The sequence below is a fragment of the Rosa chinensis genome, chromosome 2 (assembly GCF_002994745.2).
Source record: "Rosa chinensis cultivar Old Blush chromosome 2, RchiOBHm-V2, whole genome shotgun sequence".
NCBI lineage: Eukaryota > Viridiplantae > Streptophyta > Magnoliopsida > Rosales > Rosaceae > Rosa > Rosa chinensis.
In genome coordinates, this window is record NC_037089.1 from 81,977,868 (window position 1) to 82,088,381 (window position 110,514).

The following is a 110,514-nucleotide window of genomic DNA, read 5'->3' on the forward strand; positions in this document are numbered from 1 at the left end:
GTTGTTAAGAACTATCGAATCGATGTTACTGCAGGACGGATCACATGGTTTCATGAGCTCAGTGGAGCTATGAATGCCGCTGAAAAGCATGACAACATCCTTGTGAAGAACTATAATTCAAGATCCGTGGAAACAAAGCATATTCCGAAATCCAATTATAGTCGTGCCCCTAAGAGAGGGCACCAAGAACAAAACCCTAATCTTAGGGATACTTCTGGACATTCTGATCCATATAATCGCTCTACTTGGAAAGGTAACCGCCAAAATAGGAGAACACAAAACAGAAGAGGTAAACATGGAAAGAGAGAGAGAGAGGCAACGCCTCTGGCCATGTTGGTGGCGCCACCAACACTAAGAGCTATCTAAATGACGCTTTCAAAGCGCCTCAATCACTAGAGTCTGAGCAAAGAGATGTATGTTCTCGATGTGGAGTATTTGGTCATTGGGCACACATTTGTAGAGCCCGTGAAGAAATTGTCACCACCTACAAAGCATATTGTGAAGCAAGAGAAGCTCACTATATGGAACAAGAAGATGAAGAAGATGATCTAGAGTGAAGGGTTGAAGACTACAAATCTGGCTGGGATCAATAGGTCACAAATTCTGTTTAAGTCCTTATTTTTCCAAGAGATGTAATAGGCAATTGCCATATACTTTGTAGTAAATGCCAATGGTTTAAGTCTTTCTTCATAGTAGGATCACCCAAAATAAGTGTGATGTCTAGGAAGGTTCTGAGATTAGTGGTACTTAAGCGAGCCTTGCCCCACCGACATCTCTCTACTCACCTGGTCACATTTATTTTGGAATTACCGAAAGAAGTTAGACGACTACCATTGTTTTGGATTAGCTAGCATTTATGATTAGATTTTCTTTGGTCATAGAGATAATGATGTAACTCCGTTGGGTTATGAATAAAATTTCGAGTTCTTTTCATTATGACTCAATTTTGATTCTGAGCATATTACTTTGTGACTACGATGGCTGGGCCATCGGTATTAATTCAAGGACATTGAATAGCCCAAGTTCCACTTGCCAAATGGCACATTGATTACTGTCACAGAAACTCTCTACGCTCTTAGGGAAAATCGTACCCTATAGCCAACGGATTCCATGCGAAAACACATGTAGAGAACCGAAATGAGTTCTTTTACAATACCTCTAATGATTGCGAACAAAGGCTCATCTTAGAGAAGTTTATGTGTCTCTCTAGTGGACTTTATGTCACTATTCGAGCTATTAATCAGATAAAAGTTATGAGAGAAGATCTCTTAGATTTAGACACATATTGGCTTTGTCATGACAGGATAGATCATCCTTGTCATGATATGATAATCCATCTACAAAAGACTTCACACGAACATCCATTCTCTCGAGCCAAATGAAGCATGAATCAAAGGTTGATTCTTAGACTAAGTATGATCGTCACCGCTGCCTCTGGCACCGCCGCCGTCCACCACCAGCCTAGGGCTGACACAATCCCTATCCATGACACCATGGATGGCGTCCATCATGGTGATGGCGCCCCAGGTGATGTTGCAATCACCAACTTGCTTCATATACCATTTCAGATGCTCAGGCCCAACCAAAATCCTTATTGGTTGCTTCTAAAAGCCTCTCGCTCGTTTTACAAAGCCTTTTCCTTAGGGAAATTAGGACTGAGACAGTCTTATGCAAAGGATATAAAAATACTCATTATGTTCTTACATAGAATCCATGGGGATTCTGTAGACTAGTTCAACCAACTTGCGGACGTTTAAATATATCATGATATTGGTTTGACACGCAAACATGCTGGTCACGCGTTGTGCCATTGTCCACTTGCAGTAAGCTTGTTAGCTAAGATATAGCTCTGCGCCAACGCGATGCCATTAGGATTGGTGTAAAAGATATCTTTCAGTACTTGAGATGTACGATTGATATGAGTTTGTTATATCCCTACAAGGAGATGATGGATTCGGACCCATTACACACCAGGAACGCCGCTAACATTGGCATGCGTCCTCTATCCCCATCCCAAAATGACATGTGTTTTGGATGGTCTTGCTGATATTGGGTATCTCTCTGACCCATACAAAGGTCATTCCCAAACTGGTTAAGTGTTCACCATGGGTAAAGACCGTGATATCTTGGAGGTCTACAGAAATGGACCTTAGTCGCTATATCTTCGAACCATGCAGAGATTATTGCTCTTCACGAAGTGGTTCGTGAATGTTTATGGATTGGATCCATAATTACGCATGTTCGAACTATTGTGGTTTGAAGCCTACCACAGATAAGCCTACGAGCATATAGGATAATGCTTCTTGTTTTGAACAAATGAAGCAAAGGTACTTCAAAAGAGACATCACTAAGGATAATCAGCAATAACAAACTCTCCTCAAGATCAAAGTGAATTAGGTTCAATCTGAGGACAGTATGGCAGATTTGCTCACTAAGTCATTGCCTAAATTCCACTTTCGAGAAACATGTTGGTAACATGGTTTGCGGAAGTTATCCGAACTCCAATGACCGTAGTCGTCAAGGGGAGATGCAGACATCAGGGGGAAGTGTCTACATGTATGGTCTCGAAACGTGAAGGGTGTCTTGTGTTCTTTTTCCCCTTCGACTGAGGTTATTTTTGTCCCACTGGATTTTTGTTACTCGGCAAGGTTTTTAATGAGGCAACGAGAGAAGCACCACGTTTGGGCGACACAAGGGGGAGTGTTCAAGTAAATCCAGTATGTGTCTGGCCCAAACTCGAGGTTACTTGCTCTAGTTGAAATAGAGTTTATATTAGAGATATTCTCGGAGAATCTTAGGAGATATCCAATCAATGTACGATTATGTTTCCATGTACAACTCTATCTCTATGCTTGTAATCCTCTATATAAAGAGTTCCCTATTATCAATGAAAGTACGACTCAATTCTCTCCAAATTCAGTTTTTCTTAAACAATTTTCTCTTTTGCTGGAAATGATTTTTTTTTATTTTTTATTTTATTTTTTATCATGTGGAAGATATTGCATCAACATATCAACAACAAGTTACTCAAATTAAGTTGGTCCAATAGTTTTTTTTTTATAATAATAAATGATACCTTAAGTCCGAATTCATTATCCCCACAAACAAAAAGAGTTTGATACTTTAATTTATTCAACAACAAGCAAAATTCACAATAAATTGATCTAGCTGCACTAAAAAGTGCAATATACCTAACTACTTTACCATTCAACATTGCGGATTTCAACCATGGATCATTATATATGAGCAACAAAAGCTCTCTTTTGGTAAATGGATTTTAGGATGTACTCATGTACACTTAGGTCGAGTGATATGCCAGGGAAGTAGTACCAGGAGGCTTAATGCTACACATATGGGGTAGACAGTAATGTTTTGATCATTCACTACCAAATTGAACCGTGAGAAAGTTTCCGGAGATCGAGTATTGAGGTTATGGTTTAAGATAATAGATGCGGTACAAATTTGAACTACTTTTCTATTGTATCGCCATTCTATTATCACTAGTTTTCCTCTCTATGGACCTTACTTTTCTTTCGATGGCTGTTAAATTAGCGAAAACAAGAGAGCAAACTCCAAGATTTTATAATTGCTCTACAGGGTTGGAACTTGGATATAATCACCGGACTAGGTGGGTTGTAGACTTGTTGCTAGCCCAGCGCAATAATATTTTGTTTTCTTGGGAATTGAAACTTAATTATCAACCATCTTCACCACTCGTGCAAGTTCTAAAGGTTTCCAATATAATTTTCTTATAAGTAAACTGCTGAATCGCTTCGTTTGGGTACATTTTTTTTCCATAGGGATTTGGTGTTAACCATGCCAATATGCCATGCATCGTGTTAGAATAAAACCAGCCGGTTACAAGGGCCTTGCTTATTGAATTTGAATCCCAAGTGCCGGCATTTTTGGTGCTGACTGGGGCTTCAACAGTGTGTCTCAATTAATCTTACATTTAAATACATGAAACTATTGTCAATGCACCACTCTTTTATTGGTTGAATGGTTTTTGTACACTCAATACACACAGAAACTCCCGCTACATGAATCAAGTCAGTCAGATCGATCACTCTGCCGTAGAGTTCTGATGTGGTTGCACTTTCACGTTTTCGCTCTGTCTCAAGGGTACAAAAAGTCCCTTTTTTAAAAAACCTAAGACCCTTTTCTGGTTTTGGGAAGTTAACATATGATGATATATTGCTAATTGCTATAGCATCTTTGATTTTCCTTAGGAATTACGTTAAATAGATACATAATCAACAAAATAATTACTGCAAGGATCTTCAATGCAGCATGAAATACATACCAAGTTGATTCCACTTTATGGTGGTGTCTCTTTTATATACCAAACTTCCACTTTAATTGCCGCAGTACGATTCGATCATTTTCCAAACTAAGAAGCCGCCTTCCTGGTTCCTGGCATTTGGGATGAACCAAATTAATTGGTGTCTCTGTCATGATCTCAACACCATTTCAATTTTAGCGAAACATATAACTCTTTGTAATATATTTACGTATATAATATAACTCCTTGTAACCATGCCAATATTAATATTCCCCACCTGAACACAAGTTTTCAACATGTATATAATATATCAGTTATACCTTATTGTCATTCATGGACGTCAAAGCTTGTTCAGTTTCCAGATACAAATGAATGAGATCGAAAGAATAAAAATGAGAGTAGTTCAATGCATTTGCACTGTGCAAAAGCAAAGTGTGTCGAATGAAGCTTTTACACCACTCGTCAACTTTTACGTCTGCCTGCTGAGACGAAGAGATAAAGGAGTTTATCAACTTTTACCAAATGAGGCAAAACTTTCAGTCCTTGTTGAACACAGAGTAACCATAACAAGAACAAAGAAGGCTAGCTAAGCAAAAAGAGATAAGCTTCAGTACTCCTTTTCTACCTTATCCAGAGTTCCAGACCACAAGTTTACACCCTATTTCATCCTAGTTTTATCCACTAGATATAGCTCATTATTGATCACACTCTATGCACATTCAACAAATCTTATCATCCTAAAATTCTGTCACGTACCTTGACCTCTTTTATATGTAGCACCTATTGTTTGTTATGGATCCACCAGCTTTAAGGGTTGTTAAATGGTAGAATCTTATTAACAAACTAATTAATGAGATTATCTATACATAACTTATACATCATATTTCTATTTAAGAATTTGTATTACAATATTTAGTACCCAGAAAGATTGATAGTCATTACCAAAATGACTACACTAAATCAAGTGTGCATTCATTGATGTTGGAACAAAAAAGAAACGTAGGATTAACATAGAAATACCCCGCCAAGATGAGAAAACCAACATTGGGACGTAGTATACGAGCTTATGTGGCACAAACCGTGATTCAGAATGGTTATTCGACCTCCTTGGAGCAAAAACCACACCAGCGAATTCGTTATCTTATAACCCTAGCAGAAGACAGAAATCCTAGCAAAAGATCCAGAAGTATATGTTCTCTAGCTTGCTTTATAATTTTGGGTCTTTCTTTTGCGGCCCTTTCATTAATATCAAGCAATTATACACTATTTTTAACGAAGAAACATGTTAAATACCTTCTTACGTATCATGACGAATTTATATTATTCACCGTATAATTACCAGTTAAGTGGCTGCACCATTATACGTAATTATAAATGTGGGTGATAAGGAATATTAATGCTGTGTGTTTCTTGTGGCCATGAAGCTTCCAATTTCTATCTCAAACAAACAGACAATCCATATTCACATTCCCCTATATTCTTTCACTCACAGAGATGAAACATCTTGAGAACACAACCCAGTTCTGCTAAGCTCCAACTCTTTCGCCCACGTGAATGATGGAGATGATGCTGGTTTCTCGGATGTGGGACCTACACGTTTTTATCTTCTTCCCCAGCGAGTTGCCACCGTCACTTTGCACGGGCAGCCTAACCCTAAATCTCTCTCCAGCGTCCACACTGATTTTGAAGATTAAGGGAGAGTGGCTTTCACCGTTTTCTAATTAGTAGTGGTCATAAACCCTAATTCCCTTCATTTCCATTTGAAGAGCAATCTGCCAACGGTGGTATTAAATCAACAATAGGAGAGTGCAGTACGTACTACATAGTAGTGTTCTTATTTACTAATTAATTAGCTAGTACGTAACTGAGCACAAAAACTTTGGAACGTGAAAATAATTTTTAAAAAAAAGTACTCAAAACTTGAAGAGATAACAATCCAAAAACAAAGAATCTAGATTTTCTGAGTCCGTAATCAAGTACAGGAATATATACTATTACAATACTATCCAACGGTGTAAATCATAATCCATTCGTATTAGACCAAACTTTATCATAGTTACCCGTGTATAGCTAGGTACACTCGGTTTCTTATTCTTAATTTAATAGTGAAAAGACCATAGTATGTCATATACCAAAAATACGATGGAATTACGGCGAGAGGTTTTGGAATGAGCATCTTCTTCTGTTCATGGTCACATAATTAAATTAAGGCCAAGTGGGTGAAACTGTTGTTTGACGTAAGTCATCTACTAACGATATGTGATAAAACAGTAAGGGACGAACTAGCACTGTTTTATTAGATACCGAATTCATAGTTTCATACCAAGGGTGAAGTATCAGGTATATACATACATGAATACTTCCAAAATATAAACTATATAAGCACTGGACTTTTGTCTCTTTCTGCTGTACCAGAAAAGCTTAAATGGAAGAGAGAAAAGGCAGAAATTAATTTCAATTTCCATATTCGGAAATGGCATGGATTATTTCTCGCAAGGCTTGCAATTAGGAATAGGGTTCATATATATATATATATATTATCATGTCCGGTTTAGAGAACCAACTAAAACATATACAGATCTTGAAACTTGTACAACTCGATCCATACGAACTGTGCTGCCGTCATTATTAGGAAATTTATTCCGATTTTGGGAGAAGGTTTGTATTAGGTTTAGAACATATGATAGCTAATCACCCTGGTTAATCTTAATTAATACATTCAGAATTATAGATCCACTTGATTTGATATGTAAACTATGACATAATATTATCGTTTGTACATGGATTCTTCTGGGTGACAGATGACAACAGTAGAACATGGTGTCATGGTACAAAGAAACCGTTATGTCTTATGTCATTTCCTCCATAATGGGACGGTTAAGTTTTTGGAAAAGTATTCATCAATTTGATCAACTATGGTTATGTTAAGGTCATGGTATGTTGTGCGTGGAGGTGGAGCAGTATATATATTGCCTACATTCAAGACTTTAGAGGTAGTGTATATTTAACACGATTTTCATGCCTAGCTCCTAGCCTACTAGCTCCCAAGACGTATGCACTCCCTAATAGTTAAAATATACATACTTTTAGTGCTTTTTGTTTTGTTATAATACTAGCAGAGTATCCCGCGCGATGCCGCGGGTTTATTTATATGATGCGGTACCTCTAATCCAACCAATATTTGTTGTCAAAAAAAAATGTTACTATGGTAAAATTATGAAACTTTTCATTCAATTTGTAAAGTAAAGAACTTTCACTCTCAAATTTTAATATAGGGCCATAAGTCAGCTAGTTCTTGTTTTGTGTGTGTGTGTGTGTTTCCGCATTCAAGTATAAAATGAAATAGGAACCACAAAAAGAAAAAGAAAAAGAAAAAAAAATGATGTAGAAGCCAAGATTACTAAATTAATGTAACTGATTGTACTGAAAATGTATACATAAGTAACTATACATATTAAAAGCAAAGCTCCAGCCTAAGGTTTCTTCGATTTCCTTCTCGTACCAGCAGCTCTTCTAGTAACCATTCACAACATTTCCATTTCCATTCACATTGGCATTGCCATTGGAATAAGAAATGTCACTCATTTTCTTATAACTTCAAAATAGAAAAGATCAGTGTCTCTTAATTTACTATCTCAGAAAACCAGTTACGAATTTATTGCAATACCAAAAAAAAAAAAACAAAACAAAACAAAAATTGAAATAAGATGAATGAATGGGATGAGCTTACAATGCCAATGCAAGATATATTTGGAAACCTATACAAAATGCAAAATGTATTTAACTCAATCCTAAATAATTAGTTTAAGCTAGGTCACTGGTATACATGATACATCATCTTAAGCAATAACTGAGTATGACAAACAGTTATATTGAGATAGTGCTATAGGCAAAAGTGAATGAAAAAAATGAATTTCGTATCTGAGTCGATATTCATTGAACTCAAACATTTAAACAAAAAACATTACTGAAATGAAAGCTAAAACATTCTGAGCTTGGTTTGAATTTCTTGTTAAGGCAACTCATGAGTCCTTTACGATTCAAATGTCACAGAAGGTCAGAAAATCAAGTGACTAATTCATGTCAACATTCATTGCTGAGGATGATATCTATTGCCTAAACCTCAAACTATCATTGATTAACACTATTGATACGATTAATATGTTGTAGAGTACAAACAAATAGAAATGTTATAAATTCATGAATAAAAGCCTTTACCTGTAGCTTCATTTATCTTTGACAGTGAACAGATGAAGCTATTGTTTGATTTTTTTCCTCTTGCTCAGTGATTTCCAGTTGTGAAACAGAGCTGATGCTGCACAAAGTAATTTTGAAAATGAAATTAGTTGCATTATGTGAGTAGAAATTCTTGATAATAGCATTAATTTGCTATACAGTGTCAACAAATGTAAATATCAGAATTCTTTGATGATTAAATTGATAGGCGAATAGCAGAACGCATGAATATGATAATGATGTACTTGAGCAAGAAGGAAGTTCAAAGTATGAAAGCAGGAAACAGTGGGTTCGAAAACATGATGTAGTTGAGCAAGAAATGAAGATCTTTTTCATGAATATAAATTATTGGTTTTATCAGAAAAGAATTAAAATCAAGTTGTCAACTGTTTAACAAAAAGAAGCCAAACAACCGAACCAACTTGAAACAATATAGAAAAAATAATAATGAATGCAAACAGAACCAGTAACTGATCTAAAACTTTAGTGTTTATAAGGATAGTGCCTAAAGTAATCAATCCACAAACAGAAAACGGAAAGGACTAAATCTAATCGGTCACAACAATTACAATAGTGCACAGCCTTCACCATTTTTCACTATCTCCTCTCTGGCACTTAAATTTAGTTGGCGATTGCCCAAAAGACAAATAAATTGAAGAGAATGGGTCTCATCAGTAGAGTTTTTGTGTGTAAACTCTGCATTTCTTTTAGCAGAGAATATCTAACTTGACCTCATCAAAATAAGACAGAAACACTAATCTTATTCTACCAATCTTTTTCTGGCAACTCATTCAATCAACTCAGCCAATAACAGCAAAAGACCTTTGATCAAAATCTTACAAAATCTGTCCAAAATCTGCAAGCAATCTGATGCCACCCAAATCAAAAGCCTTGAACTTGGTTTTTCCAATGCTTAACTTCTCAGATGTCAGATACTGGGTTGGTGCTGAAACTAATCTCTGCAATCAATACCCAGAATTAGAAAATCAAATACTCGTCTTAAGCCCAATTCCTATTCAATCATTCTCAGAGTGAAGCTCAAATCTTTTAATCAATTCTATGCTTATGGTTGAACACAACACAGAAATTGTATAACAACTCTCAAAATTGTTCACTTACCTAGCAATCAAACAGATCCCATATTGAAATCGAAACCAGAATTTCAATCAAAATCGAAATTACCTGAACTTACCCCAAAAACTAAGTATCGATCACAACCATATACCCAAATCCCTCATCTTCTCCTTGGCTCAAAACGCAGAGTTATCCAAAACGCAGGTCCTCTTCCTCCTCACAGCAAAACCGAACAATACCCTTACAAAATCGAAACCCAATTCAATTCAAAACCAACCACGGCAAAAAACCTCAATCAAAACTATAAACCAAAGACACGAATAAAAAACCAACCCAAAAGGTAGACGGCAGAACTATCCAAGACGCAGATCTTCTTCCTCCTCACAGAAAAACGGAATCTCCACTCTCTCTAGCTCTCTTTCGCTATCTCTCTCTCTCTCTCTCTGTTTCGACTGCTTTCTCCAGAAACCACGAACGAACTCGACTTGACCATAGAACGATGGCATCCCGTAAATGAGAGAAACAGAAGGGTAAAACCGCCACTTCACGTATGAACAGTTGAATGAACAGGGATAAATAGTCAAGATTATTCGGCTTTAGATTATAGTATAATTTTTAGTACTTTCTATCTCACTCATCCTTTTCATTATCTCTACTAATATTAAGAAAATATATTTTGTTAGCCAAAATCATTTTGACAGACTTAACACTGAAATATTAAAAAAAATTGAGAATAAATTTAATCACAATGATAAATATGACAATTATAAAATAATCTATACTATTAATTTTTTTAAAAGGATAATCTATACTATCATTAAGAGAAGAGAGTCTGTAGGCTAATTGCAAACACTAAAAAGTATGTTAACAAGTCTGTTCTCTGACCGCGACACCCTATCAGCACACCAACGTGCCAAGCAGTGCTCGTCCTGCAGTGCCTTGTGTCGGCGTCTGTCTTTGGCCACGCGGATTACGATGCGGCTGCTGGACGGGTGTCCAAGTTCTGCTTGTGGTTAATTAGAATTGCATGTTTGGAGTTTCTAGCGGAGGCGGATCGGGGCAATTCACTAGCGTGATGGATGGATAGAGGAGGTCTGGTCTCCTGAAGCGTTGATCGCAGCTCTCACGGTAATGATGGCACTCAATGCAGCGGTTTCGGGCTCTGTACGGTTCGTGAATCGGGTGATCGGGCACGCAAGTGCTGTGTCTTTGGGTGGGGTCGTCGGGGGAAGCTTGCGTGTGGCTCTGGATTGGTGGCGATGGAGGTCGTTGCTGGAGCTGGGATCGCGGTAGTTGGTAGTGGTGAGTTAGGTCGGGCCTGCCTTGTTGGGGCCTTAGGTTGCAAATCTGTTTTGGGCTGCTCTTTTTAGGATTTTTCTTATAGTTAGTTTTTATACTTTCTAATAATTCCTTAAGTTTTCAGGGAACTATCCACTTTATGTGTCTATAGTGCCTATGGAGTAGTACTGATGGATGATTTACGCTATTTTCTATGAATTTGATGTTTAATGAATGGACCTATTTCTATGTACCACCGTTGGTACTACCTCACCTTCTTGATCTGTCTAGTTGAAGGCAACAGAAGGGTATGTAATGGTCATTCTGGCATGTGATGAATGAAATTGGCACCCGATTTGGGTTTGATTCAAAAAAGGGAAAAGAGTTTGTCAGCCAAAACAGAACAATTTTATCAAAATATCCCTCAAATATTAAAAAACATTTGAACTGAAAATATTTGAGAAAGACAAAATGGTCATTTCACAAATAAAAGAAAAACAAGAGAGATTTAACAAAAAAAAAAATCAAAAATACAAAACAAAATATGTCCAGCAATTTTCTCTACATTCTGTGGAATAACTTCCCAAGTATATATGCCGATGCATTTTTTGTTGGAAAAATCCTCCAATAAAACATACATATGTATAATTATGACACATCTAGAATTAATATAAGGAATAATTCTCAATCTTACAAGCAAACCCGACCTAGGGTTTGAGCAGAGCGGCGGCAAACCCTCTTTGGTGGCCGGCTGAGATTTAACACCGGCGAGACTTCTAGTTAAGGTGAGGCATAGGACGGCCCACTTCTTGGGAGGGCAGATCGACGCCGGAGATTCAGAGAGTCGACGGTTGCGTGGACTAGTTTGGGCCGACAATTTGGGCTTTCTTTCTCGGTGTCTTGACGAGAGAGATCGATCTCTGGGCTAGGGGACTCTGGCTTGAAGATTGTAGTTGTTGTCTCCAGTTGCATCACTTGTTGGTGCAGTTTCAGTGCCGGTTGGACATGATATGTGGACAGGGAAGGCTGCCAGACGGGACGGTGGTGGTGCAGACGGTGGAGGCGACTCCTCTGTTAGCTGGGGTTTGGAAAAGCTGGCCGCCGAAGCAGTGGTCGAAGGGGATACCGTTGGAGGTCTTGACGGCGGTGGAGGCAAAGGAGCAGCGTGATTCTTCTGCACTGTTTGCTTGGGTTTGGGCCTGGGCTCAAATTTGGGCTAATGGGGCAGGGGAGTGATTCTGCTAAGCAAGACTTGATTTGGGTTTGGGCCTACGGGCTTGGGCTCAAATTAAGGAAATCTGGGCCCTAATGAATTAGAGTATTGAGCCTGTGTGAGGTTGGATTAACTTCTACGAGTCTTCTATGAAGTTTATAGTATCTTGTTTGTACCACAATTGCGTGATTGGCAAGTAAGGACTAGTTGAATGATTTCTTTTCCGTAGGAGGCGAGGTTTTTCATTTTTGTATAGGCTCGCTTAAATGTGAGCGTCCTAGAGATTTTAATGATCTGTTCTAGCTTAGATAGTTTAGTTCAGATTTTCTTGCCGAGTTTTGCTTATGTAAGTTATGGTAAACTCTAGTCTATTAGATGTTGATCTAATGAAATCAACTTCTATTTAAAAAAAAAAAAATTCCACGTAATTATCGTTTGGAGTCTAGTGTTTGTTAAGAAAATGTAAAAATAATTATTTTACAACCTCTATTTTTCTCTCTCATTATTTTCTCTATGCAATAGTTGTTTTATTTTATTTGCGAGACATGTACGAAGAACATAATTAATTTATAATAATACATTATAACTTGTCATGATTAGTTGGGCTCTGATGACTTTCGAACTAAAACCATATTCGCATCTTTTTTGGCCTATAAGTAAGAATTTGTGAATTTCTCACGCGGATAACTTTCGAACTTAAACTATATTCGCATCTTTTTTGGCCATGTGAGAATTTGTGAATTTCTCACGTGGATTTAAGAATTAAGGCGCGAGTCTCACAATTTTTCCTTTTCATATATGCTAATCACATCTAAAGATTTGACACTGTTCAAAGTAGATATGTTTTGTGCAGCTACGCTCTAGCTAGCCCATGCATGTTAAACATTTGTCGACAATATGCTCACAAAAAATTAATGTTTCGAAACCATATATAAGTAATTTATAGTGCATGGGTATGATCGTTATAAAGACACTTTGAGACCTATTCAAGTAGATAAGTTGTACATAACTAGTCTTTTGAACATCTATCAACAATACACTCGCTGCAAATTAAGGTTTCAGAACCACAACTATATTATAATCGTATGAATCTGATCCGATATATTTTCAATGTGGTGTCTTGTTCGTCTCACTCTTTTAAGTAAATGAGTTTAATCTCATCTTTGTAAAACATCTATCTCAAATAATTGCTTAATGCATGGATATGATCCAAAAATACTTCTGACGTGGTGTATTGTTTTTTTCTCTTTAACGATACTTCACGTTTTTCTTAATACAAAAGATAAATCTTTATTACCACATTAAATGATGTTTATATTTTCTTAACGTGATAGATAAATATTTATTGCCACGTAATTTAGTACATAGTGATAATTTAAGTAAAATGGAGTATTAGATATACTTGACACTTTTTTATTTTAAATAAAATTTGACAAAATCTATGGGCTATTAATTTTTTGCTTTCAAACATCTGTCAACAATAGGATCGGTGAACATTATTATTTCATAATCTCAAGTACTTTTTTGATGCATGGATATGATATGATCCAATACACTTTTGATGTAGTGTATCATTTTTAATTTCTCTTTAATGATACTTCACTTTTTTTTTAACACAAAAGATAAATCCTCATTGCCACATTTAACGATATTTCTATTTTCTTCACGTGAAAGATTAATCTTCGTCGCCACGTTTAACTTAGTACACAATGATAATTTAAGTTAGTGGTGTATTAGATACACTTGACATTTTTTTTTCAAATAAAATTTGATGAAATCTATTGGGTATCAATTTTTTGCTTTTTAATATCTGTCAACAATATGATCAGCGAACATTAATATTTCATAATCTCAAGTACTTTTTTGATGCATGGATAGGATCCAATACATTTTTGACGTGGTGTATTGTTTGTTTTTCTTTAACGATGCCTCACTTTTTTCTTAACTCAAAAGATAAATCTTCGTCCCCAAATTTAATAATGTTTCTATTTTCTTAACGTGAAAGATAAATTTTTGTCGCCACATTTAACTTAGTACACAATGATAATTTAAGTAGAGTGGTGTATTAGATATACTTGACACTTTTTTTTTTCAAATAAAATTTGACGAAAGCTATCAAGTATCAATTTTTTGCTTTCTAACATCTGTCAACGATATGATCAGTAAACATTAATATTTCATAATTCCAAATACTTTTTTAATGCATGGATATGATCCAACACACTTTTAACATGGTGTATCGTTATTTTCTCTATAGTGATTTTTCACGTTTTTCTTAATATAAGGGATATCCCTTATCGCCAAATTTAATGATATTTCTCTTATTTTAACGTGAAAGATTAATCTTTGTCGCCACATTTAGCTTAGTGCATGACGGCATTTAAAGTATAATGATTATCTATAGGTAAGTACATAACACTTATTCTTTTAGATAAATCTTACTCAAATCCATTGGTATCAATTTTTGTTTTCTCATTTTGATGTCTGGGACTCAAAACTTGCATAAATGCTTTAAATGTTGAGAAGTAAATGAGCTAGCAGTATAATAGTCTATCCAAAATGAAAATGACTAAATGAGGTCGATGAATTGTGGCTTTCTATGGCATGCCGAGAAAAATGAGCTAGGGAAAGCAAGCTTATCTATCAGCACATTGTATTGTTTAAAGTTCACATTTTACATGGCTTTCTTCTTTTGGCCGATAATATATGGCTTTCTATGGCATGGACGTCATGTAGTATGCCACTAATTATTGATCAACGAGGAACTCTCGGTTGGTGACCTAACGACTGAACTTCAAGAGAAAGAACACAAATCATATATGTCACCTTTGCCACTGTATCTACCAAATCACAAGAATTATCAAACCAATAACGAATTGAGTTTACACTATAACAACACACGAGGCTACATTCCATTTGATGTTTGTTCAAGTAAAACAACTTAAGGTTTTCTTCTTCACATACAGACTAATATCCTTCGTGCTTCTATGACTCGACGAGGAGGATCTAATTAATCTATACAAGTACACAATAGTTTGGTACGGTAAATGATCTTAGATATTTTTCCAGAAAATCTAAGACCGTCACATCTTTGAGTTCAGTAATTCCAGATGGAATCAAACTCTATTGGAGCAGCTGAGTATGATGGAACATCTTGACCCCCCAAATAATTTGATGAGCTGCGCCTCAAGCTTGGAGCTTGAGGCTCAGTCAACAACCTCATAATAGACTGGTCTTGCATAAAACCAGAGTCCGGGTACTGCATATTTCCGGTGTTTGGTGCGATTTGGTCGGAGAAGTAAGAGTTCTGCACCGAGGGCTTGAACGGAAATGAGGATGAAGAAGCTAACAGATGACTGTTGTTGTTGTTGTTGCTGCTGCTGCTGATATTGTTGTTGTTGTTGAAGCTGTCGATAATGTCATCCTGGGTTTTCTGATCCTCCATTGCATCGGAGAAGCAGGACACATGCGATGTTTCACCGACGGTGGTGGTTCTTGTGTCACTGTTGTTGTAGGGTGGAGAATCCATTAGTGGTGGCAGGAAAGAAGGGCGGAATTCGTTTCCGAAAGGGCTCTCCCTCACCAACCCCGAAATATGAGTTTTCTTCCCACCACTACACTTTTGGAAAATTCTGCAAATCACCCACTCATTCTGAAAACCATACGAAACCATTAGAAATCAGAAAATTGAAGGAAACAGAGGAAAACAGGGGAAAACAAAGAGAACAAAACCAAGATGAAATTTCATACCTTAGCTGTTTTGGGGAGATTATAGGCTGAGTATTTGCCTTCCAATCTGTACTCATGCATGACCCAGTTGGTCTTTTCACCCTTTGGAGCCCTTCCTTTGTAGAAAACCAGAGTCTTCTTCATTCCAACAAGGGCTTTGGCCTTGTAAATCTCCTTGTCTTTGCCTGTGGCTTTCCAGTACCCAGCTTCAGTTGCCCGGTTAGTTCTTAAACCAGTTGGGTATTTTCTGTCTCTCACACAGAAAAAGTACCATTCCTTTTCACCCATTTTAGCCCTCCCTTCATAGAACAATCACAGAACACAAAGTCAGAGAAAACATGACAATAAATACATATTTTTAAAATTGAAAACAGAGGAAAACAGAGACAAATTGATTTTGTTTTTGATGACTTACAAGGCAAATCCCAAGGCTCACACTTGTTCAAATCCACCTCCCCAATAGCTCTAGCGGTGAAGCCACTGTCAAGAACCTTCGGGGAAAGGTAGTGGCTTATGAGTTCTTCATCTGTCGGGTGAAATCGGAATCCAGGAGGCAATTCCATCTGCTCATCTTCATTAATAAACGCAGAAACATTTTCCATTTCTTCTGCTTGACACACTGTTATCCTAAGAAAATTTTCTGAATCTGAAATCTCTAAATTCCAGAAATCAAAACAGAAAACCAAGTTAATCCTATGGAACTATAAACTGCAAAGGGGTCTAATTCTACCGAAGACTATTGTGTGCAGACCTATCAACTATACAAGGCTACAAGCTCTAGGATTTTGTCAGATCGGGTAAGTTATAGAGCTAATCTATTATAAAAGGAAGAGAGAATAAAAAACTATGAACTGAGATATTGAGAGGGGTTTGTTGAAGAAAAAAAAATTTGGGTGGAGAGGTAGAGAACACCCTTAAATACTGGTTTTGGGAGAAAAAGAAGCGTGGGCTGTAAGGCAACCTGGTGGATTGTTTCAAACTTTCAGCTCTCCCTTTTTAACTTTTCTGTAATAAATTCCATTTTTATTGACCAGGATGAGCTAGCAATTGACATGTGTGACCTGTATCCATGTATCCATGTAAATGTGAAAATTAAGAACTCTTCTTTCTGAATTCAGATCAAGAACAGAGGAAGCAAAGAAAAAAAATAAAAACTCTTTCTCTGATCCAGATTAGTCTGATATTAATTCCTCTATCCTAGCACCAGTAACGTTAGCTATTTTCATCTCTAAAGAGAGATTTTGATATCTAAGTTACTAGAAAAACTAGTTACTTTTATTTAACAAAAGTCGTCAAAAATAGAACATCTATGTCAAATTGCATGATAAAGTATCGATTACTAAATAAAAAATTTTGATGAGATTTTTCTTTGGACAGTGTTTTTTTGATGAGATGGATATTAACAAATGGTTGTTGATTTACTAGTATTTCTTTCTATAGTGTTGCATTAAATCATGACATATAAGTGGCGGGAATGGGTCTGTGGTTTAGGGAAGAGATCCGCGATCGGACTTGGGCGGCGGTCTTCTTATAGGGCTTGGTTGATTTCCACAGACGGAGCGAGGCTTTTGGCTGCGGTGCTACAAAGTTGTGACTGGCTCCTGCTCTGGTGGATGGTTTTGCTGCTATCGGCACCGGAGTTGCTGGTTTGGCTGATCCAGCCAATTTCGTCAATCTGGTTCCCACCAGATTCGATGTTCAATGGTTTGGTCTTGCACTTGAAGCTTTTCGATGTGGTGGTCGTCACAGCGTTGGGTGGCGGTGCAGCCCTTGGTACGGAGCTGCTAGGTCATGATCGTGCGGCGCCAAGATTGGCTGGGCCTTTTGGGCTTGCTTACTCCTTTTGGGACTGGGATGAGGTCTTCGGGCCTTATCTTGGGCCTCATGAGGAGTGGGCCGGCCTTCTAAGCTTGAGTCTTATTTAGGTTTTATTTCCTTTGCCTATTTATTTGTCTTTGGTAACATAGTTTATAGGTTTTCTTAAATAAGTGAGCATGAGTACTGTTAAATGATTGGACCTACTCTATGTATTGCTGTGGTTTGCCACAAATTCTTTATCTACCCATAAGTGGTAGATGGAGGATATGTAATGGTCATTTATGACCTGAGTATTATTAATATATCGACATAATATTTTAAAAAATCGTGACATGTAAGTTTAAATTAAAAACGAGGTAAAGTTAATATCTTATAAGTATTTTGGCAAATAGTTGTCAAATAATCTCATTAGAGATATAGAGATGTAAGCTAGGTCGGATAGACCCAAGTATGGCACGAACTCGACCCAGTCAAGGCGACTTTACTAGCTTGCGGATCTATAAAATGTTCCAAACACACTAAATTTTTGTAGTTGTGTCGGGTTAAAATATAGGCATGAGCTTGTAATAATTTGATATGAACGTCTTAGCTATAAACAAAATAGACGAAATTAAAAAAAAAATCATTTCTTTTCTAATATTAATAATAATAATAATAATAAACAATCATTCTAATTATCATGACCCACTCTAATTGGCTCCGCATATATATCATTTCATAATTTACTTTAGGTGTAAAGTTTTATATTTAAAAGTCCACGTGATATAATTGGTAGGAAACGACCCATTTTTTCATGATCACAAATGGATTTTATTGATAGTTTAAGATATCCACCAACATAAAAGCTACCTTCCCCATCTCTGGAAGATTAAAGACTAAAAGTGTCTTCTTCTATACTCGTTGAACTGACCCAATTGCCCTCACTCCCAACGTGTCGTCCACCTAATAGTTTAGCTGTTTCATATATCATTCCTAACATAAATCGTAGCAACTTTCATTTCAAGAAAAAGCTAAGCTTCCAGCTTATTATTATGCGAAGGGCTTGGTTTGTTATACTAGTAGACAAACAAGACCATGCTATGAATGACGACATTGTCTTTCTGTCCACTACTTCATGCATGCGAGGTGTGAACCTCTTTCTCCTTTCCGGTAAAGTTTATCTTAAAGGTATAGATCGATCATCATCACAACTACAGGGTGATGATGCATGTGTCCCAAAGTATTACTCTTTCGGGTTTTTCCGGTAGTCGATCATGGACTAAATACATGTCATGAATCGTGATTCATGAAATAGATTTACGGCCGCAACTTGAATTAGCCAAACAGACTCATATATACAGTTAGTCCATAATAACCAAAAAGCAATAGCAGCACACCAGATATACTCAACCCTAATCCTACGCATGTATACAACGTACCTAGCTCATGATAGGGTAGTCATTCTGGACAAGTCAGTGAGGCGTCAAAATCTCCCACTGAACTTTTCAAACTAGTTTTAGTAAGTGTGATTTTTTCCTTATCAGCACCCATCAAAGGATTGTCTTTTGCCAATATATAACAAGAACTATTGTCCTAAAGAGTTTAATTATTGAAGAAAAGTGACCCTAGCTATGACCTGCCTAACATAGTTAACTAACCGTGGTTTTCATGATTAATATTAATTACTTAATGAGCATGGGTTCACCGTTCACCCAATGAACAAGTATGGGGCTATTTACGTGCCCTCAGGCTTATTGGCCAATGAGTAGGAATATTTCCTCGTTTTAATATGTGGTAGTGGTACAAACCCTAGCAAAGGTCAGGCAACTCAGTATTAGTTGAACTAAAACAAAATTAATGCACTGCCAAATTATATATGATTATAACGCGCATTACAATAGAGACCTACATTACTAGTAATAATGCACTAGTGTGTCCCTAGCTAGTAGCTACAGCTAGCGATGTATTTGTTCCTTGTCAAGTTTTGCTACGAATTGTCTGCTATATGATATAATCTTCCTTTGTAGAATGTACGTGGGTGCGTTCAAATAGTGAAAAATCTACTCTACACTCAGCTAGAATGATATTGCAAAGTTTTAAATATCTAGGGTAAAGTCGTGCAACTCATTAATTAGTTGAATTAAACATAAATCAACTGCCCATATTCCAACGCATGGTCATAAGATTATAAAGCAGATTAGAGAATAGAAACCTATATTACTAGTAATGATGCACTAGTATGTACTACGTCCCTAGCTATAGCTAGTGATGCATTTGCCCCCGTCCGAATTTTGCTATAAGTATATCCTCGCGTAATAAATGCAAATCATCCATATAGTATACGTGTTAAGTACGATAGGTTAAATTGTTTTATTAATTTAAGTCGTGAAGAAGGGTAATCGTACAAAAAAAGAATTTTGTAAGTTTAAAATATGTTTTTCTTTAATTAAAATTCATGGACTATGCCACAATATCAATCTAGATTTCTCAAAGTACAACTTTAAATTGTTGCACATTGAAACTATTTTGATGAATCGCTTTTTTTTTTTTTTCCCTAATTTCTTTTATATATATATATATATATATTTTTTTTTTCAAACTTTCTCAAGGCTAATAATTGAGAAGTCATCAAATCCAGCTCACTAGAAGCTCTGCAACTTAATTTTCAGATATCAGAACCGGCTCAAACAAAGTGTAAAGAGCAAATTAATCCGCAATTTTTTTGATTTATTCATGATTAACCTTTTTCAAACAAAGAAAAATGATTAACCTTTGTATTTCCTTAACCCTTTTCCCTTTCAGGAAACATTACAATAATGCAGTTGCATGCGTGCGTGCTTCTTCAAAATCCATTTTTAGGATTTCTAGTCATTCGGGCAACCTTCTTGATCCAACGGCTCATATTTTCTTATACGGTCAATTCCTTAATATAATAACATTATCCTCCGGTGGATCCTAGAAAAGGAAACGGACAGTGCCGCCATCGCCGGCGGGGAACTCAACCTGGCGAGTTCTGATTGGCTCTGAGGAAAAGCTTCGTGCCGAACTAATTATTTAAAATTTACGTTGACTGTGAAATCAAGGGCTGAGTTGGCTGCTTGGCTTTGCTTCTTGTGTTCCGACATGAGGCCACGTCTGAGACACCACACTTGGAGGAATAGGGTTCGCAGAAAATTTTGACAAAGGGGAAAGATGATTTGGGTTTGATACTTTTGATTGGATTCGTAGACCTATAAAATTAGAGAGTTGGCTACCCACAAGCCAGTACTATAGGCTTATATTCATCAAGTAGTTTGTTTTTTAATTCACAAAATTTGGCATAACAGGCTTGTTTGATAAAGTCTTTAGCAGAAAATATGTATTACGTGACAGTGCGATATACTGAATAATATAATGTCATATTTAGTGTGATATTATTGTCTTTTATTACTAATTGAATCCCGTAATAAACGTGACTTGAGTTATCATACTATTCACGTGACGCAATTGTTCCGTTGAAGATTATCTCTTACGTAGCTGTATGGTTTATGATAAGATGTGGTTATACTATATATATATATATATATGTATGTATGTATGTATATATATATATTTTATCTAGAGCGGAGTTTCACTTTGAAATTAAAGTGTGAAGTTTGAGTTTTGGGTCACTTGTCAGTTGCATTTCAACATCTTGACCGTTTAGTTTTTAGGTACTAGTGTATAGATCATCTCTGGAAATTTTCAGCCAAATTGATGATCGTTAAGGTATCTAACTGGCTTAAACCAATGGACGGACTGAATCTGTCAACCTAAACCGTACTAGTTTTAAGGCAGTTATCAATACCTTAACTATCATCATTTTGGCTGAAAATTTGCAGAGATGATTTATACACTAGTACGTAAAAACTGAACGGTCGAGATGTGGATATGCAACCGAAAAGTGACCCAAAACTCGAACTTCACACTTTAATTTCAAATCGGAGCTCCGCTCTGGATAGGATATATATATATATTGTAACGAAAATTCGGCACCCATTATTATTTGAAATGGCCACTCATCAACTTGAAATAATTTGAACTTCTTTAGAAAAGTAAGTCGTAATTGATTCATTTATGTAGTAATTGTTACCAGCCAATGAGACAATGAAAATCAGAATTAACGTATTAATTTGATTATTGTGGCTTCAAATGAATGTGTTTTGACTTTTGAGCAATGAAAAGTGTGATTACTTAACCCATATATGAGATCAGTTTCGTTCTGTATGTATGTATTAGGGATTTAGAGGATGAGAATCTAAACTCGAAACATTAATTGGGTATGAGGTCAAAGTTCTTACCCTATTGCAATATATAAGTACCAAGTATTACTCTATGAATGACATTCAATGTTACTACCACCATCCTTTAGATTAATTAGCTAGGTAGTTGTTGATCACTAATCTTATCTTGATTAGAGTTGGTCCAATATTAGGTAGCTATAGCGATGCTTAATTAAAGTTGTGCTGACCTTTGAGCTAGTGTACTTAAAATCAGACGATTTGAGATAAACTATTCACTATTTGAAGCTTATTAAGCTTATTGGGAACATGATTTCAAGATATATCTCATCTATTAGAGACCAAGTTCAAACAATTCACAAACAAATCGGGAAAAGTTCATAGCATGCTTTTGCACTACTTAATCAAAACTGGAAAGAAAGTTGGCACATGAAATTCTAATTTATCTTTTGAGCATTGTGTGGAACAAAGGAAACGATAAAAAGAAAATATCTTCTGATCAGTCCAGTCGATTAACAAACTGGTTAGCATAAATTACTTATGTAATTGTGCCTCATAATTATGAAAATTGATTTGTCTTCCATACTATTTTACCCTTTTTAATCCATTTAATTTTATTTGTAGGAAACCTTGCATTGAGAATAAAATGATTATATGAGGCTTGAAATGCGGAGATTTGAAGTTAGGGGAAGAAGACACGGAGATTGGAAGAAAATTGCAAATCGACTTTTCCGGCGATTTTTCAGGTGAACTTTTCCGATGACTTTTCGGGCAAACTTTTCCGTCGTGCCACCACTCATGGAGGGTCATTTCTCCAGCAAAGGAGGACCATGGTTGTGAGAATCTCCCATCACTTGAAATTCAAATATCTCCCTACATCTTGTCCTTTTGTCACCTTACCAATTTGAGACCATTTGGGGGACAATGGTGTAAGAGCATCTCTTGCACACTTTGGGACTAAAGAAGACACACATAGCTGATCAAAGAGAGGCCAAAGACTAATTCTTCAGCTTTCTTGACTCCATTCAATCATCTTCATCCTATCCAAGATCCATTTTTCTCTCTAGAGAAGACACCACCATTTGCACCACTAAAACACTCATCTCCACCACTAAAGCCACCATTGCCACCACTACAACCTCCATTTCCTCCACCACTCAACACCACAACTCACTTTAGAGATTCTAAATTTCACTATTCTTACCAATATCAAGAGCTTGGAGCAAGGAGAAGGAGGTGACTACCACCACATCATGTTCTTGGAGTCCCATCTCCACCACCTCTTCCGACATCATCAATAGTCACCCTTTACTCCCTATCTCTTTATATATTTGATATTTAATAGAATGTTGAAGCTTATGTATCTAGCTATGTGTGAGTAGTGAACTAGTTGGGGCTAGGGTTGAAAGCCCTAGCCAACCTTGCTTGTATTGATGCTTTTGCTTATAAATTGATGCAAATTGATGTTGTCATTCTGACATGCTAAGTCAATAGTTGAATGCATTACTTAGACCTAATCAATTTGAGTTATGTGTTTGCCATGACATGAAGTTTTTCCTAGAGATTGATTACCTTTAGGCAAAAAGGGAGCATGAAAGCACACCATGTGTGCATGTGAGGGTAGTGAGCTAAAATCACCTAGGACATGTGAGGATAGGATTTGTTTGCTTGCTTGGCTACCTAAACTCTAAGCTTTATGCATTTAGGGATAAAGGATTGAGACCTATCCGGTAATTGAATTTGTCTCTAGGTAGTTAGCTCTAGACTTATCCGGTTAGAGTTAATAAAATAAAAGAGGTTTAAGCCTTAGAAGTCCTATCCGGATGCTAAGAGGGTAGTTGGACAATTAGCTTTGGATCATTCATATTCAATTGCTTTAATGCTTGCAAGGGAGGAAAAAGGTGAAACCCGATGCCCTAATTCCCATCCATTTGATAACAACTTGTTTAGATTAGCTTAGTTTATATTACTTGGTTTCATTGTTTCAATTTGAATAGGAACCAATCTCAAAATCAAAATCAAATCTCTACACACTATCTTGCACATACTCACCATGAACTTTGGTTCACTTGTGAGCCTTTGTTTGTGATTGTACATTTGCATATTCTTCTAGTTTTTCCTTAGGTTTTCCCTAGCTAGGAAAAGATTTACCAATCATCATAGGTTCGACATCCTTACTTAATCTCCTATTCTATAACTTGTACCTCTTGCACTTGATGGTGACTTCAATGCTAACAGTACGTGAACAAAAACCCCACCACATAATGCATCTTTAATTTTGTTGTTATCTTTTCATTTGTCACTTCTATTAAGAACATAGCTAGCTTGAACTTATATATGGACAAAGATAACGACAGAAATAGTTAGAACTAGGGGAAGAACACATAACAATTTTTTTTCAGATGAAGAAAAATTACAGTGGCAATTATTCAAATTAAATCTCATTTATATTGTTCAAGTCAATGGGAACATACGGATATAATTTGAAGGATAACATATATAAGTATATCCAAGTGACTCGTCGTGTATGACTACTATTAAACTAGCTAATTAACTACAATATTTTTATTCTGTAAGATATGATGACCTAACTTGGTCTAAGAAGTAAGAAGTATAAATTTTTAAAACGAAGTGATCGATCATATATGACCAGTCATTCTTTAAGTAATTATATAGTTGATTTTCAAAGTTTTTATTATGACATAAACGTTATTATATGGTTGATAGTTGATATGGTAGGATTTGGGAAAGGCAGCAGTGGATCTTGATTTTATGACAGCCATGGATTCCAGCAATTCCTAGTTTTCTTATAAAAAAACTGTAATGTTGGTTTGTTTATATCTATTTAGAATCCAGAAGATTAAGACTGTCTGCTTGACAGAATGTCGATCATGTTAGATAACAGTGGGCGTACTATTGAAATTTTTTCTGATGTGAGTAGTTGTACTGCTACTACCATATATATTGCTTTGATCTACAACTACATCGATCAATTTCATTTCTTTATCAGTTTAACTATGCTTAATGTAAAGTCTACGAATAACAGGTAATATTATATATAGTACCTAAAAAATTGAACGATCAAGATGTGGATATGGGACCTAAAAGCGACAAAAAACTCGAAGTTCACTCCTCAATTTCAAAGCGGAACTCCGCTCTGGATAAAATCTGTATATATATAGTCTTTAGATTATGAAATCCTCCAAATAATTGAGGTATTGACATGATGTGAGACTTATATAACATTAGTAGAGTATTGTGGAATTTGTAATGTTCTAAAAGTCGTTTAGGCGAGCGGTGAGGAGGAGCCCGGCGTCTAATTGTTTTAGTGGAAATTAAGCCGGCGCTTAGGTGTATATTTTATTACTCTTAAAGATATATGAAAATGAGCACAGTATACGACGAAAAACATTAAAATTAATTTTAAATATATATACTATCGGTATTTGTCAAAAATATAATTAAACACAGATGAAGGGAATACCAAATTGTCTATGCTATGGAGAAAGGAACAGCAAAATAAGTCTATGAGGAGGCTTTTAATATCCTCCGTTGAAGCTTTAGCCTTGCCTCTCAGTTTGTTGATTGTTATGATCGAGCTCCTCATCAACATTAACACTCGCTAGATGTATTAGCGACTTCTCTGTGATCACAATCGACTATGTCTCATGACTCTCATCGCAGTGATAACACGTCTGAGTTTGGCCATATTGTGGAGATCGAGTTATTGGGTTTTATCCACCCACACCATCGTTTCCCCAAACACTCTCTACCATGAAGCCAATAGTAGTATTGTTGTTGTAAAAGGTGTTGTTCATGAGGATAATTACATTTTATTTTCTTCGAGTTTTGATTTTATATCTACTGAATATATCCTAATTCTAATAGGAATAATCATAATAAAACTTGGAGAATGGTTGGTCGCGTTGGAACCACAAAGAAGAGGATGTGGTGGCGGAGCTTGAGGTGGCTGGATGAGAAAACATCCGGTTGCAACCCGTTTCGGTTTCTCCTCTTCAACATGCCGTCGTGGGATTGATTTGATGTTTATGATTGGTGACGTTGGAACGGCAATGAAGAGATCGAGGAACACAACTCAAGTGGTGCGGAGTTCGAGGTGGCCAGAGGAGGAAGAAACTGGTTGCAACCAATGATTTGGTTCTCTGATCCTCTCTTAAATGCGCCGCAATTGGTGGTTATGGAGGGTGGTGGAGCTCGTAGGTACGGTGGCTAGACGGTCCTTTTGTGACAGGTTCCATCATAGATGGCGTAGGGGCGGACAAAAAAACGGATCCCCTATTTGACCCACTGGACTGAATAGACTCATCCAAAACAAAAGAAAATTTGGGCTGAAAGCTCAATTTACTCTGGGTTGATGATACGTACAAATAGTCCAAGTGGGAGTGAAAATGAGAAACAGAGCTATGAGAGGGTGTTATGATCAGAAAGAGACCAAACGACAGGAGCACCAACCGTCAACAACGGTCAACCCTCTTTCAAAAATGCACCAACCTCCGAGCTCTCAAGCAAGTCCATGCTTCCATGGTCGTCCATGGCTTCAATTCGAACCATTCCGCTCTCGGAGAGCTCATTTTCGCCAGCGCTATGGTGATTTCGGGCACCATTGGCTATGCCCACAAGTTGTTCGATCATATTACTGAACCAAACACCTTCATGTGGAACACTATGATCAGAGGCTCAGCTCAGAGCCTGAAACCACTCAATGCGGTGGTGTTATATACCCAGATGGAGAAGCGGGGTTCGAGGCCTGATGACTTCACTTTCCCATTTATTCTCAAGGCCTGCACTAAGCTTTGTTGGGTTAAGATGGGAATGGGGATTCATGGCAAGGTTATGAGGTTTGGGTTTCAGTCAAATGCCTCTGTTAGGAATACCCTCATTGATTTTCATGCTAAATGTGGGGATTTGAGGGTTGCGACTGCACTTTTTGATGGCTCGGCCAAGAGGGATGTCGTGGCTTGGTCAGCATTGACAGCAGGGTATGCAAGAAGAGGGAAGCTGGATGCCGCGAGGCGGCTTTTCGATGAAATGCCTGTTAAGGATTTGGTTTCTTGGAATGTGATGATTACGGGGTACACAAAGCAAGGGGAGATGGAGAGTGCGAGGAAGTTGTTTGATGAGGTTCCGAGAAGAGATGTGGTGACTTGGAATGCAATGATCGCGGGCTATGTGCGCTGCGGGTTTATTGAGCAGGCATTGCAGATGTTTGAGGAGATGACAAGTCTGGGTGAGAAGCCTGATGAAGTGACAATGTTGAGTCTGTTGTCTGCTTGCGCAGATATTGGAGAGTTAGAAATTGGGGAAAGGATACATTCCTCTCTTCTAGAGATGGGTTCTGGGGAGATAAGCATCATACATGGAAATGCGCTTATAGATATGTATTCCAAGTGTGGCAGCATTGAAAGGGCAATTGAAGTGTTTCAGGGGATGAGGGAGAAGGATGTGTCTTCATGGAATTCAGTGATCGGAGGGCTGGCATTCCATGGCCATGCTGAAGAGTCGGTTAATCTGTTTGAAGAGATGCGGAGGTTGAAAGTCAGGCCTGATGGGATCACATTTGTTGGAGTCTTGGTAGCTTGCAGTCATGCTGGGAAGGTTGAAGACGGGCGTGGATACTTTAGTCTCATGAGGAATGAGTACAAAATCAAGCCTAACATAAAGCATTATGGGTGTATGGTGGATCTCTTAGGGCGTGCTGGGCTACTAGATGAAGCATTTGACTGCATTGGAAACATGGAGATGCAACCCAATGCCATAGTTTGGAGGACTCTTCTTGGGGCTTGTAAGGTTCATGGAAATGTTGAGTTGGGCAGACGTGCAAACGAGCGGCTACTTGATATTAGAGGAGATGAGAGTGGGGATTTTGTACTCCTATCAAACATATATGCTTCAAGAGGCGAGTGGCATGGGGCTGAGGAGGTGAGAAAGCTAATGGACGACATTGGGGTGAAGAAAGAGCCTGGCTTTAGCATAGTTGAAGCAGATGATAGTGCTCTCAAGCATTTTTGTTTCTATTCCAAATCTAAGTCAAACAGAGGATGTTAAGTCTCAGATTGGTGTGTTTATTCTCTAATCTCAATATTATGAGTCTTCAAATTTTTATACATTGAAAATTATTAGAAAATTTCAACGTGTATAGCAGTAGCAGTAATTGTAGCCTTTGCTCTCACTTTATAATTTGTTGCGTCATTGAGTCCAGTATCATGAAGCATTAAAGTGCACTAATAAAATGTTCTGTGTTTGCATTGTACCAGACTGAACTGGTTAAGGAAACTCGAATTGAGATACAATAATTGGTCAAGGAAATAAGGAATTGGATTACATTAATGCAATCTAAACATTTCATATGAAATTGAGAAACAAACATTTTAAATGGCACACAAGTCACACCAATTCAAACTGTCACTTGGAAATACACACTAATTAACAAACTGATGCACACTAGTACACACACGTGTGTGCATCATTGAAATATACGATACTCAACGCCGAGAAAGGGCGGCAGCTGACATTAAGATCAAGAGAACGAAAATAACAATTGCCACGAAAGATCCAATCAAAGAGCCAGAGATTCGTTCGCAGAAGGAATTGAATTGTTGACAGATTGGGAACCAGTTTGCCTTGGCATTCCCCTTGTGTGCTAAGTACACAATAGCTGTGGCGGCCGAGGCACCTGCTGTCAGAAGAGCCAGCATTCCCTGCATAACGGTATGTTCAAATCCATTTCTGTTAGATAACTCTAAGAGCAAGGCATATTTATGGTATCTAAGATGAATGTTAAAGAAAAACTTGAGCAAACAATGACTGATGCTGCGTCGAAAACTATTTTAAGTTGGACAAGTATGTTATCAAAAGTTGAATGCTAAAACATAGTAGTGCAGATTGATAATCATTTAGGACACCTTGAAAAATGTTTCATCTTTCCTTTATATTTTTCATATATTCGTCCGAAATTGGTATATATAAGCATATTTAGGCATGTTTTTCTTAAGGAAGGTAATATGGCATGAGTTGTTTCTCAAATTTGGTTCATGCATATGATGGATACAGCTTAAGTTATATCGATTGAACTACAAAAGATCATTATGCGTGTGCTGTGCTATAGAGGAAAGAAAGCCAAGCCGATATAAAGGGATGGCATAATATTGACTGGCAGGTCTACTAGAGATGGCTTTTCTTGGAAGTTTGTAGTTATTACCGTGTCGAAGAAGATCAAGATTATTCTACTGTTCTTTGCATTACTTCTTATGATGTGGAAGATAGAAAGAGCTAGAGAAAACATCAGATAGGCACATACGATGGAATTGGCAACCACAAAGAACCTGTCATCATAAGAAGCAGAGTTTAGCAATGTTAACCAGACATATCAATATGAAAACAGAATTTAAACTCAAATGGTCGGTAACACATACGTAAATGTTGGAAGATCATTATACTCAGCCCTAAACTGAAGGAACTGTGTGAAAAAAGGAAGTCTTTCCCTGGTTGTTCCCATAGCTATAGCACTCACTAAGGTACCAAGAAACGCTATTATCCTTAGAATGAAGTCGAGGATGGCTGCCCCTCTGTTCACCCCGCTTCTTGGTGTTGAACCGATTTTGGACTCACCAAGCTCAATAGCTGCTGCAGCTCCCTTCATATTTCTCTCTGGATTTAGTTCCTAAACAAACTCTTATACTTCCGATGTATTTTGAAACTCGGAGCTGTGCATGGTAGAGCATGGTCCTAGCGGTATTTATACATGCACTGTCTTAATTCACCAATAGGCTGTTGTAGTAGCTTTTGGTAGCCTCCATTGACCAAAAAAAAAAAAAAACCGCAAAGTATGCTTTTGCGTCATGATTCAGGACCATATCAGTTGTAAACCCCATAGAAAATAGAAAAGTCTCTTCCATCGAGGACTTATCACATGATAACAGAGTTTAAAAGACTACCTAATCGTACTTGCTCTGTGGTTCATATATTTTAAACCAATAATGAGATCACCACCTCTTCCAACTCCACCAAAATTCAGGCACCAAATTTGGCATAGCACTAAACGACCATATTGGGAACAAATACATATGCCTTATCTCTGATAAAGCAGATCAAAAGAGGAACCTTATCACTTTGGAGGGAGCTTGTGAAGCGTGAATAACAATGGGGGCAGTTGGACAAATGGCGCTAGCTTGGATCTTGAATGTTGGTTCTCTGTTCATAACAGTGTCGATTTTGTTATTAAAAAGTTGGTATGCTTTTCGTGTTTATGTAATCCTTTAGTGGCAAAAGCTATCCCTAATGCTGGAAAGTGGAAAATAAACCAGATTGACAGATTCAGAGTGCTTATCTCTCTAATCCACCTTACCCATTTATTTGCACTCTGCTCTTATATGATCACATATATATGAACTAAACATAGCAAGATTTTTCAAATCGCAGCTTAATTACAGTGTATAAACTTTCTATTTCTATAAGGGCTGCATGCAATTCGTGACTCAGATTAAGAAGCTCCATGAAGTCCTTCCTTCGTATAGTCTTAATGTTCTTTATGTTCCGCACTTCCGAGTTCCAAACAAGAATTCGTTGCGGACTATTGTTCAAATATAACGAACCATAAAAGAAAATTGATGTGATGTTGTAGTATATATGATTCACATGTACAAAACATGAGTCATAGTATAAATGTCTATATCATGTATACAAATAGGTACTTGAGTGTATAATGTAGGTATTGTGACTTGTGTGACAAGCTTTATGCCAAAGGGCAACAAGCATGGCATTTTATCATCATCACAGCCACCATAGAAGGCTGCAGCTGTGAATGTAGAGGTTATCAAATTGAGTTACTCTTTGAGCTTTCACACTTGTAATATTTTCCTATAAATACCTCTTTGTGTGAGATGAATAAACACACTTGAATCTCTATTCTCACAGAAACATTACTCTCTCTCTCTGTTTATCATTTCATACTTGTCCTCAAACACGTTATCAGCACGAAATTGCTCTAGAATTAGAATCGAAATTGAAAAGAGGAGAGGTAGTTCATAATCCGATCGAAGTCATTTTTTCAAACTTGCAAAAAACCTCCAAACCCTAGCTCATATCAAAGCCCTTGATTCAAGAAGCTCAGAACCGGTTTCAGAACGCCCAGAACCGGCCGGAAACAGCCTGAACCGGCCACCGGAAAAATCGAACCGCTGCTGAACCGCTGTCGAAGTGCTGCCGAGACCTGCCGAAAGCTCCTGCCGAGTGCTGCCGAGTGCTGCCGAAAGCCCCTGCCGATACCTGCCGAAAGCCCCTGCCGAGTCCTGCGCAGCAGCTGCCGAGCACCTGCCGAAGCCCTGCGCAGCAGCTGCCGAGCACCTGCCGAAGCCCTGCGCAGCAGCTGCCGAGCCACCTGCAGGCCATCTGCCGAGCAGCTGCGCAGCAGCTGCCGAGCTCCTGCCGAGCAGCTGTCGACACATCTGTCGACAACTTTTCCGGCGACTTTCGGACAACTTTCCGGCGACTTTTCCGGCAACTTTCCGACAACTTTCCGGCGACTTTTCCGGCAACTTTCCGACAACTTTTCCGGCAACTTTCCGACAACTTTTCCGGCGACTTTCGGACAACTTTCCGGCGACTTTTCCGGCAACTTTCCGACAACTTTCCGGCGACTTTCGGACAACTTTCCGGCGACTTTTCCGGCAATTTTTGGACAACTTTTTCCGGCAATATTATTCCAAGGTAATATTTACTAAAAGTTCCCGTTTTTGAGTTTTTACTCTATTCTTCTTCTCTTTATTTTTCTCGGGAACTTACAATCAAAAGCGGAATTCCAAGAAATTCACGCTAAACGAACTAAGAGCGTTCGTAATTATGAACTAAGAGTGTTCATAATATTCGGACTAAGAGTGTCCGCAAAACATCATTGTTTTGGTCTAAAGATTATTGATTTTAGATTTCGTGGAAGTTTTGAACTCCGAAACTAATATATCTTCTCTTATCTTCAGGATGTCGAATGCACCTAGACTCGACTTTCAAATGCTTGACTCAACGGGTTCGGAATACTATAGTTGGGTAACCGACGTTGAGAACCACCTCACTTCAAGAGGGATATTGCCCATAATTCAAGCTCCTAATCCAGGCCTTGTGTTCCAAAGAACACCTACAAAGCATGCACAAGCTATTATCTTGATGCGGCGCCATATGGATAAAGCTCTCAGACTAGAGTATATGTCAATGAGAGATGCTCGAGACTTATGGGTAGCGCTAGAAGAGCGTTTTGGTAATATCCAAGATACCCTCCTCCCTGACTTGAAGGTTCAGTGGAATAATATACGCTTCTCCGACTTTAAGTCTGTTGCAGAATATAATTCGGAAGCTCTTCGACTCAAAGCTATGTTGAAGTTCTGTGGAAAGCCTCTCACAGAAGATGAGCTACTTGAGAAGACTCTCTCCACCATTCCCGTCTCAGCAATTGTGATATCAAAGCAATTTCGCACAGAAGTCAATGCTGGACGAATTACAAGGTTTAATGAGCTTATTAATATTTTGTCGGTATCTGAAAAGTACGACAACATCCTTGTAAAGAATTATAATTCTAGGCCCATAGGAACCAAGAGCGTCCGTGAGGCAAATTATAATGCACCCAAAAAGGGGCGCAAGCAGCAATACCCTAATAATAAGGGACAAGAAAGGCGTACGGGCCCATATAACCACCCCAATAAAGAGAGAAACCGCAACTTTAAAGCGGACACTCGTGGTGGCAACTTCACACGTGGTGGTAACTCCACACGTGGCAACTTCACACGTGGTGGCAACTCCACACGTGGGAGAGGTGAATATAATAACAATATGGGCCGTGGAGGTCGCATCATAAGGCGTGGTAGTAGCAGTAACCCTCCTAGGGAATATCCACAACATGGACAAACTGCACCTCCAATGAAAGGAGGCAACCATAATGACGTGTGTCATAGATGCGGATCAATCGAGCATTGGTTCAAACAATGCCATGCAAGTACTAAACTAGCTGCAAGCTACAAAGAGTATAGGCAAAACAGGGAGCAAGAATCCAACCTTGCCGAAAATGAAGATAGTGAAGATGTCAATCTCACAATAGAGGACTTCAAAGCTGAACAAATGCACGAGGATGCAGCAGACTTTGATTAGAATAGTCCTTTTCTATTTTCCAAGGGCAAATGTGCCTTAATCAATAACAATTGTATTGACTTTTCTTATGTGGTGTACCCAATGAAATATGATGTCTAGGAAAGTAATTGAGACCATGGTATTTAAGCGAGCCTCGCTCCACCAACATCTCTCTACTTCCCTGGTCATATTTCATTGGAATTACCAAACGGAATGAGCAATTACAATTTGTATAAAGTTTGATTGTACTTTGGAATAGACTTTGGAAACCTTGATGTAATCATTGGTTATTTTCCTTATTAATAAAGTATCGCATTCAATGTCATGGACATGTGTTAATATTCCGAACTTTACTCCTTTTTCAGTATGTTTTCCGGAGAAATGGAATGCCTTCTTGATAGTGGCACCACACATACTATATTACGACACAGGCAATTATTTTTATGGATGAAGCCTAGTCGATCTTCAATAACTACGATGGCAGGATCATCACAATTGATTCATGGTCGAGGACCAGCTCAATTTTTGTTGCCAAATGGCACGAATATTAATATCATCGAAGCTCTATATGCTCCTAGGGCTGGAAGAACCCTATTGAGTTTTAAAGATATAAGAGCCAATGATCTTCATGTGGAAACACATTGTGAGAATGGACAAGAGTTCCTTTGCATTACCTCTAATAACTACGGAAATACACGAGTATTAGAGAAACTTATGTGTCGCTCTAGTGGATTATATGCAACCACTATCAGAGTAATTGAATCCAACCATGTCATGAATGAAAATTTATGGGATTCTGACACATATAGACTTTGGCACGACCGCTTGGGTCACCCAGGTCGTGATATGATGCTCCGTATATTAAAAACTTCACACGGACATCCATTCTTCAAAACGAAAAGAAGTACGAACCAAAGATTGGTCGAAAGAACTACTTCATATCATTCGTTTTGTAAGGCTTGCTCTTTAGCAAAGGTAGGATCAAGACCATCCTATGCAAAGGACTCTAAAGAAAATATACCATTCTTGCAAAGAATACAAGGTGATATTTGTGGACCTATTCAACCAACTTGCGGACCATTTAGATATTTTATGGTGTTGGTTGATGCATCGACACGCTGGTCACATGTCATGCTATTATCCACGAGAAATGCTGCATTTGCTAAACTCCTAGCACAGATCATTAAATTAAGGGCTCACCACCCTGATCATCCTATTAAGTCAATTCGTCTTGACAATGCTGGAGAGTTTACATCAAAAACTTTTGATGATTATTGCATGTCCATTGGGATCGAGGTAGAACACCCTGTACCTCATGTACACACCCAAAATGGTCTCGCAGAAGCTGCCATTAAAAGACTTCAAATGGTTGCTCGAGCATTGGTTATGCGCACCAATCTCCCTATTTCTGCTTGGGGCTATGCAATATTGCACGCAGCTGTGCTTATTCGTCTGAGGCCCACTGCCACCCAACCATTTTCTGCTTCCCAGATGGTCACTGGGTATGAGCCCGATGTCTCACACTTACGAATATTCGGGTGTGCAGTCTATGTGCCAATTGCGCCGCCACAGCGCACCAAAATGGGTCCTCAAAGACGATTAGGTCTTTATACTGGATATGACTCTCCCACCATTATCCGCTATATAGAACCCTTGACAGGCGATCTATTTACCGCTAGATTTGCGGATTGTCACTTTGATGAGACAGTCTTCCCATCATTAGGGGGAGACATGAACAGTAATGTTCAACAGAAAAGACAGGAATTGTCGTGGTTTGTCCCCACTCTGTCTCATCTTGATCCCCGAACAGCACAATCTGAAATAGAAGTGCGGAGGATTCTCGATCTTCAGAACGTAGCAGAATCAATGCCTGATGCGTTTTCTGATATCGCTAAAGTGACAAGATCACATATACCTGCTGCAAATGTGCCTGCAAGGATTGATGTCCCTAACACTAGAGGACATGATGCCATCTCAAGAATACATGAGAATGGCGCCAACGTCCCCTATATGGGTGATGTAGTGGCTAGACCCATGGCTCCCGCCAGGAAGCGCGGGAGGCCCATTGGTTCGATGGATTCTCGCCCAAGAAAGAAAGCGAGTTTGGCACAAAATAATCCATTAATCATCGATACAATTAATCCCTCTCATGAAAATATTCCGGATTATGGTTATGTCAAAGAGACATCATTGGAGGACGCTCCAATAAAAGAACCAATTCCAGAGAATAGAGAGATCTCCATGAATTACACTAGTATACATGGGGTGATGGATAGAAATTCTATGACTATTAATGATGCTTTTGCATATCATATTGCAAAAGGAATTATAGAATACGATGATATCGAACCTCGCTCCGTTGAAGAATGTCAACGAAGAGCAGATTGGTCTAAATGGAAAGATGCGATCCAGACTGAATTGGATTCACTAACAAAGAGACAGGTATTTGGGTCTATAATGCTGACACCACCAAATATAAAACCTGTTGGCCATAAATGGGTCTTTGTTAGAAAGCGTAATGAGAAAAATGAGGTTGTTAGATACAAAGCCCGCCTTGTGGCACAAGGTTTCTCACAACGCCCTGGAATCGACTACGAGGAGACATATTCTCCCGTAATGGACGTTATAACGTTCCGCTACCTTGTCAGTTTGGTAGTTTCCGAAAAACTTGACATGCAGCTTATGGATGTGGTTACAGCATATCTCTATGGGGATCTAGATTCAGAGATATATATGAAGGTTCCAGATGGACTTCAATTACCCAAATCAAATGGCTCTAAACCACGGAGCGCGTTTTCAATAAGATTGAGACGCTCACTATATGGATTGAAACAATCCGGACGGATGTGGTATAACCGTCTAAGTGACTACTTGATTAGGAAGGGATATATTAACAATGAAATATGCCCATGCGTGTTCATTAAAAGAACAAGTTCCGGATTTGCAATTATAGCAGTATATGTCGATGACATGAATCTAATTGGAACTCTAAATGAGTTAAAAGAAACTGCTAAATATTTGAAATCCGAGTTTGAGATGAAAGATCTTGGGAAAACACGGTTTTGTCTCGGAATAGAACTCGAGCACCGTAGTGATGGGATTATGATCCATCAGTCAGCATATACTCAAAAATTACTAAGGCGCTTTAATGAAGATAAAGCAAAGCCTGTGAGTACTCCCATGATCAGCCGTAGCCTTGAGCCCAGAAAAGATCCATTTCGTCCAAAGGATGAGGACGAAGGCTTATTAGAGGCTGAAGTGCCATATCTAAGTGCAATAGGTGCATTATTGTACTTAGCTCAATGCACAAGACCGGATATCTCATTCGCAGTGAACTTGTTGGCTCGACATAGTTCCTCGCCAACACGCCGCCATTGGATTGGTATAAAGACAATCTTTCGATACTTAAAAGGTACGATTGATATGGGCTTGTTTTATCCCTACAGGGAGAAAAGAAAGGACGGAAGTATGGGATTAGATCCCACATGGCAAAAAGCCACCTTCCGCAATATGAACGCCGGCGACACTTTCCATGGTGGCCGACGTTCTCCTCCTCCCCTCCATCAAAATGATAATGATGTTTTGATGGGCTTTGCTGATGCAGGGTATCTCTCTGACCCTCACAAAGGTCGCTCCCAAACAGGTTATGTCTTTACCATGGGAAGCACCGCGATATCTTGGAGATCCACGAAACAGACCCTTGTTGCTACTTCCTCAAATCATGCAGAGATAATTGCTCTACATGAAGCTGTGCGTGAATGCATATGGCTAAGGTCTGTAAACAGACACATTCGAGGAACCTGTGGTTTGAAGTCCACCACAGAAGAACCTACATGCATTTACGAAGATAATGCAGCTTGTATTGAGCAAATGAAATTAGGTTTCATCAAGGGGACAATACCAAGCATATATCGCCAAAATTCTTCTACAATCAGCAACAACAAACACTTCTAAAAATTGAAGTAAATCAAATCCGATCAGAGGAAAATGTAGCGGACTTATTTACTAAGTCGTTACCAAAATCCCCTTTCGAGAAACATGTGAAGAGTATCGGATTGAGAAGGCTATCCGAACTCCCACGATCTTCAGGGGGAGTCTAAATCAGGGGGAGTATCCAGTTACATACTCCACACTCAAACGCGCGTTGTGCTCTTTTTCTCCTTCGACCAAGGTTGTTTTTTCCCACAGGGTTTTATTACTTGGCAAGGTTTTTAACGAGGCAATTTCGAAGCGCACGACCTAAACAATACTATTTGACATGAAATATCCAAGGGGGAGTGTTGTAGTATATATGATTCACATGTACAAAACATGAGTCATAGTATAAATGTCTATATCATGTATACAAATAGGTACTTGAGTGTATAATGTAGGTATTGTGACTTGTGTGACAAGCTTTATGCCAAAGGGCAACAAGCATGGCATTTTATCATCATCACAGCCACCATAGAAGGCTGCAGCTGTGAATGTAGAGGTTATCAAATTGAGTTACTCTTTGAGCTTTCACACTTGTAATATTTTCCTATAAATACCTCTTTGTGTGAGATGAATAAACACACTTGAATCTCTATTCTCACAGAAACATTACTCTCTCTCTCTGTTTATCATTTCATACTTGTCCTCAAACATGTGACAAATTCCCGATAAATTAAAATAAATTAAGCCGAAATCTGATCGATCAACATAGCATGTCCAACACATCTATGTATATGTTTTGCATACGTACCTGAAAATTGCATATGCTACAAACAACCATTACAGGCTAGTTCATTGTACAACATACATACGTAGTATGTATATATGTATGTTGTCCGATACATACATACTGCCTAAAAGGGCACTATACAAAAACCTATAGCTACGTAGGTCCATACATGATTACGTACCTAGGCATATACAAACTACAACACTTTGGCATCAGTCATTACTTCCTTCAGCCTTTCTCGGACAAACACTGGCTCCTTCCTTCCACAATTCCACTGTAAACACTTCAAATTTACAACGTCCTCTATGCCATGCAGGAAACTTTTCTCTTCGTCCTCATCGAAGACCTCATTCTCGTTCCCTGATCCCTTCCACATAATAATAACAATTGATTTCGGTCCACCTTCCACCTCCGTCATAGAGCTTTCCATATGGATCAATCACCACTACCTCGAGTGTTTAAGAATGCAACATAACAAAGTATTAGTTTAGGTACCAATTGATTCTTTATAATACTTAGGTACCAAAAATTGCATTCAATGATAAGTCTGGTATTATTCAGAGATTTTACCCTAAATATTAACACAGCAGAATGCTCGCTCTCTTTTTCTTTGATAGCCAAAGATGCTCAGATCCTTATTGATAGCAAACGCCACCATTTAATCCTTATTAGGAAGAATGAATGAGTCAAATCTTTGTTACCCCTGTTTGGCCTTGGAATATTTTTGCCTAGAAAATCCACTTGCAGAGAGAAGCTTTGACAGGAAACCCTTGCTGCTGTTTGCATTGTCCTTGTCACTAGAAACTCTTAGGTTCCTTATGAGAGACCAATGTGTCTCGAAGTCTGGCTCATAACCACTCTGTTGCATTGCTTGCATGAGCTCCGAGACCTTTCCGAGATTGTTCTCTGAGCGATAACTATTAATTACAGACAGATATATCTTCCTGGTCACTGTTTCACCTGCACAACCCATAGACTTCAATAGCCTTTCTGCCTCTGCTGTTTTTCCATCTTGACAAAAGTTATGGACCAGAATGTCCCAAGTGTCGATGCTTGGCTTAAGATTTCTATCCAACATCTCAGCATGAAAATCCATAGCTTGCTCCAGATTACCAAGGGCACAGAAAGAGCTGATGATGGAATCAAAACTGGTAGAATCTGGAACATTCCCTTTCTTCAGCATTATGTTCAGAGAATTAACTGCCTTGTTTGGTCTTCCATACGAGCAAAACAGTTTGATTAGATTATTATAGTTGACATTTTCTGGAATTAGACATTTCTCTACCATCCTGTCCAGAAAACTTTCAGCTTCTTGAATCCTACCACGAGAAGAAAGACCCTCAACAATCGCATTTTGAATCATTGAATCATGAATCTGGCCTCTCAATTCCATTTCTCGACTCAGTTCCAAGGCTTTCTCAATCTCCCCAACATCACACAGGCTGGTTATAACTTTTCTCAAGTTGCGGTTGCTTGGCCTGAAATCCTTAGAGATCATAGTGTACAGATGATCCACAGCACTCGACACATCTTTAGATCTACAAAACCCAAGTACAAGAAAGTTGTAAGTTACTTCATCAAGTAGCAATTTCTTCTCTTGCAAATGCTCCACAACTTTCTTGACAAGCAAAGTATTCCCGGTTGGGAAAATATAGAATATCAGAATATTGTAGATGCTGAGATCATGAGGATCACTTTGTCCAATCATAAGCTCAGTCAATTTCCATGCATGAAGAACCCTACCTTCCAGACACATCAAACACACCAAGTTGCGGTAAGTTGAGAGTGAAATGTTGAAACCTTTTCTTGTCATGACACAAAGTAGCTCCCAAACTTTCTTTAAGTCATTAACCTTGCAATGACCCTGAACCAGAAAATTGTAAATTTCAGCATCAGGAGGTATCCGCTTTAACAACATATTCTGTAGTAGAGTGGTTGCTTCTGTAACTTTCCCTGAAATACAACAGCCTTTTATCAATGCACGATCTAGAGAAAGTGAATAGGAAGAGTTCACTCTTAGACCAATCTCTTTCAAGTTAACTGCTTTTCCAAATCTATCAGCCCTACACAACTGAGGAATTAATTGGACAGTAACATCCAAACAAGGGGCCAAATTTTTAGCCAGCATACTGTCCAGCACTTTAAAGGCCACATGAAAATTCTTGCCCTTACACAATCCTCTAATAATATTGTTATAAGCCATCTGATCCAGGATGCCACCACGCTGTTCAAGTTCTCCTAACAATATGCTTGCAATTCCTGTACAACCGGTAACAAAAAGCTTGTCAAGGATCATATGACACATATCTGACCTTAAGTCTGGGTAGGATATCAGAATGCTTTCAAGAAGCTGCACTGCTTCTCTCAGCATTTCTTTATGGAAAAGACATTCAATCAAGGCTTTACTATCTTCCGGCCCTGGTAACCATCCGTCATTTTGAGCAATATTCCAGCAAGCATTCAGCTCCCTCAAGTTTCCTTTCTTACAAAAACCTTTTACTAAAGCAGTGTAAGTCTCATTGTTGATTTTCAGATGCCTTTCTATCATTCCATTCACCACTATCCTTGTATTATATGTCAATCCTTTCTTGCCGTATGCTTGGGCAAGAAAGTTTAGAGTTTCTTGGTCTAGCTGATTTACCAAGTGAAGCTTTTTATCTACAATGCTGGTGATACCCTTGGTATGTAAATGGGATGCAGAAAGCCCTTTCAGTAAGTCGGACATCATAGACAATGACAAATCTTGTCCCCACCGGATTATTTCATCTGCCAAAACCAAAGCACCCTTCAAATTTCTACGACTGCATTCTATCATCATAAGAGAGTAATAATCAGGTACCATGCAATCTTCTAGGATCCCAGTGACTCTTTTCTCATACTTATCCAGGTCTGTATCCAAATAAAGTCCATTCCCAAGATCATCATAAAACTCTGTTTTAGCAAACCCAACATCATTATCTCTCTTCAATGTCACAGCTAATGGCTTGAAACCCAGAACCATAAATGCTTTGGATAGCGGATCCTCATCTGACGAGTTTTGAATCAGTCCATGGCTTGCCATATCAAAAACTATCCTTTTGGCTTCATCAAAATTTCTGACTTTACAATAGCCGGCTAAGAGAATCCTGAAAGTCGACAAATCAGGTGTAGTCCCCCTCTCTACCATCTCATCAAACACCTTCCCAGCGTGCTTCCACATACCCTCCATAAATACCCCGCTGATAAGAGCATTATAGGTGCATATATGGGGGTTTAGGTGTCTTCCCAACATCTCTGATAGGTAAACAAAGGCACTTTTAAGTTTTCGTTCACGACAGCTCCAGCCAATCATGATTCCAAAGGTTACCTCATCAGGATTGAAGCCTAAAATTTCTAATTCTTGCAAATAAGGTTCTGCTCTTCTTGTCCCAAAATGGCTACAAAGAGAATGCATAATCCTATTCCCAGCCATAACTTCTGGGGCACACTTAATCTCAGAATAGAAGCTCATCAAATCATCAAAGTCCTTCTTCTCACAATATCCATAAGCAACTTCATTTAAAACTAAGTTGCTAGGCTTGAGTTCGAAAGCCATAGCCTTCTTGACAAAATTTCTTGCCTCCTGAATCTTTCCATCCCTGCAAAGCAGTCTAACGAGACCCTCAAATGTGGCCTTCTTCACATCTCTCAAATCAAAACCCATTTCCGCCATATCACTACAAACTCGAAACGCCAATTTGGTCTTCCTCATTCCCACCAATTGATCAAGTAGAACACAACAACACTGCAATGATGGCACTACACGCCCCGTAATTCGATCATAGACAGAAATGGCCCTATCTAACTCACCAACACCAACATACCCTTTAATCAAATCACTGTAAATTTCTTGACTATCCAACAAAACTCCTTGACTTTCCATTGTGGAAAGCAAGAACTCAACTTCTCTAAGCAATCCCACTCGGAGAAGCAACGAGGCCATGACCTCACATGACTGAGGTTTATGCTTAAAGCCCTCAACTTTTTCACTAACCCACTTGAAAATTCCCCACAAAGACTCAACCTTTCTAGCTTCAAATCCAACTTGCGCACACTGCAATTCAAAACCCAGTAATAATTCAAGCACATCTTCGGGTTTCGGCTCCGAAACCCGCCTAAGCCTACGAGTTTGTTCAGGCACTAAATCAGAAATCTCCAAAAGAAGGTCTTTTAGAGAAGCATTGGCAAAGTCTTTGCCCTTACTCTTGTCAAAATATTGGGAACACCTCAATATAACAGATTGGGCTATACCATTGAAACAATTACGAGATAAATCTACTTGGGTGTTGGTTTTTGTGTGTTGTTGAAGATGATGGGGAATTGGGGATGAAGAAGTGGTAGTTGAGAGGCAGTGGTTATTGGTGAAGAGTGAGAACAGAGAGTAAAGAGAACCAACCTGTTTGATGTGAGGCTTGTGGGGTGAACAGGTACACAAAACTTGAAGCATCTCATTGCATAGAGCTATGGTGGTGGTACGCTTTGTCTCATCTATGTAAGGCTTTACAGGTATATATGCCAGTGTGCTTCGGTCGTTGGGTGCAGAGTTTGAGCTTCCTGTCGATGCGCCACTGCTCTTGCCTTTAATAAAATTGTCATGACGCACTCTCTCCTGACCATCGAACCCTAACCCTCGGGCGTTAGTTTCCACCAATTTTGAATTTTCTGCTTAATTTTTGGTTCATTCTGCATTTCTGATCTGTGAGATGTCGCATAAAAATTAGTAACGCGGGCTTTTAACTAAACGAAATATTAAATGAATAAAAGTCTAAACCAAATGTAGTGCTATGGTTTTGTTCACCTACTCTGGTAAAGTCGCTGCTAAGCACATTTCTTTGGTCGAACTAGCAAATCACACTAAAGAAAACAAAGGTGATTTGAAAGAGTAACAACTGATGCTATATATATATATATTAAACTCAATTGATGCTCAATAACCTTGTTTTTAAAGAGTAACAAAAAAGATGATGTCCCTCCCTAACTCTGCCCATCCAAGTGAGGTTAAGCATATCAAATAAGTGTGGATAATTGTACTAAAAGATGTTGTATGCTTCTCAAATATCGAGGGAATCAATTCGATACTTTTTTTCTATAAAAAAAATTAAAAAAATATTGTCTGAGACCATGATTTTCCACCAAAATTATGGGTTATAACACACGGTATTTTTGGCTAAAATTGCATGTTCTTATTTTCTCACTAAAATCTTCTCACTCTTAAATCATGAATTTCAAGTAATTCTAGAACTGATGGAACTTAAAATCTTGACCAAACATACTTTTACAATTTTTCCAAGTGAGAAAACCAAGAAAATCATAAGAAAAATTTGTTCGATATTTTTCCAACTTGTTATTTGGAAAAAAAATTACTAAATAATATATTATACTAATGGTGAAATAACGGAAGGGAGGATTTCAATAAAAAAAAAATGATGCTGACATGTTTCGGTATCCCGGCCATGACATGCCACTAGTGTTGAACCCTGTCAAGAACACTTTTTTATTAAAATTCTACTGTGTCATAATCTCTCTATTGATAAAACAAGAAAGCCCTCAAGAGCCGTACAACAAGGTGGTAGATGTTACTCTCAGAGTCTCAGAGTTCGATATTGTGTACATTACCCAAATTTATGACCTATTCCAAAGTGACAACACTTAAAACTACCAAATGGTTTTTATTTCCCAAATTTTTGAATTTTCCGACATTTAGAAAATTTTATATAGTACACACTCACAAAATTAAGAAGTTTTCTCTCATGATTCCTGAGTCCTTATATCATTCCTAGTGTTTTTGGAAAATATCTCTATCTTTAGTGTTTCTGGAAATATCTCGATCTTGTTGCAGAGAAACTGAATTTGGGAGGAATTTGCTGTGTATTCTCATTGATAACAGGGGCCTCTTTATATAGAGATGCATAGAATCTCAATCATACAAGGAAAGTAATTCTACATTGATTAGGATTCTAGATCCTTCTAATTAAATCCTATTACCACTAGGTCAAGTAACCTAGAGTTTGGGCTAAACACAAATTAGGTTTTCCTTGAACACTCCCCCTTGTATTGCCCAAATGCGGTGCTTCTCTCGTTGCCTCTTTAAAAACCTTGCTGAGTAACAAAAACCCAGTGGGACAAAAATAACCTCGGTTGAAGGGGAAAAAGAGCACAACACACCCTTCACGATTAGAGACGAACATGTAGACATCTCCCCCTGATGTCTGCGCCTCCCCCTGATGACTCCGATCATGGGAGTTCAGATAATTTCTGCAAGCCAATTCTTGCCACATGTTTCTTGAACGTGGATTTGGGCAATGACTTAGTAAACAAGTCTGCCTCACTGTCCTCATATCGAACCTAGTTCACTTTGATCTCGAGGAGTGTCTGTTGTTGCTGATTATGCTTGGTGTTGTCGCTTTTGATGTAGCCTTACCTCATTTGTTCAAAACAAGTAGCATTATCCTAAATGCTCATAGGCTCATCTGTGGTAGACTTCAAACCACAATTGTTCGAACATGCATAATTATGGATCCAATCCATATACATTCACGAACCACTTCATGAAGAGCAATGATCTCTGCATTGTTCGAAGATATAGCGACTAGGGTCTATTATGTAGACCTCCAAGATGTCACAGTCTTTTCCCATGGTGAACACTTAACCGGATTGGGAATGACCATTGTGTGGGTCAGAGAGATACCCAACATCAGCAAAACCTTCCAAAACACATGTTGTTTTGGGATGGGGACGATGGACGCAGGCCAGTGTTGGCGGCGTACCTGGTGTGTGATGGGTCCGAATCCATCATCTCTTTGTAGGGATAGAACAAGCCCATATCATTCATACATCTCAAGTATCGAAAGATATCTTTTACACCAATCCAATGGTGTCACGTTGGCGCAGAGCTATATCTAGCTAACAAGTTCACAACATATGAGATGTCCGGTCTTGTGCATTTAGATAAGTACAATAATGCGCCTATTGTACTAAGTAAGGCACTTCTGCCTTTAGCACATCTTCGTCATCATCCTTTTGACGAAGATGATCATTTTCAGGATCAAGACTACGGACGATCATGGGGGTGCTTGAAGGCTTGACCTTGTCAAAAATGCCTAAGCATCTATCGACACGATGCTCAAGTTCCAAACAGAGACATAATCGTGTTCTCCCAAAATCCTTCATCTCAAACTCGGATTTCAAGTGTTCAGCGGTTTCCTTTAACTCTTTAAGGGCTTCTAATAAAGATCATGTCCAACATGAACCGCGATAGAATCTGAAACTTGTCATAGAAACGGATGGACATATCCATTCCCAATCAAGTAGTCACTTTAGTGAGCGTTTCAACCTCTTTGTAAACGCGCTCCATGGTCTAGAGCCACTTGACTTGGGTAAATGAAGTTCGCCATGAACCTTCATGTATATTCCGTATCTAGATCCCTATAGAGATACGTAGTGATCATATTTGTAAGCTGCATGTTCAGTTATTCGGAAACTACCAAACTGACAGGGTAGTGGAGTGCAATGACATCCATTACGAGAGAATATGTCTCATCGTAGTCGATTCCAGGGCGTTTTGTGAGAAGCCTTGCGCCATAAGGCGAGATTACCATCTCTTTTTCTCACTACGCTTTCTAACGAAGACCTATTAGTCAACAGGTTTTATATTAGGAGGTGTTGGCATCTCTAGCTCGAAAACCTTCCTCTTCGTTAGAGAATCCATCTTAACTTGGATCGCATCTTTCCATTTAGGCCAAAAAACTCTCTATGTTGGCATTCATTCATCAACGGAGCGTGGTTCGATATCATCTAACTCAAAAACTCATGCGCAACAAAATACGCAACTACATCATCAATTCTGATGGAGTTTCTATCCCATGTCTCATGTATACTAGTGTAAGTTTCATAGAGCTCTATATTCTCAGGAATAGGTTTTGACGTTGAGGCGTCCCCCAATGATAACCATAACCCGGAAGATTCTCATGAGATGAATTTTGAGTCTTGATGATTAAAGGATTGGAATGTGCCAAAGTATCCTTCGAATCCACGGGCCTCTCCACGCATCCTAGCTGGGGCCATGGCCTGTAACGCCAAAGTGCCACTCTCTTTGGCATTGGCACCATGCCTACCTCCGTGTAGGGTGGCGCTACGTCCTCTCGTAGGGACGTCCTTCCTTGCAAGCATGTTTGCAGCATATTTGTGTGATCTCGTCACTTTAATAGGGATCAAGATAAGACATAGTGGGGACAGACTACGACAATTCATGTCATTCCTGTTGAACATTCGTGTTCTTATCTCCCCCTAACGACGGGAAGACCGTCTCATCAAAGTGACAACCCGCAAATATAGCGGTAAAGAGATCGCCTTGCAAAGGCATTAAGTGGCGGACTATTGTTGGAGTCCCAAATCCAACGAAGTTGCCCATTCGTCTGTAAGGACCCATCATAGAGCGTTGTGGCGGCGCAATTGGCACATAAATGGCTCACTCAAATATGCGTAAGTACAAAATACGTGTACCCAGTCACTAGCTGTAACGCAGAGGTACATTGAGTGGCGGTAGGTCGTAGACGAATTAGCATGGCTGCATGCGATATCGCATCACCCTAAGTGGATGTAAGGAGATTGGTGCGCATTACCAATGTTCGGACTACCATCGTAGTCGTGTCCGCCAGACCAATTGGGTGTGTACATGGGAATGTGATGTCCAACATCAAGCCCATTGCAATATCCATCGAAAGTCTTCGATGTAAACTCACTAGCATAGTCAAATCCAATTGACTGAATAGGATGATTTGGGGAGTGAGCCCATTGTCATATGATATGTGCTAGGAGTGTAACATAAGCAGCATTTATAGGTGGACAATGGCACAACACGTGACCAGCGTGTTTGCGTGTCAACCAACATCATAAAATATTTAAGCGTCCGCAAGTTGGTTGAATCAATCCACAAAATCCCTACGGATTCTTTGTAAGAACAGAATGAGTATTGTCATATCCATTGCATAGGACGGTCTTAGTCCTAATTTCCCTAAGGAACGGGCATAGTAAAACGGGCGAGAGGCTTTAGAAGCAACCAATGAGAATTTTGGTTAGGCCTGAGCATCTGAAACACTATTGTGAAGCAAGTTGGTGATTACAGCATCACCTAGGGCGCCATCACCATGATGGACGCCATCCATGGAGTCATGGATAGGGACTACACCAGCCCTAGGCTGGTGGTGGACGGAGGCGGTGCCCTAGGCAGCATCGTCGGTCACACTTAGTCTAAGAATCAACTTTTGATTCATGCTTCATTTCGCTCGAGAGAAAAGATGTCCGTGTGAAGTCTTTTTGTAGACGGATCATCATATCATGACTAGGATGATCTATCATGTCGTGACAAAGTCAATATGTGTCTAAATCCAAGAGATCTTCTCTCATAACTTTATTGGATTTAATAGCTCGAATAGTGACATAAAGTCCACTAGAGAGACACATAAACTTCTCTAAGATGCGTCTTTGTTCGCAATCATTAGAGGTAATGCAAAGGAACTCATTTCCGTTCTCTACATGCATTTTCTCATGGAATTCGTTGGCTATTCATAGGGTACTATGTGCCCTAAGAGCGTAGAGAGTTTCTGTGACAACTGTAATCAAGGTGCCATTTGGCAAGTGGAACTTGGGCTATTCCATGTCCTTGAATTAATATTGATGGTCTAGCCATCGTAGTCACAAAGTCATATGCTCATAATCAAAATGGAGTCATAATGAAAAGAACTCGAAATTTTATTCATAAGCCAACGAAGTACATCATTGTTTCTATGATCAAAGAAAATCTAATCCAATAAAAAGTAATTTAGCAATCGCCTACATCTCTTGGAAAATAAAAAGACTTAATCAAAATCGCCAGTTTCTGGGTCTTGATCCTTGTAGTCTTCCACCCTTAGATCTAGATCGTCATCTTGATCTTCTTGTGCCATGTAATTTGCTTTCCTTGCTTCACGATACGTCTTGTATGCGTTTGCAACATTCTGGGGTGCGGTACATGTTTTGGCCCAATGTTCAGTTGATCCACATAGAAAACAAACATCATTATGGTCAGGCTCCCTTGATCGAGGCGCCATTGGGGCCCGATTTGGACGACCTATCCTCTTGGTGGTGTTACCACCATGGTCGGAGGCTCCGCCTCTCTCTCTCTTCACATGTTGACCTCCACGGTACCGTGCACGCCTCTCTTGGTGATTTCCTTCCTCTTTAGGGCGAACATATGGACCAGAATGTCCAAAATTGTCCCTATCCTTAGGGTTTCGCTCCTTGCGTCCTCCATTGGGGGCGCGACTATAGTTAGACTCCGGAATAGGCATAGTTCCCACGGGTCTAGCATTATAGTTCTTCACAAGGATATTATCGTGCCTTAACCTTGTGATACGTCCTGCATTTACATCAATCCGATAATTCTTTGAAATCATCAGTGCAGAGACGGGGAAGGTAGAGAGAGTCTTCTCGATCAACATCGTATCAGTTATGGCTTGGCCACAAAACTCCATCAGAGACTTGATACGAAGAGCTTTCGAGTTATAATCAAGCACAGACTTGAAATCACAAAAGCGGAGGCTATGCCATCGCACTTCTAAATCAGGAAGCAGGGAGTCACGAACGTTGCCAAATCGCTGCTCAAGTTCTACCCATAGATTTCTTGGGTCTTCCTCATTGAGGTATTCATTTTGGAGCGCATCATTCATGTACCTTGTCATGAGAATTATGGCTTTAGCTTATTTTGCTTCAAAAGTAGTAGCTTGCTCAATGGAGAGCACGTTCTGACTAGGCTCTTGGATGGCTTCCAGAAGTTCATCAGCCTTAAGATGTTGGCGCACATCTCGAACCCACCTATGGTATCCTGCGCCAGTTGTCTCGAGTGGAACAAAGTTCAACTTTTTCAGGTAACTCATCCTGAAAAACAACACAAGATTAGGGTTAGTTTCGGAGCGGAAAAGGCTACCACGAAAAACTATTAAATTTCTGAGCGTAGTTGCTTCCAAGAAATTAGGAATTTTCTGAGCGTAGTTGCTTCTAAGAAAATCCTATTCCAAGAAGGGTTTTGGATTAGATCGAAACAACGATGTATGTGGTCGATCGTTTTCTTCTCAACAAACTCTAAGTTTGGAGGACTCTACAAGCTCCAAGCTTGGAGTGAGCACGAACCCCCACAATTCTGCTTTTGGTCTCCCCTACGTAGAGAAAGGGGGGGGTAGGAGAAGAGATTTTGGAAGTCCCCGAGAAAAGAAGAAGAAATTGAAAAACTTCACAAAAACGGGAACTTTTAGAAAAGTTTACCTTAAAAAGATGTTGGAAAAGTGGGTGACGGAAAATTATTGTAGCTGACCGGAAAGTCGCCGGAAGTTGGCCGGAAAAGTGGCCGGAAGTCGGCCGGAAAAGTCACCGGCGGTGGTTGACCAGATTGCTGACGTGGCACTGGCGTGGCAGATGATGCAAGGATGACGTCAGATGGGTCGACTGCTGGGCTTCAGGATGCTGGGCCTCAGGCTGCGGCTTAGGCTCGGCTTGGGCTCGGTTCTGCTTCTTTTTTTTTCTTTTTTTTTTCTTTCTGCTGGTTAGATTTTAGCCCTTTCTGGTGGCCGGTTCGGATGGTTCTAGGCCGGTTCCGGTGGGGGATATTCTGGTTCCGGGTTTCTGGGGTGGAGGTGCTGCAGGAAGACAAGTATGGCTGCAGGAGGTGGTGAGGAAGGCTTTGAACCGGGCAGGGGAACTTTTTGCTTCTTCCGGTGGCCGGTTCAGTGGTTTGCCGGCCGGTTCTGGGGATGGGGCCGCCGGTTTCGGACTCTTGGAGTTGAGATCTTCGAGTTAGGCGGCTGAGGTTTCTAGGATTTGAAGGCTACGAATTTAGGGTTTCAGGGTTAGGGCTCGTGCTGATAACGTGTTGTAGAGAAACTGAATTTGGGAGGAATTTGATGTGTATTCTCATTGATAACAGGGGCCGCTTTATATAAAGGATTACAATGCATAGAATCTCAATCATACAAGGAAAGTAATTCTACATTGATTAGGATTCTAGATCATTCTAATTAAATCCTATTACTACTAGGTCAAGTAACCTAGAGTTTGGGCTAAACACAAATTAGGTTTTCCTTGAACAGATCTTTTATTTAATTAAATTAATTATACCGAAATATGACATTTTACAAGGTTGAGTTAAGAATATTGCATCAAGGATTCAAGATTAGGATAAGAATCTTGAATTTAAATACGCATGGGTTCGAGACCCACTACCTAATGACGAAGTCATGGGTTCGAGTCATCATGGGGGTAGGAGTGATATCCTTTGATCCTTTTTATATCATGAGAAAAGAAAAAAAAAAAAAGCATTAAACATCTCATATATGAAAATATGATATATCTATTGTTGCCTCGGTTAATATTGCAAGCATTTTATCTTCAGAATCTTGGATTTAAAAATGAGGACATCCACCTCTTCTGGTTGTGTTATTTATGAACACCCAAGGGGCATTCTCATGTGATGCAAGGCCTAGTAAAGAGTTGACTTTTGATTAGCTTAACCTCTCCAAACGCATGATAAGATCGAAGCTCAAGCTCTCTCTTTTCATCATCAATCAAAATCTTCAACTGCAAGCTTCAAGTTCAATCTCAGTCGTGTCTTAAGCAAGGAATTGAAAGGAATAGCAGGCGGATCGAAAATGAATCAGAACCTGAGTGCTCTTATGATCGGTTTGGCGGGTGCAACGATCACCTTGTCTGCTTATTCTCAGACTGTGGTGTCTTCAACTCAGTGCATCACAGTCGGCCTTCTCGTTCTCATGTTTGGCTTGATTGTCAAGGAAGGTTTTATGTCCTTTTAGCTCCATCATCGATCTTCTCCGAGTTGGCCGGTTTCAGTTTCTGGCTAATTTCGTATATTTGCTTAGAATGAACAAATTCTAAGATGGAATGGTGCATGGTTTTGTTTAACTTGCTTAATGTAGATGCACAATTGTATTAGAGATCTATATGTATGTTTCATTTCATTACTGTTATTAATGGATTTCCTCTTAAACAACGAGCAAAGATCCAGGGATGTCTCCCAAAAATGGAATAGTTTTTGCGTGAAAGTGGGGATTGGTTTGGACATGAGAGTGGTGATAAAGAAACAATGGCATAGAATACACATTTCGTCAGATAAATACACAGATAAGTAGTAGTCCGAAAATACTAGTTCGATGGTTGGGAGCATAATAGATACTTTGGTTCAAGGAAATCTCATTCTGGCATTCTGACATAAAAACTATGTTCCAGCAAAAGTTTGGAATAAAATCTTTCGGGTCCAAGAATCTATAGGCAAGGATTTTTTTATTTTTATAATTTTGTTAAGGAAAATGTTTACAATCAGAACCAAAAAAAAAAAAACACACACACACAGGTGTGTCATGTGTGTTTACAAGCCTCCCCTTTATGCATTGGACTACAAAAACATTTTCCAATTTTTTCTTTTTTGAGGAAGATAAGCATTTTCCATAATTGACCTTAGGTTTTAAAATACTCAAGAGTGGAAGTGCCGACTCGAAGGCCCAAAAGTACCCATGGAGAGCCCTTGCCCAAAGGTGCCAATCGTCCCAATACATAAGATTAAGGCCCAAAAAAAGAACCAATGCTTATTCAAAAAAAAAAAAAAAAAAAAAGAACCAATGCACAAATATAAGTATAGAGTTCAAAAGATCGACACGTTAAAACATAGATTAAGTAAAACAACTCTGAAGGAGAATCATTCTGGAAAATTACATAGGGCGGAATAACATAGATAATAGCATGTTCCAGCAACTGCTTCTCCATATCTTTTTCCTTCACGGCTTAATTCTAAATTCATCTTAATTTCACTACAAAAAATCAGGTAATCAGCGAGGAAAGTATTTGCGAGAAACAATAATTCCTCACCCAAAATTACAATTTGCGAGGAATCAATGGTCGTTGCTTAGTTAAAAATCAGTGAGGAAAAATGCCTCACAAATTCTCATAGTTTGTGAGGAAGTTTATGATTCCTTGGTTATGAAGCGGTGAGTATGGCGCCAAAAATATACCCAAAAAACAGGAGCAATAGTTTGCTCGTCCCGCCTAATTTTTTTGTCGAAAGTAAAACTTCCCACATTTTTTTTCCACACATATTCGCACTTTGGCCTCTATATTTCAGTTGACCTCTCTCTCTCTCTCTCTCTCTCTCTCTCTCTCTCCGTGCATCTCTTCGTCGAACAAATTGGAGCTCTGATTCTTTAGCTGAGCAAAACAAATCTCACCACAGAGCTCCTATCTGTCTATAGCCTTTTCTTATCCAGATAGAAATTAGATGCTATGCCAGATGGTCTTTGGGCTTAAAGCTGAGCAAAACAAATCTCACCACAGATTGGGTTGGTTTCTTTTTTATGAGTTTCAGATCTGTGATTTCAGGTAAAATGGTAATGTGAAAGGTACATGACCATTTTTAAGAACAGGGACATGGCGAGCACGCCCAGCACGCCAAGGAACACGGCGACCATTAATCCATTCAAAACGGGTATATTTCACTCTTCCATTCTTGTTTCTTTCTATGGATTCGTTCCTACTTTATTTCTTATCTGTTGATTTTTTTTTTTTGGGTAAATTTATTGAAATTGGATGAGATTTATAATTGGGTGGTTTTGTTTGTGCACATTTTGATGTGTGTTTATGCTGCTGTTGAGTGCTAATTTTTGTGTAATTCCTTGTAGTTGGTTGAATTTTGGGTTAAAATTGCATTTTAGGTTGCATTGTTCTTTAAAATTGCATTTGGGTTAGCCTTTAGCATTGATCCAACTGCTATGATCTAAGGGATCATTAGGTAACAAAGTTTGGCTTGCTATTTGAACAGCAAGCTTTAATCACTAAGATTTGAAACTTGCATTTGGTTTAGCATTTAGCATAACCTATCCCTAAGATCTAAGGGATGGTCAGGTGATGGAAGTCCATTCTGCAGGTGAAGCTTTTCTTGTGTTAAGTTTTGTAACCTTCCCATTGCTTCTGATGCCAATTTGAAGAAAGAGTAGTCCTTTAACATATTACTTAGTAAGTACAAGATAGAAATTAAGAAGAACTCTGTCTCTCTCTCTCTCAAACCCACACCCACTTGATGTTTTAAATAAGAAAATCAAAGGCAACGGTTGAGCTGCAGCAAGTGTTAAAGGAGGATGATTTGAGGGATGTTGTGCTGGGATTCATGAGGAGATTGGATACTAAGATTGGCTGTGGTCTCGGCACTTTGAATGCACCTAGAAATCCTTCTTTCCAGCAAATACACCCACTTTCTAAGATGAGTGGACAATGACCCGAAACTGCTGTCCTATGCATCATTTTTTTAAGTTTTTTTTCCCCACACCCTTTTTTATGAATCATCTTGCAAAGTTCAGTAAAATGGAAAAAGTGTTTAGCCTTTTTTTCATCATAAATTAGTTTTGTTTTTGTCATTGACTGCTTATTTGTTCACAATTAGATGGTTGAATGGTTTCTTTCACCTGATTTTGTGCAAATACAATATTTGAATGATTACCAAAGTCACTTTCAGATCCTTGAATCACATTTTTTTTTTAGCCTATATAGTATTATGCTATCCACTCTTTTTCACAATTAGATGGCTGAATGGTTTCTTTCACTTGATTTTGTGCAAAGATTTAATGTCATGCGGCTGGTATCATACTTATACTTGAGCTTTAGTTGTTTTTCACATCTGGTTTAAGAAGGGATTCAGTTGCTGCAAACTTGAAGATTATCATTAGTACCCTATTCGCACTGGACTCTTCATCTCCCAAAACAAAACAAATTTGAACTCTTAATTCCATATAAAACAGGGAACAGTTTTACTGAAATTCTGCAGAAACTGCAGCACTGCCCTCTTCAGGATTTATTTTAACTAACTTAGTCCCGTCCAAATGTTCTGTAATTTTGACATGTTTCTGTTCTACTAGTTAACAAAGGATCTGGAAAGTTTCATCTTATTCCGTTGTAAAGTGAATTTTTGATGTTTTTTCCAAGTTTGGTCTGTAATTTAGAAAGTTCTAGAATTTTGAATGTATCTTCTGATTTTCTGTTGAGATTTGAACTCCCATTTGACATCTGATTTTTATGTATATTTAATTAGACATTTCAAATGGTTGTTTCAAGACTGATTTTAAGTCAATTGGATTTAAAATGAATTTATGCACAATTTCAAAAGAAGATTGTGTCACTACTCTTTAGTTTTGTCCTTCAGAGATGCTCTAATGAAACTGAGAAATTGTGCATTTCTTGTTGATGTAGTAATATTTTCAGTGAAGAATATAAAGAAGGGGTTATCTAAATGCAAAAGCAAGCAGCTCAGTGCCCCACAAGTTTGAATTCAGGTTCAACTTACATATTCATATTAGAACTTTCATATCTAATATTGTTTTTGGATTATAGAAGTATATTATAGACTACAAAAAAAAAAGTTGATAATTCAAATCATGTTTAGGTGATTCTAAATCTGAAATTACCTTTAAGATGTATTGGACAAACTGCCAGGACCTTGATCAAGGATGAGGGTTTTGGTTCATTGTATAAGCTGGACAAGCTGCAGAGTCATGTTCTACGGTATTCTGTTTTGAAGTTTGCTCCTCTCTTAGGTAAAATCCATCTTCAATACTTATAATTTAGTGTTGCTTTTTATCTCAGAATTGAAGAAAATACCATTATTTGGGAAATAACAGCTAGCTGGTATGTAATATAGTAAGAAGAGTTAAAGGGAGCTGCATCTGTTTGAAATGAGATCAGTTTGAAAGAACTTTAATGAAGTAACTAATAGAGTTAGTTAATTTCAACTATCTAGAATTTGTACAAGTATTTTGTTTTTTTGACCTTGATTATGATGACTTTCTTATGTGTTAGTTACTTGTAGTGTTGCTGGAAACTGGAAGGTCACTGGACTAATGTTTTGGTATGCTAATGACTATTTCTATGTTGCTTATGATATCTGTTTTGCTGCTAGTTGTGTGATTATGTTGGTGGCAAGACTCATACTATGCATTAGACATTAATCTTTATTGGTTATGTAGCTAATGTTCCATTCCACGCTCAGATGCAATACAAGCTCCTCCATGTGGTGCTTTCATTTATGCTGAATAGGATTTATTGTTCAAGCTAATATCATCCATAAAGTACTATTTTTTGATAAGTTTTTGGTGGTGGTATAACTTTTGTTGTGGGTTGATCAATGTTAGATTATTACTAAACTTAATTATGATATAAATTTTCTGGATTGGTTTGTCGGCTATGTAGTCATCTCTTTTCATTTTGCTGTAGGAGAAAATGAAGAGGATGAAAGATTTCAGGGCAAAGCTCGTTGAAGAGGCATATCAGTGAGTACTCATCTTCAGTCATACAAGTAACTTTGTGTGACAAGCTTCCAATAATAGTCGAGCAAAATTAAAATCTTTTTAGTGGATGATCTTTAACAAATTACAGGGGTGTATTTTACTAGCAAAAACAATGGCATACTTTGTACCAGGATTGATAATGTTGAAGGCATAGATGACTTCCCAGGTGTCTTGGTATGGAGGATTTAAATTGATGCCTTGATTTTCATGGACCTCTACTTAGAGAGTATCTTCTGTATATGTTATTAAGGAACTAAACATCTTCCAAGATCTTTTGTTCTTGCAGTTGAGGAACTATATGTAATAATTATTCTTCATTTAATATAAGTCCAAAAGTGTTATTGATAATTCTTTAGTTATGCCTTTTATTTGTTGTTTATCTTCAAGGCTTCTGGCAAGTAAAATAACAGCATATAAAAAAAAATTAGAATTGTGAAATGAACAACATATTCTTAACTATGAGGATACAAGAGCCTCACAAACATTAATACGAGAGGCATATGCGTTCCTCGCAATTATCAATTTGTGAGGAATATGCGTTCCTCGCAATTCTTAATTTGTATGGAATATGCATTCCTCGCAATTGTTCATTTGTGAGGAAACCAAAAGTCCTCGCATATAGTAATCCGTGAGGGGGTTTAGGCGAGGAAAGTTTGCGACGACTTGATTTCCTCGCTCATCACTTTAAACGAGGAATTTAGACTTTTTGTGAGGAATTCTATTCATCACATTTTTCATTTTCTCTTGTAGTGATTCAACACAGATTAAGTCAACTTAATTCAACATAGATTAAGTCAACTTAATTCTAAATTCATATTACACGTTCGAGGATTTTTTAGCAAAGTCCTGGACAATTCCACAAGTCAATGGCTTATACACAATCTCATGAGCATTCGTTTCCTCAAGAAACGTAGAGTTGTTATCTTCTTTCGCATATTTTTTACTTTTTTTTTTGTCTTCTTTGAGCTTGAGAGCCCAGCCTTGTAACAGGAATAGCCAGTAATTTGGGAAAAGAACTAGCAAACAAAGAAACAAAATTCATTGTTAACAATACATAACAGAAAGTATTGCAACAGAGTAATAATGTACAAGTAATGGGTTGCTGCACCTTGCGGATTTTGTTCTCGATCACTATTGCATGGTGGGTTTCTCTGCTTTTCTCTTAACTTGGTTGATTTGATGTGGGATATGATGCTTAGAATAGAGGGATGTGTGTATATGTTTTTCCAACTTGTAAGAGAGTTTAGGCAATTGGGTCATAGAGAAGTGAAAGGGCTAGCTCCATTAGTTTTAGCTGAATTCTTCTGTCCAACTTAGTATACTCAACAGAAAAGTAATTCTAATTAATACAGATAGAAACTATCAAACCCAGTACAGGCAACTGTGGCTCGGATGCTTAACTACGAAGAAATTTATAACTAGAGCCAAGGCCTCCTGTGAAAGCCAAAGGATCAGAGATGGATATGAAATTACAAGAATACAAAAGTGTATACAACAAAGGTTTATGGAACTGGAATCGTTTCTTGTTTTTTGTGGGTTTCAGGCTTCAGCTTTCGGTACATAAGATTATAAGATCACGTATGGCTATCGATAACATACCTTCCCGCGTGATTCCTGGTCGAACTCGAAGATAAAATCCATATCAATGATCAGAAGTTTTGTAGGCTGGCCGGACCTCGTTTTCTTGCTCATGGTTGCCCAAGCATCTGCCAGCGTGGAACCAGTCCCCACAGAAATGTCAGACTGTAGACGGAGATGACTTGCAACAGTTTGAAGCACAGTATGATTGGTTCCGTTCTCAATGCCAATATACACTACACCAATAACTTAAACACACAACACTTTTTGCACAACGAAAAAAAAAATCGTTGTGTGATGAGAGAAAGTGAATCATACAACACGTTTAAAAAACTTGCGTTGTATAAGGCTATTAAAATTCAAAAAATTTTTGCAAGAAGGTAATTGTACCACACTTACAGGAATGATCCGTTGTGTGAATGAAAAAAAAATGAGCGGCATTTTTCCCTCCTACCATGACTCAGATTTGGCCTTAAATTTGTACTACATTGTACAACAGAATAGTTATATATGTTGTATGAGTGTAGCTTGCAAAATGTCATACAACCGTTTTTGTTTTTGTGTTGTCTGATCAAGGAAGATATATTGGAGGTTTGGATGTGCCTCCAAAAACCACTCATTCCCCCCTTAAAATTGAAACTTTGATTGAATAGAGCAGGAACTTCCCCTCCTTCACTACACCATAGATTCTCATCTATAGCGTTTCAAAAACGCTATGGTAGGATTCAATAGCGTTTTAGTAAATGCTATGTCTGCCGGAGCTATAATAGGTACATGGTCAGTCATAGCATTTTCGGAAACGCTATAATACGTTTCCTATTGATAGCGTTTTTGAAGCGCTATTGTCTGACATCTAATAGCGTTTGAAAAAATGCTATAGGCGAGTTAACAATAGCATTTTCTAAGCGTTGTTGTTTAGCCTATCATAGCATTTAACAAATGCTATTGTCTTGGTTTCCATAGCATTTCTCAAGTGCTATCAATTGACCTCTTTTTGTGATAATAAACGCTATTGTTCAATTTTCAGTAGCACTTACCAGTGCTATCAAATGACATTACATACTCGTTTCATAGCATTTAAGAAACGTTGTCATTGTCTAGACATTATTTTTATCGCTAGCTAGTACAAAATTTTATATAAAGCGTGAAGATGATACAAAAATGTCAATCGTCTCATCAATATTCAAACTTCAAATATGAATTTCAAATACTATTCAATAAAATTGTCTCAAAAGCTAGCAGCCGATCAGTTTATTGAGGAAAAGATAAACAAGTAACTACAATATCTCAATCAAAAAATACTTGTGTGCAGCTCCTAGCATTCATGACCGCATCAGTCCATTACTAGCTTCCAATTTAACCTTCATAGATAGCTCTCTTAGCATCTCTGAACTGTCATAAAATAAGAAATCAAATGCAAAAGCAATCAAACAAGTAATCAATCTTCATTAACTCAGATTCCTACAACTTACTGAGAACCAAGAACAGAAATTTTGTCAATGTTAACAAATTATTTGGGAAGAAATATAAACATAGGAGTTTAAATGCATACCGGAGCTCTAAAAGATAACCACTTTGTCTGCTGGCCATGATATTAACTTGTGCTGTCAATAAACAGTATTCTTGTAGTGCAGCCAACAAGGTTGTTTTCCCCTCTATATTAAGGTTGTTCTTGGCCATTGTTTTGATTGTCCACATGAACTTTAGCATACTGGTTGATGACATGCTAATTTCTTGAACACTATACAAACAAGTACCATAGATTAACCAACTATAGAGAAATTAAATGAGGACAATTACTAGAACAATATTAAGAAGCTATAATGACAAAGTGACTGACCACAATGCTTTACTAATGCAGACATGCAGTGGTTGTCCACATAGGTCTGTTAGACCTCTCACAGCCATTAAAACTGCTAATTAAATTTTGCAGCAATCGTAACTAATAAGAAACTTTGAAAGAATAATTTCTGAATATTAGATTCTTGAATAGGTAATGAGGCATAACAAATACAAGTTATTGCCCACTACAGTGCTGAATTAAACACGACCCACAATTGAATTGAATTGACAAGCCAAAATCAAACATGCTTTATTAGAGCTTCGAAGTTTCTCTGTCAAATAGAGAAAGTGGCATCTAAACAAGGAGAAAATATATATTAACAACAAATTTGATTACCTTGAAAGAACCATTCACTTTTCGACTCCTTGACTGTTCCACCTCTTGAGCTGCCCTCTAGCTCCAAGTTCACAGTTCATTGTCTCCATGCATTAGGCCTAATATATATATATATATATATATATATATATATATATGACAATAATGTAACTAATGGCCAAAGTCTCATCTCTCACTACCTCTCTTATTTTGTGCACTTTCCCTTTTTTAATTACGACAAAGAAAACGAAACCAAAGCCAAAGTTGTTATAAGCAGCAGACCATAACAATTCTTACTATCTATCATTAGTGCTAAACCAACTATAAAAAAGAAAAAAGAAAAATAATAAAAAAGCGTAACAATAACAAATCATGTAAAGAAATCAACTTACTTAGATCAACACAAATAATTCTCTCCTGCAATTAGGAACCGTGGATTGCAGAGTTGTGAGAACAATGTCAAATTTCCCTACACTTCTCCTAAAGCGTCTCCATCATGTAATTAAACACTATAATCTCATAAGCTACTCCATCTAAGGAGGCAAATCAAAATAGTTGCACGAACAGATAAAGATAAAGAAAGAGAAAAAAGAAAAAACAAGCAAATTAATAGCAGATACTAGCTACGAACTAGCTAGACTACTACCTTACCTCATCAAGTATGAATCTCTCAAGGTAAGTATGGTTAGTAACCTTAGTATCTTTCTCCTACAAACATCAAAGATGCAAATGAGCTGAATAGCTAGAAATATTCACCTAAAAATTGATACTCTCTTGAAAATTGTATTTACAGGACGCCAATCCACTTAACCTATATTCCCTATCAGAAGTCCACTTGATCTGTCTTTCTTTTTCATTTGAAAGCTCAAGGAATTTGAGCATGTAATTCTGAACCCAAAGCTCTTTGCTATAGTGATCCCATCCTTTGTCACTTTAGGAGATCTAAAGCTTTGCTCCAGAGTCCAGACCAACATTGCGTCCCTAAAAATCAAACATCAACAACCACCATAACAAGCCAAGCCTCCACAACTGTCAATTACTCTGATGGAATTGAAGTAAGACCATTGAAACTAACTTTATTCTCCACTTCAATTGCAAGAAGTACCAAATTGAAGAAACAAAAAGAAGTAAAAAAAAAAAAGAGATAACATACAAATCTTAGATTCAATGTGACATTCCTAAAATTACAAGAGCACTTCATATCAATGTTTTCTCTCTTTATATTAATGATACAAATTCTGCTAGAATTAACCCACAAACAATGGTTTTTGGCTTTCTTTTGATTGTCGACATAAAACTCAGCACAATAGTTGATAACATGCTAATTTCTTGAACATTAGGCCTCATTGTAAATTCATAGCAAGTAGAAGACCAGATTCCAATTACGTATTGAAACAGGTAAATTGAATAGTGCTGATTTACCAACATTTGGTCTTCTAACAATTGCAACCCTTGGAAGATGGTTTGGACCTGCAAATGAAAATTACATGGTTTAGAGACTGAATCTTCTCTATTTCTCCTTCATTTCATTGAAAACAGACCCCAAGTTATGGTGTTTTGTAAAATAACAGTCCAATTGCATTGTAGAAACCAACAATATCTATCTTCCAAAAACAGAACCAAAGTATACAGAAGTGATGATATATATATATATATATATATATATGTATGCAAGTTGTATATATGTATTAGCTAATAACAGTAATGCCAATATTTCAGTATTTACAGCAGTAAAATAAAATCTGAGGAAGATACCATTATTTGTTTACTTACAGTCTGAACTGGAGTTTTAATTATAGTTTCCCCCCTCCTCTGCTTTCAGTCGATTTCCTCTTGATCAGTTTTCTCATCTCTGAAAACCATAAATAGACAACAAAATGATGCAACATACTTAGTTCTACCACACACACAATTTAATTACTTGACATACCCAACAGAAGAGGTATTGAAAAGCACATAATTTCTTTGAAATTTTGGACAATTCTTGGGGTGGATTTTAATGTGCAAAAAAGATTAATCCTGAGTTCACAATAGCAGTGGCCTACAGTACTTAAATAGCTGCAGCGAGATTCTAAAGAACTACCAAAATGATAACAGAGACTCACTGTAGGACTAAACCATTAGATTGCCAGCTCCAACATAGAAATAGAATAAACCACAAAGGAATAAGAGTAGAAACAACGTTGCAATTTTTTAACCTTCATCTCTGGAATAGAAAGAATCTCATCTTTGAATTCATGTATTTATGCATTCCAGTAGGAGTACATTCAATGTCAAAATGACAGCACCATCAGACAGCACAGTGAAAACTTGAGACTGAAAAATCAATTCCATTTCCCATCAGATTACCTATATGCTAATCAAATCAGTAAAAAAATTTAACAAAATCAAGAGAAGGCAAGAATGGATCATCACCTTCTTGACAGATGCAGACCAGGACAGAGTGGGACCCAAGAACACAATGAAGAAGAAAGGACCGCAGAGACCCCAATCCCTGAGAGCCTTTCCGGGGTCCTCACAGTAGGGGTTGGGAAGACGACGAGCTTCAAATTGATGACAATCCGACACAAGTCCTCTTGACGGTATCCCAAACCCAGAAGCGGCGATGTTGATGGGGCCGTTGTTGTTGGCGGCGGAGGGGACGCGAGGAGGGGCGGGAACAGACGGTGGCTGCTTGGGCTTGGAAGAGGAGGGAGGGGTCGGTTGGAGAGGTTAGATTGGATGAAGGGGGAGGAGGAGACGGGGATGGAGGCGCGATGGGGCTGGGAGGACGGTGGTGGGGCTCGATTGGACGCTGGCATTGATTTGGTTTTTGATCTCGTTGATGTCGGATTGGGAGGAAGGGTGGAGGGGAACGGTGTCGCTTTCGCTGTGGTAGTGGGAGTGTGACATTTTGGTTGTCGTCAAGAAATTGGATCGGAGGGGAAGAGAGGAAAGTGCACCAAAGGGGGTTAGATCTAAGCCTATGTGCTGAGAGTATACAAATGAGACCGTCCTTTGGTTGACCGCGAAAGAGTGTTTTTTCACTAAATTTAAACCCCGCGCTTCTGTTTATCATTGCCGCTTTCATTTTTGGGGGTGGTGCCTTATTTTGATAGCGTTTAAAAAGTACAAACGCTATTGAATTATAACCAACTCATATAACATAGCACTTGTGAAAAAAACGCTATGGTGAAATGCTATAAATGAGATCTTTTCTTGTAGTGTTGGGCTCGCCACCCCCCAATGGATTTCCAATCCAAATTTTTTGCACGCATATTTTGCGATGGTCAAATTAGATGGTCTTCCCGCCGTTAGGGGGAGGAAACACTATTGTAACGGTGTGCATTATGTGGGATATATCCACCAAGTCCAATGTTTTAATCTCCCTATAAGGGAAGATTATACAAACCCTATAACACTCGTTATGAGGTTATACAAAGATCCACATTCTTTAATTAATTTGTCCTTGAGAGACCAAATGACCTAAAAGAGGCATGGGTACCGGATATGAATAAGCTTATTATAGCTAATGCATGCATATATTTTGAATGTGTGATAGATCTCTAATTGATGATCATTGATGATATCTCATCTGTAGTTGCAACTAAATATCATCAAGGGCTATATACTACCACATTTCACTGTGTCGACAAATCATACTATTGGCCAAATTGGAAAGCGGAAATTCCAATGAATTTAAATATTGTAAACGTGATGATATACTTGGACTTTATCTATCCTAAAAAATTACAAAGGGTGTACTAAAGTGAATTGAAATCACTATGACACAATTCTCTTTATATAGACATGGGCATTCTTCTCCAAGCTACAACTTTTCTATAAGTACAGTGTTACATATAGCTATTATATTGACGAGAGGTTTATAGTAGGTTGTCATGATTATTATGAAAATCTTAAAGGCAAATTACTAAAAGCAAATCCCCAAATGTGTCATTATAAGCATGCATATTGCTTAATCAAATCGTTGACCGATTCATATTGCCAAAGGCAAGTCCATGAATGATTAAGCTTAAAGCTCACTCATGGAATCAAAAGTCTAAAGCTCATACATACTCATTCAATTATGGTCAAAGTGACTTATTGCCTCAATGAGTACTATGACAAGACTAAGAAATCGAATTCGAATCATGCTCACAATGTTGCAACATATTCTAACTTTCACGAAGTTATGAATTTGTCTAGAGCTCATATTGAGCCTATATGAAATTATCAATTACACTAATTGATATTTATGGCTAAGTATGCCATACATAAATTTCAATACTCAGAATATTGTATAAAGGTAAATGTGTCAATTGTTGTTCCTTTATATTGTTATTCTTTGCTAATATCTTTATCTATAATTTGAGCATATGAAATTGGTTATACTTGAGGTAAGATTTATTATCATAGTTTTATTGGTATTACCCTAACCTTTTGCAGGAATTGCAATTCATGATGAGTCCCCTTTATGCAAAGCACACATAGTTTCACCTATGTGATTGACACACCATATCTAATATACATGGTGCATGTATTTTATTATATACATGATTGAAGCTTGTAACAATTAGGGGGAGATTCTCATCAGGGGGAGCATTCAAAATTATGCTACCTAGGACATATGCGCGTTATACTCTTTTTCTCCTTCGACCAGGGTTGTTTTTATCCCACTGAGTTTTTGTTACCTGACAAGGTTTTTGACGAGGCAACATTAAGCGCGTCCAACACCATATCATTCAGTGGTGGACATCCAAGGGGGAGTGTTATAAATATTATATATATGTGGCTGTCCACTGTAAATACTCATTAGTTATGTCATTATGATGTAAAATCTACCCCTATGGTCTAATGAGAATGAAATACACACTTCTACCTCCTCCATACTCTGTTTCTCTCTTCTATCTCTATATTTTTCTCTAGTTTATAACAATATATATATTTTTTCACTCAAGAGGTTAGCGGTATATACCTAAATTGATGCTCAGTGACCTGGTTTTGTAAGAGTAACAAAATGGACTGTGCCCTTGCTTACCTATGTAATAAACCTATTGTGCATATCCAAGCGAGGCTAAGCATACTGAAAGATGCTATATGCTTTCCCAATCTCGTGGAAATCAATTGAGAGGTTTTAAATACACACCCCTAATTACTTAATACACATACTATACTCAATACACTACCCATTTAATATCTCATTCTAATATTTTACTAAATACACAACCCAAAGTACCCAAAATATCCTTAATCTCAAAAACCATTCAATATCATATTATTTGACTATATTAAGGTTACGATTTTATATATTGACTTGTAAATTGTAAATGACCATATTGATTACTTGTTTTAATTATTAGAAAGTCCATAAGGATTTATTATTGCCTGGAAACAGGTTTTGTACTATTTGAGCTCTCATCCACCAAACACCCTGATGATCAAGTATAAAAATTTTAGTTGAACATTCAACAAAATTATATCAATAGTTTGTCAACAGTGGCAGAACTATGAAATTGTCATTGGAGGGTCCAAACAAGTTAAAAATTACAGAGTTTTCTACCTGTGATGTATCATATATATTAGATAATAATAAATTGACTAAGCATAAGTTTTAGAACAAAAAATGAAAATTAACTAAAAAAATGGGAGTTAAACGATATATTTTAAAAATATTTAATGCCATTGATTCCAAAGTTCTAAATTATATGGTCTCTCACTCCATTTAATTACTATCTGTTTAAGGAAAATTTAAATTAGATGGTTTCTAACTTTATTCTTGTATTAAATGTGGAGTCCTTGTATAGAAATTTATTGTGTTTATCTAACTATTTATTTATAATTATAGAATAATAGAAAGAAAATATGACTTTTTTTTTCTTCTAATACATAGATGTCTGTTTTGGACATTTAATGTACCTATAAAATTTGATTTGAAATATAAAATTAAAGGCATGTGTATTAAGAAGTTAGGAGTGTGTATTTAAAATTTCTCAAATCAATTCAAATCTTTTTCTCAAATAAGAAAAAAAAAATTGTCTGAGACCATTGATTAGTGTTTCTACAAAATATCTTAATCTTTTTTTAATATTAAATTAATATGCTGAAATAAGATGATCTAATATTGTTTTCTTTTGAAAACAATATTAACAATGATTTTGCGGATGTGATTGGCGGATGGTTGGCTAGAAGATGATTTTGCCTCAGAAGACACGGAGTTGTTCTTTGTGTATGAGTCCGCTTAAAAGTGGGCTCCATTTGACTTGTAATGAGTTTGCAGTACTTAGATAGGAGATTGGTTGTTAACCCGCCATTTTTCTGTGGGTATGTAGACTCTGGCTTTTAGCTGGTCATCTAATGCAATGAACCTTCTATTTAAAAAAAAAAATATTAACAATGAAACAAGTTATTGTTATGCTTGTTTTGACTCATATTGCTGCTTGTTTGACTTTATTGCTTGTGGAGGTTGGTATTGCTCTAGTGTTAAATTTGGTGTTGCAGTGATTTCATGTTACCAATGGGCCATCCCTTACTCCTACAATTGAAGTCACCATAAAACTCAGGGTTTTGTTTCTTCCTTTTCATCTTGCTAATGTGGTAGTATTGGTCTACGACAGTTTTAAAGAGGACCTCTGATGATTTCTGGTACTTGGGTTAGATAATTGTGGACCTTCTCAATTATGACTTTGCCAGCCTCTGGAGTGACTACATCGAAGTATTCCCCTGTTGTTGTGGCTACTTTATCGTTGTGGTTGCTATCTTATCAACTGGGTTGTTGTCTCTGTCATGTGCATCGATCTATTGTGTTGGTGAAGGTGTAGTGAGATATGAAGCTAGGACATTTTTCTCGCTTCTTCTCTACAGTTATATGTACATATTACCCCTTAGAAAATGTTTTCAGGCTGCACATTTTTAGTTAGGTTCGCGTTTTTGTTTCCTAGTTTCCAATTTTAGGGTAGATGATTAACCACAATGGTGAATCCGGTGTACTTATTTCTATTGTACCTATCTAAATTTCTTATAAATGCAATTCCTTCTTTATTCTAGAAAAATAGAATGTGCAATGCGCATAATAAAATATTACATCTCATTGCATTAAGTTTGGGTTAAAAATCTTGAATGTAAAATTTTAAATAAGCATTAAATGTCTAAGGGTTGACATTATAAGCATTGCATCTTAAGAATCTTGGATTTAAAAATGAGGACATCCACCTAAGGGTTGGACCAATTTTGGCTGTGATCTTTATGAATACCCAAGGGGCATTCTCATGTGATGCAAGGCCTAGTAAAGAGTTGACCTTTGATTAGCTTAACCTCTCCAAACGCAGATAAGAAGCTCAAGCTCTCTCTTTTCATCATCAATCAAGATCTTCAACTGTAATTAAGCTTCAAGTTCAATCTCAGTCGTCTCTAAAGCAAGGAATTGAAAGGAATAGTAGGCGGATCGAAAATGAATCAGAACCTGAGTGCTCTTATGATCGGTTTGGCGGGTGCAACGATCACCTTGTCTGCTTATTCTCAGACTGTGGTGTCTTCAACTCAGTGCATCACAGTCGGCCTCCTCGTTCTCATGTTTGGCTTGATTGTCAAGGAAGGTTTTATATCCTTTTAGCTCCATCATCGATCTTCTCCCCGAGTTGGTTTCATTTTCTGGCTAATTTCTTAGTTAAGATTGTATCTTTGCTTTCCCTTATGAATGAACAAATTCTGAGATGGATTTAATGGTGGTTTTGTTTATCTTGTTTAATTTTGATGCACAATTTATTGGAGATCTACATGTATGTTTCATTTCATTGCTGTTGTTGCTGTTTCCTCTTAAATAACCAAGCAAAATTCCAAGGATGTCTCCCAAAAATGGAATAGTTTTTGCGTGAAAGTGGAGATCGGTCTGGACACGAGAGTGGTGATAAAGAACAATGGCATAAAATACACATGCATTTGGTGACATAATTTAAGTAGTTGTCTGGAAATTGAGTTCAAGGAATCTCATCTTACTATAAAAATAGAACTAAAATATCTTTCAGGCTTTCAGCAAAGGTTTGGGATATAACCTTTTTGGGTAAAAAAACTTAACCTACCACATGTCTTCTTGCACTTACAAGAATTATAGGAGACAAGCTATGGTACCTACCATTATGAGAACAAAAATTTGAACAAAAATTTACAAGTATTTGAACCAAAATTACAACATTGAGAACAAAAGTTATCATATTCATTTACACTATTTACAACATTGAGAACAAAAATTACAACATTGACAACGAATTTGTTCAAAACTTGTAAAAGTGTCGTAAGAGGTGTAATTACCATTATTAGAACAAAAGATTACACAAAGTAGGACTCAAATTACAATTTTGAGAACAAATTTGTTCTCACTTTGTAAGTGTGGGTATGTGATACATACCAACACACTAGAATTTCCCGAATTATAGACCTATTGCATTAATGATTAATGATAATTGATAAACCGAAGACCTTCGAATTCTATTATTTTGATGATAAACCCTCAAGTGTAGAACAGTAATAGAATCATGTGTGTGTGTGTGTCAGTCAGTAAAAATATTATTCGAGTGGGGACAACGACACCCGCTCGGCCTATACGGGCTCCAGCAATGTTTATTACTGTTAATTCTTTAGTTCAACAACTTATCATACTTCTTGTAGAACAAGTAACCGAAAGAATATATAAGTTACGCTTAAATACTTATACCTTCTTTTTTTTTATCAGTAGATGAAGAATACCTTAGTTGAGCCATGCTCTATCAACCAGAATTCGGAACCAAGCAATGCACCGTCCCAAGGTATTGCGAGGCCTAAACCCAAGACTCAAGAGTGGAATGTGGTGACTTGAAGGTCCAAGAAGAATTACCTGTGTCGACTGTTTCTCCTCTCAGTTGCTCTCGTGGTATCTATGCTTTGAAGGGAAAGGCCCGAAAGAACAAGCCCAATACACAAGAGATATAAATCACCTGTTTCTGAATTCTGATTCCTAAAACCCCAAAACCCTAAATCAACAAGCTTAGCTCCAGTCTCCAGTACACTTGTCTGAAATCAAAACCCAGATTTCGTAGAAGCATAGAATCAATCTACCTTTTCAAGTCAATTCCATGGATGATCAATCTCAAAGAGGAATAATATCTACTGTACGCTTCTCTCTCTTTTTCTCTGTAAATAGCTTAAGCATATACTTTCCTGAGTTCCTCTAATGGAAATTTTGGTTGTGTCTTTGAAAATTCTCTATATTTCTGTTATCTCTGGCTAATCTTTCACCTATTACTTAGGCAAAGTTTATATTCAGGAACCCCAAATTCATAATATTGCTATGCCCATTTGCCAATTAACTACATTTTGTGCAGTAATATACGTACATATTTATATATAGTTTTTGGTATTCCATCCCCCTATATATTACAAAATCCATTTGTCAAAGTTGATTTGTCAGTCAAGAAGCTTTATTTTGAATTTTTCTCATTTAGTCCACTATTGGTAGTTTTCATTGGGTATGTATCTATTTTGGTGATGCCATTATCGAATTAAGAGTGATATTTACTGTGTTGTTGAATTTGAAGGCTGAGGGCGAGAGTAAAGATTGGATAAATGAGCTTCCGGATTGCATTCTGTCATCCATACTTTCATTGTTAACAATAAAAGATGCAGCGGTGACTAGCATTGTATCTCGCCAGTGGAGGAACCTTTGGAAGACAAGGCCTCCCAATCTTGAATTAGACATTGTAAATATTTTTGGGTCCGTGTATGCTCCTCTCATTGAACCATATCGGTCCATCTTTAGTGTTACATCTTGTAGTCTTCAATTCGACAGACAGTGCTATATAAAACGAGTGAATGAAGTTTTGGAGCTCTACTCTGGCAACAAGCTAGACTCATTCAAGGTGGCATTCTTTTTTAATCGAGAATTTACTGAAGATCTTGACAAATGGGTTCGTTTTGCAATTACAAAGGGAGCTCAAAAGCTGGATCTTCAATTATTAAGAGGCGCTTTGGATCCACATGATAATTTTTATGTTTTTCCTCACTGGATCCTTGCAGATTTGAACACATCAACCTTAAAGCATTTGTCGTTGCATCGATGTGTTCTAAAACCTCCTACTGATTTTGACAGATTCATTCAGCTAGAAACTCTTTCTCTGAATGACATTGTAGTTGATCCAGAATTTTTGGCACGTCTTTTCTCTGCTTGTGTGCTTCTCGAAAGGTTCACCTTGAACACATGTGACGTGCCCTCAAATCTGATTATTGGTCCATCCCTTCACCTGCATGATCTGAAAGTGCTCACGTGTTACCGATTAGGAAGAATAGAGATTGATGCAGTAAATCTTTACTCCCTGGAATATGATGGATATAATACAGAGATTTCTTTCATGAGAACTCCACGGCTAGCAAGATGTTTCTTTAAGGGATGGTCTATAGGTCCGGTACCTCATGTGCTAACCCAACTCCCCCTGTGTTCTGAGCTTGCGACTCTTCATCTGCAGATCAGAAATAATTTCGTAAGTGCAGCTTTTTATTTATTTTTATTTCTTTTTATCACATGGCTGTCAATTTTGTATGAACATTAACTTTTAGATGTCACTGCTTATGTGCAGGAACATATACCCCAAACTTTTCCAACATTGAAAAACCTAAAGCAAGTGAAGTTGGATCTCCTCATGCTTGACTTTGAACTTGGGAGTGTTCTAAATATTCTCAAGGCTGCACCACTTTTGGAAGAACTTATAATAACAACACGAGCTCCAGACTATCACGGAGAGATGAGGAGTCTTTCTACATTCTCACATAATCATTTGAGAAAAATAAAGATGCAGGGGTTCCAAGGTATGTGGTTCGAGATAGAGTTGGCCATTTGCCTTCTTAAAATTGCTACAAAGCTTGAGGTAATGGTGATTGATCCACTTGGATCATACTATGACGGTGATGGAACGTGGGTCAAAATGACCTGTTATTATCAGGATGGGAATGAAGATGAGAACCCAGAGGAATATGATGACACAGGAGATGAAAATGTGGACAATGTGCCTTATGAACTTTTACGTTGGCAAAAAAGAGGCAGGGCAGCAGTCCAAGAAAGGCTGAAAGATGTAAAGACTGATGCTCAAGTCTTCATCCTCTAATGGTTGTAATTTGTAGAATCTGTTTCAAGTGGGAACTAGGAAGTACCTAGCTAGGATGATCTTGATGATTAATCTTTTATGTATCATTCACATGATCGATCTTGAAGATGAATCATTTATGTGATCCGGAAATTATGTGGCTTGATCTCAGACTCTTAATCTGCTGCCTGTGTATTAATTTCTTACTCATGATAGCTAATGTTGTAGTTTAGGGCAATGCGGATGCCATCCTCTTCAGCTGAATTTCTTCGATTTCTTTGTGAACTTTTATAGTTTTGTTTCGTTATACATAAATAATTGACTTTGATATCAGCCATTTATTTATCCTCAATTAGCAACTCAGTGTCACATAGATGCACATCTTTCTTATAGCACCGTTATACTTCACCTATATATCCAAATAGTTGTACAGAAGTTGAGACTCAAGATTCTAGAACCCATCAAATTATGAGAAACATTCATGAGGCTAAACACGGAAGACCATACCCAACAAGCTGCTTGTATGCTTCGAGTTTCCACCTGCAAAATTAGCACCTTTCAGGAGAATCTAAGAGGAAAAAACAAAAGTGAGGCGCATGCATCTGCCGTCTGCCGACTGGTGCCGAGCCTTAACATATAAATTTCTTCTATAAAATCAAGTACATATTGCTGTATAAGGCTAATATGCTAAACGACTCTGTCATCAATTCTAATACCGTCAAAATTTGAAGTTGTCATTTTTCTTCAAAGACGATTGATTATAACAAGGGACCTTGTAAGTTATGGAAAAGACGACACAAAAATGCACAGAGCCTGCGCCTATATTCCAATGCGACACAATGCACAAGAAAAAACGGAGAAACCTATTTGCATCTCTGCTTTCCTGAAAACAAATATGGAACTTTAGCTTCAGTTCTCTATGTGCCCCAACACAACTAATACCCAGATTTCAGGGATGCAAAATATCCAAATGGATGATCAAACTCAAAGCGGAATATTGACTCCGGTAAGATTCTCTCTCTGTTTTTTTTTCCTCTGCAAATAGCTAGGCTTATACTTACTCTGCCTACGTCTAATGAATATTAGGGTTGTGTATTTAATTTCTGTATATTTCTGGCTAATCATTCTCCTATTGGAGTATTGGTTACTGTCCACCAAAGAAACAAACTCTTAGTGCAAAGTTTATATTCATAACATTGCTATGCCAAATTGCCAATTATATATATATATATATATATATACATGTTGTGCAGTACTATGCATATATAGGACTATAGGTTTAGGTATTTGATGATTTCGATTCTCCATAGATTCCAGAATCAATTAAAGAGATAATATAAACTACTAAATACAAAATGATATGCATCACAGTAATAATTTGCCAGTCAATGAGCTTTTTTTTTTCCCCTCATTAGTCCAGTACTATTGATAATTTTCCTCGCATCGTGCATGCATTTATATAGATCGGTGACGCCATTATCAATGGAGACTGATATTTACCGTGTTGTTAAATTTTAAGGCTGAGGGCGAGGATCGGATAACTGACCTACCGTATCTCGTTCTGTCCTTCATACTTTCATTGCTAAAACTAAAAGATGCAGTTGAGACTAGCATGGTGTCCCGCCAATGGAGGCACCTATGGAAGCATCTGACATTGACATGCCCCTATCTTGTATTTGACATTCCAAACATTTTCAGGGGCAAATACAATCAACTTGTTGTAGAAAATGAAGGAAAAAATAGCTTTCCGATTTTGGTTCGTCGATTCAGCAGACAATGCTATATAAAACGTGTGAATGAATTTTTGGAGCTCTACTCTGGCAAGAAGGTCGATTCTTTCAAAGTGGCATTCTTTTTGGATGGAGAATGTACTGAAGATATTGACAAATGGGTTCGTTTTGCAATTACAAAGGGAGTTGAAGTGCTCAATCTTCAGCTATTTAGAGGCATTTTTGAGTCTGATGATAATCTTCATGTTTTTCCCCACTGGATCCTTTCAGAGTTGAACTCATCAACCCTAAAGCAATTGTCACTGCATAGATGTCTTCTAAAACCTCCTACTGATTTTAACCTATTCTGTCACCTTACAACTCTTTGTCTAAGTAATGTTGTGGTTGATTCAGTTTTTTTTTGGCACATCTATTCTCTTCTTGTCTGCTCCTTGAAAGCTTCACCTTGAGGGAGTGTACCGTGGGATCAAATCTGATTATTACTCTACAAAACCCAAGTACAAGAAAGTTGTGAGTTACTTCATCAAGTAGCAATTTCTTCTCTTGCAAATGCTCCACAACTTTCTTGACAAGCAAAGTATTCCCGGTTGGGAAAATATAGAATATCAGAATATTGTAGATGCTGAGATCATGAGGATCACTTTGTCCAATCATAAGCTCAGTCAATTTCCATGCATGAAGAACCCTACCTTCCAGACGCATCAAACACACCAAGTTGCGGTAAGTTGAGAGTAATATGTCGAAACCTTTTCTTGTCACGACACAAAGTAGCTCCCAAACTTTCTTCAAGTCATTAACCTTGCAATGACCCTGAACCAGAAATTTGGTAAATTTCAGCATCAGGAGGTATCCGCTTTAACAACATATTCTGTAGTAGAGTGGTTGCTTCTGTAACTTTCCCTGAAATACTGCCGCCTTTTATCAATGCACGATCTAGAGAAAGTGAATAGGAAGAGTTCTCTCTTAGACCAATCTCTTTCAAGTTAACTGCTTTTCCAAATCTATCAGCCCTACACAACTGAGGAATTAATTGGACAGTAACATCCAAACAAGGGGCCAAATTTTTAGCCAGCACTGTAAAGGCCACATGAAAATTCTTGCCCCTACACAATCCTCTAATAATATTGTTATAAGCCATCTGATCCAGGATGCCACCACGCTGTTCAAGTTCTTCTAACAATATGCTTGCAATTCCTGTACAACCGGTAACAAAAGCTTGTCAAGGATCATATGACACATTTCTGACCTTAAGTCTGGGTAGGATATCAGAATGCTTTCAAGAAGCTGCACTGCTTCTCTTAGCATTTCTTTATGGAAAAGACATTCAATCAAGGGTTTACAATCTTCCAGCCCTGGTAACCATCCGTCATTTTGAGCAATATTCCAACAAGCATTCAGCTCCCTCAAAGTTTCCTTTCTTACAAAAACCTTTTACTAAAGCAGTGTAAGTCTCATTGTTGATTTTCAGATGCCTTTCTATCATTCCATTCACCACTATCCTTGTATTATATGTCAATCCTTTCTTGCCGTATGCTTGGGCAAGAAAGTTTAGAGTTTCTTGGTCTAGCTGATTTACCAAGTGAAGCTTTTTATCTACAATGCTGGTGATTCCCTTGGTATGTAAATGGGATGCAGAAAGCCCTTTCAGTAAGTCGGACATCATAGACAATGACAAATCTTGTCCCCACCGGATCATTTCATCTACCAAAACCAATGCACCCTTCAAATTTCCAAGAGTGCATTCTTTCATCATAAGAGAGTAAAAATCAGGTACCATGCAATCTTCTAGGATCCCAGTGATTCTTTTCTCATACTTATCCAGGTCTGTATCCAAATAAAGTCCATTCCCAAGATCATCATAAAACTCTGTTTTAGCAAACTCAACATCATTATCTCTCTTCAATGTCACAGCTAATGGCTTGAAACCCAGAACCATAAATGCTTTGGATAGCGGATCCTCATCCGAAGAGTTTTGAATCAGTCCATGGCTTGCCATATCAAAACTATCCTTTTGGCTTCAACAAATTTTCTAACTTTACAATAGCCTGCTAAGAGAATCCTGAAAGTCGACAAATCAGGTGTAGTCCCCCTATCTACCATCTCATCAAACACCTTCCCAGCATGCTTCCACATACCCTCCATAAATACCCCGCTGATTACATATATGGGGGTTTAGGTGTCTTCCCAACATCTCTGATAGGTAAACAAAGGCACTTTTAAGTTTTCGTTCACGACAGCTCCAGCCAATCATGAGTCCAAAGGTTACCTCATCAGGATTGAAGCCTAAAATTTCTAATTCTTGCAAATAAGGTTCTGCTCTTCTTGTCCCAAAATGGCTACAAAGAGAATGCATAATCCTATTCCCAGCCATAACTTCTGGGGCACACTTAATCTCAGCATAGAAGCTCATCAAATCATCAAAGTCCTTCTTCTCACAATATCCATAAGCAACTTCATTTAAAACTAAGTTGCTAGGCTTGAGTTTGAAAGCCATAGCCTTCATGACAAAATTTCTTGCCTCCTGAATCTTTCCATCCCTGCCAAGCAGTCTAATGACACCCTCAAATGTGGCCTTCTTCACATCTCTCAAATCAAAACCCATTTCTGCCATATCACTACAAACTTGAAACGCCAATTCGGTCTTCCTCATTCCCACCAATTGATCAAGTAGAACACAACAACACTGCAATGATGGCACTACACGCCCCCTAATTTGATCATATACCGAAATGGCCCTATCTAACTCACCAATACCAACATACCCTTCAATCAAATCACTGTAAATTTCTTGACTATCCAACGAAACTCCTTTACTTTCCATTGTGGAAAGCAAGAACTCAACTTCTCTAAGCAATCCCACTCGGACAAGCATTGAGGCCATGACCTCACATGACTGAGGTTTATGCTTAAAACCCTCAACTTTTTCACTAACCCACTTGAAAATTCCCCACAAAGACTCAACGTTTCTAGCTTCAAATCCAACTTGCCCACACTGCAATTCAAAACCCAGTAATAATTCAAGCACATCAAGTTTGTTCAGGCACTAAATCAGAAATCTCCAAAAGAAGGTCTTTTAGAGAAGCATTGGCAAAGTCTTTGCCTTTACTCTTGTCAAAATACTGGGAACACCTCAAAATGACAGATTGGGCTATACCATTGAAACAATTGGGAGATGAATCTATTTGGGTGTTGGTATTTTGTGTTGTTGAAGATGATGGGGATGAAGAAGTTGTAGTTGAGAAGTGGTGGTTAGTGGTGAAGAGTGAGAACAGAGAGTAAAGAGAACCAACCTGTTTGATGTGAGGCTTGTGGGGTGAACAGGTACACAAAACTTGAAGCATTTCATTGCATAGAGCTATGGTGGTGCTGCTTCGTCTCATCTATGTCTTTACACGTATATGTAGTTATGTACTAGTGGCTTTTGGTCGTTCTGGGCAGAGTTTTGAGGTTCCTGTCGATGCGCCTCTGCTTTCTTTTAATAAATTGTCAAGTAACACTGTTCTGATGTTAGTGTCCATCGAACCCCTTACACTCGGCCGTTAGTTTCTACCAATTTTCTTTTGAAGTGTCGCATAAAAATTAATAAGACGGGTTTGTAACTAAACGAGACATACAATAGAACGATTAATTAAATAAATTAAAGTAGTCTTGTATTGTTCACCACTTTGGTTAAGTCGATGACAAGCACATCCCTTTACTTGAGTTAGTAGGGTTTCTCATCCACAATGGAGTAGCAAATCGCACAAAATTAAACAAAGAAAAAAAAATTGATGGAGATGTTAAAATTGAAAGTTCAACAATATATTTTTTTCACTCAAGAGGTTAGCGGTATATACCTAAATTGATGCTCAATAACTTTGTTTTGTAAGAGTAACAAAATGGACTGTGCCCTTGCTTACCTATGCAGTAAACGTTATTGTGCATATCCAAGCGAGGGGTTAAGCATACCGAAAGAGCGAGGCTAAGCATACCGAAAGATGCTATCTGCTTTCTCAAACTCGTGGATACCAATTCAAAACTTTTTCTCAAAAAAGGAAAACAAAAATTGTCTGAGACCATTGGTTAGTGTTTCTACAAAATATCTTAATCTTTTTTTTAAATATTAAATTAATTATACCGAAATAAGATGTTTTAGAACATGCAATGCGCATAATAAAATATTACATCTCATTACATTAAGTTTGGGCTAAAAATCTTGAATGTAAAACATTAAATAAGCATCAAATGTCTAAGGGTTAATATTATAAGCATTGCATCTTAAGAATCTTGGATTTAAAAATGAGGACATCCACCTAAGGGTTGGACTAATTCTGGCTGTGATCTTTATGAACACCCAAGGGGCATTCTCATGTGATGCAAGGCCTAGTAAAGAGTTGACCTTTGATTAGCTTAACCTCTCCAAACGCAGATAAGAAGCTCAAGCTCTCTCTTTTCATCATCAATCAAGATCTTCAACTGTAATTAAGCTTCAAGTTCAATCTCAGTCGTCTCTAAAGCAAGGAATTGAAAAGAATAGTAGGCGGATCGAAAATGAATCAGAGCCTGAGTGCTCTTATGATCGGTTTGGCGGGTGCAACGATCACCTTGTCTGCTTATTCTCAGACTGTGGTGTCTTCAACTCAGTGCATCACAGTCGGCCTCCTCGTTCTCATGTTTGGCTTGATTGTCAAGGAAGGTTTTATATCCTTTTAGCTCCATCATCGATCTTCTCCCCGAGTTGGTTTCATTTTCTGGCTAATTTCTTAGTTAGGATTGTATCTTTGCTTTCCCTTATGAATGAACAAACTCTCAGATGGATTTAATGGTGGTTTTGTTTAACTTGTTTAATTTAGATGCACAATTTATTGGAGATCTATATGTATGTTTCATTTCATTGCTGTTGTTGCTGTTTCCTCTTAAATAACCAAGCAAAATTCCAGGGATGTCTCCCAAAAATGGAATAGTTTTTGCGTGAAAGTGGAGATTGGTCTGGACACGCATAAAATACACATGCATTTGGTGACATAAATACACAAATAAGTAGTTGTCTGGAAATACTAGTTCGATGGCTGGGAGCATATTTCAAATAGGAAATTAAGTTCAAGGAATCTCATCTTGCTATAAAAATAGAACGAAAATATCTTTCAGCAAAGGTTTGGAATATAACCTTTTTGGGTCAAAAAAATTAGCCTACCACATGTCTTCTTGCATTTACAAGAATTATAGATCATATTGGATTAATGATTAATGATAAACCGTAGACCTTCGAATTCTATTATTTTGATGATAAATCCTCAAGTGCAGAACAGTAATAGAATCATATGTGTGTGTATCAGGCAGCAAAAATATTATTCGAGTGGGCAACGGCACCCACTCGGCCTATACGGGCTCCGCCAATGCTTGTCATTGTTAATTATTTGGTTCAACAACTTATCTTATTTCTTGTAGAACAAGTAACCGAAAGAATATTTAAGTTACGCTTAAGAACCTAGAATATATAGGAATCATGGATGTTCAAGATGTCTGCAATTGCATTAAATAATAAACTTTTCCTATAGAACATGAATCAGGAAAGCTCTTGACATTGTTGGACTAGGATGAAGAATACCTTATGGGAGGTTCCTAAGCTCTTGAGTTGAGCCATGCTCTATCAACCAGAATTCGGAACATGCAATGCACCGTCGCAAGGTATTGCCAGGCCTAAACTCAAGAGTGGAAAGTGGTGACTTGAAGGCCCAAAGAAGAATTACCTGTATCGACTGTTTCTCCTCTCAGTTGCTCTTGTGGTATCTACGCTTTGAAAGGAAAGGCCCGAAAGAACAACCCCAAATCACCTGCTCTCGTGGTATCTACACAAAAGATATGAATCACCTGTTTTCTGAATTCTGATTCCTAAAACCCCAAAACCCTAAATCAACAAGCTTAGCTCCACAGTCTCCAATCCACTTGTCTGAAATCAAAACCCAGATTTCGTAGAAGCTCAGAATCAATCTACCTTTTCAAGTCAAGTCCATGGATGATCAATCTCAAAGAGGAATAATATCTACAGTAAGCTTCTCTCTTTTTTTCCTCTGTAAATAGCTTAAGCATATACTTTCCTGATTTCCTCTAATGGAAATTTTGGTTGTGTCTTTGAAAATTCTCTATATTTCTGTTATCTCTGGCTAATCTTTCACCTATTACTTAGGCAAAGTTTATATTCAGGAACCCCAAATTCATAATATTGCTATGCCCATTTGCCAATTAACTACATTTTGTGCAGTAATATACATACGTATTGATATATAGTTTTTGGTATTCTATCCCCCTATATATTACAAAATCCATTTGTCAACGTGTATGTATAGATCACAGGGTTGATTTGTCAGTCAAGGAGCTTTATTTTTAATTTTTCTCATTTAGTTCACTATTGGTAGTTTTCATTGGGTATGTATCTATATTGGTAAAGCCATTATCGAATTGAGAGTGATATTTACTGTGTTGTTAAATTTGAAGGCTGAGGGCGAGAGTAAAGATTGGATAAATGAGCTTCCGGATTGCATTCTGTCATCCATACTTTCATTGTTAACAATAAAAGATGCAGCGGTGACTAGCATTGTATCTCGCCAGTGGAGGAACCTTTGGAAGACAAGGCCTCCCAATCTTGAATTAGACATTGTAAATATTTTTGGGTCCGTGTATGCTCCTCTCATTGAACCATATCGGTCCATCTTGAGTGTTACATCTTGTAGTCTTCAATTCGACAGACAGTGCTATATAAAACGAGTGAATGAAGTTTTGGAGCTCTACTCTGGCAACAAGCTAGACTCATTCAAAGTGGCATTCTTTTTAATCGAGAATTTACTGAAGATCTTGATAAATGGGTTCGTTTTGCACTTACAAAGGGAGCTCAAAAGCTGGATCTTCAATTATTAAGAGGCGCTTTGGATCCACATGATAATTTTTATGTTTTTCCTCACTGGATCCTTGCAGATTTGAACGCATCAACCTTAAAGCATTTGTCGTTGCATTGATGTGTTCTAAAACCTCCTACTGATTTTGACAGATTCATTCAGCTAGAAACTCTTTCTCTGAATGACGTTGAAGTCGATCCAGAATTTTTGGCACGTCTTTTCTCTGCTTGTGTGCTTCTCGAAAGGTTCACCTTGAACACATGTGACGTGCGCTCAAATCTGATTATTGGTCCATCCCTTCACCTGCATGATCTGAAAGTGCTCACGTGTTACCGATTAGGAAGAATAGAGATTGATGCAGTAAATCTTTACTCCCTGGAATATGATGGATATAATACGGAGATTTCTTTCATGAGAACTCCACGGCTAGCAAGATGTTTTTTTAAGGGATGGTCTATAGGTCCGGTACCTCATGTGCTAACCCAACTCCCCCTGTATTCTGAGCTTGCGACTCTTCATCTGCAGATCAGAAATAATTTCGTAAGTGAAGCTTTTTATTTATTTTTATTTCTTTTTATCACATGGCTGTCAATTTTGTATGAACATTAACTTTTAGATGTCACTGCTTATGTGCAGGAACATATACCCCAAACTTTTCCAACATTGAAAAACCTAAAGCAAGTGAAGTTGGATCTCCTCATGCTTGACTTTGAACTTGGGAGTGTTCTAAATATTCTCAAGGCTGCACCACTTTTGGAAGAACTTATAATAACAACACGAGCTCCAGACTATCACGGAGAGATGAGGAATCTTTCTACATTCTCACATAATCATTTGAGAAAAATAAAGATGCAGGGGTTCCAAGGTATGTGGTTCAAGATAGAGTTGGCCATTTGCCTTCTTAAAATTGCTACAAAGCTTGAGGTAATGGTGATTGATCCACTTGGATCATACTATGTCGGTGATGGAAGGTGGGTCAAAATGACCTGTTGTTATCAGGATGGGAATGAAGATGAGAACCCAGAGGAATATGATGACCCAGGAGATGAAAATGTGGACAATGTGCCTTATGAACTTTTACGTTGGCAAAATAGAGGCAGGGCAGCAGTCCAAGAAAGGCTGAAAGATGTAAAGACTGATGCTCAAGTCTTCATCCTCTAATGGTTGTAATTTGTAGAATCTGTTTCAAGTGGGAACTAGGAAGTACCTAGCTAGGATGATCTTGATGATGAATCTTTTATGTATCATTCACATGATCTTGATGCTGAATCTTTTATGTGATCCGGAATGAAATAAGGTAATGTGGCTTGAGCTCAGACTCTGAATCTGCTGCCTGTGTATTAATTTCTTACTCATGAGTCATGACAGTAGAGTTCAGGGCAATGCTAAAGTAAGCTTCTGATGTTAATGTAAGCTTCAACTCCAATCTCGGTAGTCTGTAAAGCAAGGAAAGGAATAGTAGGCGGATCTAAAACGAATCAGAACGTGAGTGCTCTTATAATCGGATTGGCGGGTGCAACGATCACCTTGTCTGCTTATTCTCAGACTGTGGTGTCTTCAACTCAGTGCATCACAGTCGGCCTCCTCGTTCTCATGTTTGGCTTGATTGTCAAGGAAGGTTTTATATATTTTTAGCTCCATCATCGATCTTCTCCGAGTTGGTTTCAGTTTCTGGCTAATTTCTTAGTTAGGATTGTAACTTTGCTTTCCGTGATGAATGAACAAATTCTGAGATGGAATGTGGTTTTGTTTAACTTGCTTAATGTAGATGCACAAATTTATTGGAGATCTTACTGTAATACTGTTGTTGCTGTTTCCTCTCAAATAACCAAGCAAAAATCTGGGGATATCTCCCGAAAATGGAATAATTTTTGCGTGAAAGTGGGGATTGATTAGGACATGAGAGCTAGCAGTGATCAAGAACAATGGGATAAAACACACATTTCGTCAGATAAATACAAAAATAGTAGTCTCTGAAAATACTAGATCAACGGTTGGGAGCATATTTCAAATAGGTAATTGAGTTCAAGGTATCTCATATTGCCATAAAAATAGAACGAAAATATGTTTCCGCAAAGGTTTGGAATATTTCTTTTTGGGTCCAAAAACCTTACCTACCATGTGTTCTTGAATTTTTCTTTTAGAATTTGACGTGATTCTCGCTAAGAAAATGTTACAAGTGTAAGAGTTATTGGGACTTCTCATCAGTGGTAGAGACAAAATATTCCCAATGCGAGGTCGAACACATATAAATATATACAGAGAGCTAATTTTTTAAGAATGAGATTGTAGCATAAGGCCAATCATTATAGATAGAATGATTAAAAAAAAATACTCTTATGTATGGAAGCAATAAAACTATAAAAGTAAGGTTGATGCCTGTTAGAATAGGTATAAAACCTGTAGTTCATGCCAACTCTTTTTCATTGTGGGGCAAGACCTTCTATTATTTTGATGATAAACCCTCGAGTGCAGAACACTAATAGAATCATGTATATATATCAAGCAGCAAAAATATTATTCCAGTGGGGCAACGACATCAGCTCGGCCTATATTGGCTCCATCAATACGAGTCATTATTAATTCTTTAGTTTAACAACTTATCATACTTCTTGTACAACAATAACCGAAATAATATATAAGTTATGCTTAAGTACCAAGAACATATAGGAATGATGGATGTTCAGAATTGTAGACCTATTGCATGTAGAACATGAATTAGGAAAGCAACAAGGATTAGGATGAGGAATACCTTATGGGAGGTTCCTAAGCTCTTGAGCTATGTAGCCTATTCTCTATCAATCGGAACAAGCAATTCTCTGTCCCATAGTGCAACTGGATCTCATAGATGGATCAAAGGAGGAGCGAAGAGTTCTGTTAAGTTCATCCATATGGATTCTTTGCTATCATGATGTACTCTCATTATTGAGCATAATAAACTTGATTCACAACCATTTTTACGATATATGTATTGCCTCCGAAAGCATATTTATTACTCTAGAGGCCTAAACCCAAAACTCAAGAGTGGAAGTGGTGACTCGAAGGCCCAAAAGTAACGAACTAACGAAGAAACCCAATACACAACTATAAATCATCTGCCCTCTGATTCCTAAAACCCCAAATCAACAAGAGTCTGAAATCATTAACTTATTAGATGTCATTGCTTATGTGCAGGAACACATACCCCAAACTTTTCCAACATTGAGAAACCTAAAGCAAGTGAAGTTGGATCTCCTCATGCTCGACTTTGAACTTGGGAGTGTTCTAAATATTCTCAAGGCTGCACCTCTTTTGGAAGAACTTATAATAACAACACAAGCTGCAGACTATCACGGAGAGATGAGGAATCTTTCTACATTCTCACATAATCATTTGAGAAAAATAAAGATGCAGGGGTTCCAAGGTATGTGGTTTGAGGTAGAGTTCGCCATTTCCATTCTTAAAATTGCAACAAAGCTTGAGGTAATGGTGATTGATCCACATGGATCACTCTACGACGGTGATGGAACTTGGGTCCAAATGACCAGTTGTTATCAGGATGGGAACGAGGATGAGAACCCAGAGGAATATGATGACCCAGGCGATGAAAATGCGGACAATGTGCCTTATGAACATTTCCATTGGCAAAATAGAGGCAGGGCAGCGGTCCAAGAAAGGCTGAAAGATGTAAAGAGTGATGCTCAAATCATCATCCTCTAATGGTTGCAATTTGTAGAATCTGTATCAAGTAGGAACTAGGAGATTAGGAAGTACCTAGATAGGATGCCATATGTGATATATTATGAGGATAATTGTAGAAATAGTACATTCTCATGTATTATTCACATGATCTTGATGATGAATCTTTTATGTGATCAGGAATGAAATTAGGTAATGCGGCTTAATCTGCAGCCTGTGTATTAATTTCCAACTCACGGCGGTTGATGTTGTAGTTCAGGGCAATGAGGATGCCAACCTCTTCAGCCGAATTTCTTCGATTTCTTTGTGAACTTTTGTAGTTTTTTTTCGTTATACGTAAATATTTGGCTTTGCGTGTGGCTGATTTCATCTCAGATCATTCTTGGCAGTTTCCCTCTTTCTTCCTAGATACCTTTCCAGACTTGTACAGGAAAATTTCTGATATTTGTCTCCCTTTAGACACAGAACCTGATATGCTCATTTGGGAGTCTACAGCCTCCGGAGAGTTATCCTTCACTGATTCCTATAACTTGCTTAGACGACACTTTATTGTGAGAGACTGGGCTTCTACTATTTGGCATTCCTTCATTCCTCCACGATTTTCTTTCTTGGCTTGGAGGATTCTTTTAGATCGCTTGCCCACTGATGATCGGCTGAAAAGAGGTGGGATTCCGATTGTGTCCATCTGCCAATTATGCAACAGTTCGGCAGAGTCAGCTTTGCACCTATTTTTACACTGTCCCTTCTCTCAACATCTCTGGGGATGGCTGGCAACTCAGTTTGGAACCTCATTTCCTGCTTATGACTCACTGTTGGATTTCTGGGTTGGCTTTTGTCAGAAGGGTTTTTCCCCTCAGCTTTATAATTTGTGGTTGGCAGCGGGATTGCTTACTTTCATGGAAATTTGGAAGGCACGAAATAGACTCAGGTTTGATAATCGCTCTCCTATTTTTTCTACACTGTGTTGTTCAATTATGGCATGGATTCGGCAATTTGGTTCTCTGGTTCCTGGTTACTATAAAGGCGTCTTGGATTCCCGTCTTCTTTCTTCCCTTGGGGTGTGCCCCAAGCCCCGTAAAGCGCCCAAGATTCAACGTGTCCTATGGCATCCCCCCCTCCCTCCTTGGGTTAAAGTTAACACTGATGGTCTGGCGAAAGGTAATCCTGGTCCTGCAGCTTGTGGAGGAGTTTTTCGCGATGCTTCTGGGGTTTACTTAGGGAGTTTTTGCCAACCTCTGGGTTGCAACTCTTCCTTTTATGCTGAACTTTATGCTGTTATTGTGTCTATTGAAGTTGCTTTCACTAGAGGTTGGACTACCCTGTGGTTGGAAAGTGATTCTATTAGTGTATTAGCATCTCTCTCCTCCAATTCTTTCTCTCCTCCATGGGACTTGAGAGTTAGATGGCAAAACTGCCTGAAGAACATTCAGCAAATGCAATTTCGTAGAACTCATATTTTTAGGGAAGGGAATGCAGCAGCAGATAAGATGGCAAACTTAGGTGTTTCAAAACACTCATTTACCTGGTATCCTAGCCCTCCTGCAGAGCTTCACAGGTACTTGCAGGCGGATTTTTTGGGACTCCCAAATTATCGCTTCACAGGTTGCTGAGATGATTATGTTCGTCTGTCTTTCTTGCCTACACCTTCTCAGAGGCTTTTATTCCCAGGAAGTCGTGCGCAAAGTTAGCTTCCACATCCAGGCGCAAGCGAATTTCTGGCATATTTCGCGTGTCCAGTCTTCATTTTTGTGGCTGATTTTTTCATCTTTTAGATTTGTTCATGAGGGGGGAGTTTCCCTCTCTTCTCTTTCACTGTTATTTTTTATTTCTCTCTTGGACGATGTATTTCTCTTTTTTATTATTAATAATTTGAGTTGGGGGACGGGCGGTGGGTTCCCAGAGTGGGGCAGACCCTTCACCTTCGGGTTTGAGGGTGGGACAAGTGCCCTGCATTGTCTGTCTCCGAGGAACTAATATCGCCTAATCCCTTTCTCCTTAAAAAAAAAAAAAAAAAAAAAAAAAAAAAAAAAAAGTAAATATTTGGCTTTGATTTCAGCCCTTTCATTATCCTCAATTAGCAACTCAGTGTCACATATATATACATCTTTCTTCTAGCACCGTTACACTTTACCCATCTCTACTACTTTAAAGCCAAGCCATCTTTTGGTGTCAAAGGCTTCTCCAATTTATTAAAGTCCCCATATTATCCATGGTATAGAGCACAGTTTAACTTAAAGTGAAAATATCAATGAGGGGTTAAAAAAAAAGCTTGAAAGAACCAAAAAAAAAAAAACCGTCAGGGCGCACAATCGGACAGTTGAGACTGGAGACAACGTGAGAGATGATCGGAGTACAATATGGCTTCATCACTACTCGTCCAAATAGTTGTGGGAAGTTGAGACTCTTTCAAGACTCAAGAACCCATATCAAATGATAAGAAATACTCATGAGGCTACACACAGAAGACCATACCCAACAAGCTGCTGGTTTGCTTCGAGTTTCCACCTGCAAAATTAGCACCTTATCAGAAGAATCTAAGAGGAAAAAAACAAAACTGAGGCAACGGGTGCCGACAACATTTCCGTTGGCAAATGGCCTTTACGTATAAGTTTCTTCTATAAAATCAAGTACATCACATATTGCTATATTAGGCTAATATGCGAAACGACTCTGTCATCAATTCTGAGAAGTTGTCATTTTTCTTCAAAGACGATTGACTATAACAAGGGGCCCTGTAAGTTAAAGAAAAGACGACACCAAAATGCATAGAGCCTGCTCCGATATTCCAGTGCGACAGAATGCACGAGAAAAAAAAAAAGGAGAAACCTTTTGCATCTCTGCTTTCCTGGAAACAAGCATGGAACTTTAGCTTCAGTTCTCTATGTGCCCCAACACAACGTCACGACTAATACCCAGATTTCAGAGAAGAAAAATATCCAAAAGAAGTTTATTCAGGCACTAAATCAGAAATCTCCAAAAGGTGGTCTTTTAGAGAAGCACTGGCAAAGTCTTTGCCTTAACTCTTGTCAAAATATTGGGAACATCTCAAAATGACAGATTGGGCTGTACAATTGAAACAACTGGGAGATACATCTACTGGGGTGTTGGGATTTTGTGTTGTTGAAGATGATGGGGATGAAGAAGTGGTAGTTGAGATGTGGTACTTAGTGGTGAAGAGTGAGAACAGAGTAAAGAGAACCAACCTGTTTGATGTGAGGCTTGTGGGGTGAGCAGGTACACAAAACTTGAAGCATTTCATTGCATAGAGCTATGGTGGTGGTGTTTCGTCTCATCTATGTAAGGCTTTACATGTACGAGTAATGGTACCCGCGCTTTGCTGCAGGATTTGTTGTTGGTAATAATTTACAATAATGAAAGATATAATTGAAAATGACTTTATGATCAATCAAACTGATAAAATACCATATATTACATCAATTGCAATAGTATTTTTGTGCAGAGGCAAACTGTTCCTGATTGAATTGCTCTAGAAAGTACTTCCCTATCATCTGATTCCTCGAAGCCTTTAACTGATTATATTTACCTCAGAGCACAATGTTTAACTCTCCAAACGTCTGCCCAACTTGTTCAGTATAGACAGTCTTCAAGCTCAAACTACATAGAAAATAATGAATGAAATTTTTAATAGATAAAGACACAAAAAAGAAAGGGAAACAGTGATGAGGATAATGATGAATAAGTAGATAAAATATGACAACATATAAACCATATAGCCAGAGTATTCTTATTTATATCACCATAGCAATGTGTAAACATATTGTGAAGCATCTCAATGAGTTACAGAAAATGGTATTATCAAAAACTGGACTTCTTTATTAACATTAGAAATTGAAGAAAGCAATGAATTTGATTTTGTTAAACTTAAATAACAAATAGTCTGTTCACCTGATTTAATTGCAAGAAAACCAACAACAAAGAAACCATACCACTGCCACTCTGTGTTAAGCTTACGGTAATACAGCTGCAGAATAAGATGGTTATATAGTAAGTGAAGCGTTTATTCATTGAAATACATTTTGGAAGCTTGTATCGCAACTTATGAATCACTACTAAAGTGAAAATACTGTCATAGTGAGAATGCTCTATTGACAAAACTACAATTTGGTTCACAGAAAACCAAGGATTTTGGACTGCCTGACCTTGTTTTTCCAAATCTATCATATCTCATTGTATTGTTTTTCAAAAGACCTGAGATTTATATAATGTGTAATTCCGTTGATACATATCTTTTCTCAAAACCGTAATGGTAAAGCTAATGCTGCAACCTTTTCAAAACCTTTGATTGTTCCAAATTTAAATAACAGTTAAAGATGGTAAATAATCTCTTAGAGAAATGATCCAGTGTTAGCTTGCACAATGAAGCTACAATTTTCTCCATCAACAAAACTTCTGTTATACCCCTCACATGATTAAATAGAGTAACAGGCAGTAAATATCCATTTGAATGGTCCATAGTAAACAAAATGAATCAGAATCAAAAATTCTTTTCTATATGAGTTGTATCCCAACTAAAACAGTGAGTAAATTTATTCTGATCAACCTAAATAGAAGCATTCTTAAATGGTCCATAGCAAGATTTTAATTTTGAGAAAACGTTATACATCAGCACACTTCAAACATTTATAAATATGTAAACCAAATGAATTTTCACTAAAAATTTAGACTTGACAGTTCAAATCAACAATCTGACCCAAAATTCAGTTGAAATAAGTTTGCAACATCTGCACAGAACAGTAAGTACAGACACATGAGAATTCATTCCAACAATGTTTACAAAACAGTTCATACAAATATATGAGAATTGATTCAAACAATGTTCACAATATGAATTAAGAGCAGACACCTATAGAAGGACACAACGTTAAAATAACTGTAAACAATATGCAGAGGAACAGCGGCATGAAAATCACGAATACACTCTTTTGCATAGAATCCAGAAAACCTGAACAAAACAACAATAAAACTTCAACAGTAATTAACACTAAAAGAATAACAATCGCAATTAACTCCACAAATACACAAATGAGAACAAACTTCCACAATAGAAGAAAACCCAAAACATACAAATTTCAACAAAATGAAAGGTAAATCCACAATTGTGGAAAGAAATACAAATGAAACAGTAAATGAATTGACCCACGCAATATATTTGAATTAACAAACAAAAAGAAAAATCTTTCTGAAGATTGTCACCTGATATCTATTTTGTGATATCTAACATTCTTACCAGAAAACATCATTGAAAAATTATTTCATAACCCTCTTCCAAAGAATTAAGTACTTAAAAAACACAAAAACATATAACATAGCACAATAAGAACAACAAAAAAAATTAAAAACAAAAATTCATCTGCCAGGCTCAGTACTGCAGATTACAATAGACTATTGTAGCCATGAATAGTAAAACCATCAGATATCCATTAGGTTTTTAAGATCAAGAACACAATTTTATCAAGGAAACAGTGCCAATGGATACTTGCCTTGGTTAATGCCTTCACATCAGATCGTTTTGCCAGCTTTGTATCTGCCTTCAAATCAGCCTTCTGCAGAAAATGTCTACATTACAGTCAGGTGAGATACCAAATGCAGCACGAAATAAATCTCAACACACAAAGAATCTGGAAGCTTTCTTCTGTGTTCAGATACGTAAGTTGATCCCATCCAATTGTGAACAAAACAGTATATAATCCTATTTCATATTTGTGCAAAAATCTACAATGTACAAACTTTTAGAAGACTACACAAAGCTCAGATCTTTTCGAAAGAAGGAAAATTAAGAGGCAAAAGCTCTGGAGTACTGCTACTTCCCACATACACCTCCCCTAATCTGTGTAAAAATTTAATCTTCACTCTACCCCTTTTTATTGAAAAATAAAATAAAAATAAAACTATGTATCTTCTTTCTCTGCTTCTCACACTATATATATATATATATATATATATATATATATCTCTTTATGTTGCTCATGTTTAACTCTTCAAAAACAGTCAAGAAAAACAATTAAGCCAAAATTATTTCCACAGTCGACATAGAAAATGAAACAGGATATAACAAAACAAATAGAATTAAGCCATTATAGAAGAACACACATAGAAAAGCACACAGGATATAACAAAACAAAACCATTCCACTGAAATGCCCATATCCTTAACCCCAGCACAAACAAAACTAAAAGAAGAACATAACAGCAAAAACACGAATTTCCAAACCTGAATCCCTACTATCCAAATCAAACTCAGATCTATTACTCCTTTTCTTCTTCTTCTATTTGAACACAGTAGTAATAACGATGTCTGTTTAAAGACTTCCCTTCTCTCACTAAAAGAAGCTAAAACAAAACTAAATGCAAACCAGTGAACCAAAATTGGAAAAAATTTATATTGCTATTGCTGTACTTAAAGCCCATAGTAGATACAAAATTTTAGCATATATTGAGCAAAACGGAACCTGCATAGCAGTTGCACTTCATAAGTTAGAGATACAAATGGTTAGTCCTCTTGCAAAAACTCCTTGCAATGGTAATGACTTCACAAAAGGCATAAGAAGGAATTGTGGCTACCTTGACCAAAATGTAATCCCTGGCTCTAACAAAGGATGTTGACACTAGGAATAAAAAATACTTTATATATAAATCTCCTCTTTGCTCTACTAATATATTATCATTTGAAGAAAAGCAAGCTACAGGAGGGCTTCCAACAATTGTCTATATTGCAGTTTGTCCCTTTGCCGACAAACAAAAAAAGAGAAGCTAAAAGGAAGAAGATTATACATAAATGCAGTGTGCTATTTCCAAGGTTATCGTTAGTTGTGTATTACATCCAACGCTGTGCCTAGTCGAGGATTTAGAAATGGGTTATGCCACTGAACTGTTAGCAGCTCCTGGCATAGTTCTAGTTTGTAGGATCTCTCATATGATTTCATGTTTCTAATATAGTGGCACACTCAAAACGTAGCACTAAAATATTTGAAAGAATATACCCAAAACTAACAGACTATACCCAAAACTAAAAACACTAAATTTGAAAGAATAATTCAAATATACACTATACATCCTAAACCTAAACCCTGAAACGCTCTATACTTGATTAAGCTGACATTTCTATAAATTGTTTTAAAAGAGAAAACTAAACTTATCTCAAAAGAAAATCAACCACTGGTGTAACCATAGACATAATTGAGACTTATAGAGTGAGCTACAGAATATCAGAATACTCTGACCTCCACAATCAATGAAGGTTTTCAAAAGGCCAAAGACAATAACTTTACCACAAAAACTAACCAAAAATAAAAATCAAATCAGCAAGACCAATTGGCCACTAAAATCTGAAACTCCGACACAAACAAAACTACTAAAAAATTAAAACCTCAAACAGTTCATAACCGATGAAAGAGGAAAACAAAATCAAAACCAAACCCATTGTACCCCAATCAGTTCTAACACAGATAGTTGACAAAATTGAAATTGCGTGAAAAGGAAAAAAACCTCAGAGGGGAGGGGGCAAGTTTACCTGTATGAAATAGAGATATTGTCTTCACTTCAACCTAAACATGAAACAATTACGTCAGCTGAAAACACAATACGAAAATCAACAACCATATGACCAAAAGTTATCCCAATGTCTAGTTTCTCTTTCTAAAATATTAACACAAACAAAAGAAAAAAATGCAACAAAGAAATATAAAACAAAATGTTTCACTATTGATTATAGACTGTAAAGCTTTGCACAAAAAACAGAAGAAAAAAATATAAAACAAAATGGCTAACCCTTGATTTTAAACTCTAGAGCTTTGACACTTAGTTACTGATGTTTTGTTTTAAACCTGCACAAAAGCAGTTGGTCAGCGAATAAACAAACTCTGGAAACTCTGGTTTGAATGTAAAATAAACCAGAAGTAAAAACCAAATAATCATAATCATATAGTTAAAGCTTGTAAAGCCCACCTTTTATTTGAAACTCTGCAGCTTTGACACTTTAGTTGCTATTCTGTTTTAAACCTACACAGAAGCAGTTGGTCAAAAAAAAAGAAAAAAAGAAGCAGAGCATATATATATATATATATAAAGGAAATTACCAAGAAGGTTAGGCATTACCAATTTAGCATATTGGTAGTAGTTAACCAAATTTATTAAGAAATTCAATACTAACATCCAAAATTGCATTAGATCAGCTTTGTCACAAACACCCTTTAAACCATATTCAGTCCTTCATAAATTGATACATCTATTACACTGTCACAAATGAAATCTTCCACCTTTTGCAATTACTTTTTTCTTTGTCAAATGCGAGAAAAGAAAAAACCCACATAACAAAATTCATGCTGAATCGGAAGACAACCAAACAACAAATCAAACCAAAAACCCAAAATAACACAATATTCAGATGCAAGTACAATCAGCCGTCAGAATCGAGCAACAAAATTATTAAATTGTTGTATCATCAAATTATATTTCTTGTCTTCTGAGGTATAAAAGATTAAAGAAGCCTTACAACCCCATAGTATATACGACACCATCCCTTTAAAAAGTGGGACTTCGATTCTAAGTCACAGAAAGGTATCCGTCATCTTCCATTGGTTTGGTTCCAAGATTTCTTTCATTACTCAATTGATCGATGTGTTTAGTTTGACTATTCTTTAAGAAAAGGGATTCAAAATATCTGACAAATTCTGAAAGACAAATTCTTGTAAATTAAGATTGTTTGTATTAACATTGTATATGACAAATTCTTTAAATTAACAATGTCAACAGTATAAGAAATAAATTAAATTTGTATTCGTCTCATTCACAATTGGATTCATATACAAATTAATGAATGATTTCGAATTATGAAAGATAAAAACCATACCTTGAAGTTCTTGCAGTGAGTTACCCGGATCTGAAACTGTAGAACCCACAGAATCTGCAGAAGATAAAAATTGATATTAGTTGAAAACTAAGGACAACAAATAATTCAATAAAAATTGCAGCACATAAAAATTGGGAGTACAATAGTAAAAACAGGTTTTCTTTAGAAAGCAAACCTGTTCTATTTGTTTTCAGTACAACTATGTATTCTGGGATTAGCAATACAATCAGAGATTCACAGCTGTTCAAAAGTAAAAAAAAACATCAGAAAGCCCAAATATTCAACAGATAATAAAAATAAAAAAACAGATCAATTCACAATCAAAAGCTTCTTACATGATATCTATTTCAAAATAACAAAAAACACAGAAACATTCAAACCACAAATCCAATAACTTGCAACCGGTCTATTGTCACCGAAATGTTCTCCTTTCCTTGCAACCAGTCTATTGTCACCGAGATCTTCTCCTTTCCTCTCTCTTCTTTCGCTCTTTCTGATGTTGATGTAAACCACTCAAATCCCGATCGTGATACCTATCCAACATTAACAAAAGCAAGGACGAAATCGACTTTTCCACCAGCTTGATATTCTCCTTGAACAGTGAGGACAAACACGCCTTTTCCAACTCTTATTACGATATTACATAATCTTACATCAACTAAATAAAACGTAGATCAAGTCAACTTAATTCTAAATTCAAATGCTTCTCAGTCTATTCACCTCCATTATCCGACCTCAACATTTAACCTTCAAACATTTTTCTGTCTGCACAAGGCTTTTCACTTCTTGAAAGTCTCATTACATCATCAATGATTTTTTAGCAAGCTCTTGAACAATTCCAGAACTCAATGGCTTAAAGACAATCTCATGAGCTCTCGTCTCCTCAAGAAACGCAGAGTTGTTATCTTCTTTCGCCTCTTTTTTGCTTTGATTTTTTGCCTTCTTTGAGCTTGAGCCCAGCCTTGTAACAGGGATAACCAGCAATTTGGGCAAAGAACCAGCAAACCCAAACATACCCTCTAACGGCCAGACCTCCTTGTTTTCTTTGCCCAAATTGCTGGTTATACATGTTACAAGGCTAGGCTCTCAAGCTCAAAGAAGGAAAAAAACCAAAGCAAAAAAGAGGCGAAAGAAGATAACAACTCTGCGTTTCTTGAGGAGGCAAAGGCTCATGAGATTGTCTTTAAGCCATTGAGTTCTGAAATTGTACAGGAGCTTGCTAAAAAATCATTGATGATGTAATGAGACTTTCAAGAAGTGGAAAGCCTTGAAGCAGACAGAAAAAGGTTTGAATGTTAAATGTTGAGGTCGAATAATGGAGGTGAATAGACTTAGAAGAATTTGAATTTAGAATTAAGTTGACTTAATCTATGTTTTATTTAGTTGATGTTGGAGTATGTAATATCGTAATACCTTTTGAACTTCAGTATCTTCTTCAAGCATATTTTGATTTTTTCCGTTCGCTTGGCCCAGATAGTAAACATGAACTGAGGGAGTAGCTGAAGAACTAGCCATTGATATTTTGGGAGCAAATGAGGTTAACAACGAACCAGGGACGTAGCAATTGATCAAATAACGTGGCCTCCTTGAACCTTCACAATCCTCATGACACCACCAATCTTGGGATCAATCATATTCAGCAGACAACATAGTTTCATCTCATCTTGTCCTACAATAGCAGCAAATGGATACACCAGCCTCTGGCTTTCCTTGGCAGTAAGCCTCAGTGCCTAAAATATGACCAGTATGACTAGAATTAACAACACATAAACTGAAAGACCTAATCTTTATATCCCATTTCTAGTTCTAAACTTAAAAACTATTTCTTGAAACTCATCAAACACAATGTCTCTCCAAAATGGACATAATGAACAAAACCCATCAAAATAGACAGAACTTTCATCTCAAATCAGACCAAGGGAAGCCAATTACAATTGCAAAAAGGGTCATCAATTATCACGGACAAATAATTATATCACGGACAAAACAATTATCATTTATCAAACATGATGAACATCATCAACAACCCTTGCCAAAAAAAAAAAAACAAACAAACAAACCATTTCGAGTTTCGACCTCATGGGCAAACACCAAAGTGACCAAACCAGGACCAAACAACACAATCTGGACAACCCATTCCCTGCCCATTCCCAATTATCAAACAAACATCATCACTTCATCAGCAATTCAGTAAATTACGACCTCACCCAGTCACATTAAACACCAAACATCACGAATTCACGATTCAAGGTTTCAACTTTCAAACATCATCAGCATGGTAGTGGAGGTACCTGAGAATCTGAGATTCAGGGATTGCAGGTGGCTCGGTGGACTGAAACTCTGAGAATCTGAGATTCTCTGTCGCAGACTCACAGAGACGCAGACCGCAGTGGAGCGAGGTGGCTCGGTGGACGGTGGCGGAGGAGGTAGCTCAGGCAGGCGGACTGAAACTCTGAAAGGGGAGGTGGCTCGGTTGATGGAGCCTGGAACTCTGGAAGGCGGAACCGATCTGAAGTTCTGAACGGGGAGATGGCCGACGGGTTTGGTGTTTGAGAGTCGGGGCGGACTCGGGACCGACAGCAGCAACCCAGCAACTCTTTAGGGTTTAGGGCAACCCTAAACTCTTCGAAGCATTAGTATTTTTTTATTTGGGCAACGAACCAAAAATGTGAAGAAAATCCAAGCAAGAAGATGGTTAGATCTTTTGAATAGTATAAGGGTTCTGCTTTGTTGGGTTGAGTTATTTATATAACTCCCATAACCCTAGCTGTCACATGACAAGAATCATAAGCAGTACATGTCATCCATTTTAAATCTTCTTAATGATTGAATATGAAAGCTCCATGCATGTCACTCAATCAACGTCTAGTTTCTCTGCAATTGGATGGGGCATCTCACTTTCAACAAGTAAAGTACGTAGTGGTCGTTCTCCATGCCTATATGGCTATATATTAATTGACTAGTCATTTTGGTAATATGTCGTACTGCATGTATCCATGTATATACGTACGTATTGGTAAGTATTTTTTTCTCCTCTTTCGAAGCACTGGAACCAGTCACTGTCTTTAATCAGTGCACCATCTACTCCATCATCCATGCTAGAACTTGATATTGGACTCATCATCATCGCTCAACTCTAGTTATTGGGAGATATATGGTAACTGGTAAGTACTAAACCGAGATACATAATGAGTGAAGTATATTACTCTTAGGTTAGGAATCTATTACTTTGATTACAAGTTAATCTCAGAATATGTGATACATTAAGACTATTATTAATTGACTTGATCCTTAAAAAATATGCTCACAGGAGGATTCTTAGGAGTCAACCATCCTACGTAGATAAGGCGTATTGGTCCCTACTCTAATATTCCTGCCCCATTGAAGGAACTTGAAACCAGTGCTGAGGAGAAGATCAATCTTGTGTTGCTGTTGTTCATCTGCTCCTGCTTAAATGGCTGCCAACAATGTTGTTGGTAATTATCTGAAACCACTTTATACTAGTACATGTTGTTATATTGATTAGCATATAGTTGTGTTTATGTTATTGTTAATTAGTTTTTGGATTGTATATATATGTTGCTCACTGTACTGAAATTAATATCAGAGCATTAGGTCTTCACAAGACATAAATCGTTTTTGATTAATCAATATTTTAAAAGAACTAGGGTTTTTGATTTCAAAAAATAGTAAAAATGAAAGAACCCTAGCTTTGTATAAGGTAATGGGCCGCGTCTTGCTTATGGTAAGGCAGAAAAATAGGCCAGAAAAATGTTGGGATATTCCGACTTTAATAGTTACTTGGCTAAAGTTAGGGCTTTGAAAGTTATTTAGTTGAGTAACGCTAAACTCATAGAAATCATTAAGTATTGGTCAACTCTATATATGTATAAGGACGTCTATATGCATCAAGTTCAACGTACATATAATAACCTCTGCACACTTTTAGTGGTTGGAAGTTGGAACTTGAGGTTGTGGCATGCGAACTAGTACACGTATATTATACAAAAATGTTGATGATAAAACTTTGATTTTTGATATGTCTTCTTTAGCTCAATTCATGAATAGTTTTTCTTTGATGTGACATCTTTTTAGAAAAGCAAAGTACTCATGTTCATGGTGAAGCTTTAATTTCAGTACACACGAGCCATGGTTTCAAAAAATTATACGAAAATGTTTACGATGAAGGTTTGATTTTGATATACCTTCTTTAACTCAATGCATGCATAGTTTTTCTTGATATGACGTCTCTCTAGAAAAGCAAAGTACCACATGTTGATGATAAAGTTTTGATTTTAGTATACAAGCCATTGTTTCAGTATATTATATGAAAATATTGATGATGAAGCTTTGATTTTGATATGCCTTCTTTACCTCAATTCATGCATAGTTTTTTATTTTTTTATATTTTCATGTGATATCTCTCTTCCAGATAAAGTAACGCATACATAATTGAGATTTTACATTTACTAATTTTTTTTTATCAAACTATGAAAAAAAATAAACTCAATTATAGTTTGATAAATTAAGACTATTTTTCATCTCTCGGCATAGAATTAACATAATCATCACCAAACAATCCATCCGGAAAACTGTGACTAATAATTCGAAAGATATACCCTATATGGTGATACGTACTAGTACCGTAGTATTACAATAGATGCTGCTGCTGCTTTAGATTAATTACAGCATGAGGGAAAGAGATATGTGAATTAACTATGGCCTATGGGATGGGTGCAAGTCTCTTTATGGGATTCCAACGTGAGATCAGAAAATGTCAATTGTTCTCTTTTTTTTAGATCTTCAAATTACTAATAAACATGGGAACTAAGGAATGGGATGGAACTACACAAGTCTCTTTTTTGTCATCGTGATCATGAATTCCTTCTTAGAAAAGTCACCACCATTCGTTATCTTTTTTCGTTTTACTATATTTATTTTTTATTTTTTTAGAAATGTGAAATCAATTGCCCCATGTTCATTATTAATAATGGAGAATCTTAAAATTCAAAGATAGATGGTACATTGGCACATGTGAATCCCAGGCGTTTTACATGAAAATTGAGAGCTTTCACCAAAAATTGAAAGCTTTCACCAACCTCCAGCTTTAAGAGCTTTCAAACTCCATACCAAAGACAGAAATTGGGAGGACACTAACCTTTCAGAGCTACACTAACTTTTCAAAGCTTGTGGTTATGTGGTACAATTATTTACTTAACAATTTACAATAAATTTCTGAAACAAGGTCAATCACGTACACAAATAATTATTTACATTTTTGAAGAAAAACACAACGATCAAGTCCGAGTAAAGAGTATTATTTAAATGAATTCAACGTACTTTCGATTATTGTTTTACAATAAATTCTGACATCCACAACGGTAAACATTCACTGTAATTAAAGTTGGTGCGTGAGTTACTCGCGCCCATTAATTAATAAAGGCCTGAGAGATTAGGGCCATCTGTGTAATCCAACGGATTCGTTGCTTGGGTTAGGTGTCATTAACAGTCAGGAAAAGGTGATGGCTACTCCTTCGAGGTAGTTGTGTACAGGTACTCTCCCATTCCATTTAACCACGGACAGTGAAAGTTTGATTTCGTTCAAATTATATTCTCTCTTTTAATTTCAGCAGAAAGCCCAAATCTTTGAGTTCGTGAAAGGGTGCTACATTTTAGGTAGATCCACTGTGTTGTCAAAACCAGAGAAAACTTGAGAAGCACTGAGGTACTTTGGATGGAGATGAACATGAGGGTTGGTCTTTCCCTTTAGATTTGTATCTTAGATTGCAGATGGATATGAACAAGAAGTGCATGGGTAGCATTTGAAAACTACCTAAAAAAAATGGCGAACATCATCAGCGTTTCTTCAATGGCGGTTAATATCAGTGTTTCGTCAATGGACGAGGATGAAAGGAGCTCTCGGTTGTCGCCCATGGAGGCGTGGGCAGTGCTCGGAGTGGAAGCTCTAAAGGCTGGGCTCACCGTCGACTTCTACAAGAACGTGTTTGGAGCCATCGAGACTTCCCGTTTCACATTCCGCCACCGTGGAAAGAACCATCTTCTTCTATGTGTTGTGCTGCTGTTTGGCACAACGAAGATAACCATCTTCGATGAGTACACAATCTCGATTTCACCCTACTAATTGAGTAAATGTGTTGTTTGATCTTGATAGATCTTCTTGTTAATTTGTTGGATTGGCTTTCATTTTGCTTTGAATCACTAGCGGTTAACGTTTCTTGAGGTTCGCTCATGCTTTCTTTCTTTTTAGGTTATAAGTCGTATAAATTTAGTAACATTTATTTCAAGTCTGTTGAACGAGCTCCATGTTTTCGTTTAATTCTGCAACTGTTACTCATAAATTAAGTAACTGAGAAGAAAATTGAAAAGGGTGATGTTATTGTTAATTTTGGCTTAACATTTGATCAGGATCGATGGTGGTGATGGTTCCAAGCATGGTGGTATCAGATTGATGTCTGATCAAGATTTGAAAGAAGTTATTGCTAAGGTGGAGCGTGCGGGAGCTGTATCTGAAGGAGATTTCAGTGAAGTCTAAATGATGCCAGGCAAGCATGGGAAAGATCAAGGACCCATTTGGCATAGTGTGGTCTATTGTGGCAAACTTGACTGCTTCTGCTACTGAGGAACGTGGCCATGTCAAGTATGCTGTTTCCCTTTTAAATTTTGTTTTTTTTTCTCTTTCAAAAGTCTATCTAGGAAACTGGATTCCAAAAGTTTCGATGATTTGATTTCATTTGTATGTGCAATGACACGTGACTTTGTTCTAACAATTTCCAAATTAATCTTTCATGAGTATGCAAAAAGTTGTTGTAAACTGAAGCAACAATAAATGACAAGATGTGATTGATGAATTCTGTAAATAAGAATTGACGCAGACGGATTGATAACTAGGTTTACCAGCAATAAACCTAAGCAAAAGATTCTGGAGTCCACCAGAGATAAAAGAGAATAATCTCAATTTTATTGATAAAAGATGATAAGATCCCTTCTGCAGCCTTTAGGCGGCTTATTTATAAGAAAATAAACCCTAGGGCGACTAACATTGAAACCCTAAAGCCCATGGGTAAAAACGAAAACAATCCGAAAATAACTAGAAAAACCAAAACGTCAGAAAATAGAAAAATGCAATTTTGAGGCCCTAAACGACCCCGAAAGCCCGAAAAAGGTCACAAGTCGTAGCATAGTGATGAGTTTGATTTCTGGCGCGATTCCCTTTCCGGAAAGGTAAGGTGCGTCCCAATCGGACTCCGGAAGCCCATTTCACGTCTACTAGTCACTTTTCGTTTTCCACCTTTAGCACGATCCAATTGTTCTTCAAATTGGACTGCCATCTGTTTTGCATCAAGAATGCTATATAAACTATAAAGTATATACACAAATTACAAGAAAAGGGATTTTTGAGTTGTTTTTATTTCTAAACTAAATTAACTAGTTACATTGATCAATCAAACCATGAATCATAGATGAGATGGACGGCTAAGATGTATGATGAAGTTAACAATCATTAACACAAAAACAAGATAACAAATTACAAATCACAAATCAAAACATGCACATGGAAGAAATCAATCAAGAACAATGATGAACGCATACAAAGTTCTTTTTATTTTCCTTAGTTAAATTAACTAGATGAACGCACAATAGTTAACCCTATTAAACATGCAATGCTTATTGAGTGATCAATCCATTAACAAAACACATTCAACATAATAAGCACATAGAAAGTTTGATTGATTTAAGAAAAACACATAAGTTAGAACGCTAACTAAGCATGCAATTCTCTTTGTTGATTTACCTAAATAAGTATAGGTTTTCCACTTTAATTAGCAAGACCTAGAACGCTAGCATCTTAATATGGATTCAATCATGCATTCGAAACCTAAGTTGGCCATCAAAGAAATCAAAAACATGAAAGGTGGGATTGAAGAACAAAATCAACAAACATCCAAGAACACATAAAGAAATTGGAATTTTATAATCAAGGTTTAAGAAAACTAAACATCCATACACATACTTTATTCTAACAAAGAATCAAAACATCCATTTGAACCAAAAACATAGAACGCTATAGAATCTGATTTTTAAGTTACAAAACAAAGAAACCGAAAACAAAATAATAGAGTCATGGTTACACTTTTAAAGAAACTTCAAGAACGCAAGAAGATCTTCAAAGGTGGTGGATGATGATGATGCTCACGGCAAGGCTTGTGAATGGATGATGGAACTTTGCTTCACGGCTTCAAGTCTAGAAAAATGGAGAGGCCGAAACTTTGAAGAATAAAGGGGGGGGTATTTCGACTTTGATTATGGGTTTTGATGATGATCTTCACGTCTCCAAGTCCCCTCCTTATATCATGCACGGCTAGGCTAGGGTTTTCCTAGTATTTCTCTTCTTGTTGCATCATTCGACCAATGAGAAAATTTCATGAGAATTTCATGAGAATTGGAGAATAAGTAAACTCCCTCATCCTCCATTCAACTTGTATTGATTCAGGAAACCTAAATCAATATTTATTCTCTCTTTTTTTCCTTTCCAAAAATCCATAGAAATCCAAAACTAACCCGAATTGGACTTTGCCGAAATCTTCTAGTATTCCTTGTAATTCTCACGGCAAAAACCAATAATTATTGGTTTAGGATTTCTTCAAGACGTCAAGAAGGGTCTAGAAACTCATGTGCAAGTCACATGCTTCAATCTTTGGGTCAAGTTTCTCAATTGGACAATTTCAAAGCCCATTCTTCAATTGTCGAAATTCTCATGCCTTCTAAAATATTCTTGAACAATCTTGAGTTATCTTGAAGCCACAACATCTCCTAGCCTCACCAGGTCTCCTAATAGCATCCGGACTCCTAGTGTGATCAGGTTTCCTAGTCCAACTGGGACTCTTTCATTTCTCATTTCCTAACATCAATTTTTTGAGCTCACTCCTAGTTGACTCCTAATTACTGGGATTCATTTTCCTAGTAAGATTAGAAAAGCTTCATTTCTCCATTTCTTGATCATTTATGCGCCTCATTTCTGCCTTGCCTTCATTTCTTTAATTTCCAGCTATTCTTAGCCCATTTCCTGCGTTTGGAGCTCAAATGTATCTAAATGCAACAAAGTAAGTTAGAAATGATATTGTTAAAGGAATAACTAAGTAGGAAGAAATGCACTCGAAACATGGGAAATATTAGTCTCATCATTCGTTGATTAATGTTTGCTGTTTTCCATCTTTGGGGTCTTTGCTCTTAAGGAAACCAATAAATGCAGTGAAGAAGAATCAAAGTTACATCTCATACTCTCATAGTGCTTTGTATACGATTTCTAAACAATTAAGAATTAGAGTTTAGTGCAACCTCCCTGAGCTATAGTGTTGTGTCATTCATCTCCACAGACTGTTTTTGTTGTTTTAGGATGGAACCTGCAGCTGCAGATACTTTAAAGGATTCCATCAAAATGCCGTCAAAAAAGTTGACGTGCCTAGAGGATTCCACTTTTTCTGTCGGGTGTGATATTTCGATTTCAATTTGGTTTTTCTTTTTTGCTGGTCTGAAGTTCACAGTAATTTGATATCCGTAACGATCTGTTTGGTACATATTGGGAATTGATTAGCACTTGCTTTTGATGTTTTTCACCAAGTTGAATGAGATGAACCAAGTTGATGATGATGTTCTGGATTTTGGACCAAATCCCGCAGTTACCACTGTGTCTTCCTCACCACAATCACAATCCTAATTGTGGTTGCCACAATTAGGATTACCACAATTAGGATTGTGATTGTCAGTGAGGAAGACACAGTGGAGAACATTCTGCCTGGTGCCATTACACGATTTGGGGGCAAAGCTGCTGATTTTAAGCTTGTGTCTGTGCTGAGAAAAGTGAGAGAGTTAACCTCTTTGTTGATTGGGCAAGAAACACTGGATGAGCATGTGGACCTGATTGTTGTTGACCTTGAACTTCTTTATAAACTTAAGGAATCTGAGTTCAATATAATGAGGAGGAGACTTCTTCTGATATTCCAAAGATTGAATCGATTGTAGCTGGGAGGACTGATACTGACCGGGAACTTGATGGAGTAAGTTGCATATAGATTGTCTTGTTCCATTTTCTCTTCTTCAAGGTATTTGCTTTATCCTCATGCACATTTTCCCCCCCTGTATTATATTTTTATCAAGCATTATCAGTCTTGTCACCTTGGGCCTTGATTGTTGGGCTCTCTATGTCGAGAATTTTCGAGAAGAAGGCAGCCAAAGATAGAAGATTGGCTAGGGAGGCAAAGTTCAAAACAAGAGGAAGAGGTCAATGGAAGACAATGATTCTGCAGAAGCATATCACTGAGGAAAAGGTAGATGAGATACTTGCTGAAGCCATTTCCTGGCGCAAGGAAGTGATGGGGTTAAATTACGATTCCAACCCTCGCCCTTCGAAGAACTATAATTTTCTCTGCAGTCTAGAATTCTGAATGGTCAAATGTACTTAATGTGTCATTGCTTCGGCCCTTCATGTACTTAATGTACTTGCTGAAGCCATTTTCTGGCGCAAGGAAGCAATGGGGCGCTGGATTAGGATTCCTGATGCCTAAACCCTTGCCCTTTGAAAAACTATATTTTTCTCTGGGTCATGTATGGATCGTCACATGATCATTATCCTCTAATGTGTCTGGAGATGTGGATAGTCAAACAAAGAAATCCACATAGAGATAGAGGTACAATTCTGGCTCTTATTTCAGCTTCTTGAACCTTACCATGATCCTCAGCAATCATATTTTGAATCATTGTATCCTCTTCAACCGCATATTCTGTAGTTGAGTGGCTTCTCTAATTTTCCCTGACATACAACAGCCTTGCCTTAATGCATGATCAATAGAACCTGAAAACAAAGATTTCTCTCTTGGACTGATCTCTATCAGCCCTACACAACTGAGGAATTAACTGGACTGTACGTAACATCCAAACATGGTATTGTTCAGCAGTGTAAAGGCTGCAAGAAAATCTTTCTTCTTACACAATCCATATCGCCTTTTTCATTCACATAAGTCAATGTCCTGATTCTTTGCCGCGTTCTGCTGTGAGTTCAATTTGAGTAGGAAGTTGAGCATCTAGCTTTGAGGAGTATTCTTCCATGAGATTCCCATAGTTGGGTCCAGCATCTGGCTTTTTAAGCATGGATTCCTTGAAGTTTCCAAGCTTGCAAGATACAAGGCATGTGTTCTCTCTGCATTCTTGATGATTCCAGCAACAAAGAGATACAATGTTGGGAGCCACAGCATATTCGGGAGTGATTGAAGGAAGACATAAACAGAAGTTATAACCTGGAAAACGAGGCCAAGCAAGTGCCTTAGCCACAGGGTATCATTTTCCAGAGCAAAAGCAGTGATGGTGTCTGGACCACCAAGGTGTCACAAAATAAAGGGAGTCCAAAAATACCAAAAGATCACTGGTCTCATTGGGAACTGAACTGTCACCTTGGCTGTTGGAGATCAATCCAACTGCAAAGTTAGCAGCCCAATCAGCAAGTAAGTACGCTGAGCAGATGACCAAGGTTAGCCATTTGTTGGGTGTTCTCTTTCTGAACGGTAACAAAAAGACTTAAAGTGGTCTGCAATGAGAGGCTAAGTGGACAAAGCACCGGAGCTTCCACCTTTCCCACAGATTCCTAACGCTGTCAGGAATAATAGTAACCATATCCTTCTTTGGCTTCCCTCTAATTTCAGACCACTAGAAAATAAGTTTCAGAGGTTAGTTTCAACTTCCTACAAGTATCATTAAAGCAGAAGGGATATGTGAATGTTTACCTAATGAAATCAACTATTAGACTACTATTGGATCCGTGATGACCTCTATTATTGGTAATGGTACCATTGTAGGTAGATGATTAAAGACGTATATATTACCAGATGGGATCTACTCAACTGAAATCAAGGAAATTAAGCGTAGAGAATGTACCTTTTTTCAAGGAAAGACAACAATACTTGAGAACCTCTCTCTCTCTCTCTGCCAATTGCTCGCCTCTTTTCCCCTTACAACTAAAGACTAATCTATCACCTGAAAGTCTAAAGCAAAAGAACAAAGACAAATCTAGATGATTCTAGCCATTGGAATGTTGGCCACATCTGAAATGGGGTCTTGTAAGAGGACGTTGTACATGTGATATAAAGATAGCAATATTCAGAAACGAAATAGCAAAAATTCAGAATTAGAATAAGAGATGATTAAATGAATACAGACTCATAAAGACCTCTAACACTGAGATATGTCAAGTTCATGAGAATCTGACAGGGTATCTAATATAGACCATCCTAATTGACAAAGAATCATAACAGCCAATGAGTAAATCAGTGTCCACACTAATTGGCAATTTGTTGTCAACAAATAAAGCCAATCCAATCAGCAATTGCTCAACCAATGAACATTGACACAGAACAGAACAGAAAATAAAGATAAGAAAACATACAGGTTCCAAGCTTTGCGCAAAAGACTAATGATAGTGTGCTTGATTTCCTGTTGATATGATATTGTTGGGAAAATTAATAGAATGGAAATAATAACTCCAACCACAAAACGATAATATGCAAAGAAATAAAACGAGTAAAGGAAAGTGAACACCAGATATAACGTGGTTCAGCAAGATGCCTACGTCCACGGAGCAGCAACAACAAGAACTTCCACTATGATAATGTGGGTACAAGAGATACACAACTTCAAGAACAACTACTTGAAGGAAACTCTCTCTCACACTTGTTTTGCTACCTAACCACAACTACACACTCAACATGTAGTAAAACACTCTTCACTCTCTACTTGGATGAAGATGTTTTTCTCTCTATCTGCAGTTTGGACTTACTGCCTTTACTCTCTCTACACAAGCTGGCCGATAAGAGGAATTTGTGAACTTCTGCCGTTCCTTCTCTTTCTCTCCAGCTCTTTATAAACAAAAAGAGGTGTGAAAGGAACAGTCACTATTCCTTTCCTTTTGCTTTCACCTTTTCTCTTTTTGCATGTTTGCTGCCATGTCTGCCGAAAGCTTGGTCTCCCACTTTCTTTTTCTTTGTCTCCCACGTTCTTCTTTATCATGGAGACAACACCCTTATTGTAAGGAGGGACATACCTAACAATCTCCCCCTCCCGACTTAGATGGAGGGATGCGTCAATCCTGACGCACTTCTGCAAAACTCAAATTTTTGTTGTTGAACAACTTTGGTCAACATATCTGAAATGTTCTTGTTGGTGTGGATTTTCCTCAACTGGAAAAACTTCTTTGACACTGCATCTCGGATCCAATGATACCGATGATCAATGTGCTTAGTGCGAGGGTGATACATTGAATTTTTGCTCAAGTGAATAGCACTCTGACTATCACAATGTACCACATAATTTCCTTGCTTCACACCCAACTCTTGAACGAACCTTTGCAGCCATATCATTTCCTTGCCAGCTTCATTTGCTGCTAAGTACTCTGATTCTGTGGTGGATAATGCAACACACTTCTGTAACTTGGACTGCCATGACACAGCTCCCCCAGAAAATGTAAATAAGTATGCAGAAGTGGACTTTCGATTATCAAGGTCTCCTGCCAAATCTGCATCTGTAAAACCTTCCAAGATTGGTTCTGATCCACCAAAACATAAACACAACTTTGAGGTGCCCCTCAAATATTTGAGTATCCACTTGACAGCTTCCCAATGCTCTCTGCCAGGATTAGAAAGATATCTACTAACAACACCAACTGCATGTGCAATATCAGGGCGAGTGCATACCATGGCATACATAAGACTACCAACAGCTGACGAGTAAGGGATACCTGCCATCTTGTCTTTCTCCACTTGTGTAGTTGGACATAATAATCTGCTTAACTTGAAATGATTACCTAGAGGTGAGCTTACTGACTTAGCTTCTTTCATGTTGAACCTTTCAAGCACTCGTTCAACATACCTCTCCTGTGACAGCCATAATTTCTTCGCCTGCCTGTCACGAGTAATCTCCATGCCCAAAATCTGTTTAGCTGGCCCTAAGTCTTTCATATCAAATGACTTTGATAAATCTGCTTTCAACTTGTGAATCATAGAAACATCTTTGCCCACTATTAACATATCATCAACATAGAGCAACAAGATAATGAAGTTACCTCCAGTAAACCGCTGGAGATACACACATGGATCTGCATCAGTTCTCTTGTACCCATGACCCACCATGAATGAGTCAAATTTCTTGTACCATTGCCTTGGCGCTTGCTTAAGCCCGTATAGACTTTTCTTCAACTTGCAAACCATGTGCTGCTTTCCCTTGACTTCGAAACCTTCTGGTTGCTCCATGTATATTTCTTCTTCCAAATCACCATGAAGAAATGCAGTTTTCACATCTAACTGCTCCACCTCAAGATCCATGCTAGCTGCCATGCCCAAAATGATTCTGATAGAAGTCATCTTGACAACTGGTGAGAAGATCTCATCAAAATCTATTCCTTCCTTCTGCCCAAAACCTTTCACTACCAAGCGAGCCTTGAACTTTGTCAACTGTTCATTCTCGTCTCTCTTCAATTTGAACACCCATTTATTTTTGAGTGCTTTTCTGCCTTTAGGAAGCTCCACCAATTCATAGGTGTCATTCTTCAATAAGGACTCTATTTCAGACTTCATCGCCAACATCCACTTATCACAGTCTGCATGAGTCTTTGCCTCCTCAAAGCATTCAGGCTCTCCATCATTGGTCAACAGAATGTATCTGGAATATGGATCATCTCCATCACTAGTCACCAATATATATTGTGAAGAATGATACTTGGTATTTGGCTTTGGCTCTCTGTTGGATCTTCGAACTGGTACTTGGGCATTTTCTAGCTGCTCCCCCTGATTTGGCTCCCCCTGATCATTATCTTCAGGTTCTGCTGCTTCTGCTTCCGCCATATCAGGAACATCTTCATTTACCATATCTTGAGCTTTGTCACTAGGTTCTTCTTGAAGCGGTGATGAATCGTATGTGAGCTGGTCTGCATGTTCTACTTCATTTTTGTCAAAATCCGCAATGGTTTGACCTTCATGAAACACCACATCTCTGCTTCTGAATAATTTCTTGGTCTTTGGATTCCACAATCGGTAGCCCATCTCTTCATTGCCATATCCAAGAAAGATACACGGCATGGCCTTGTCATCCAGCTTTGATCTTTGCTCCTTTGGCACATGTGCAAATGCTTTGCACCCAAACACCCTCAAGTGGGAATATGAAGCGCTTCTACCGGTCCATACGCCTTCGGGAGTCTCCAAGCCCAACGGTACACATGGTGTTCGGTTAATAAGGTAACATGCAGTTGTCATTGCTTCGCCCCAAAACTTCTTTGTCAGGTTGGCCGTCTTCAGCATGCTTCTCACTTTTTCTAGAATGGTGCGGTTCATCCTCTCTGCGACACCATTATGTTGTGGGGTGCCAGGAATTGTCTTCACGTGTTTGATGCCATGCTTCGAACAATAATCTCTGAACTCGTTCGAAGTGTACTCTCCGCCATTGTCACTACGGATACATTTGAGAGTTCTCCCTGTCTCCCTCTCCACCATGGCATGAAATTCCTTAAAGGTTTGAAACACCTGGTCTTTTGTTTTCAACAAATAAACCCAAACCTTTCGTGAAGCATCATCAATATAAGTGACAAAATATTTATTATGACCTACTGATTCAACTTCCATAGGGCCACATACATCTGAGTGTACTAGGTCTAATACATTTTCTTTCCTCGTAAATGTTCTTGTGAAACTAACTTTATGTTGTTTACCAAATAAACAATAATCACAAGAGTCAAGTGAGGTACCTTTGGCAAAGGGAATTAGAGACTTCTTTGCCAAAACTTGCAATCCCTTCTCACTCATATGACCTAGTCGCTTGTGCCATAGACTTGGAGAAGAGTCGTCTGCAACATTCAATTCTCCTTTGCATATTTTGCCATATGTCTTATAGAGGGTGCAACACATCTTCCCTCTAGCAATCACCAACGATCCCTTGGTAAGCCTCCACTTTTGATCACCTCCATGATGATGAAACCCTTGTCGGTCAAGCACACCAGTTGACATCAAATTGAGACGTAGACCCGGAACATATCTAACATCTTTTAACATAAGCTTGTTGCCCAAATCGGTCTCAAAACAAATATCTCCAATTCCTGAAATCTTGGAGTAACCATCGTTGCCCATCTTCACCCTCCCAAAGTCACCGCCTTGGTATGTAGTGAAGTACTCCAAGTGTGGAGTAGCATGGAAAGAAGCTCCAGAATCAACGACCCATGCAACACTGGAACAATCATCAACATGTAAGCATTCACCTTCAAGACAAAGGAACTCACATTCATCATGAGACACGGAAGCTGCAGTGTTTCTCGTGTCATCGTTCGGTTGATGAGTATTGCCATCTCGACCCTCCTTCGGATCCTTCTTCAATTTGTTGCAATTCTTCTTCATGTGGCCAAAAATACCACAATGATGGCATTTTCCATTGAATCTTGTTCTGGATCTGCTCATACTTCTTCCATGGCCTTTGGGTCCTCTGCTTTTGCTCCTTCCTCTATGCTCCGTCACAAAGACTTGGCTATTGTCCGAGCTTGAAGATTTTCTTCTAGTTTCTTCATTCAACATGTTATTTTTAACATTATCCATAGACAATACACCATCTGGAGCAGAATTACTTACAGTTACAACAAAGGTCTCCCAATTGTCCGGCAATGATCCCAATAGCAACAAGGCTTGCAACTCGTCATCAATCTTCATGTCCATCGTGGCCAATTGATTGATTGTACTTTGGAAGTTGTTGAGGTGCTCAGTCACTCTAACACCATCTTTGTACTTCATGTTTACGAGCTCCTTGATTAGAAATGCTTTCTTGGCAGCAGTCTTCTTCTCGAACAAGGACGTCAACTTCAGCCATAATTCACGTGCATTGGTTTCATTAGACACATGGTGGAATACACTGTCATCCACCCATTCGCGGATGTAACCGATAGCTTTGCGGTTCATCTTAGTCCAAGTCGGAACTGAAGTTCCTTCCGGCTTGGCCGCCTCTCCTACGATTGGCTCATGCAAATCTTTGCAATAGAGAATATCCTCCATTCTCGGCTTCCATGTAATCCAATTAGAGTGGTTGAGTCGGATCATGGTACTCCGTGAACTTTCCATTCTAACACCTTACGAATCAAGTGCTCTGATACCACTGTTGGGAAAATTAATAGAATGGAAATAATAACTCCAACCACAAAACGATAATATGCAAAGAAATAAAACGAGTAAAGGAAAGTGAACACCAGATATAACGTGGTTCAGCAAGATGCCTACGTCCACGGAGCAGCAACAACAAGAACTTCCACTATGATAATGTGGGTACAAGAGATACACAACTTCAAGAACAACTACTTGAAGGAAACTCTCTCTCACACTTGTTTTGCTACCTAACCACAACTACACACTCAACATGTAGTAAAACACTCTTCACTCTCTACTTGGATGAAGATGTTTTTCTCTCTATCTGCAGTTTGGACTTACTGCCTTTACTCTCTCTACACAAGCTGGCCGATAAGAGGAATTTGTGAACTTCTGCCGTTCCTTCTCTTTCTCTCCAGCTCTTTATAAACAAAAAGAGGTGTGAAAGGAACAGTCACTATTCCTTTCCTTTTGCTTTCACCTTTTCTCTTTTTGCATGTTTGCTGCCATGTCTGCCGAAAGCTTGGTCTCCCACTTTCTTTTTCTTTGTCTCCCACGTTCTTCTTTATCATGGAGACAACACCCTTATTGTAAGGAGGGACATACCTAACAGATACTTCTCATATCTGAGCCATGCCAGGAGTCAACTGTGAAAGTCCATATCCTTGCAACAATCTCCAACCGAAACTGAAACAAAACTCTAGAGGAAAACCTCACAGTTACTACAAATTAAATGATTGAGCAGAAGAAGATGAAAGTTTACTCACTATAATATAATTTAGCTTTAACCAGCTAAAACTAGCAACGGTTCCAGGATGGCCTCCGTTTATTAGTAGCTAGGGAGCTTATTAAAATATTCCAGGAAGGCATCCTTTCAGTTGTTTTGGTTGCATTTTGGCCAAACTTACTTTCCACCTTCTCTCACAAGTTGCGGTAGCACCCCCAAAACCAATTACTATATCCCATTTCATAAATATAATTTTCACCAATCTTGGTTGCATATGGTATTTTGATTCAAGTAATCAAGTTTAGCACAAGTTGATTCCTCAAACTGCTGGCTGGCACTAATAACACATATGAACGTTTCAACAAACACCTTCTATTCAAGATCATCCATTTCTCGTGGAATAATTCAAACCCAAATCGAGGAGGAGCCCAAGAACACCAATTGATGATAAAGCAACAGAGGAAATGAAATGAACAAGAAACTGAACCCAAAAACCTGTAGAGTATACTAAACGAACAGACTGATAGACTCATAGACTGCAACGTCCAAGGAGTCTAGGTAGCCATTGAAGCGCAGCAGCTGGTGTCTTCCCTCCGACGTGACAAAAAAATAAGAGATTAATTGGTCGTGCTCAAATATATAGTTGCAAATGAAACCCAATGTATTCTGTCATCAAGATGCACTTGAAGCTCTGCAAAACTAACAACTTTTAGGTAGAATTGCATCCAACATTTGTTTTGGTGATGAAAACAAATCAACTGCTTATAGTGAATGGAAGTTCATGTCTCTGAGAATATTCATAACATCACTCGGCTACAATATATTTCTCTCCATGATGAATTTGAAGTTGTAGGTTTATTTATAATTTCACAGTCTAATGGAATCCGCAAGAAAATAAATTCATTTTTCACTCTTAAACTATTACAAATTGTAGTCTGCCAAATTGTTGTTACAGTACTACAGGACTAAAGGAAGCTGTGGCTTCTGGCGGGCGACTTACATTAGCTGATCTTTCCAAACCACAAATGAAGTATAATACAAGAAACACTCCAAAAAAAAAAAATGGATACTTAGCTTTAGGGTACAAAAGCAAATTCATACTGAGCTTCAGCTAGACAATTTGTCTTTTGACAATTCTCCAAACCAGCCTCGTATTGGTCAACAGTACTCCATCAATTAGTGACTTAAATTAAGGTGTTTTTATACAAAGACTTGAAAAGCATATGAAAAGGAAATAAGATTGGATGGTCCTCTAAATCTGCAGAACCTTGTATTATTTTATAGGTAACATAATATGAACAAACCATAGGTCAATGCATACAAAGTATAGATATGATTGAACAAATTACAGAAACGGTAATTTGTAAAAGCGGAAATGGGCCTCTCTCTATACAAAGGATTAATACACCCTGCGTAATGAACATATATGTACTGAAGTTTGATTAGAGCAGAATTTACAGTCTACAGAACGAATACTTGAAGAACAAACAATCTGATCATAGTAGCCCTGACAGCTCATAGTCAAATAAGCTGACCTCTTAATCAATCTGACCAT

At 37.8% G+C, this 110,514-nt stretch overlaps 8 protein-coding genes, 4 long non-coding RNA genes and 1 pseudogene across 21 annotated transcripts; 5 read left to right on the top strand and 8 right to left on the bottom strand.

Annotated features, from left to right (window-relative positions):
* Nucleotides 1–7,429: 7,429 nt before the first annotated feature.
* On the bottom strand, nucleotides 7,430–10,087 carry LOC112188047. 2 transcript variants are annotated; one of them, XR_002931286.2, is made up of 5 exons: nucleotides 9,926–10,087; nucleotides 9,711–9,832; nucleotides 9,359–9,477; nucleotides 8,501–8,597; nucleotides 7,430–7,447 (listed from the first exon to the last, which is right to left on the bottom strand). It is a non-coding gene; the product is annotated as an uncharacterized LOC112188047 (long non-coding RNA). The 2 variants fall into 2 exon arrangements; XR_002931285.2 differs by lacking the exon at nucleotides 7,430–7,447 and adding an exon at nucleotides 7,663–7,877.
* Nucleotides 10,088–14,940: 4,853 nt separating this feature from the next.
* Nucleotides 14,941–16,707, bottom strand: LOC112189539 (NAC domain-containing protein 92). The gene is made up of 3 exons (XM_024328884.2): nucleotides 16,228–16,707; nucleotides 15,834–16,111; nucleotides 14,941–15,735 (listed from the first exon to the last, which is right to left on the bottom strand). Exons 1-3 carry the CDS (start codon nucleotides 16,412–16,414, stop codon nucleotides 15,181–15,183), a joined length of 1,020 nt encoding a protein of 339 aa, XP_024184652.1. The 5' UTR covers nucleotides 16,415–16,707; the 3' UTR covers nucleotides 14,941–15,180.
* An 8,740-nt stretch (nucleotides 16,708–25,447) lies between these two features.
* LOC112185862 (pentatricopeptide repeat-containing protein At5g15300) lies at nucleotides 25,448–28,081 on the top strand. Its single transcript, XM_024324183.2, has 2 exons — nucleotides 25,448–25,675; nucleotides 25,757–28,081. The coding sequence occupies exon 2, from the start codon at nucleotides 26,306–26,308 to the stop codon at nucleotides 27,932–27,934; it is 1,629 nt and encodes a 542-aa protein (XP_024179951.1). The 5' UTR covers nucleotides 25,448–25,675; nucleotides 25,757–26,305; the 3' UTR covers nucleotides 27,935–28,081.
* Nucleotides 28,082–28,186: 105 nt separating this feature from the next.
* Nucleotides 28,187–29,585, bottom strand: LOC112185863 (casparian strip membrane protein 1). Its single transcript, XM_024324184.2, has 3 exons — nucleotides 29,302–29,585; nucleotides 29,088–29,211; nucleotides 28,187–28,587 (listed from the first exon to the last, which is right to left on the bottom strand). The coding sequence occupies exons 1-3, from the start codon at nucleotides 29,526–29,528 to the stop codon at nucleotides 28,372–28,374; spliced, it is 567 nt and encodes a 188-aa protein (XP_024179952.1). The 5' UTR covers nucleotides 29,529–29,585; the 3' UTR covers nucleotides 28,187–28,371.
* A 1,892-nt stretch (nucleotides 29,586–31,477) lies between these two features.
* On the top strand, nucleotides 31,478–33,071 carry LOC112190548. Its single transcript, XM_024329983.2, has 2 exons — nucleotides 31,478–31,594; nucleotides 31,861–33,071. The coding sequence occupies exon 2, from the start codon at nucleotides 31,862–31,864 to the stop codon at nucleotides 33,017–33,019; it is 1,158 nt and encodes a 385-aa protein (XP_024185751.1). The 5' UTR covers nucleotides 31,478–31,594; nucleotide 31,861; the 3' UTR covers nucleotides 33,020–33,071.
* Nucleotides 33,072–37,630: 4,559 nt separating this feature from the next.
* Nucleotides 37,631–42,409, bottom strand: LOC112183406 (pentatricopeptide repeat-containing protein At5g15280, mitochondrial). 2 transcript variants are annotated; one of them, XM_040515436.1, is made up of 2 exons: nucleotides 38,274–42,409; nucleotides 37,631–38,148 (listed from the first exon to the last, which is right to left on the bottom strand). In XM_040515436.1, the coding sequence occupies exon 1, from the start codon at nucleotides 42,166–42,168 to the stop codon at nucleotides 38,401–38,403; it is 3,768 nt and encodes a 1,255-aa protein (XP_040371370.1). In that variant the 5' UTR covers nucleotides 42,169–42,409; the 3' UTR covers nucleotides 37,631–38,148; nucleotides 38,274–38,400. The 2 variants fall into 2 exon arrangements, with proteins under 2 accessions (XP_040371370.1, XP_024177546.1); XM_024321778.2 differs by having other exon boundaries at nucleotides 37,631–38,152.
* A 9,464-nt stretch (nucleotides 42,410–51,873) lies between these two features.
* Nucleotides 51,874–55,562, top strand: LOC112187677. 3 transcript variants are annotated; one of them, XR_005805298.1, is made up of 5 exons: nucleotides 51,874–52,242; nucleotides 53,997–54,079; nucleotides 54,190–54,651; nucleotides 55,017–55,072; nucleotides 55,179–55,562. It is a non-coding gene; the product is annotated as an uncharacterized LOC112187677 (long non-coding RNA). The 3 variants fall into 3 exon arrangements; XR_005805299.1 differs by lacking the exon at nucleotides 55,179–55,562 and adding an exon at nucleotides 55,155–55,169; XR_005805297.1 differs by having other exon boundaries at nucleotides 51,876–52,242; nucleotides 55,017–55,562.
* A 4,091-nt stretch (nucleotides 55,563–59,653) lies between these two features.
* LOC112187675 lies at nucleotides 59,654–61,927 on the bottom strand (annotated as a pseudogene).
* Nucleotides 61,928–67,565: 5,638 nt separating this feature from the next.
* On the top strand, nucleotides 67,566–70,074 carry LOC112187674 (F-box protein At5g03100). Its single transcript, XM_024326563.2, has 3 exons — nucleotides 67,566–67,945; nucleotides 68,372–69,310; nucleotides 69,407–70,074. The coding sequence occupies exons 1-3, from the start codon at nucleotides 67,910–67,912 to the stop codon at nucleotides 69,929–69,931; spliced, it is 1,500 nt and encodes a 499-aa protein (XP_024182331.1). The 5' UTR covers nucleotides 67,566–67,909; the 3' UTR covers nucleotides 69,932–70,074.
* A 1,349-nt stretch (nucleotides 70,075–71,423) lies between these two features.
* Nucleotides 71,424–75,065, bottom strand: LOC121051837 (pentatricopeptide repeat-containing protein At5g15280, mitochondrial-like). The gene is made up of 2 exons (XM_040515294.1): nucleotides 74,931–75,065; nucleotides 71,424–74,632 (listed from the first exon to the last, which is right to left on the bottom strand). The coding sequence occupies exons 1-2, from the start codon at nucleotides 75,018–75,020 to the stop codon at nucleotides 73,745–73,747; spliced, it is 978 nt and encodes a 325-aa protein (XP_040371228.1). The 5' UTR covers nucleotides 75,021–75,065; the 3' UTR covers nucleotides 71,424–73,744.
* Nucleotides 75,066–78,639: 3,574 nt separating this feature from the next.
* On the top strand, nucleotides 78,640–80,163 carry LOC112187676. Its single transcript, XM_024326564.2, has 2 exons — nucleotides 78,640–79,052; nucleotides 79,149–80,163. The coding sequence occupies exons 1-2, from the start codon at nucleotides 78,924–78,926 to the stop codon at nucleotides 79,671–79,673; spliced, it is 654 nt and encodes a 217-aa protein (XP_024182332.1). The 5' UTR covers nucleotides 78,640–78,923; the 3' UTR covers nucleotides 79,674–80,163.
* Nucleotides 80,164–84,252: 4,089 nt separating this feature from the next.
* Nucleotides 84,253–87,155, bottom strand: LOC112183836. 2 transcript variants are annotated; one of them, XR_005805958.1, is made up of 5 exons: nucleotides 87,055–87,155; nucleotides 86,097–86,172; nucleotides 85,624–85,805; nucleotides 85,394–85,527; nucleotides 84,253–84,695 (listed from the first exon to the last, which is right to left on the bottom strand). It is a non-coding gene; the product is annotated as an uncharacterized LOC112183836 (long non-coding RNA). The 2 variants fall into 2 exon arrangements; XR_002929973.2 differs by having other exon boundaries at nucleotides 85,614–85,805.
* Nucleotides 87,156–87,685: 530 nt separating this feature from the next.
* Nucleotides 87,686–91,684, bottom strand: LOC112183835. 5 transcript variants are annotated; one of them, XR_005805957.1, is made up of 7 exons: nucleotides 91,439–91,684; nucleotides 91,234–91,298; nucleotides 91,059–91,112; nucleotides 90,155–90,208; nucleotides 89,978–90,033; nucleotides 89,721–89,754; nucleotides 87,691–87,767 (listed from the first exon to the last, which is right to left on the bottom strand). It is a non-coding gene; the product is annotated as an uncharacterized LOC112183835 (long non-coding RNA). The 5 variants fall into 5 exon arrangements; XR_005805956.1 differs by having other exon boundaries at nucleotides 91,394–91,521; XR_002929971.2 differs by having other exon boundaries at nucleotides 91,234–91,443.
* Between the last annotated feature and the right edge of the window lie 18,830 nt (nucleotides 91,685–110,514).

Excerpts from the sequence above, each read along its gene's own strand:
- LOC112187676 (XM_024326564.2), top strand. The coding sequence starts at position 78,924 with ATGAGAACTCCACGGCTAGCAAGATGTTTTTTTAAGGGATGGTCTATA. Across the intron at positions 79,053-79,148 it reads TGCAGATCAGAAATAATTTC|GAACATATACCCCAAACTTT; the intron begins GTAAGTGAAGCT and ends GCTTATGTGCAG.
- LOC112189539 (XM_024328884.2), bottom strand. The coding sequence starts at position 16,414 with ATGGAAAATGTTTCTGCGTTTATTAATGAAGATGAGCAGATGGAATTG. Across the intron at positions 16,112-16,227 it reads TGAGCCTTGGGATTTGCCTT|GGAGGGCTAAAATGGGTGAA; the intron begins GTAAGTCATCAA and ends TGTTCTATGAAG. Across the intron at positions 15,736-15,833 it reads ATCTCCCCAAAACAGCTAAG|AATGAGTGGGTGATTTGCAG; the intron begins GTATGAAATTTC and ends TATGGTTTTCAG.
- LOC121051837 (XM_040515294.1), bottom strand. The coding sequence starts at position 75,020 with ATGAGACGAAGCAGCACCACCATAGCTCTATGCAATGAAATGCTTCAA. Across the intron at positions 74,633-74,930 it reads ACAAGCCTCACATCAAACAG|TGTGGGCAAGTTGGATTTGA; the intron begins GTTGGTTCTCTT and ends TTTGAATTGCAG.
- LOC112183406 (XM_040515436.1), bottom strand. The coding sequence starts at position 42,168 with ATGCTTCAAGTTTTGTGTACCTGTTCACCCCACAAGCCTCACATCAAA.
- LOC112185863 (XM_024324184.2), bottom strand. The coding sequence starts at position 29,528 with ATGAAGGGAGCTGCAGCAGCTATTGAGCTTGGTGAGTCCAAAATCGGT. Across the intron at positions 29,212-29,301 it reads AATGATCTTCCAACATTTAC|GTTCTTTGTGGTTGCCAATT; the intron begins GTATGTGTTACC and ends TTATGATGACAG. Across the intron at positions 28,588-29,087 it reads TCTTGATCTTCTTCGACACG|GGAATGCTGGCTCTTCTGAC; the intron begins GTAATAACTACA and ends ACCGTTATGCAG.
- LOC112190548 (XM_024329983.2), top strand. The coding sequence starts at position 31,862 with ATGTCGAATGCACCTAGACTCGACTTTCAAATGCTTGACTCAACGGGT.
- LOC112187674 (XM_024326563.2), top strand. The coding sequence starts at position 67,910 with ATGGATGATCAATCTCAAAGAGGAATAATATCTACT. Across the intron at positions 67,946-68,371 it reads AAAGAGGAATAATATCTACT|GCTGAGGGCGAGAGTAAAGA; the intron begins GTACGCTTCTCT and ends TTGAATTTGAAG. Across the intron at positions 69,311-69,406 it reads TGCAGATCAGAAATAATTTC|GAACATATACCCCAAACTTT; the intron begins GTAAGTGCAGCT and ends GCTTATGTGCAG.
- LOC112185862 (XM_024324183.2), top strand. The coding sequence starts at position 26,306 with ATGATCAGAAAGAGACCAAACGACAGGAGCACCAACCGTCAACAACGG.